General features: G+C 38.9%; 3 long non-coding RNA genes across 5 annotated transcripts; all 3 read left to right on the top strand.

Annotated features, from left to right (window-relative positions):
* The first annotated feature begins 25,359 nt into the window (after positions 1–25,359).
* Positions 25,360–28,483, top strand: LOC115336268. Its single transcript, XR_003921678.1, has 5 exons — positions 25,360–25,498; positions 26,948–27,097; positions 27,469–27,541; positions 27,982–28,081; positions 28,345–28,483. It is a non-coding gene; the product is annotated as an uncharacterized LOC115336268 (long non-coding RNA).
* An 8,792-nt stretch (positions 28,484–37,275) lies between these two features.
* Positions 37,276–49,588, top strand: LOC115336389. Of its 2 annotated transcripts, XR_005931500.1 has the most exons (5): positions 37,276–37,411; positions 41,436–41,780; positions 47,306–47,376; positions 47,763–48,152; positions 49,280–49,588. It is a non-coding gene; the product is annotated as an uncharacterized LOC115336389 (long non-coding RNA). The 2 variants fall into 2 exon arrangements; XR_003921749.1 differs by lacking the exon at positions 49,280–49,588 and having other exon boundaries at positions 37,276–37,404; positions 41,571–41,780; positions 47,763–49,085.
* A 4,883-nt stretch (positions 49,589–54,471) lies between these two features.
* LOC115336388 lies at positions 54,472–131,753 on the top strand. Of its 2 annotated transcripts, XR_003921747.1 has the most exons (9): positions 54,472–55,154; positions 56,152–56,208; positions 80,155–80,271; positions 108,210–108,413; positions 110,731–110,888; positions 127,617–127,714; positions 128,186–128,265; positions 131,055–131,214; positions 131,307–131,753. It is a non-coding gene; the product is annotated as an uncharacterized LOC115336388 (long non-coding RNA). The 2 variants fall into 2 exon arrangements; XR_003921748.1 differs by lacking the exon at positions 54,472–55,154 and having other exon boundaries at positions 56,083–56,208.
* The last annotated feature ends 12,426 nt before the right edge of the window (positions 131,754–144,179 follow it).

Below are 144,179 nucleotides of genomic sequence, written 5' to 3'. Positions count from 1 at the left end.
CTGATTACTGTGAAAGGCTGGATAAAAAGCTTCTATTAGTTGTCTTCCTTGCCATTTCCCCTCTTCTGTGGCCACAGCTAACAACATAATTGCTGGTCCTTTGGACATAGGCTGAGATTGCACAAAGTGACCGGAGCGATCAACGCCTTGCTGCTGCTGAGAGGGGCTTTCCTGCATCCTGGGTCTCTTACCAGGAATTGTGTTCTTGCCGGCACTGGGGCTCATCTGATCGTTGATGAATCACTTCAGTTCGCTGCACTGTTAGAAAAATAACCGATGGAAAGAAAGCGGGGGAAAAAAGTGAATTGCTTTCTCCTGATCTAACCGTCTGGACCAGCTTGCTTGAGAGGACTGGGCCAAGGAGAGATCCCGACTGCATTTCTGGGAGCTGAAGAGCACCAAGGAAGGATGGACCACCCCTGTCAGTGACTATGAGCTGTTTGATCAGCATTATAGTAAAACCTTGCTCTTCCTTAGCACATGCTTAAGATGGCTGATATGTCAAGCTGGGCTGGGGTGATGCTAACTATGTTTATCAGGTACTTTGGTTTGGCACAGCACTTACTATACTTCACTACCTGCCTGATTTTCTCTGATTGGAGATAACCAGACATACAGCTGTGATTTGAGCACATAAAATCAGTATCTCCTCACACAGTGGGTTGGAGCCGAGAACTCTGTGCTATGTCTGTATACTGAGAATATATCCTTTGCATATAAACATGCCATCTCTTTGAGAGTAGCCAATAAAAACTGGCAACGGTCTAAACTGCGTTAGGCAGAGTTTTAACCGTTTTCACCCCCCCGGTAAAAATCCAGAGTTCAGTAACGTGACAGTAAAATATAATTTGCCATTTTGCTAAATGAACAGTGGAATACTTATTCCTACTAGGGAAAAAAGAAGTCAACAGTTGAAAGCTTTAAGCCAAAAAAATTTATAATTGAAAGTGTTTTGCTTCTTAATATTGTGTACCAATGCTGTGATCTAGTCTAGAACTCTGTCTACTTTGTCATTTTGTTTCTTAGCAATACAGATCAGAAGCACTTCCTTCCTTTCTAATACTCCAGCGTTATAATCTAGGTTTAAGAATTGTATATGTTTTTATCTTAGCTGACATCAGCTTTCCTTCTATTTGCCTCCTCTAATAAAGAGACCAAAGACCAAGTTATTTTGTCAGCTCTGTGTAATCCTACCAGTAACTGCTTTAACAGTGTGACCTGCGGGCTGTCAACCAGATGATCATCACTTAAATCTTTACCTTGTTTTACCATAGGAGCTCAGTCTACCGTATTTTGACATACTGCTGGTATTAAACTGCTGGAATTGACCCTGTTCACTCTGTGGATTGAAGCAGAGGTTTTTACTTCCCCGTCTGCAGCTCTACAATTCTGGTGTCTGTTCAGCATATGCTAGCACCATATGTGAGAAAGGGAGGTGTTAGCTTTTCCCTTCTCTCTGTGCGTAACCTGGGAAGCTGTGGGTGATGCCTTGCATACGCGTGAGGAGTACCGACTGCAATCCGTGTGTGATCCGCGCAGGCTGAAGTTCTGTGCTGCAATCTCGCAGTCGTATAGATGGCTAGTTAAGAATCCTAGCCTCCTGACTCCTTCCTTGCTGAATGTTGTGTTTTAAAATCATTCCTACATTCAAGGGCGCTTTTGTTGGGTTTTTTTAAGTTCATTAAACTGTGTTTCGAACTACAGTCTTGTGTTAACTGCATAGTGCTCGCTTATTAATACAGAAGTGGCTGTGAAATCAATCTGTAATGATTCAAAACAGACATCCTTCAGAGTTCCTTTTTGTCTTATGAAACATCATATGTGGAGGTATGGCAATAAAGGACATTTTTCTTTAACTGAGGTGGCAGTGCAGAAGAGGGAATGAGTTTTGGGGGTGGGAGGGGGAGAAGGATGGTGGGGGGGATGAAGCTGCTTCAGCTGGTGTTGCTGAAAGAAATGTCTGTCCCCTGCTCTGAGAGTCACTGAAGTAGATCATCCATTTGCTTAGCAGGTTGCTGGCGCTTAATGAAGAAAGTTCACAAAAGTGTGAAAGGGCCATTACGGTGTCATCAGCAAGGAAAGGCTATCACTCACTCACTGGGGGAACGAGGGATTCGGCTTTTGAACTGTCTGTTGAAGTCTGGAAATTCTTGTCACCCCATCCCAGGCTGCTGCCACCGCTGGTGGAGCATGGGGCTTTTTAGTTTTGACTTTTTGGTTGACTCGTTGTCAAAATACTTCAGATCTCTCCCCGCCCCCCCCCCCCCGCCCCTTAAACAGAAGGCACATTTTCTGAGTAGGGGTTCCTTCCCCTGCTTAGAAGCAGGTGGAAAATGAAAAGTATGGCTTCTGACAGGAGAGACCGATGTCTAACGTGTCCTCATAGGGCAGAAGAGAACGCTTAGGGGATGGGGCTGTCATTTGTGTGCATGTGTGCTGATTTCTTCCCTTCGATTTTTGTGCAGGCTTTGAGGTATAGCCACGTGTTACTTGTAAGATGTTTTTTGCTTTAGAGCTCCCATAGCTTACCAAGGCTTTAAAGTTAATGATTGATTAACTTTATTTGCTATACAGCTTTTAATTCCAGGAGCTGCATAGATGCACTGTGGTTACTTTTTTTTTTTTTTTTAAAGTTAACTAAACTTGCATGATCTAATAAGCAGGCAAACTACCTCAAGTATTACTGTTTAAATGTCTTTGGTTTCCCTACACTACCAGGCTTAAGTGCAAATAATGCTTGGAAAAGTACATAGTAAAGCTGCTTTCAAATAGATCTTACAAATGATTTGACAAGAAAATCTCTCTCTCTGCACCATGGAAACTCTTGACTTCCATCAGTGAAAATTGTAAAATGATTATAATTATCTGGAACTTTTTGGCTGTGCCATAAGAGAATGATAGCGTCACCTCACTAGTAATTTTATTTTCAAGCTGATGATGGGCTTTCTAGACAAGAATATATCCTTACCATACAATGCGTGTAATGTAAATGTGCATGTGCATGTATCCAGCTATCTCTTATAACTCCTGAAATTTGAAATAATTGACAAATGTCTGTTTCATGTCTTGGCAAAAAATGCTTTTCTGTTCTCAAGGTAACTTAGATCCCAATGAAAAGATTTTGATATTCTTAACAATCCCCTACATTCATAAAAGTAAAAGAAAAACCTAATAGAAATATTTTTGTGGGAGGGAGCCATGATAAAAAGAAGATAGTTTTGATAAAAAAGATGATGGATGTCTTTCTATGAGAGTATAGGAATGAGAGAAACTATAAAAGTCTAGGAAGAATGGCACATCACAGCACAATGACTTTTTAAAATTTTTTTTTTTTTAAGTGTTTTATATTTTTTAGTTTTGGGCAGGGCCTAAACGTGAAAGGACATTTCCCAGAGTATTACAAATTCTAATAAATTCTTTGAATTATTGGTACTTCTGAAATTATTGAAAGTTATGTTTGCTGAGATTCTAATATGTCACACTCTTAAGTTGTATGTTCTCTGCCTCTCCCATTACATCGGAAGCTGGGGAGGGCGGAAAGGGGGGCAGGTAATGATATTAAACCAAAACTGTTGCTGATCTATGTCTGTTAGGAGCTATCTAAAAGTCTCTGAAGTTAATGGAAAGATTCCCACTGGCTGTATACTGTGGATCAGATGCTTTGTGAATTCTTCCTTTATTGCATCATTTTGTATCTTTTATGTAGTTAGTATTCTTCGGTAATTTATTGCCTGCTTACTTGCATCTATTACAGGGCCAAGAAAGTACTGTTGGCACTTAACATATAGTAAAATTATAGTCTTTTTTCATAATAGGCTGTTCTTCCATGTAGGTGTGTTGGAATTCATAAAGATTTTGAAAATATGGTTTAATATGAGCCTTTGAAGTATCAGGAGAGACTTTATGCACTTTCTCTATAATAGTATAAATTATTTATTAGTAAACTGTAATAAAACTGCAGTCTTTAGGCTATAAAAATAATGCTTGTCATCTGCTGGTTCTGAAAACTTTTAACTGTTAACTGTTTTTCGTTACTGTCCTTCCACTGCAAGAGAAGGTCATATGTGTTGTGAAGAAATGCAAACTACAACTAGAACTCAAAAGGAGGGAAAAAAATAGGGAAAACAAAGCTTGGGCAACTGTCTTGCTAGATCCAGGATGATACCTGTAAGAATGTCCCTATGATTTAATTTTAAAAATATTTTGGGCAGCTCTTTTTTTTTTTTTTTTTTTTTCTTCCTTCTTTTCTTTCCTCCTATCACATGTGGGAGGATGTGATGTTCATAGATGCTTCCTATGGTGCATGATCATGATTTGATTATCTCCCTTTCTCATTTCCATTTACTTTTTTCTCTACTTTGTGAGATTTGGGTTTTTTTAGTAATTGATAATTGTATCTTTTGGTGGAGTGTTCTTTTTCTCACTTTAGTTATTATTTCATTAATCTTCTGATAGAGAATCAAAAATTTGTCAGTTTGAAAGAGTAGAAAGAAAAAAAAAAAAAAGGTTCAATTTGGGGAGATACCCTGATGATCAAGGAGAGATGGGATCTGTGAACCGTGGAAGATAAGAACTCAGAAAACTATGAAATTCATAACCCTGCTCTATGTAGAATGAATAAGGTATCGTTGGACACATCTACTTTCCAATCATAAACTAAAAGTACATTTTAGCAAATCATTATTCGGTAAGTAAAGGACAATTTTAAAAGAAATAATCTATTCGGTGATAAAGAGTTTAAAATATTTCTAAAGACAATACATTTTATGCATTATAAGTGGGTTCAAGTGTCACGTTTATGATTCTGTAGAAGTGAACATCAACAGCATATCATTATTCATATAGGTTTAGATATTAAATTAATTTCTTGCAATTTAAAACGCAAGCCTCATGATTCAGACTACTTTGCAAGCAACATGAAAAGCATCCTTTTGTAGACGTCAGTCTTGAACAAAGTGTTGTTTACACCATGGATCAAATATGCAACATTAAAATGCATTATAGGCATATTACTGACTCATTATATGACAGAAGTGTGTCAGTGAAATTAACAGCAACAAAAAAGACAAAGATTTTCTTACCTCGTAGTTGGAAGGTAGCAGCTGTTTGAGTAATTCCACAGAGGGGTAACAATGACCAACTGACTTGCACGTTTTAAAGAAAAAATGATATCAAATCCTTTGAGGATGCCATATGTTCTGTGCTTTGAGGCAGGCTGCGTACGGTATCATAGCAATTAGACAAACTGGAGACTCTGCTAAAATTTTATCCAAAATGCCAGCAGAGAAGAATTTCTTGGGGCTTTTTAATTGCGAACAGAGACATACCTAGGCTGCCATTATTTATTAGAAAACTAGTTAGTTAAAGAGCAGACTTCCCCCCCCGCAAGTCCTTTTCCATAGGGAGCTATATATAATTAAGCTGGTTTGGTATGTTTTCAGTTTTTTTTGTTTGTTTGTTTCCTAAAATTATGGTTGAGTATTTTTTTTAATTATGGTTATTATCCTTTTGCTTACAGAGAGACTGTAAAATAATGTTGCTTAGAATAATGTTAACTCCTTTTGTCATTTGTGAATGAGGTATGAAGGATGCTCGGTATGCTAAACCAGCCTTGGTAATTGCCACTGGGAGCTGGACCGTTCGGGTGATTACTGGATCCAGCTATCTGTTCTGTAGTTTGGTATTGAACTTCGGTAGTTTGATGTAACTTCTTGCCAGACCTGTTCTGATCTAAGAAAGCCTGTATCGACTGCTTTCCCAAACTGGGCACATACAAATAATCTGTGCTGATGTTTTGGAGATAAGTCACTCGCCAAACTTCGGCTAGCTCAAAGCGAGAGGCTGGTATCACAAAAGATATATTTGGAGCCATTAGGAAGCAGAAAGGCCTATTAGCTGAAACTGCTACAAAGATGTTTTCAGTCTGTGCAACACAGTCTCCAGAGACCTGCCAGGACATACAACCCTCCGTTAACAAGCTGAGAGATGGTTTGTCTGCGGATACCCATATATACTCCAAGCTACTATATCCATTTTGAAGCAAGGCCTTTTCTGCTGCGCGGGTCGTATTATTTCTTTGCCTAATAACTGACAGCAAGATCCACAGTGGCACTTGACTGTTTTTCCAGTGTCTTGGTTCTGTCTGGCAGTTCACAAAGAGCCTGTCTGACCCTCTAGGCATTTTGGCGTTCAGCTTTTCTTTTATTTAAAGCACGTTCCTTGTACATGTGCAAAAAAGGTCCCCAGAGCTTTATAATTCCTGCTCATGGTGCTTTCTAATGCAGTATTGCCATATCGAGTGCTGTGGTTCCCAGGTCCCCTTGTAGCCCCTCTCCTTCCCCCCCCCCCCCCCCCCAGCCCTCATCCAGAAGTGCATTGAATCCCCAAATTGATCTCTGAAGTCAATAGAATTATTTAGGTTTACTGTTGTTCGATGAAGTTAAGGACTAGGAAGAAAGCCGTATAACCAAAGGCTTGCTTAAGAGGCAGGGCAAAACGACAGGCATGCAGTGTCGAAGGGTTTCAAGTCTGAGATTTTGTGATCTGTTAGATCTAATGTCAGGGAAAGCAGAGGAAGGAATGAAAGATCCTGTGCTTGCCTGTGATACAATGAAAGAAAATAAAACTTTGAATCAATATTGACCATCCAAGCCTAAAGGCAGTACAATTTGAAGGGTTATTTATGTATTTGAGAATAAAAAGAAAAATTCTTTCTGAATGTTTTAGGTTTTGTTTTTATTTTGGGCGGTCTTTTTTCCCCCTAGAGAGAGATGTTTAAAGCTGTGAAGCTTGCCATCACAGAATTAGTATTGATCAATATAAATCAGCATGTTAATCATAAGTAAAGAGGTCAGAGGTGTTTGGCGAATACAGTTTTAAACATACTTCTGCAGTTTATCATCCTTGTTCTGGTAAGTTGATGTACGTGTACATATTTACTGTTTACATATGCTTCAGAAGTTGAGTAAATAATGCTGTATTTAAAAGAAGATATATATGTGAATTCTGGTGTTTGTTTTGTTTTGTTTTGTTTTTTAAAGAAGCATCAAGAAATGTTTTTAATGTATGGTACAATAGTGTAATTTTCTACATGACCTCAGTATTATACGCCTAGGTATTTACCTGGTGTAAAGGGAGCAAAGGCAAGCTCCTTCCCTTTATTTCTATGTTAGGGGCTTCTACGTTTTCTTTCCTGCTTCTCAGATGTTGTGAGCATTGACATTTCTAGAAAAGCCACAGACTGTCAGTGACTGGGGACATGTGATGCTCTCTGGATCTGTCTCCATGGCTGTGGTATCAATTCTTCAGGGCTCCTAACAGCCGGTCAGGGTGAATCAAGAAATCTGCTATTAATGGCTGTTCCTTTGAAATGCCTTTGCTGCCGCTGCAGAACAAAAGACAGGGATGCAGGCAGTCCTGGAGTGCTGGCATTGCTATCGCCTGCTTTAACGAGCCATGGCAACCACGAGGAGAGGATCCTGGGGCATCTCAGCTCTGAGGGTGCCATCTGCCACGTCTCAGCCGAAAAAGCCCTCGCCTCCCTGCGTCTGATGGGAAGGTGGTGGCGGGAGGTGTTTGCTCTTGAGGAAAAATGCAGTCCCAGAGGGAAGGGGGGGAACTAAAGATCCTCACTGGGGTGGGGGCATCGTGAAGTGAGAGGATTGCTTAGCAAAGGGATTTCTTTCCTTTTGAGGAAAGAGTATTACTGTTTGTCTCGATAATGTGATGATGGAGTGTCTCCTTCACTTTTTACTTAAGGTGTTACATGCTGTTGCCAGTCATTTTGCATCCTCTGAACATTGCAGGCAGTCACTTCTTGGAGTAAGAAGTCATTTTGCATCCTCTGAACATTGCAGGCAGTCACTTCTTACTCCAAGTCATACACCCAAAGCAACGTAGGGCAATCTGGTAAAAAGGATTAAGCGTAGGTATTGTAATATCTTCTTTGTTACACTTGAGAGGTCTTTCCTGCTGAAATTAAATTTAATTGAACTTGCTGCCTGGATACCTCGCAAGCACTGTGCGTCAGGCTGGGAGAAACAGCCTGCAGCACTCCTGTTAAAGGTGGCATATGGGCAAGTTTTGACAGTAGGGTCGGTCCAGAGCCAGGACCTGGGAGTCATAATATTTTGGGAAAGAAATTTGTAAAGGGCTACTGGCTAACTCTGAATTCGGTGAGATCCTTGGCTTCAGCATTGTCTATGGTCACGCTTAACTTCTAATTTGGAAAGCAAAAAATAGCCCAGCATCCTTAAAAGGTGTCTGATCTTTAAGAAACTAAGCAAGTGAGCACATAAAACAGATCATTGTCTCCCATTTTACCAGGTGACCTACACAGAAGCAGGATTGTCTCACAAAGTAGCTGGAAGGGGCCTTCCGTAGCAAGTCTAATAAACCCAAGGGAGAAGGAGATGGTTGTCGGTACAGGGGTAGGGGACAGCACGGAGCTGGGCACACGCACAGCCAAGTGCCATCTTAGTGTAACAGCAGTCTCGCTTCCAATGCTTCTTTAAAGGTTTTGCCCCTTTGTCAATAAAGTAAAATGAACCTGATAACAAATGAATATAAACCTAATATCACTATGCAAAAAGAGTAGCAAATGAATATGAGCTATAATTGTCAATATAGACACTACTGTACCTATACAAATCTAGGTGGAGGTGAAGAGGAGTAGGCATAGTATATGTGTAACATTATTTAGGAAGTTGTGATTTTCTTTACAGAGTTAAGATGATCAGGTATCTACAAGAGAGAAGATTGGAGTTCAACATTAGCTGGCATTGTGGATCTTGTGCATCTGTAAGATTCTTTTTTTCTTAGGATTTTTAGTACCTTGCACTGTTTTACTGTTGTTACTCTGTACATCTGCTGCTTTAATTTCTACGGCAGTTTATACTGTATATAAAAGCACTAACTGCTTTTGCTGTTACAGTATGTTTGCTATTGACTTTATACACGCTTCTCTATGTAAAGCCAATTTAGATTTCATAATATATCAATAGGAAACTCAGTTCAAAAAGCAGACTGATTAATAAATGGCCCAGTGTTTCAGCGTTTATGGATACCATTTCATTTTATCTCACTGTGAATTGACAGGTTATGTCAGGCAATTGAGAACAGAATGTGGTTCAAGTTCTTTTGTGCTACTGAAATGTCTTTTAAGAGGTAAAATACTTTAATTAAAAAGACAGCTGAAATCTTAGCTCTAACTTTCCTTGCTATATCAGATTTTTAAGTTGCAGTCTTAACCATAACTATTCTTAACTTTATATTAGGTGTCTATTTTACAAACCTTTTTTTTCATAAAAAATATTATTTCTTTTTAATTTCCTTCTGGAGATTATGTTTAGTTTACCGATCTCAGGAAGCGAAATATGTCAATATTAATTCCCGAGTACCTGTTTCTTGTTTGAAATTTAAACTAGCTTAAATTAGGCTTTCTATAGTACAGTCTTAAAGCAAAAGCCTACCACCAGACAGTCTGATCACAGATTATTTTGGTATTGTAGCTGGACATAACTGTTGTAAGAATTGATAAATATTTTCTAAACTTTTCATATAAAGTAGGTTTATTAAGGAGCTCGAATTTTTTTTTTTTTAACTAGGTAAAACTGGTGAATTTATTATCAGATAACCTGTACTTGAATTATTCCATACATATTTGTGCTTGGATGTCGTATTTGAATTTCTGTCTCTCAGAGTAATTATTTTTGAACTGTTCTTTTGTTGCAGGGCAGGTAGTCAGGGCACTTACCCCTATAGATCATGCTGGTGGTGTAATCTACTGACGACCATGTCAGGTCTCTTTTCTCTCAGTGTCTAGATTGATCCTTTCCTCGGGTCAGCCATCATCTTTCTTTTTCTGTTTATGCCTGAGAAACAAAAGGAGGGGGGGAACCCCCCCAAACAAAAGAGGAGTAAAAAGGCCAAGACTGAAGTGAGGGAGCGGGTAGAAGGGCAGCGGGAAGGGCAGAGCGGGTTTCCGACAGACTCTGTCTTATGAGACTGTGAAAACAAGCTGGAATAATCAGTCAGGGCACACAAGTGCCAAAAAAGCGGTATCCAGATTCCAGGGAGTCTGGTCTTCCAAGTGTCTGTTCATCATATTGTCTCCTTCCAAGCAGCAGAGTTCTTATACTTGCAAGAGACCTGGACCGTGTCCTTAGCTGCCTCCCCTATCTGGACTTGCATCTGACAGCACATAAACAGTAATGACCATATGCAGACCATGACTATTATTTTTAGTGTACATCTTTCCTTTAACAAGGTTTGTTACTGGGTTTGTAGATGAAAGCCCAGCTATCCACGTTCTGTCTTTTCACCAGCTCTTTGTGCTTAGGGAGAGAACTGGTTCTGAAGGAGGCAGCTCAGACATCAGAAAAAATGACACTGGTGATGGAATTGCTTCAGCTGCATTGGAAAAGATCATTCTACTTTGTTTTGAAAGCTACAAGAACAAAGCGCTCTTTCCCTATAATAAGGCCTGTGGCTCCTGCATTCCTCTGCACATCATCACAGAAGGTCAGGCAAGACAACGCAGTGGTTACTTCTCTGGGTCTTTGATAGTTCTGTCACCTTGGTTTCTAGAAATTGATGAGTCTGGCAGCTCATTCATTTCTGGACACTTTAAAAGACACCGAACATTTGTTTCAGTGCCCTGTACTTCAAAATCCTAGGTGACTTTTGAAGGTGACTATAAGGAAGATGAGTAGAGATGCTTCATGCAGCAGAGTTTTTCAGCTGTTGCTTGCTTTAATAGCAAGAAGAAACTGACTTTGTACGTGAATTCTTGCCTTTTGCAGATGAGAAGACAGTGTAGCATTGCCAGCTTCCAGCTTCCTCTTAAACATTTGGATCTTCTTTTACTTGGAGTGATAAAAGTCTGTATGCCCAAGATATTCTCCCTGCTAGTAGTCTTGCAATTAAAAAAGAATTAGAAAATAAAAAGAGAGGTTAACATCTCAAAGCTTGCAGGGCCTTGCTTTTCATCCTGGAATACCAGTGTGGGAGCCTTGCTTTGGTTTCAAATTCCCAGGGAACTCTCCATTGAGAACGCTCTGCAACTTTTTGAAGTAGCATGACAACTGCCATTTTCTTGTAGCAACAGATTGAGAAACTTCAGAGCTATAGTAATTTCCCTTTTCCTTCTCCCTGATTTTTTTTTTTTTTTTTAATTTATTGGGTAGATTTGCTTTTCTCAATCATTTTGGTCAAAATTTGCTGTGAACTAGTACCTGTCTTGTTCCTGCCCTTCTGTGCCAGTAACTTTTGCAAATGCTGCCAATGAGACTTCTTTTGAAAGCTTTAACTCTTGCCTGGCTCCTTGGAAACATTTTAGATTAATGGCTACAGTAAAGTTGGCTCAAACTAGAGGTTATTCTTGCTAGATAGTTGTGTGTGCAAAGGGAGGTTGTGAAGATGTTGCTATTGGAGATCCTTTAATAAAGGCTGGATAGCCTTTGGCTGGGGAAAGGTAACCCTGCCTTGGGGCAAGGGAAGGACCGAGTGCGCTCCCGGGACTCCTCCTTGTGATCCTCGTGTTCTGTGGTTTTGCCCCTTGTTGCTTGGGATCAGGCAAGGGTTTCCTGGGCTGTTGGCTTTTCTGCCAGCATAGTTCAGTGTTACAGTAATGAGCATTAAGCCTACATCTCTAAGTTATCAACTAAATGCGCTGAAAGCTCTAGATCAGTTTGAAGAGGGTAGAACCATGGTGTGGACAGGAAGGGCTCGTTGCTCAGTTGTTGTTTTATTTGGGAAATTCATCCATGCTGGATATGGGTGCGGTTCCCGGCAAATTTTAAATCTCTCTAACAAAAGAGGGGTGTGTGAGAGAGAGGGCGTGGAGGACTAAGGGTGTATGTGCATTAGGAAAGTGATTTCACAAGTGTTTTGCCTCTGTGCATCCTGGTAGATGGCACCATATTGCTAACTCTCTGAACTGCTTGTCATGGGGAGGGAAGAGAGCAGACTATGAGAAACAACTAGTGGAAGGTAATTTTTCTGTGTGTCAGTAAAATTGAATAATAGAGCAGCATACAGAAGCATAGCAGAAGCTCCTTTTCTAAGTGGTCAGTTTCTAATGCATATTTGTCATTTTAATCGAGTAACGCTTTTTTTTTTTTTTTTTCCCCTGCATTAACAAAACCCAAAAGATTCTGATTATGTCCAGGAGAGGCATAAAGAGAGACAAACTGATTAATCTTAATCTTGTCCAGTGTGAAAGATTTTATATATAGTCACTATGATCTCTGCTCTGACTTTTTAATCCGGGGTTCTGGGAGCTGAATAGCAATTCTGACTGTGCCAGAATGCTTCTGCAAATCCATATTGAGACGTCTTTTGCAAAGGTTCCCTTTAAGCCCCCTCCTGCCAGACCTCTCTAAGTCTCTGACCTGCACAGTATCATCTCTGAGCTACCTGTGGCAGATGCCAGAGTTATCTGCATATATAATTCTGTAGTAAAAATGTAAGGAATGAGATTATGGACTCCCCTGATGGTGGAAAGCATGTGTCCTGTTTCCTTGAGCTTTGTACGCAAGGCTAGGTCAATGCGTCTTTGTTGGGTTTGGGGTTTGGTTTGGTGTTTGTTTGGGTTTAGGAGCGGGGTTTGGTTTGCTGTGGTTTTGAGTTTTTCTAATAATGAAGGATTGAATAGCAGTATGGAGGCTACTTAATCTCCAGTTGATGATTCTGTGGAGGACAGAGCCTATAGTTTCCGAAGTTTATAACTTAGCCAGGAGCATCCCAATTTCCTCTGGTTATATTGACCTAGGACCTACATGGGATCCTTGTAAATGCTGTGTCATTTCTATTGGTATACGCCAGGGATCTCTTTCTTGTACTTTCATTATCACCTGTTACATCAGTGTTTAAGAAACTTTACCAGACGGGATGGAAGGCGGAAGGAAAATATGTAATGTGTTTCTTGGCCTATCTTGCCTTCTATGGGGGAAGCAGGATCATGGATTTCTTTTCATTTCATCTGAATGCTAAAATCTGTGTCTTGGTTTGATAGAGATAGTTAAGATACGTTAGCTTAGCTCTCCAGCTGAGTGCAGGGGTACTTCTTCTCATACAATACAGGAAAACAATTTTGTTCTTTTTCTAGGACAGAAAAGGGAGATATAAACATTAGAAAGCCTGTGAAACAGATGGTGATTTAACTGGTAAAGTTATTACAGATAGGATGGCAGTCATTCAGACAGAAGATGTGCAAATCATAATAGCTTCTCAGGTGCATATGCATGATATGAGCTGTGTTACAGAGCAGGTCAAGCAATCAGTTTTACATTCATATCCTGAGCCTCAGTCATTTTTGTCAGATCACTCTCCTGTGAGCAGCTTATTCCATCAGGGCATGGAAATTTATTCTCAAATGAAGAACGTTTGTTTGGCAAAAGAGGCAGGAAATTCAGAACTGGTTTGACCTGTTTGTAGGTGACCAAGATAAAATTACTTTTAGTCTAGTTGGGATATGGTGGTGATTTATTCTTCAAAATACAAACGGAGTTTTTAACTTTAGGAAGGTAACAAATATATTGCAGGTATTTTTATGTGAAAAAGAATACCCCTAATATTTCCCTACTGTTCTTTCATGTTTATAAAGTGCTTTCATTAGAAATATCCTAGTTCACTTTTTAAGCTTTTATATATAGGTATGGACCTGCCTATTTTGTGATTCTTTGTAGAATCTATTCATTAGCACAAAGTCATGTAGATGAGTCTTAAAGTTCTTTGAATAAAGAAAGAAAAAGAACATTTCCAAATATTGAACCAGGTATAAATTGATGTACCATCATCTCCTTGAAAGTGCAGAAAGCCCGTGACAGCAACTTTGATCTTTTGGACCATTCTTATTATCTCTTTGGAGTGTCAACACTCAAACTGTGTGATAAAAATGTCAGTGGCAATGTTATCCATTTTTGTGTTGATCACTTTCACAGAGGTATTCAGCAACTGAGCCCATTTCTCAATCCCAGGTCATTTTTGAAGCACTAAATCCTTCATCCCTTTTTTCTGTGCAGCTGCCAAAATTTCCTCCTGCTACAATGACATTGATCATGTACTCTTAAAACAAAATGTATTTATTTAATACAAAATGTAAAGCAGGTGTGATTATGCATTTTAATATAAAGTTCTGCCTCATTTTAGAAAAGAAGATTAGCAGTGCTCTCTGTGATGGAAGAAAAGTAAATTGAATTTAATATCAGGGAATATTTTACTGACTGTCTTACCAGCTCACATATGGTTCAATAAAATTTGTCAGGAGCTGTGGAAGTACTTCCAATCTGTCTGGTAATGTCCCACAATAAGAGAAGACTTTGACAAAAAACTATAGATCTGGCTGCACGTTTTGGAGCAGGAACTATTTAGCCAAGTCTAGGGTCAGAACCGACAGGTGGGAGCGTTGTAGTTCCAGTCTGGTTTTAAGCAGATGATGATCTAGAAAACCTGAGGAAGACTCAGGTGCGGGGATACACGTGCACGCCTGTAACATGAAGATACGCCTTCTCAAATGCCAGTCTCCGGTAGCGTTTTGTTAACACTTCTAGGTTTGACGTACCGCAGACGGGTGGGAGTTACGTGACCAAGAACCCCTTCGTCGCCCGTGAAATGACTCTGTCGTGTCCCAGGAGGTTGAAAGAGCAGAGCGTTCAGGAGGGCCAGTGGCCTCCTTTGTGCCACGGTGCCACTCTGGGACCCGGGTGTAACCCCCTGCAGGGAGCAGAAGAGAACGATGCACGAGAGGAGGTCTGGGGGGGTTAGCAAGCTGCCTACGGCTTTAATCCCAAACAAAATAGGTAGCTGCGGAGGTAGCCATGATGAACAAAAGTGGCAAAGGAGATGTGACTAGACTAGGCTTCCACTTACGTAAGTGGAAGTCAGCAGAGCCAAAATGAAAGTGAACTTTTTTTTTCGCCAAAGATTGCGTAATCCTAGATTTTGGAAAAGAACTAGTACATGTTACTGTAGGACCAATAAAAAAGGTAGATGGGGGCATATAGCAAATCTATCACGTATGTTCTAAAAAGAGAAATCTAAACAAAGCCTCGGCAAGCCAATAGAGCACATTTTACGGGAAATATAATTATTTAAGGCTTGAAGATAATGCAAAGTAGGATGCTGCAGGGGTTTACTGAAGGTGCATTGTGCCAGGCGGAGAGGATATCGTTCTTTACTAAAATCAATGAATTTCTAGACCGAGGAGGTGTGGTTGACATCATCTGTCTGTACTGGATATCTGGAAATTAATATCTGGATATTAATAGTCAAAAGTGGAAAACTGGGGATCAGCATAAGTAAAATATGCGATTAGCTAAGTGAGAGACAGCACTGGTTTGTGCTGAATGAGAAAGTACAGGGTTGTGTAGGTGTCACTGTTGGAGTTCCTGAAGGATGAGTCTTGTGATCAGTCTTAAATTTTTCCTCAAGTGACATGGACAATGAAAGTGAGAGCAGGTTGATGAAATTTGCTGATGAGGAGGAAGAAAGAGTTGGGTCAATTAGTTGATCACTGAATGACTAAGTCACTATTATTATACATGAGTTGGAAACGGAAATGAAAAATCATAGGATGCATTTGAATTTGATTCTGTACAGAAAGAGGAAGTATTTGTCATTATTCAACACAATGGAGAGGTGTATTTTAGAAGTGCTAATTGACAATTTTGTTTACTTGTCAGGAAATAAACTTATAAGTTTGATTTAGCAAACTCGGAGACAGAATATTCTTTTTTTTCCCTTCCAGGGAAAAGAACAGTTCATTTACTCTAAAAGATGAGACTAACACATGAATGAGTGGTATAACCTGAATGTGATAAATTTGGAATAAACCTGGAAATTAGAAGCTTTCTAAAAACAGAGTAGGGAAGTTTTACCTTCTGATCAGTGCAAGAGAGTGAAATACTTTGAAGATGGTGTTGGAAGAAAACTTTATGAAAAAAATTACACAAAATGTTACGCACAGTAGCAGAGAACTGGGCTAGGTAAAAGCCCAAGAGATGCTGGTTCAGCAAGATTTATCAGCCTGTTTAGGAATGATGAAAACATGAACATAGTTGTGTAAGTTGAACTCTTGGTAGTTTCTGTGTCCCTCTTCAGCCGGGGTTATTTTGAAGGGAGGAGGAGAAGGAAGGGCAGGCTATTTTCATCCCTTTTTTGGTCAGGATAGCTATGGTAATTGATTTGGCGATTACCTGGAAGAGGTGGTTTGTTAAACGGTGAATAAGGCATGTGCATGTAACAACTGCCTCCCATGTTGACCCTGATTGTACTGAGAGCTGGAAATATAAATCTCTGCAGCTGGAGTTAGTGTCTTGGCCTCCGGAGCGGATGTAACTAGAGTACTTGGACTGATGTTGGAGGCCCACAGTTTGACCTTCTGCATGTTGCTGTGTAGTTGTTAGTGATGTAACTTCAGTTAGATAAAGCACAATTAGTTGTTATGAAGAAACCTGTGTAACTGGCAGAAATAGTAGAACTAAGCTTACACAAAAGTATTTGTCTGGCGACTCGCTACACCAATGACGAGCAGCAGCTCGGAGCAGTCACCACCCAGAAAAGGTCACCCAGCCTCGGAGATGCTCCCCATCTTGTAAAACTCATCCACCTCAGCCTGGCCACCTCGGGGACTTCTGACCATGCCAGGTCTCCAGGGATGTCTGGGACTAAGCTTGTGTGGCCAGAACCAACATCTGTAATACCCTGCTCCTCCTGACTCGTGTGGACCGCCGCTCCAAAGAGAGGGGAAGCAGAGATAACCAAGTTTCTATAGTTCGGTATTGTTCTATGCATTACTGCTTGCTCCTTCACAGGGTCAATAAGCATCCAAAATATTTCATATCTATCCAGCTATTTTGTAGTAATAATGCATGTATTTAGTTTGTCGTGACCTAAACTACAACAGTTAGGCTCAGTGCTGTAACAGATCCTTTTCTTTTGCCAATAAGAACCTGACAGTTATGCACAGGGATACCTTAACTACTTTGCTTTTCATGGAAATGAACCCAATAGTGCAGTAATATGAGGGAAAAAAGGAATTCTGCAAATTAAGCTGACTACCGTCAGATTTGACACAGTGCTGAATGGTTTGCAACGCGGGCTTGCACACCTCTGCAAACGAGAGCAGAACATTTTTCCTGTAGAATCAATTTGCAAGAACAGATCAGAGAGAATTGGAGAGAAATGGTACAAAGGGGAGACCGAGAGAAGGGTGGCGCAGATAAGGAGAGAGAAGGAACCAGAATATCAAAAAGATGGAAGGAAGAAAAGGATAAAGATAAGCAGGGATAAGGGATATGCAAAGGGGGGCTGAAAAAAAGAGGAGAGGGCATGAGGGAAGACAGGCAGACAGAGGAGGGTGTGCATGAATGCCTGTAGGAGTTGCCGAGAAAAGGCTCACGTGCACAGCAGAAGCAGAGGGAGATGCACGATGGATGCACGTACTGGGGGAGGGGGAGAGGCAGGGAATACGCGCAGCGGGAGGGGGAGACGGATAGATGGCAAACATGCATATAGGAGTGGTGGGGAGAAATAGTGGATGTACACAGCAGGGAGAGAGCAAGCGAGAGAGACACACAGCAGATGCACGCAGCAGGGGGGAGAAATGCATAGAATGGGGCGGGGGAGCAGCGCGGGGAAAGTATCGAGAAGCCTCAACAAAATTAAGCAATAAAATAATAAGAAATCATAAAATTTGTGATTTGAACATTTATCACTATTTAACACAGGAAATCAAAAGACTTTGAAGAGAATTTGCATTAGTTAAAAATTTTAAGCACTTCAAATGTTAATAGTGTTTGGTTTGGAATAAGACTATGCTTGACTTAATGAATTCCTCTTTGCGTTCGCAATGAAGCAGATGTCTGCTTTCTGTGTCTGACAGGGGACCCAATCCATTGCTTTTTGACATCAATAGGACAGTGGCTTTCTCAAGGGCGTGCATTTATCTTGTCAGTGTGGTCTAACCAACCAGCCTCGCTTCTCTGCTCTGGTCTCGCACAGGTGAGGAAAGTGGGTGCGAAGTGTCGTCACCTAAACTCTGTGAAATCTAACGGCTGTCGGATGCTTCTCGATATTCTTGTGCATGTTTGGGCACCGGTCCCTGTTAATCAGTGCAGCATGCAGTTGAGGGGAGGCTGCTGTGATGTGCCTCCGTGTGTGGCTTGTAGAGGTATCTGGCACCAGCCCAATGGCACGGACAGGCTTAGACCACCCTAATGATAAGTATAAAGCAGCATAAATAACAGAGCAGTCAAAGCGTAACATGGGTTAAGGGACAGCGTGTGGAGGATTTTTTTTTTTTCTTTTATTGGATTAAATGATGCGTATCTTTTCCCAGTTTCTGTGGAAAATATACAAGAAAGCTCCAACAATTTTTATGAGCATAACGTAAACCGCACTGGTATGCATATGGAGGGAACACTGCCACCGGAGTGATTTTGTTATTACAACTGTTCACAAAGTTGCTCCTCTTGACTGAGCTGACGATTTAAAAGACAATCTATAAGGGAACAAAATAGCATGGGAAAAGTGACTCAAAGGGAATCACTTTTGTGAAGAGACAATGTCGGTACAGCAAAGACATGAGAAACTGAAGGTTGAAGAAGCTGTTTCTCAACAAAGCAGGGTTTCCTCAATAGGAGAGGGGGCTTCCACATGGAAGAAACATATTGCTGGAAAACTTGGCCTCTCATGACTGTTTTTGTGGGTGGAATCACAGGAATGTACATAGGATGGTCAGCAGTGTGGGCTGTTAGGAAAGTCTGTCTCTCCTGCAAATGCTTTATACCCCCTAAAATAATTTATTCCCATTGGTTTGAGAAAGTCTCTACATTGCAGGCTTTTGAAGGGGAGAGTTACCAGTGTCCAAATTCATGGGACAAAGTGAGTACAGCCAATGTATCCATGCAGGCTTGCGCCTTTGATCATGGCGTGGCAATGTGAGGCTTTTGTAGCTTCAGTGAAAAGTAGAAGTATAGTGACTGGATTACCCTAGGGTGGAAACATGGTAGAAGACATGCTCAAAAAGCGGTAAGTGCTCTTATTCATATCACTGTTTTCCTCCCTTCTGAGAGACTTTCAGAGAGTAAAGATTTATTTTCTTCAAGTTTCATTTAACTTCTGCGAAGCGTTCTGTAGTTGCTGCTGTCTTCCTACAGTGTAAGGGGCTTCATGGAGTGCTGTGCTCTCCGGCCAAGCAGACTTAGCAAAAAGGAGAGAAGGTGGGTGAAATATGTGGGTTTCAAGAGAGGAGATGTATACGTCAGAGACTCATGTCAAAATGGCAATACAGTAGGCCATACTGAGAAATTAGGAAGTCCTACAAGAGTCTGCCTGTCTCTTGTTCAGATTTGGAAGGATCTCACTGCCTGTTTCCTTCTGCCATAGCGAAGTCTGTGTGTGACTTGACAAGCAATGTGGAAAAGCAGGGAGGGAGAGACTCCTGCCACGAGAACTTGGCTTTTTGTATAAGTGGTGGAGATAAATAATAAATCCATAATAAATATGGAGAAAAGTGGTGGGACTGATGTATTCAATTAGATTTTAATGTGTCTGAAAGGGTAGTTTGGAGACAAGCTGGCCCTTCTACTTCTGTGTCCATTGGTACCTGCTGCGAGGGTCCATCAGTGCTCTTAGTGTAAGTGCCGTATGCATTCATTGCCTGTAAACATACGTCCCGCAGTCTCCTCCTAGCTCTGTGTTGTGAGTTTCCTCTCCTTTTTCTGAACTGTATAGGTAGGAGGATTTTGCATAGGCACTGCTGGAGTGGGGAGAGGTTTGGTCTGAACTGCTGTCATGGCCATCTCCCTCCTCAGAGGCTCTGTTCTCTGGTAGCATCAGCCCAGGCTTTTCTCGTTCTGTGCCCTCACGCCGTTTTGAATACAGCGGGGCATTGCCGAGTCATTTGAGTGAACAAAACAAATTCTGATGAATGGGAGCTCTCTCTTGCACATATGCGTGACCGTGTTTTCGGAGTGCTGCTGTGGCAGAGGGAGGACCTCGCACCACTCCCGTGGGCTCTGTGCGAAGCTGCCTGAAGCTGATGGGAAGATGTGTCTTCAAGCTGGGTCCAGTATACATAAAGGACTAAATAATTGCTTTTGGAATGCTAAAAATAGCTAAGATATTCATATTGTCTCTTTCCATGTTGCCATAATAAGTTTTGTCTCTTTTCTTAGATGCTTTAAATTTCTCCATGACGTTGGAAAGGAAAAAATCTTGTTAGTCCAGATGTTTGAATAGGACTTGGAAAAAATCTCCCTTGGCATTCCGATAATTCTGTTTTGTAACCAGCGTTGGCCTGGGAAAGCAAGGATTATCTTGGGCAGTTCAAGTGTGACAAGATGAGCTGAATCTTATTATCAGAAAGAAAAAAAAGAGACTAAAATACAAGGGAATCAGTAAATGGTGGTGATTTGAAAATCCAGTAGATACGGCTTCAGTGGGCCCATTGTAAAAGCAGAAGCTTAGCTGAGATTTTCAGATGGGTGAGAAGCGATAACTCGGTGAAGCAAACATTGCTGCTAAACAGAACCTGTGTATGAGTGTTGTGGTGCCAGGAGCACCATTTGGTTTTGGGTACCACGATTGCTCTGTAATTCTCTGATGAAATCTTTGCTTTTCAATAAGTGTTATTTTATTTTATTTTTTTTAAGATATTCTCATATGTTAATAGCACAACCAGGTGTATTGTGAAATATATTCTACTGCATACGTAAGTAGCACCTCATAAAAAAAATGAATCTTGTTTATGAAGTGGCTGCTATGAAGATTTAATTCTGGAGGGGCAAGCTTTAGAAATATGTATAAAATACTAAAACCTTTCTGTTTTTCATCAGCTGCTCTACTGAAATTAATTTTACAGAATATCAAATTAGATGCTGTTTGTTTAACTACTTGAACTGTAGGGGTTACATGCCAGATAAAGAAAAGTGTTTTGAATATAAAATAGTTCAAAATTAAGTCATTTTAAAATGGGAATGAATACTGTGAGAAAAGCTCAGTCCCCTTCAGCTCTGATTAGTGACTGTGTGATACTTAAAGGGATAGACTTGAATATTAATACGGTTGATGTGTCCTATCTTAAATCTATTCTATAAAAATTAGAATTAGACGTACAGCATAAATCACATCTGATTCTGGCATTTCATAACACGTTCTGGGTTTTTTTGGTGTTTTTTTTTTTTTTTTTTGAGGGGTGTGTGTTGTTTGTTTTTAACTTCAACATTAACACTGTTGTGATTTAAATTATGCTTCATATTCAGGATCAAATTAGAGGACCTTATCTGGATGTTGATTGCAATTTTGCTGATTTTTTTTTTTTTTTTTTTTTGTTCAGGACCATGTAGTCTGCAGACACTGTAGCCTCTTTTTTCCTGTCAACAAGCAGGAGAAGAAACGTTGAATTCTCACATGTGATGAAAGACTGGAAGGAAGAGACAGAAAGGAAGAGAGCAGAAAGTAAAATGGCAGGTAGGGGAAGAGAGCGCTGAAATGCAGCTGAATTTCTGTGCATTTATGCAGCACAAACTGGGACTTACGCAGCAACGTGACAGAAATGTCAATTATGACCATACCACTGGTACGTAACTAAAAGGAAAGGCCTGCTCAGCTCCTGTGTTTCTTGATATATAGCAATATATTGTATGCACAATGTCTTGATTTCAGTTATGTTATCGAAGCTGAATTTAGGTAAGGTCATAATTGCAAATATATTACAAAGAAAGAAAAAATAAAAAGTTTATATATGCTTTCAGACCTATCTCACCATCCACATCTCACGTGACAGTTGAAAGCAGTTAGAACATACCAGGCAATTTTTAGAGTTTTTTAATACTACATTCCTAGTAGGTTTTTTTGGTGTGTATTCATATCAGTTAATGGTACAGTATGCACAAAATATATCTTAGTGACCTTATTTTAAAATACTGTTTTGGATCTGGTCCCCCCCCCCCCCCCCCCCCCGCCCCCCAATATTAATATTGATTACAGATTCTGAGAATTTTTCTCTCTTCTGTTTTAATTTCTTCTCCACCTAATCATTGTATTAAATCTTCAGACATCTCTGTGTCTAGGGGCTTGGCGTAAGAGGGCATGATGACAGAATTCAGAGCATCATCTTCTGTCTCTGTTGCTTTTCTTGTGACAAGTATTTAACAGAATCTAGAGAAAATCCATATATTTGAAAAAAGAAAAAAAAAAATTAGACTTCTCCCCCCCGCCATGATTTTTGTAGGAAATGGTTACAATGTTGACTTCCTGAAATACACTAAATAGGACAAAACATGTTTAAACTCTAAGAATTTCTTGGCATCTACATAATCTGCGTTGGACTGGAGTAGGATGGTAGCAATAGGTTGTAGTTAATATTCCTCAATTAATTACTTACACTATATTAATGTATCAGATTCAGTTCTGATAAATTCAACTTTCCTTGTTTTCTAAATGTACCTCCATTTCTGAAATGAGTTAAAAATAAGTATGACAGTTACAAATAAGATAAAATCTGACATTGGGCACATTCAGAAAAATATATTCTTGAAAAACCACATTATAGTCTTGCAAAAGCCTTATTTACATGAATATGTTGAACATCATGTTGACCACATTTGTGGCTTCTTAGAGAGAACTTTCAAGTTAGAAATTTAGGGAATATTTTGTATTAGGTTTTCTGAACAACTTTTTCTTTAACTTTTCCCTACACAGAAATCCTTTTAAAATTTAAACCTTCCTTCTACAAATTGAGTCATATCCAATTGTAGTTGATCAAAATATTGCTGCATTATTGGTAAATTTCTTTCCTCTGAGGAGACAAAATATGTTTTTTTTACAGGTGAAGTATATTCATATGCTAGAAGTTGCAAAAGGGGTCAGCCCAACTGAGAAGACGTAATGTAGCGTTTTGTATCTTAATTTTGCTTTTATTATTAAAAGTTAAAAAATGAAGGAACAGAAATTGATCTTGAGCATACGGTGGCCAGTTAAAACATATTTAAGAAAAACCCTCCATCCCCCCCAAACACTCATAGTAGAATCCAGTTAGTCAGTAAAGAAAATCATGAGCAGGCAAATTGCCTCGTTTCTCCTTGGAAAGTCAAGGGCCATCGCTGCATAAGTAACATATTTCATAATCCATCAAGACACTGCTTTGTGTTTAGTGTCCTGTTTTGGCTGTACTATGTTATTCATAGGAAAACACAAGAAATATTTTATTGGATGACAATAAAGTAATCTGTTGAGAGAAATTCTTCCTACCCAGTTAATGGATCCCTACTTGGTTTCCTTCTTGAAGGATACTCTTGATGATCTGGACAAAAAAGAAAAGGCCCACTGAAGTTCTTGGCTTCTATGATGTCTTGTGGCATTCAACTCTTTAAACTAAATTTGTATAATAAAAGCAAACGTTTCTTTTCAAGAGGCTAAAAATGCATTACTAGGTTAAAAAATTACTTTTTCTGTGTGTGGTGAGAAGGCTTAGCCACTCAGGTTTACTCTTCAGTGTCTGCATATTTATTTATTAACTTTTTTTTACATAAGGAAACCCTAACTTAAGAGGCGCCTGACCAGCTGCGAGGTCTCAAGTAGAGAGAAGGAAAGCTGTCATGTCCTGTATTTTGTGCTGTTTTGCTTTTTGCCATCAGTCAGGGCAGGTCAGTTTTCTAATTACAGGGTGAGGAGTCATGGATACAGCATAAGACATAAGGAATGGGAATAAAGAAGTCAAAACCTGTTAGTATGCCTTTCTAAATCAGTGATAGGAATTGCATTTGAAATGCTCAGTGTAATATTGTATCAGCTGGTTTCACACAAAAATGTTGGAGAGAATACAGAAAAATCTGAGCAGGAAAAACATTTTTAAAAGGAGAAATCAAAAAAGGCTGAAATTTCTTGTCTTCAAAAAGATGATTTTGATAGTTCTTGTTAGCCTTTTTTCGTAACAACAGAATATATCACCATTTATTTGGTGATAAATTCCAAATATTTGAAAGAGTTCTTCCAGAGGGCTGCTGTGGTATAGTACTGAAAATAAATCAAATGAATAAAATGTGATGTAGTGGACAATAGTTAACAGCTGTTCAACTTTTGAAAAGGGAAACATAGTTCTAATTTACTTTGAATTTCAGACTATTTTTTGTCAAGTTCTTTATCAAATAGTCTTAAGAATGATCAAATGGTCTTAAGAAAAAACCGGAGACAGTGTACCTAGATGACTTTCTATACAAGGGCAGGCTGAACAGACTGGAACTTTTAGGCATAGAAGAGGTACATATGTGGGAAGTGCTATGGTAGAGGTGAATACAAAGATGATTGCTGCAGAGGGGATAAGTAGGGAGTAGCTGTTCATCATCTTCCCTAAGAACCAGGGGAATCCAGTGTAATTATGAGCTGGTAGCCTTAGACAGGGAAAAAAAAAAAACCCAGCAGGTTGGTTTTTTTTTTTTCCACGGAACTACAGAATTTAAACTGTGGAATGCATCTCTACTGTTTTCAGAAGGTCGAAAGTACAAACTGATTTAAAAAGAGACTGGAAAATCAACAGAGAACTGGCTAATGAGTAGCTATTAAAGACAGTGGTGTGGACACAATCTGTGACTTGAGAGATATTATCCTCATTTATTAATGACAGGTATTTTGAATGTTCCTCAATGCTAGCAGCTATGGAGATGGGCTACATACTAGATGGACTGATGTTCTAATCTGCAGTTGCATTTTCTAGATTTTTAATCTGTATATGGCTATCTATGCAAAAATCCTCGCTTTAATCTTTTTTCCAGAGCCTAAGAAAGATCAAAAAATCACTTGCTGTAGTGTATCCCCATAAGATACTCTGCATAAAATACAGGTTGCTGTGTGGTTCGTTGATACCCGTTTTCTACTTGATAAAGGTGCGTTGCAACATCAAGACCAAAGGTGATAGTGTTTTACTGCTAAACTGGATGGGTACAATAATATTAACAATTCTTCTTGCTCTGAAAAATACTTTAGGATGTGATGAGGAGGAATGTTTGGGAAAGTCAGCTTTCTGTATCTTAGGAGGCAGTTACATTAAAGTTTCTAGTGGCGATTACATTCCCATTACATTTTGCCTAGCTACTGTTGATTGCATTACTGAGTGATGATTGAACCTCTGCAAGTGTTATAACGTATATACTGTTGGTGCATGACGTGTGGTAGAAAGCAATATCCTTCTATATCCCAGTTCAGGACTGAGGAAATAAATGCACTGTGCAGTTTTGAGTAATTACTTGCACTCTGTTCATGAATCTACGTCTCTGCAATTTATTTAAACATAAACAGCTCTCTGGTTGCCTCTAACACTTTGGCTTTTCTCTTCAAAATTCTTTGGCAGAAGAATGCTTTCTCCTCTCTTGCAAGTGTTTAGTGGCTCGTCAACCTATCCAACCTGTCATTTTCTGCGAGGCCAGTTGGCCAGCGGTCAGAACGGAAGCCTGTCGTTTGGGGACCTCCTGCACACTGGGCTACAAATGGAAGAAAGGTCCAGTTTGTATCCATTGTGTTATATTTTTAACTAATGATTTTTTTCCTTATTTGAATAAAATATTTATTAAATTATTTTTAAATGTATTTATTTCAATGTAAAATGTAAAAATGTTAATCGGGCAATTCATATAGAGATTCAAGTACAACACTCTTTGAAAAAGTAAGTATTATCTAGTGTAGAAACAGTAAATAAAAAATAATTCTTAGCATATGGGTCTGACCCTTCAGAAAAATATACCCAGTTGTAAAATGCTGGTGAATTTATACTTTTGAAGAATCTAAAAGCTTAAGGAGTCACCTGCTGGATATGCATAACAAATAATACAGCTGTCTGCTACACATGACTTCAGTTTAGCAGCAGAGCCAAAGATTATGGTTTTGTCCACTTGTACCAGCGGAACACTTAGGCTTATACTCAATTTTCAGCACATTCTTGTATTTCTTTGGCTTCAGAGCTGCAAGTGAAACATATGCCTATGTGGTTTGCTGAATAGTGGTGGATCACAGGACACTTGAATGCTTTTTGCACTTAGGCCTAATCAAGAAGTGTATCTGGAATGTAGGACGTTTCTAGCAAAGTCAAATGCATTACCAGTTTGATGGATCTCAAATTCAACTTGTTTTTAGCATAGCAGTGTGTTTTTGCTGGAGCAGTCTGCTTTGACTTGTTGAGTTCTACGCTTGTGTAAAGACTCTCTTGTATGCTTTTCCTTCTAAAAAGAAAAACAAAATAATAAGAAAAACAAACCCCCAAAAACCAAAAGAGAAAGAACAACTCTCGCATAACTCTTAATGGAAGAGCTGTGCTTTGTTCCAAGGTTAAAAAGGAAAATTGAAACAAAGGAACGACCAATTAATAGAATGTAGGAAGTTTAGGTAAAATGAAGTCAAGTTTCATCTATGCTGAAGAAGATACCTGCTGTCTAGCAAGCACAGTCTGAAGAAGACATAATAACTTATCTGTACCTGGGTTATTAGGGTAAATCTGCAGATAAAGATATGTGTATAATGGAAGCTTCAAAAGCTGCAAATCTGATGTGATAAATGATTCAAAGTACAACACATTAGCTTGGATTTTAATGTTTGTAAAATGAATGAAACAATACATCTATATTCCAAAGCCATATTATCATAAACGTGTTTGCCAAAGTATAAGACATAAATTGCACTTAAATTTAGTAATCTGTGATGGTATGCTTGAATGTATCTTTGTGATTAAATGTGAACAATTGCTCCTTTAAGGTAAAGGTCTGTGTATGTGTGATTAATCAGATTGAAATGACAGGGCGGACAGCTCATGCCATGCCTAGTTATCAGAATGATTGATTTTAGTCGATGCTGCTGGATGAAAAAATATCTGTTAATAACTACAGCTGCAAAACTCCTGATGTCACTGATAGCACAAATCACTTCTCACATTCTGTATTATCTGGCTCATTTGCAGATATGGAGCATACAAACCGATCCATTGGAATGCAAAATTATAACATACAGATTTATGCAAGAGGGATGACTGCAAAGTACGTTGCATGAGTAGTGTAAGAAGCTGAAAATTGCTGCTGTTGTAGCTGTCATAGACACGTTATTTTCTTTGGTATGTGTGGAGTTTTTGCTGTCAGGCTTTTATCCTGCAGATTGTTTGTGCTGTACTTCTCTTCCTGCTTAAAATAGAAAATCAGTCACTGAACCTGGATGCTGTTAAGTGTTCTTAGAATAGTTCTTAACTAACTTGGTTGATTTGCACTTTCTGATGAAAAAACATTTGGTTGTTTATTGCAGGCTCTGAACAAACATGTTGTTCCAAAATCAACAAATAAGATTACAAATTGCATTGCATCAACAGAACTGTTTACCATAGGTATATTCCTTGCCATATAATATTTATCTGTTTAGTTGGCGTGTTTTTATTTTGAAAGATCTGGCGTTTATCTTCATGAAACATTGTGTCTTATCTGCATTTTGCAGGGGTTAACAGGGAATGTGGACGTCTTATGGACCTCAGAGGAGGAGGCGGACAAGAGATAATCTTACGTGTTTGGTAGGATGTGCTGTTCTTGCATTCTCTCTATTTATTACTGTGTGTAAGAGTCTGCCCTGTCCATTTGTACTGCTTCCTTTTCTCCCCTTTCCTGTCTGTTCAAGGTGCTTAGCACCCAAAGGTGGAATAAGCTTCTTTTTTTTTTTTTTCTTCTTCTTTTTTTTTTTTTTTTTTCCCCCAGCAGAACTGCAGAATGAACATAGGTCTGAGAGAAGTGCAAATCCTTTTGTGTCAGTGTTAACTGCTTCTCCCCCTCCCCCAGTAATTGACCCCTTGTTGTTCTAAATCCAGACCTTACCCAGCCTTTCTCCACTAGCTTTTTATCTGCCATTCCCCACTGGCGCAAACCAACACATTTCATATACCTCCAAACACAAAAACCTTTGCAGGTTCTTATAGTCGCCTGTCCCCAAGGCATTCACAAATGCATCTGTTTTCAGGAAGTGCATACAGTGGTGGTCCAAAATGGTGGAGTTCTTGCTTTCGTGAATTGACAAAGTTGTCCTTTGCTCTTTCAAGCTTCTCCTTTCTGCTTTGTAGGTAAGTTCTTCAACTTCAGAAACGTTTATATAAAAAACCCCAGACTTGTTGAATGTGTATGCTATTTCATCATGCCGCTGTTTAATTATGGCTGGGATTCTGCCGAAGTCCAGAGCGTGGTCATAGTGATACCGGTTAGCCTCAACATTTTTTGGATGTAAATGACAGGGAAAAAATGTTAAGTTAGAAGAAAGCAGAGATGATTCCTGCTTAGTAGGATATTAAAGCACTACTGTCATTATTATTTGTTCTTATTTCTCCAGAGGACCTCGATCTTGATTATGATTCCGTTGCGGTAAGTGCCTCTATCAATCACAGGGAGATCAAGTCCTTGCCTGAAGGTGTGCATATAAAGATACCCCATACAGCAGCATGCCCTGAAGGAGCTTGATGATAATTTCATAGGTGCCAAATACATTAACGTGAGTTCAGGTAGATTGGCATGTTTCTGAAGTCTGAGGAATTTCAAGATGAAAACTTTTATTTATTTATTTATTTTAATTATTCCTGTGATTCTCCCAGGAATAACTGTGATGCAGAAATAAAAGACTTTCCTGCCTCTCAGATCTGCAACCTTCTGAACTTTGAATGGAAGGATAACATGGCATATGTGAATATGACTTTATATAATAATTTTCATCATTGAAGAATTTTTTAATAAACATTAACAACATAACCCTCAAAAACATCTCTTTGGATATTTCCATTTTATATGTTGAGAAGGGATATGTGGGAATTCTGTGTTAGATGCTTTCATCAAAGGAATGGAAAACTGAGGATGAATCCTTGCTACTAGTGCAGTTTACTTAGGAATTTACTGAGGAATCATCCCTTAATCTAAAAGTCATAACATTGTAAATAACAAACTTTTAATATTCAGAATGGACCCAGTTACCCTTTAAGCAGCTAATGATTTGGAAATGCTGTTGGCCACAGATGCCCCTAAATTACCTTCCATCACTTTCCTTTCATACAAATAATGAACATTGCACTAAGCTGCAAATATGCTTTCGTCTTTTGTTCAAGCAAAAGAGTAAGAATTGACCTTAAGCATCGTCGTGTGTGTGTGATGTTCCCGAGTTCGTTGGTTGATTTGTTTGCAGATATGGCAGCGAGAACCGAGAAGATATGTTTAAAATACTGCTGGTTGTTCTCATGTGCAAGAAGAATCCCAGCCATGAAGGAATCTGAACTAGGAGGAGGAGACAGGAGTTCTTGGCCTCACTCTTTTACTAACATCAGTAAGCCACTGCTTTGGCCATAAGATTGAGTGAAGGTGCCCCACCTAAGGAATTTTAGATGGAAGGTCACAGTTTGACACCGAGTACAGGGCATACATATGCATCCGTTCCATTTCACAGGGCATCTGCTCTGTCTCCAGGCAGAGCTGCAGGACTCTTCATGTATAAATAAATAACCTGGTGTAAGACAGATTATGTTCCTCGGATATCAATCACTGGTAAATATCGTGTTTCTACTCACGATGTAAGAATACTAAATGGAAACTCATGAAGATTTCAGATTGCCATTATATTTACAGTCCTGGGGCTTACTGCTGAGAATTATTGGATGTCTTTGCCTCTGAATATGGGCTGAAAGCTGCTGTGGGATACTCATTCCTAGCTTGTCTCTCAGACTTTCAAATCAACATCAATCTTGCTTCCTACAACCCTACCTCTGAATCCCTGTAAATAATGCAAAAAGCTACCAGATCTTTGCCAGTTGGGCTCAGTGGGAGACAAAACCCCAAACCCAACCTCTCCTGATGCCATATCTTCCAAATGGTTTGGACTCAAAGGGTTTTGGGTATTGTGTGATTACAGGGACTGAATGCAGCGGGGGAGAAGGGGAGAAAATATGACAAGAAAAATCTTGAAGTGTTGGAGTGCCTTCTAGTAGCTGCACGATGAAAGGGCAATTGTTTCATTCCCCTTCCTTCTACCTGGCCATCAGCTCTTTTTCTGTCAGCAGTCAGACATACCCCATTTCCAGCTGCAGATAATACATCCCTCCACGTGCTGGTGTCGAGAGACACGGTTGGTTCAACGCTGCGTTGTTGCTGTCTTTCTGTGGCTGTGACTCCAATTTCTTTGCAGTCTGTTCATACGCTTCCCTCACCAGTCCCTCTTCTCCACTGGCTGAAAAAAAAGGTGAGAGGTTGTCTACAAAATTCAAGAATTCTGTGTTGGAGACTGTCAGTGTTTTGAAAGAAGCCACAGTTGGGTGTTCTGAGTTTAGACTCTGATATTTTTCAATATGAATGCAGCTGCTGTTTCATTCCTTATGAATTTTGGCTTATTAAAAAATAATTCCAGACATTTCAAATTTTTTTTCTTATTCTATTCCATTCTATTTATTCTTACAGGAGAAAATATAGTCAGAATATATAGGGTTTTTTTTTCCTTATTTAGTATATCACCAGATTAGTTTGTGATTATTTTTAATGAACTATCAGGATAAGAAGGAACTCAAAGCTTGCTAAATACTCTTTGGATTTAATCGTTGGTAGTAGGGAATGCATAAAGCTAGATGGATTTTTGTTACCCTTTTCCTTCTTAACATAATTGCTCTTATTTTAGGGTTGGAATTTTTTAGTTCTGTAACATCCTCATTTAATAATGAAAGGACTATTGCAAACAAAAGAGTAGCCCAGCCATGGAACAGTGTCAGCAGAGCCAAAATCATCTCGTCCAAAATGGCAGCTAAGAGGAGTACGCAGCATTTCATTAACCTGCTTTTGTCCAGGTACCCTGGAAGCAGACGTACGGAGGTTACCTAGCCAAGTCAGCCAAGCTGGTAAGAGAATCATTCAACTTGGTGTAGCCAGCTTTATCCTTAATGAGCTTTAATGTGGAACAGTAGAATTCAGGCTGACCAAAATTCAGATGTGTGTTGAAGGATGATTGTTTTCAACTGGAGTATGAGGAGTATGATTTTTTTTTTTAAGTCCTCTTTTAATTCCATTTTGAGTTACAGCCACAAAAAATTTAATTGCAGTGTGCCTCTTCATGACAAGAATTTGTGTTTTCTGCTGTAATGTTCTACTTCCTACAACATCATGGTTAGCAACCTGTGGGCTTCATGACAGTGAGCCTCCTGAATTTTCTGAGAAGATCACTTCAGTGTGAGGGAAAGCTTACTGTTTTGCTATTAGTTTCTATTACAGAGTAAATAATTTCCAGATAAGAAGTGATTTGGCTTACCACAAAAATGTACCGTGTTTTCAAGGGTAGAAATTGGAAGCTTATTTGTACTACTTCTATGAAACAGTCACCTAGGAGAAAGCCATTTATGAATTGAGAAAGGGAGGTAGAGGCTTTTTAGAGGTATATTCAGCCATTTTTTATTCTCTTAAATTATCTTAGGTATTTTCAAGCTTTTTTTTTTCAGTGGATTCATATTTCAGACAGTATTTCTGACAATCTATTTTATGCTTCATTGACCACAAGGCTTGAAATTCTAGTCCATATTGGCACAGTAGTGCCAAATTTGTAGTAATAAATGGATAACTTTTTATTTTAAATAGGTCTCTGTTGTTTAATTTGAGATCAGTAATTTTTTTTTTTTTTGATTCATTACTTCTGCTATTTTTCTGTCTAGGAAAAAGTGATCAAAAGAGACAGAGGGATCAAGGTGGAATATTGCTTTAGACTTGTCCATAAAAAGAAAAAGAAGAAGAAATGGATTGTCCAAGGTAGGGTAAATGTCCTCATACCATGTGTTCACTTTGCTTTAACAGAATAAATTTTATGACTTTATTTTTTTTAGTGACAAATTAAAGATCATATTTTTCATGGTGATAGTTTTTTCTATACCAAAATTGCTACTCTTGGGAATCTATTTAAAATGTGTAACCCATGATTCATAATTGGGTAGTATGCTTGCTAATGCTATTTTCATAAGCAAAGATCTTTTATTTAGGTGTACCATGAATTAAATTTCTTGAATTTCAACAGAGTGGTAGTGTTGCTAAATTATAGCCTCCTATACTAAAAGGGATAATACCTCCTATCATTATTTAAGTGTGTTGTACTATGCAATTATGAGGAGGAAGCTGAAGAGGAGATAAGCACTGAGCAAATGCTTCTATTTTAGCATGTTCTCTATTATTCTTTATCCATTTTACAACAAACCACATCTCCTCATAAATGGGCCCTGAATCCAAAGAGTTAGTTGTGTTGTTTGCCTAATTCTACCGAAATTTACATTTTATATTACTCATGTAAGATTTTCCTGATCTCAGTCTTTAAAATTGTGTAGAATTTTTTTCATATTTTCCTCGCCCTAAACCTCTTCTCACATCCTCGTTTCAAAACTGAAATATTTGAATAAATTCTAACAAACAAACAAAAAAAATCTTATACTTGCCTACATAAAATCTTTCAGGCAGCCACTGAATAATCTCAATATATTGTATAAATGAGATGGTTTTGCTGATCAATAGATACTTCAGGTGTATACTAAATCTTAGAGAATGAAATCTGTGTAGTCCATGCGTACAAACTGGTGTCACTTCCTTGAACAGGAGTTTGAAGTCTTCAGAGGACAATGAGTTTTACATAAAAATAATAATAAAAAAAAAAAAATTGATGAGAAACTTGTCAGCCAATTGTCTTGTCATGTAGCTGCTTCAGCTACTGTAGCCTGGATTTTTAAAGTCTTTATATTATTGTATTTATTCATATTTTATATCTAAATAAAATATGGTTCATATTATTATCTGTTTTTTCTTCAAATTGGTGGAAAATATTCTTATATTTTCCTATGCTGTAATAGCTGGGAGAGTCCACCTTTTATGTAGACTACAATTAAATAGAGAGGACACAGAGTGAGATTACAGTATGTCAAGAGGGCAAAGAAGGGAGTTGCCTACCTGAGGCCAATGAATAGCTTGAGAGCACTGAACAGTATTATGTTGTATCTAAAGGCAGTGCAGAAAAGTAACCAATCCTTAAACTGGCAATAAAGTGCTTGCTTCTGAAACAGGTGAGTGACAATTTAAAAGCATACTGTGATGAGGAATAGGACTAATTTTGCTTTCCTGTATTTATTTGGGTCTGTGGCTTGTATGCACTTATGTGTGTTATATTTCCCTGTGTATGTTTTGTGTTGTGAACTGTTCAAGTTCCTGATTTTTTGTGTGTATCATCAAAACTATTTGTGTTTATTTTCACAAGGAAAATCCATTTGGCATGTGGTTTTGTTTTCAATTTTTCCAGGAACCCATGATAGTGAATCATAGAATATCCTGAGTTGGGAGGGACTCAAGGATCATTGAGTCCAACTCCTGACTCCACACAGGGCAACATAAAAGTTAAACCATATATCTAAGAGCGTTGTCCAAACACTTCTTGAACACTGACAGGCTTGGGGCCATGACGACTTCCCAGGGGAGCTTGTTCCAGTGCTTGAGCTCCCTCTCAGTGAAGAACTTTCTCCTAATCAATCATAGAGTCATAGAATCATAGAATACCACGTTGGAAGGGACCTCAAGGACCATCTGGTCCAACCTTTCTTGGCAAAAGCACGGTCTAGACAAGATGGCCCAGCACCCTGTCCAGCTGAATCTTAAAAGTGTCCGGTCCTGGGGAATCCACCACTTCCCTGGGGAGATTATTCCAGTGGCTGATTGTTCTCATTGTGAAAAATTTTCCTCCTGTATCCAATTGGAATCTCCCCAGGAGTAACTTGTGCCCATTAGCCCTTGTCTTTTCTGTATGACTCCTTGTAAAAAGTGCTCTATTTTTGATTACATTTAAGCTTCCTGTCATAGTGGTTTCAAAAATCTGATTGTTTCTAGAAATGCTAAACTGTTACGTTACATTACAAACAGAAGATCTTTTGGTTAAGAAAAGATGAAATGTTTCAACTGGCACATATTTATGTGCATATGTGTGTGTATATATATGTATATATACATATTCATATGTCTGCATGTATTCAATATATGTGTGCATTCAGTATATCACATGTATATATACATATTCATATATATAAAATACAGTCTTCTGTATATAATACTTATATCATGAATAAGTGATAAATATAATACATCATGAACTGTGGTAACAAAAATATGCTAAAACTTGAACTGAGATTCCAGAATGCCCAGGTGAATTTTTGTCTTTAAAATTCCAGTGGCAAAGCTACCATTTTACCATTTTCTTTATTGTTACAATTTCAGTAAAGCTCCTTTCCGTTAAAAGGAAGAATAAGAGGAAAATAAAAGTAACTCAACACAAAACCTTCTTTTTGAGATTTTTTGACAGGGCTTACTGTTGGATTTCAGCAGGCTTGTGCATTTCAGGAGATCTTGGTTTGTATTCCAACGTGTGGTCACTGTGCTTCCCGCAGTAAGCTATCGAAATAATAAAATGCTTCTAATACTGTTTAGCCTTGAGATCACTATCCCACTCTCAGATTTGGTGGAATTTGACCAACAAGTTAAAAAAATCACTGTACCTAGAAAAAAATATGATCTCATTAAGCCTATTTTCTTCAGAAATCAGGCCAAAGCACTGTTAAAAGAAGACAAAAAGATACAGTGCTCATAATAAGGAAATGTAGAAATATGTTTGTATTTAGATCAGTGTTTTTAAAGAGAACTAAGGATTTTTCTTGGGGTGGGAGTGGGGATTCATTACTGGCTGATCTCATCTATAATTTGTCAGTCTTCTTCATTTATTTTGATACTTGTGAATTTGTAACATAGGCAATGACACTTTAAAACAAAATGCTTCTCCTCCTCTTCTTTTTCTCACTGATTTTGTTTAACTTAAACTGTGTTGACAGAAAGGAGTTGGAAGGAAAGGAGTTTGGACAAATTTATCTCTGTCATAAGGAAAGCCACACTTGGGAGAGGAAAGGCAAGGAAGAGCTTCTAATGTTTTAGCATGCATTAGAATATTAATAGACAATTATCACAATTAGATAAAAAATTCTGGTTTCTAAGTAATGTGCCAGTTTTCAAAACCAAACTATTCCTTGTTGTCTCTTACTTGAGAGATATAAATCGTCTGCTAAAACTGGGAAATGCCAAAGCGCATCTTTTATTTATCACGCCATGTCCATCTATTTGTCTTTTCTCTTACTGAAAATGTAGGTTGGTTTGAGATTTAAAATAGTTAATTTTCTACTCTCTCTCTTTGCTTGAATGTCCTTTATTTTCGTGTGCAAAGAAGCATGAATATAAGCTTCCATGCTGTGTATATAAATAACTCCTCTAGCAACTAGCAAGAATTAAAACATGGCATTAGCTGCAATAGCTGCATTATCTGGAATGGTTTACCCAGGATAATATAACTAATAAACTTGTATCTCTTTAAGAAAGATCTTTAAGAAAATTAGGATACTTTTGTTACATAAACCAAACCACATCGTTTATTATAATAAAACCTAGATAAAATAATGAATAGAACATAATTTTTTATAATTTCATTCAAATGAGATGACTTAAAGGTAATTTCTGCATTTTAAGCATTTAGTTTCATGGCATTCCGTAGCAATTCACTGACTATAATGTCTCGGATGTTTGTCATTATTAAGAAACATTTAATGTAAAATTAGATAAGTCATAAATATTTTATAGGGAGAAAACATATTCTTTCAGGTGCTTTCCAATGTCTTTATGCCTGTAATTCTGTGCATCTGCATACAAATAAAGGGATGGTCTATTAGCATATTGCACTCCTACTGCATCCTTCTGTTTTGGGTGAGTCAGTCGCAAAACGCTCTGATCCTTTCAATTTTTGCTTCCAAACTCAGCTAGGTAAATTTGGAGAGGACTTGCCTTCTCTCTTCCTGCCACTGTCATCTCGGCAGCCTTTGAAGTCGAGTCGTGGCTGTTCCGAGGCGTCTGAAGGGCTGTCCTCCGCTCTTGGTGACACGGTTTGTGCCTGGCGCGGGGAGGGACGGGTCCTGCAGCCTCCTTGTTTTATCCGGCAGCAGCCTGGCGACTGCTGTGACATATGTGCGGTGTTGGTTTCTCTTGGAATGAAAAACCTGAAGTGTTAGGTGTCTAAATGATGGTGTGGGGTTTTGAGGGGCTGTGGGCTGGAAGTGCTTTTGCTCAGTACCTTGAATCGCCTTTTAAACTGTATCACTGTTGATGGATTTGGTTTTTCTTCCCAGGGAAGATGAGGTTTGCACCGTGTGTTGTGGTTTAACCTCAGCCAGCGACTCAGCCCCACGCAGCTGCGCGCTCGCTTCCCCCCCACCCAGTGGGATGAGGGGGAGAATCAGAAGGAAAAAGGTAAAACTTGTGGGTTGAGATAAGAACAGTTTAATAGAATGGAAAGGAAGAAACTAATAATGATAATAATAACAATAATAAAATTACAATAGTAATAAAAGGATTGGAATATACAAAATAAGTGATGCACAATACAATTGCTCACCACTTGCTGCCCGATGCCCAGTTAGTTCCGGAGCAGTGATCCCCCCTCCCTGGCCAACTCCCCCCAGTTTATATACTGGGCATGACGTCACATGGTATGGAATACCCCTTTGGCCAGTTGGGGTCAGCTGCCCTGGCTGTGTCCTGTGCCAACTTCTTGTGCCCCTCCAGCTTTCTCGCTGGCTGGGCAAGAGAAGCTGAAAAATCCTTGACTTAGTCTAAACACTACTTAGCAACAACTGAAAACATCAGTGTGTTATCAACATTCTTGTCATGCTAAATCCAAAACATAACCCTATACCAGCTACTAGAAAGAAAATTAACTCTATCCCAGCCAAAACCAGGACACTGTGGTAGTCCCATATGAGTAAGGTAGATCAGTCTGCCAAAATCAAGCCAGTGAAGGGGAAAGTGGGGAGAAGAAAACCGAATTTCATTTTTTACAGACTGTTTGGCAGGATTGCTACAAACATAAATATTGTAATTTTTAGACACACGGTTTAAGGGAAAAAAAAGTGAACCTTCTGAGGAAATGAGCCATGTTCTACAGGTTTTTTCCCCCCTTCATCTTCTTTGCCTTTTGTAGTCAAGGTACCGCATGCCACCTGCTGCTGGCACAGTAGGGCCCCATCCCTCCTGACAACTACTCTCGTTTTTATGACCCGAACAGCAGTTCCCAAAGTTTCCCTCTCAGGGGCTCCTGACGCGTGTCTGGGTTGCGATTCACCTGCAGCAATCCGAATATCCAGTGGGTTGGTGGCCCCGTTTGTGAGTACACCCTGTCTTACAGCACGTGGGCTCTAACTGAGGAACTGCTGATGCGAACCGTGCGCAGGAGTCGGACGTGAGCGGCAGCAGCAGCAGCCTGGTGGGGAGCTGCCGGGAGGACGGTCGCAGTTTTACAAAGAAATAGCACACCTCAGACATGGTGCGTGGTAAGATTACTCTGCTGTGTGCTTTAGGGCTGTTCTTCACCGTAGAAGTTTAATAAGCTCGAAGGAAGCGTAGTGTCTGCTCTGCAGCCTGCCTGCTCCATTTATTTTCTTGCTATCTGAGGACAAAAGAGTGCTGTGTTTATATTCGGTTGCGATCGTATGTTAAGCAGATTTCTTTCAATGATTTAAAATAGAAATAATACTAGTCGCTAAAGAGAGGAGAACAGTATTTCACAGAACCACTTAAAACTATTTAACCAAATGGAATTAACAATAATTTTTTTAAAAGGTTGTTTTCTACTTTAGGTCTATCCTCTGTTTTCTACAAAGTTTTGTGCGTCTATAAATTCTGTCAAGTCTGTTTTTGTTGACAGGCAATATTTTTCTTCATTTGGAAGTTTGATTTGCTTCCTGTGAGATTTCTTGATATATAGTAGAAGTGCAGTTATAACTTAAGCTTGAAAAATCCCACCCTCCAAGTGCATGTAAGTGAAGATGCTATAAATCATGGGGATATTCCTATATATAATTTTTTTTTTTTTTTTTTTTTGCTTTGGAGGGATTTTTTCCCATGTTGGTGGGGAAAAAAAAGTATGTGAGAAGCTTTGTATTAGAATGGATCACCAAAATCTTCCTTGGAATTTGCCATCTTTCAATGTCCACAAAACTTAGGTGCAGAGTTGGTAACTTCCCTGAATGTTTCATGGCCTCTGTGATAACCTTAAAAATCTGTGTGATCCACATGCTACCACATGGGTGCTGGGGCAACAGCATTCCTTTTAACAATTAACACAATTGTTAAGAAAGTTAAGGGACTAAAATAACAAAAACTAAAAATATTTCTCCTTTTATGTAGAACATGGGATTCTTATGCTTTTAAATTAGTTTTAGCTGTATATTTTGCGACAGCTTTCTTACTTTATTTTCATTTAGCTATGGTTTCCCCTTAGTCATCTATACTAATGCAAGCAGCAGTCCCCATTCGATGCATAGAAGGCTATGATTAAGTTGTATACATATGAATGGTGCCTTTGCTTTTTTCATTCTGCTTTTTTCGGCAAACAGGAATTGGAAAGAAAGAGAGAATAGGCTGGCAATATCCTTTCTTGCTGTTTAATGAAAAACCGTTACAAAGTCAACAGTATGACAGAATTTATTTCCTTTCGGCACATACAAAAGAAATACAAAGGTGTTTACAATACCACCATGTTACCATTTACTTCCCTTTTTTACCACATGATAAACACAGTATTTCTTATGTAAGAAGCCCATTTCTCTTCTTCATACACCCTGTAAAAATAATAACAGCAATTAGTTCCTTGAGCACTGGTACTAATGAAATCTCTTCTACTGGTTTGATCTTGTGGTTAATTTTACTTTGGACCCTTGGAAAGATACGAACACTGATTGGAACTTTTCACAGGTTTTGTGCCTGAGCTCTTTCCCGTGGTGGCATCTCATGCGCATACGTTCGTGCCACAGCCTGTCCCTCTTTAGGCATGTGTGTTGGAGGTCTCTCCCTTTCACCAGAAATCTCTTTTGACAATACCTATGGGAAGAGTGTGTTTAACCTCTCCACCCCCAAGTTAAATTTCAGCAAAACTAACAGTTCAGAGTGATTAATGAGAGTGGTAAGCAGGCTGACAGAGCAGATAGTATTGACTGCATAAACCTGTTTAGCTAGGAAACTGGGTTAAAAAACCCATAAAAATTAAATGTAACCTCTAATGCTTCCTTGTCATGTGGTATATGAAGCAGGAATCACTCACAGTAAGTTATAGTTCCAAGGAAAATGTATGCCATTATGGTAAGTGTGATATAAATAGGTAGGTAGGCTGGCTTTCACTGCTGCCTATTACCAAGTCATTGCACTGCCCCAGGTTAACTGTACTGTAGTAATTCATAGACGATTTCTTGGAATGAATGAGCAAAATTCTGGTGGAACTTTGAAAATTGATAGTATACCTTGTTTTTATATCACTTATTTATTTCTTTTAGTAATACAGTAGAAGCTGAAACTAAAGCAAGAACAGAAGTCTCCTCCCTTTCTCTGTCAAATTCTTTTGGAAAGAACGCAACATTTGACTATCTCATTTTACAGAGGTGTGACGAGGCAGGTGTTTTCTCTCTGGTTGCAATCATCTCATCTTAATTATTTAGAAAAACTGGGGAAATATCTGGGTTTATATGTTGTTTGAGCCAGAAGTTGGAGGTTAGCAGTCTCATCTGTGGTGATGCTTGTCTGCATCATGGAAGAGAAACAAATAAAACTGGGAGAGCTCATAACTTTTGGATTAGTTTTTCTAATAAAAGTAATTTTTTTTTACACTCTGAAGTCAGGAAATGAAAAAGTGAATGTTCTCATGGTGATACTAGCTCAGCTGCTTTACACAAATAGTTGTTTTTTTTTTTAATGTTTTTTTGTAGATTTCTGATGCTTATTATATTACCATTTGTTTTGCTCTGCATCGAAGAAATTCTCTTTCTTGCAAGGTATACATTGCCTTCTGTACACTGTCAATAGCTAAACAGTACTAATAGCAATGATTAAAGGATGGGATGTACACCTTGGCTAAGTTCAATTAATGGAAGTAGGTTTTCATTTCCCGAGTCTTGATTATCGATGATATCGATGTAACCTTAATTTTAACCGTTTATACGTTTTGAAATGTACCTATAAAACAGCGCATCCGAAAATGTCACCGAGTGTGAGTGAAATGTGCTAGACTGTGTATCCCTCCAACGCAAAACACAAAAAGCAAGGAAATGAGCAGTTCAGTCATTCGATATCCTGTGCGTCACTCAGGTCTGCATCTCAGCCTCCTCCCTTCCATCACACACAGCTCACCTATCTTTATGCCCCTATGCAACAGTTGTCTTTTATCACCCACGGTTATTATTTGCAACACACTTAATAGAAATTATAGAGCTGAAGTTCATAAATTAAAACTGTCACATCGTTCAACTGTACTCTGCGTATTTCTGCTCGTGAGCTGCGCTGGCTAGTGCAAGCTAGCCAGTGAGATCATGTAGCAGGGCTTTTTCAAGTGCTTCTCTGGATTTTTCTGCACTTGTGAGGACCGCAGAGGTGTCCTCAGCATTGAGTGTGCTGCCCTCTGCTGCTGGGTCTCCTTCTCCTCACGGTGAACATCCCTCACCCGGGCCACCAACCTCTTTGCAAGACCCGGGTTGGTGGAGATGAGGTCCAGCCGGGACCGGCGGGTGAGGATCAGCAAGGCGCAGGTGTACCTACAGCATAGCACAGCAAAGGGCCGGGGGCTGGAGCTTACATACAGCCCCTGAGCTGGGGGGCAGAGGCAGGTTTCTTGCAGCTCTTTTCCCAGCAGGCGATCCAAGGTGGCCCAGCGGCACCGTTATTGGAGCTAACCTTGAGCACGGGCAGCTAAAGCCCAGGACGGCGGCGGGGAAAGGCTGCGGGGTGCCTCCGTACCTCGCTTAAGGCTCTGATGTAACCTGTCTCTACAGAGAGCGTGTAGCTATGTAAACAGAGTTTGACGGCGGTCTCTGCCTTCCCTGCTGAGAAACGGTGTGAGGATGGGACCAGGGCACATGGAATTGGCACAAGTGGGGAATTGTCCCAAAGAGCGTTTGACTCGATCAGCCACCTTTTGAAACCCATACAGTGAGACTTCCTATCAGCAGCAGAGCAAGCGTGGATTTGAGCATTGCAGATCTGATGGCAATTCTGATCTTGGCGACTGATGCTGTCAGGGGAAAGGGAGGAGGTGATGCTTTGTGTGGGATACTGGAAACGAGAGGTGAAAGAAAAACTGAGCTGGAGAAAAAACAATTTCTGAGAATGCCTTAAGATTCTCAAGTCTTGTAATAGACATATCGTAACTCTAAAACTTCTGCTTGGATTTCAGAAGAAAACCTCCCATCCAGTATTTGACACTTCTGCTGCTCCTTGAAATAGTAAATTTTCCCTTCCTGTCTTAAGCTTCATGAACTGCAATAAACAGCCTAAATATTTCACCTTTCTTTTGTCATCTGTTTTCTGTAGGAGGTGGGAAGCTGTGTTGTTTAACATAAGAGTGAATAATCGAGAGACCTTACTTCCTTCCCTCATGGATGTGAAGGCAAACAGTAGCTAATTGATGAGGAGGACACCTGTGTTTTTTGATTTTTGTTAATGCAGGAAAGAAAGGAGAGAGAAGTGGTTTTCTCCATTGTTTCCATTGGCAAAAGAATAGCAAATAGACTGTGATGTAACATTATTAATATTGCTCATGGAAGAGGATATATTTCAACAAAGTAATTCCAGAGGATCAAAGAAGATTGGCTAATTGAAGGTCAAGCAGTTAAAAAATGTGCCCTCAGGACCCTTTTTGTCCCTCAAGTTCATCAGGTGAGATGGTTACTTTTGGTTCTTCTCAATATTATTAAGGTGAACCATTTTATTTCCTAAAACTGAGTTAAAAATGGTGAATTTCCCTTTTTAAAGAGGATACCTTTTTCAGCAGGAAAACAGACAGAATACTAGAAAAGGACAGGTCTGGAACTGTTATTTGGGTATCTTTCAGTCTGTGAGGAGGACCCCTGTGGTGTTATATTCAGAGACATTTATTCACTGTCTTTTTATTCTTTTCTCAAAGATCTAAATTTCAGTTGTCAAAACTTTCTTCTTTCAGGTGTAGCAATGGAAAAGTTTAAAGCCGAGGGAATAACCTTTGGCTTGAATTTAAATGCATGTCTCCAGGGATTATAAACTCAAATCAGACTACTTTCTATCCAACAGATTCTGCAGGTAATACAATATAATTTAGAAATTCTTTTCAGAGTCAGCCTTGCCCGATCTGCCACCGCACAGGTGTGGGGTAAGGGGAAATAAGAAGCCTCGGTACTCCAGACAGAAGGTTACAGCCCCTTGTGTTGACATGCCCTTGCATTAATCTTTCTTTTTCACCCTACATCAGCTTGCACGTCTTTGGCAACTGGTGCTCATTTCCATTTTTCTCATACACCGAGTTACTGGTAACCATCTTGGTTTTGTGGTAAACACTTTAGCTGCAACTTTTCATGGTAAACACTTTAGCTGCTACTTTCCTTCCTTTGCTTTGGCTGGCGTGCTTTAGAATTCTTGAAGTGTTTTTCCATTTGAGAAGAGGAGGTCTCAGTGAAAACATAGACAAGTCATCCCAAATTGATGCTACGTGACTGTTTCGTTGGCTGTGAGTACTCTGAGGAGCTGTAACGCTAGGGGTGTATGTGTGTATATCTTTGTATAATATAGATATATGTATATAGTCCTGGTTACGGCCTGTGTGTGCACACACACATGATCTTCTCTGTGGGGGCCTTCTTAATTCACGAGGTGCAACTTTTCTCCTACTCAACAGGTTTCTGGAACCACGGCCATTCATAAAGTTCATTAAACATTAAGGAATGCAGAGGCCAATGTCCTTGTAAGCATTTATTATCATTTTGGTTTCAGCAGTGTTGTGCATATGTTGTGTTCACCTCAGGCAAAGGACTTCTGTAGCATTGGCTGATGTTAGATACCAGACAGAAGGTGGCCTTCACAGGTGATGTGCTCCTCTTCCTCAGAAAGCTAATGTTCTGGAAGAAGCTTTGCTCAGCCTTCCAGCTGCAGTGCCACAGCAGTCATGCAATACTTCCAAGGACTGGAATACTGTGGGGAGCATGTGTTAAAATGCTTACGGGAATGACATAGAAATGTCACTTGCTGAAAGCAATTTATCAGTTCTTTTTACATATGCTGGAAAGGAGCAGGGTAAAACAGCAGTTCAGCCCATTATGGACAACGCAACCATGATGTGCTATTTTAACAAACCAGAGAACTCATCCTATCCAAGTCTTCCCCTGCATCACAGTGTGCAGTATTTTTTCAGCCAGCATGCACATTAAAAAGGAACAGAAGCAAAACAAAAAAAGCAAACCCTCAAGGTCAGTCAGTCCAAATAATGACAGGCAATACAAATGCATTTTTATACGTAAACAGAAAAGGAGTGGGCAAGCTCTTTCTCATTATGCCAAATAGCAGTCTGGCTATGATTTAATGCATTTGAAATTAAGTCTGTCTCTTCAGCTGTACATTTTTACTAGGTCTGCAGAACAGACTGGCAGACAGCGTGAGCAGATGCTTCTGGTTTGATCAGGCATAGGAGATGAAGGATAAGTTTCTTTGTGCTGGCTTTTTGGTCTGATATCATCCTTTGAATCTTTGTGCAGGACAACAGCAGCAGTGAGCTTTAGGTGCTTTCCAGATGAGGGGTTGGACCAAATGAGTCTACTGGTGTATCATCGTAGGGAGTCTGTAAAGGCAGCTTCTGTTTAAAGATCTCTGCTTAATGCATAGGTGAAGAACAATTATGACTCCATATGACTTTAATCTGTTTCTCCTTCTTTCCATCTCCTCATGGCCCCTTAAAAAAATGTTTAGAGAATTCTCGTCATTTTTTCACCCAGTCAGTACAACACCTGGTCTTTTTAAGGTTTACAGTATGTGAAATCAACACCTTATTTCATAAGTAACCCAAAGAAAAGGAGATTGTGGCTTCATTTTTTTTTTCTTTAGTAATAGAAGTAGTAGTAACCTACTTTTGCCTCCTGCTGCCTTATGTGCGTGGGTGTTCCTGGCCAGTTCTAGTGGTAAGACATTCATCAACAGTCAAACTCATAAAGTCCTAGATCCCTGTTCCTATCCCACAAGCAGGCCCTGACTCTAATCATCTTTTACTGAAGAGTATGGAAAACATGTCTTGCAACCAGCTGTTCTGAACCGGCATCTATCTTGCTTCAATATATACCAATAAAGAAGCACCTCCAGAATGACACGAGAGACAGTATAACCAAAACCATGTTTGGAATGATGGCTGAGTGCCGTTGACTGAAAATACTGGAGGTGTGATTTATTATTGTTGATGTGTTTAGCTCAATAGCTTAAATTTTTGCTTTAAAACAGGAAATAATCTACAATCTCTGAAAAGTGATTATGCTTACTAAAAAAATAAATTGCATTTAATGGAAAGGAGCAAGGAGTTAAAGAAAAAACAAAAGAAGAGTTTTAAAATGCCCTTCTTAGTAGTTATCTATATGCATGATTTTTCTTTGTTTCTCTTTTTTCTTCTTCTTTTTTTTTTTTTTTTTTTCTACTTAGAAGCTTTGTAATCTGGATCTTTAGTTCTTCCTGCTTCTTTCATATCTTAGCTGCTCTTTCAGCAAGAGTTTATGGCCTGAAAGCCAATTGCCTTTTTCTTCTTTAATTATGGAAGCTGAAGGCCACTTTGTCTGCCCTGAGTGCTTAATTGAAGGAGGACCATGCATGCTTTTTTTGTTCCTGCCTAGCCTGCCAAGAGTATGGTGCACTGCATAGAAGGGACAACAGCTTCTTTGGTGATTTCTTTTTAACTGCCGTCCTGGAGCAAGGGGGGAGCCAATAAGGAGATTATAGTACTCTGTCCCTTATTTAAGAAGGATTGTGATGGCCTAGTCTAGATTAAGTGTATGTGGAACGTTCTTCAGTTTTCCTTTTACTTTGGCAAAAGATATGGAAAGTACTTTTTTTTAAAGGAGGGCATTTAACATCTCCTGCATCTCTCTCTCTTTTCCTTACAGAAAGGGGAAAGGGTTTCTAGTCACAAAGAAATCCCCTACTTTCTACCCTTTCATCACTATGTGATATTTTTCTCATGAATTTCTTTTGAAAGAAATGTGTGTATGGTCACTGCAAGCTGCTTGCTTGGCCTTTTATATGCCAACCCTATGAATCAGCCAGAATGCGACTTTGAACAATAATTATCTCTATGTGAGTTCTGGTCTTCATTTGCCCTTGTTTAATGTATTTGCCCAATTTGATATCTGAGTCATTGTTTTATAAAAGGCATGTCTTTAAAATTATTAAATACAGTGATAAGATTTCTAAGCAGAGAAACATATTTGAATTGCTCTTACAGTATTTATGCTAAAATGACAATCAGACACTCCGGTTCTACCCTGAGATACTTGCTAAAATGGTAGTGGGATTGAGCCTGGCTCTGACTTTTCAGAACACGCAGATCTTATGAATGAGTCATGAAGGCTGAACTGTCATATATCAAAGCTTAATTATTGCATAAGTTTATCCTTCAACTGTTCTCCTCTGATCTTCTCATACCAAAAGTCAGATATTTCCTGTTGCGATGCGTTTTATTTTCACAGGAACAAATCCAATGGTGCCAAAGGAAGCTGTGGTTGCACTTTAGTGACAGAATACAAAAAGGAATGTGATAATTACGTTATGTTATGAATATTGGTTATAAATTATGTTGTCTCATGTAAGCACTTGGGGCTTCTGTTGTCTTTTTCTTTCTACTGCATCATTTTTTTCACAATATTGGAAGCTTGGCCGTGTGCAGAGATTTTCTTATCTAAGGATACCAGCTGTTTACTGGAGGTTGAAACTAGTTGTTCCTTTCTCAATCAATGTCTGTCACAAGGAGACAAAAATGTGTGTATGACTTACATGATTTGTTTTCATAATGACGAATGTAGTTTAGTTAGGAAATTGATTATAAAAATAGAAACCAGGCTTTGAAAAGCAATTTGAAGATACGGTGTAGATCTGTTATGATCATTTTAAGGCTAATGAGTATATTTCACTTACGCAGTTAATCTTTTCAGTGTCTAGCAACAATGTTAATGTGGGAAGCCAATGTTGAGAGTAGGATGCACGCTTTGCTGATATGCACCCAAATTATATGCTAACTCTTTAACGCATTATTTCCATGGAATGAGTATATAGAATGCAAATGTAATATAAAGCTGAGGCATTAATCTTCTTCAGAATATATAAGTATAGGATAGAAGTGCAGTAATCTCATTTAGGCTTTCTTCAAATGTTGAGAGAAGATTTTGAATTGTTACTGGTTTAGAGGCATGAGCAACAGTTTGAGAGTCAGGTTCTATCGGATTCAGGCTACCCATGAACCACGTTTCAAATCCCAGCCTTGAAATATCGCAGAGTGTAGGCCAAAAGAACTCTTCCTTGTATCAAGGGAATACTGTCTTAGTATGACCCAGACAGGGACTGGTCTCTGGGTCATGCTATTCCTTCACTTCTTCCAGTGGTCAGTGTTGCTCCCTGTTACTCTGCATTAACTCTGCCCAAAATAAGGGGGCATCCTCTGTGTAGCTAGGGAAGAACCCTCTACCTCTTGATATCAACAAACTACTCAGTGTTTATTTTGCAAACACTGTGAACGTTGCCTAGGCAGGCCAGTTACTTCAAATTCCCTCAAGGCTTTGATTATGTTTTCAGTACCCTACTGCCTTCTTTGATAGTCCTTCCACCAAATGAGGAAATGGAGCAGGTGTCATTTAAAAAAAAAAAAAAAGTATATAAGAAAAGTAAAATTATCTTGGTCTTAAATTATGTTAATTTGCCTTTTAGCATGCTAGAATTGTAAAATTTCAAGTTCTCTTGGTTCAGTATGGCCTTTATACAATCTCATCTGTGGTTATTTTGCTCTCCTGACAAATGTAAGAGGGAGGCAAGAGACACAGTGACAGCAGCCCTAAGGAGGTGGCAAGTAAATTTTAGCATGATGCTTGCTTTCTGTGATTTGGTTTAATAAAAATCAGTATGGAAATGCCTGTGTTCCCACTTTGAGCTTTATTAGCCCATGCAAAACTTCTCCACTTCATCTCTTTACTTCGCCTGACATATTTAATAAATGTGGCAGCAACTCAATGAAGAAGGCATAATAAATGAGTCTTTCCATATCTTTAGCAGAGGAAAGTGTAGATTATTAAAAGATCTAATTTTCTTTAGAAAAAAACCCAGACTACACCTTGATTCTAAATCCTAAGTATGTGTGAATAAATTGAAAGAAATACCGCTTTAGCTGAGAAGACCAACAGAATGTCTTATAGATTCTTTGCAGGTTAAGTCTCTCTCATGTTAAGAAGACCCCAAGACTTTGGCTGGTCTCTGCACTTCTCAGGTAATGTGACCTCAACATTCAAGACACTGTTTTGAGGTACTTGGAAACACACTGTGCAACTTAGACATGTAAGACCTGAGATACCTTGTGGTTTGGTTTTTTGTTTGTTTGTTTCCAATTCTAGTAGTCCTGTTTTGCCAGGCTGAGTATAAGACTGCTTTGGGTGATGGGAGATGGGGGTGGCTGAAGGTAGAGTCAGAGATGATTGTTCATGTTTTCTTAAACACCAGTTGTTGCCATTCTTCTCCACAACGATGCCTCCAAAACATGCTGGAGAATTTAGCTAATCTTACTATGTTTAGCTTTGCATGCAAGTGGAGATCTAGTTATGTATAAAAGAACTTGAACAGAGTTGTCATGCTAACATTTAAATCTTTTCTTTCCAGCACAGCACCACTGTGGGTGTGTTACATAAATTGCCACAATGGAGTGTATTGCAGATCCTTCAGCTCAGAGGCCATCTGTCATTGAGAGTGGCACGTTCACCTGCTCGTCACTTCTGCAGCAGTGTGTGCGCTAGACAGGGTACATCCAGATGAAGTTAACAACAGGAGCAGCTCTTGATACAGCTGAGTTTGGAAAGACTTAGTAATCAAGTCACTCTTTCAGATGGGAGCAAACACCACAAATAGATCGCTCTTTCTATCCAAGAGAACACCAAGTGCTTTCCGCTTTGCTTCAGAAAAGAGCAAACTAGTTCCCTAAGGGCTGTTTTTCTGCTTAGTAGAATCCAGCATCGCCTCTGTGGGCACTTCTCTACTGTGCCTGACCTGCAGGTAATCACAGAACTCTAATAAGAAAATTGTCCTCAAGTCCTTGGATAGATCCAGACAGGATTCAGCATTTTTATAAGTATCGACTTATCTATGTCTCACCATTTCCCTTCCACCTTTGTATTTCCTTGAACTCTGGGGAAGTGGAAGTAAGCCAGGGCATGCTGTTGACCACTTCTCCTATTGTTATTTATCTGGAGTGTTTTTTGGCTTGAGAATATGTTCACAATTCTGTATTGGTCTAACTTTCCCTTGTTCCGTGTTTAATGCAAACTATGTAAGTTGTTGAAGGAGGAACTTGGCGGTGTGGATGTGTGCTGACAATTTGCGCCAAGAATTCCAACTATGGGTCAGAGATTTTTTCTTTCTAATCAGTGACAATGTACATAACCTTTCTGTCTACTCTCAGTGTTCTTGTCTGTGATATGAGGTTTTACTTGCCTGCCTCACAGGCATGTGGAAGCTTAATTAGTGTAGGTAATAAATGCTAAGTATTATTTTAGAAGATCTATTGCATTCTAAAATGATCAAGTTTGGATCTTAATTCACAGCTTTATGGGCTAAGGTTCAGTATTGATTACCTTAGATTTTCACAAAGCCTCTCCTGAATTTAATAAGGGATTTAACAAAATAACTCTTGAAAATACTTATGATTCATCTTAATAAAAAGCTAACTTGTACTTGCATAAAACTAGTAGAGCTTTGCACATAATCAGAGTTTTCTTGAATGACAGTCTTTGAAATGCAAATGTTGTACAGGTCTTCCCCTTCTGAAGAATATATGCTTGTTATTGTATTAACATATGTAAAATGTTTTTCTTCAGATATTTTCTTAAATTATTTTCTTCAGGCTCCAGTATAAAGGAAGAGCATAATTTAAAATCACACTCACTTGGCATTCCTTCAACATTTCCTAAGTAAAAACAAATTACATGGTGAAAATGGATTCCATTTTTCTAGGGTGGGAGGACAAAGAGTAAAGTGTTGGCGTTTTGGGGTGCTTAGCTTTGTGCCTCATCATGTTTAATCAGATTGGTATCAATCATGAAAAACTGCAGATCTGAGATCCCTTTCTCAGCATTCCTCAGAAGATGAGTATTGCAGTTCATTGTTTTCTCTTCTTGTTTCAGAGCTGCTGCAGAGAGATCATATTTTTTTAAAATCAGAGGTATTACCGGAAAATTCCATCAATAAAATTAAAGGATGCAGCATAGAAACAAGGAACAATATGTGGTCTGCAAAGTTTAGAGGACTCCAGAAGGAGCTTTCTTGACACCAGAAACTACAGATACTTTATCTATGTCTATTGTAAACTTAGCCATGTCTCCATGTGTGTGCACTGAATGTGATTTTCCTTTTCCTCTAAATACTGTTCTTCTTGTACTTCTTGAGGCCACTTCTTGCTATTATGGTATGTAATTAAAATTAACCTTACTTTAGTCAGGTATTTTGAGCAAGTTCCTCCTATGGATTCTTCCAATCTAAAGGTTGCCTAAAGCTCCAAGAATAAAATGTGCCTGAAAGTGTCATTCTTTTGCAGCAATGTAAGCTTCTTTGGTAGTGTTAAAAATCATCTCTGTAGGACACAGAACATTCTTGGGGATCATGTCAAGACTCTGGGATTCTCCCAGGAGCTAAGAATCATCATAAATCTCATTTTAATCTCTGCTTTTGTTGGTGGGAACATTTTTGACCTTGCCTGTGTACATACACAGCAATATGTAGAAAACAACAAAAATAAAACTACCCCAGCTCCCTTCATCTTAATCCTTCAAACATTCTTCTCAGCCATGAAAAAGGGCAGAGGACCAAATAACATGATAGGTATGAATCATATTGCTGGGTGCCCTTTTAGAAAATGCTCAAGTGTTATTAAGGCAAGGGTTTAATGTGTATATACTTGCTGATGTGCCAAAATCGGTGGTTGTTGCATTCACAGCTGTGGTAGATGCATGTACAGAAGTAGTCATGCATAAGCACGCTCCCATGTAACGTGCAAAGAGATATGGCTTAAAAAGGATTTATCTCTCGGTGAGTAGTTGTTGATTTCCAATGATGAGTGGACGTCCTCGTGCCCTGGTGCAGTTGTTAGGTACTCCAGTAATGGAATTCAGGTTAGTTGTCTTATAGCAAAAATTTGCAATATCTGAAAACAGTCTTTTTACAACGAATGGATAAAACATGTTTGAGGATTTTCTGTGTAGCACAGTTATGTTTCTCCATCTATTTGCAGGGAAAAAAATCTGTGTGCAAATTTTCTACTGAACTGGCATAGGCAATTGATGTCCTTGATTCAGAGCTGGCACTATTCTAGATGCATCTGATGCTTTCATTCATTAAGGAAGATTTCCAGCAAACAGTTTCATATCTGCATATTTGAGCAAGTTGAGATGTCACTGAAAACAAAGCAGCGACGAACTTCTGTATTCTCTAACACTGGTCCAAATAAAGCATTTATCTGTCCTGTAGGAGCTCAGAACTAACTCCCAATGACTAATCTGACACTTGAGGCTGCACCTCCTGTACTTTGGTAATTTCTTCTCTTGTTAGGAAGCAAGTGACTTAGTAGATTCCACTTACTGTACAAGAGAAACATCTTTGTGATCTTAAAGATAGTCTAAAAGGCTGCCTTTTTTCCCAAATACATATTTCAAGATCTCAGTGGAGATCTTCAGTTGTTCTATCTCAGGAAATGACTGATGCCTTAGATAGGGAATTCCTAATGCTGTGTGAGTCTCTGGCTTTGATGCTGGCTGGTAGAAAAAAAGAGTACTGACTTCTAGAGCTGGTGAGTAAATAATTCAGGAGTTCATTTGGACATGAGAAAATGGAATGAAGATGCGTCGGGGAAAGTTCAGATTGGACATTAGGAAAAGGTTCTTCACTGAGAGGGTGGTTGATCACTGGAACAGGCTCCCCAGGGAAGTTGTCAGAGCACCAAGCCTGTCAGAGTTCAAGGAGGGTCTGGACGATGCTCTTAGTCATATGGTTTAGTTATAGGTAGTCCTGTAAGGAGCAGTGAGTTGGACTCGATCTTTATGGGTCCCTTCCAATTTGAGATGCTCTATGATTCTGTGATTTAAGACTGCAGAGTTTTTGGCTGATTGAACTAGGACTGTAAATTTTAAAACATTTTATAGTTCATGTCTCATGGTAGGTTGCAGATTTTCAGTCTTTGAATAAACACACTTGGTGGAGGATGATCTTGGAAAATCTGAGAAAGTAGCAATTTTTTTTCCCAGAAGGAAGAATTAAGAAAACACTAGGTGAGTGAAACAAAGGATGTTTCTTTTATCTTTTAAAGGAGAATATGGTCCCTCACTATGTGTCCAGGAATGACACTGGAAAAGTATTTTTCACTTCTTTTGTGGGGTAGTTTGCAGGGTCATATGGGGAAACCAATAATTATCTAGTCTGTTTCTTTGGCTGCCTGGTCTGTTCCCTCTGCCCCTTCGCCCCTAGTCTGAAGGATGAGGAGAAGGGTCTCATTGCTGAAGAACTCTTGAGGAAGGAGAATTCTCTTTAGATTTTTTTTTTTTTTTTTTTTTTTTTACTACGTATTTTAATGAATAAGTGTGGATCTAAAACTATTAGCCTCTTCTGCCTAAGCTAAAAGACAAACAGTGTCTGCGTGAGGTCTACCTGCGGAGTGCAGGGGGGGAAGGACTGTCACACTCAGCTTGACCTATTTTTCTTATTTGATGAAGAGAATGAGTGAATGTCCTGGACGCCCGTCAGCTGCATGACTGAAGAATCATTTATACTAAAAGAGATTTAACTAAAAGCCTATAACAACAAATATTTACTTCCTTTAGTTAGCACATTCCTGCTGTATTTAAGAGTTTTCTCCAAGGAGAATATGCAAAGCCGTGTGTAAAGGAGCATGAAATTCTTTTTCAACTTAGACTGTTAGTCAACTCTTCATTTCAAATGCCCTGTTTAGTCCCTAACGGCTAAAAAACCCCTTAGTTTGTGTTTTTCTTCTGTAAAAATAATTTCCTGAGGGTTCCCTGGCTTAGACAAAGACGGTGGATAAATTCAACAGTTTTATACAATCCCCAGAAAGTCAGTTGCCTTGCCTGCCAGAATCTTGCAGGAACCGTTTGAACATCTTACATATGTAAAGTTTGGAAAGAAAGTCCTATGAGAACATGATTTAATATTTCTAGGTAGAATGAAACTGGCTTCAATGATTTTTGTATTGTAAAAGACAGATTTCTCATCCTTACTCTTCTAGGACAAAACCTTTTCATATATTTTTTTTATTGATGAGTTATTTTTAAACAACAAAGTTTTCCCTTTGTTGCATGGAAATTCTCCTAGAGTGATACAGGTTTGTGTTGAGGTATGTGTGCATGCAGGTTTTTAAAATCACTGTAACATTTAAAAAAGGGAGTGTGAAAAGTCATAATCCTATCAGAAAGTCGGGATTCTTATCAGTAATGTTTAGTGTGGTTTATTTTTTCTTGCCAGCGCATGAAAAGTCTGCACAAAGACAATATTTATCATCATAAGTCAGATGACGCTGATTACTTGAATACAGCGCTTAACTGGCTCATTAAATGACCCTTGAGATGGCTATGGTGGAAAATAGGTACGAAGAGGAATAGGTCCAGATTCTGTTGGGTTTGCTACGAGTGACAGTTTGGTGGCTGCTTACCGAGGGGTAGCAGGACCTTCGGGAGCTCGGCTAGCCCACCCGCTTGTCCCAGGGCAGCATCAGCTGTACCTGCATCTTCCCCAAGACCGCTGCGTCTGTCCGTATCGATTTTGACCAGGACCACCTGTGGGGTATGTCCGTAATCAACGTAATCTTAATAACTGTCTGCTTTTTATTTTAAATCTCTGTTGGTAATTGATTTACGTTTAGTCCTTCACTTACACCATGCTGCAAACTCTTTCTTCCAATAAACTTTACTGGCAGTTAGGTATTAACGTACGTCGTGCTCACAGTTAGTGCCTGTTTAGTGGATGTGAATGCCTAATGGTGGATTTTAATATCCCAACAGGAAAAGTCAGTTGTATAATTCCCCTCATAAAGACTTGACCGTAAAACAGGGAGTTTGATAGTTTTCTGTAGATAATCTGTTTGGCAATAAATAATTCATTGTCATAAATGCATCCAAAAGAAAGTTGCCTGATTTCTCTCTTTTTTTCTAAGTTATCTGTTTAACTGTACTGTATTCTGTAGGCTTTTAAAATATTTGTCCCTGTGAATTTTGCATTAACTTTGCCAGTTTTGTATGAAAATAAGGAATCTCATTATTTTTATAGTCACCTGGAAAATTTCCATCTCTCAGAGTTTTTGTAAGATATTTAACACTACATGATATAATTCAGTATTTTTACTAAGTTAGACGGTTTCTGACTTACAAGAATAGAAACTCTCAGGAGACTGGAGCAACTGGCTGGGGTTAACCACGCACTCACTCTCTATTAAGCTGGTTGAAAGAGGGGTAGGGAAATACTATGCCCACATTCTGCAATCTAAAGACTACATTTTTAAAGGCATGATAACTGAATAAAAGTGTTTACTTAGCTGAGTTCTGTTTTGTTGAGGAGATGACAGTCTCATTTGTTTAGCAAGGGGTTAAATAGAAACTAATCCTTTAGGCTTACTTTGAAAGGTGGTTATCTTTCCAGCAAGAGAGAGCATTGTTTGCTTTGCCAGAAACAGTGTAATTGTTCCTTAAACCATCATGTTCTCTAAAAGAATAAACTTATTAGAAAGAGGAAAAATATCAGTGGCATAAGCATTGTCTTGAAAAGATTCAAAAAATTAATGAAAGTGCTTTTGTTTGTATCTAACGAGCATAGGCATTTTGCATGATGTAAGCCGTATTAAAGCTTTTTGTGAAGAGATTATTTTTTGTGTGATGAGTGCTCTAATAGAAGAATCATAGGTTATGGGAAACGGAACAGTAGTATGGTTGGCTCAAGTTAATTACATTTATTCAGAAGAAAAACTATTCTACTGTACACTTCAGGACAAGCAGAGAAAATACCGAAACCTTTTTTCACCAGCATTTATCTATTTCAATTATTTCTGACAGTGTGTGTTGCATGTGTGCTTTAGCTACAGTGCCTTTATATCGACAGTTGGTAGCACAAGCCTTTTAAAGCACAAAGGGTAGCAGTACTTCAGCCAATCTGTGATAAAAGGGAAAAAATGAAATCACTATGGAAACTGCAGGAAGAATCTAAAAGCTTTCTTTATAAAGTAAACGTCTGATGTTTGTGACTGCGGGGGCAAAAAATTCATAAATCTGTACGATGCTATCATTTCTGATTTGTTATCGCAGCAAATGCCAAGTCTAAGCAGTCTGACCTTAGCCTTATTAAGTGCTTTCTTTTCAGATACAGTTATTATTCGACAATAGAGAGACTGCAGTGCTGCAAGGGGGAAAACTAATATATTTAAAATGTGTCTCTGTGTGTGTGTGTGTCTGTGTGCGCCTGTGTGCGTGTATATATATAACTATCCATCTTTCTTTCCCCATGAAGCTTATGGAGTTGGGAACGCTGAATGTGGGAACTCAGGGACTACTATTCTGAGCACAACTGAGAAAACTATGTTTCGTCCCATTGCATGCGCCTGTCTTTGATCTCAAATTGAAAATCTCTGAGCCTCTTCCTCCAATCCAAAAGCAAATAAATACTGAGAGAAAGAAGCCTCTCTCCTCTCAGCACACAGGGCCTCCACGACTGAAAAATGAAGGTGACTGTAAGAGCTCTGATGAACCTCTTTGGACAACAGACAGCAAAAATACCTGTCTCGGTGGAGGAGTTTAAGAGCCCTGCAGAGATCCTCAGACAGTACAGAATATCTTGGCTCACACAGGCCACTCTCTTTATCTCTAAACAATACCAGCCAAGCTGCTCCGTACCTACAACTGAAGAGCTGCAGGAACAGGAGTACAGTAACTAATACAGCTTTTAAATTTGAATCTCCTTGTCTTATTTAAAAAAAAAAGAAAAAGGCACGAATTCTAAGCAAGATATCTGGTAAGTATTTTTATTGCATTTGGTTGCTTTAGCTTGAAGATTATTTTTAGTCATACGTATCTGCTGTAAACAAGATCAGGGCTTGAATGAGTGTGGGTTTTGTGTGAAGTTTTTTAATGATGGAAAAATTTCGTGCCTGTTTTTGCATTTCCAACTTTGCTAGCTTTTGGATTTCTTTGTTTTGCTGCTGTGCTGTAATTAGTGTATAAGCTTTGCAAGTTTGATGTTTCAAGACACTCTAAAGAGCACGTTGTTCCTAGGCTCTTTGAATATAAACATGCCCAGTGGTAATACATATTATTGCATATTATATATATACACACAATAACAGGCTTTAATATTTGTTTTAGTATGGCAGTTTTAAAATATACTGATTATGACCTGAGCCAGGCAAGTACTTTCCAACTAAGTGTTTCAAGCTCTCAAAGCAGTGTGAATGTTTTAACTCTTATTGAACAAGTTTATATACGTAGATTTAATCTGTGGCAGATGACAGCATGAAATTATTTGGCTATAAATGTGAGAGGCCAGAAGAATTCTTGATTATATTCAGATTTCATGGTACATTGGTGAATGCTACTATAGTGTGTGCTTATGTTATTAACAGTAAAGATTTCAGGTTACCAGTAGAAAAACAGAGACAATACAATTCTTGCAAGAGCAGGTCAGTCTTTCAGCAATAAATATAAATCCTAAAAAAGATATAGTTTGACATATTGGCTTCATTGCAGCTTTTTATACATATAATGAAAACCAATTATCTGTGGAGAAAATTTGACTTTGTGGAATGGAATTAAATTGCTTTTTAAAGGCTTCCTTAAACAGCACTAGCTGGAGGGAAGTCCAATAACATTTTTAGCTCTGAATTGTAATGACTTTGCTACATTAATAAATCATGTTGTGTTCTGACTTTTATCAAAAGATTCCGAGGAATAAAACTATGCACGGCAGGTTGAAGCTACAGGGGCAGTCCTGACTGTTTTTTTTCTCCATCCAGCTACTTTACTTATGGCCTTTCGAAACCAGCAGTTCCCGTGGATCAGCGCTTAAAGCGGTAGGTCCAAATCCATCTAAGCTGATGAAAACAATTGATCAATATAAATTCCTGCTAACAAGTGAATTGTCAGACTGGAATATCTGTAATGTAGTCTGCCTACATAAACCACTGTTCTTAAGGAAGCAAGGGGAAAAATTCTGTTCATATTCATCACTTTTTTGGGGGAGGGGGGCAGGAGGAGGGGTTGGGGTATTTTTTGTGGGCTTTTTGTTTGTTTGTTTAGGATTTTTTATAAGGAAATGTCTTGTTCTGATAATTCTGTTTATATCTTTTCTTGCTATGGAACTGGGTACAAGATTGGTTTGAAAAGTAAACTTTTTCAAAAGAGATGGTTTAATTTACTCAACAATGTGTGAATATGCCCTCTTGCTGTAATTCATGTACTACCAGTTAGCTAGGTAAGTGTTTGGGCTCAGTGTTGACTGGGGGGAGGTTTTGTAAAGTATGTATTTGGGATTCAGAATGTGAAACCTTACAAAAAGAAAAGTGTTTATTTGAACAGTGGTTTGGTCTGCTGATGATAGCTCTAAAGTAAATGGGGGAGGAAAAAAAAAAAAGATACCGTCAACTTCTACTCATTTTTCCCAACAGATCACGTATCGAAAGTGTAATCTGTAAGAGGAACATGAACTGGTGAAATGTACCTCTGATGCTGGTTTCCTATGTTATTATGTAGAATGTTTGTAATTATCTTGCTGAGTCGTAATCCCTGACATTTGCTTTCACAAAGCATCTAGTGGAGAATGCAATACCCTAATTATGTTTCTGTGAAAGAGTTGAGGGGAAAAAAAAGTTGTGCTCTTTAGCACAGCATTTTAAAGAAAAGCTATTTCATTAATAATATACATATCAAATTTTGGGAAGGCTAAGGATACTTTATCAACTGTAATTCCTGGTTGTTTTATATTACAGTGTACAAACATAGTTGAGTATATGTTAATCACAAGTTCTTTTCTAAACTACGGGCTGTACTTGCCTACATCCGAAGCAAAACAGGCACTGGCTCCAGTCTAAATATTTTTATATCTTTATGTTTGCTATCTTATGTTTTTCAGTAATTTCTGAGATAAGTAAAGTCTAGCTACCACGATTTAAATAAATACATTTTGTTTTTTAAAAAAAAATAAATCAGTGCTTTCTCATATGATGTTTTACAATAGCTTTTATATTAAGGAAATGAAGATCAAGAATAAGAGTGAGTTAAATTTGAATTGCAGCTCATAGAGATCTCCTCATGTTATGTTCTTTTATATAGGGAACTAGCCACAAATGATGTGAAGTTGTAAAACTGATTTTTGATCACAGGGAGAGCTCACTTTTTATAGATAGTCTTGTCCACAAACTGAGGCAAAAGGTTAATTGAGGTTGCATACTTGAATACATTATGTGCTTTTCACCTCTGTCACACAGTTAGTTACTGAAACACTGTGCTTTTTTTTATATCTGGTATGAATAATTTCTAAATACAAAGGTATTTACTGAAGAATCATTAAAATGGAATCTCCAAAGGAAAATGGATACGTGATACCGGTATGTGGCTTTGTTCACCGGAGTGGGGTTGTGTGGGTTAGCTGAAAGAAATGACTCCAGCAGTCTGTTCTCAAGCAAATTTCTCAGACGCAGGATTTTTATACAGGACATACCTGGCTTGCTTTATGCTCTCCTTTTGGGAAATCAATTCAAACTGTTCAAATATACTACGGTACATGAGACTAGTTATCCAATGTTGGATAACATTGTGCCCATAATGCCTGCTTTTATTAGATGAGCTGTACAATTAAAAAAAAAAAAAAAAAAAGGAAAAAAAGCCTTGCTTTTCCTTCCCCTTAAGCAGCCCCCTTTTCCTCCCCGCTCTGTGCTTGTGTGGGTTTTGTTGTTAAAAAAAAAAAAAAAAAAAAAAAGCACCAATCAGTATAAACAAACATCACCCTTTACATAAATCCCATCATTTGTACTTATAGCAAGGCGTCTGCTACCGGTGACTTGGGGCAGACTTGGCTGGGAAGAGTGGCCATTTTCCTGCTCAAAGGCGACCTCCAGAGAGTGCAGAAAGTCTTTGGGCAGAATACTTCCCGCCGCTCTTGTCTCAAAACCTGAAGAAAGTTGTTTCCCTCACGGATGCAGCCTGGGGATCGCTCCAGTAAAAGCAGGGAGGGTTTCTGAGGAGGAGGAGGTCACGCCTTCGTAGCAAGCGCCGACTTCTCCGTCTTCCCGCGAGGTGCCCAGCTCTGACATGAGCTCGCTGCAGAAAGTTTTCCTTTTCATCCTCCCGTAAAGCCGTATTTTTTAATGCTGTGTTGTTTTTTTGAACGGCGCGCGTGTTCGTGTAGGTACCAAGCCAGCAGCCGATGAGGATGCCCCGGGATAACTCGGCGCTGGAAGACATGCGGGAGGCTCGGCTCAGGGTGAAATATCGCAGGGTGTTACATTGAGCGAGGCCCAACCAGAGGTTGAAATCAGAGAGGACCGTGCTCGGGAGCTTGTCGCGTGGTCCTCGGCAGGGCTTCAGACCGCTCTTTCCACGGCGCAGCAGCCGTGGTCTCCATTTTGCAGTGGTATACGCATGCGGGGTAGGGCAGACGTTTCCAGGCAGTAACGCGTACTCCATAGCCCTTTGGTGTTGCGGCTTCATGGCCACGTTCTCACCTGCGAGGGGCTGGCACAGCTCCTCCACGCTCTACACTAGCAGCTGAGGATCTGCCTGGCGTATATTTCCCCGGCAATTTTTAATTCTGTTTAGTGGCAACAGTTCGTTACCTGTTTGCTCAAAACAGAAGAGAAACCGGTGCAGAATGCTTCAGAATTTGTAATAAATTCATCTTTTTATCTAAGAATACTATTAATTTGTAAATATATTTATGACTGAAAGCTTTTCTTCCTACATAACACCAGGCATTTACATAAGCTGATGATAAAAAAATACAGTCCAATGGATGTCTCTGTCCTTAAGGACTGACACTTCAATTGACAGGAACGAGGTACTCTGGAATGAAACAGCCACAGGGTTTGTGAATGCAGAGTCCTGGTTCTTTAAAACGCATCGGGTAGTCTAGAGGTATTCTACCACACAGAGTGCGTTACACTGAATAACACTGGTTTGCTTTCCTGTTTGTCTGCTTGTTTCCTCGCTGCGCTGGAAGAATTTTGAAAGGCACTGGACGCCTGGCATTTTTGTAGGAGTGTAATTAAATTCTCAAACATGCAGAAAAGATTGCTTTGAAACACTATAAAGTGACCATTGGCAACTTTCAGAATAAATTGCGTGCAGTTTTTTTAACGTGTCATTTTGAAGTTGCTGGTAAAATGATTATTTATGTAATGGGTAGGGAGGCTTCTCTGAGTTGATGGGTTCTGCCAGGTTAAAATACTGGGTTTGATGTCATGTCTCTAATTTGCACTCATGTTAGGAGTATGAATATTTTTTAAACAACCTCCATTTTATAAACCTGATTTTACTGCCATGTGAAAAGTTTTCTTGACATCTTCAACCTTTACACCTTAAAATAGCCCTAAACCAATCCAACCCACCCACCCAAAGGCAAGTATACCCATGCACATACGCATCCTACTGCAACCTGCATGAAATGAAGTTAAGACTGGCTTAAACAGAAGGGGGAAAAGCATTTTAAAGCTGAAGGCTACACCTGGGCTGTACTTATACAATATTTATGCAGAATGCAGAATCATTAGCTTTTCATATAATAATGCGTTACTTCCTAAAAGTCAAACGCAGAGCGTAAATGTCAGGATATTTTCTGTAACAGCTTCATTGACTGTGTCTTTGTGAATAAATTCTTAAGCTTCATGTCATATAAAATTTAAAAAAACCCCTTTTTGTGCAAGTAAAATCTCCTTATCAAAATATAAAACTGCTGCAAGACTGAAAGGAGTATCTGCTGCTTCTTATGCCAACTAATTGGCTAACTATCTACTTGCTTAGCACAGTTTTCTCTCGGAGACACTAACTTCATTTCTAGTCAATGCTGAAAACTGATTTCTGGTGGAAAAACTGCTGAAGCATTTGCCCTAAATTGCTGTGTTTCTTAACACCTAGAATATTTGAGCAAAGATGCATGTTATCTATTCAAACTGTTTTATTTCCCCATGAATTATGAGAATTCAGAGGAAGGCAGAGCAGGAGTTATTTACCTTACAGAATTGGAATCCTGTTTCACTGCTGAAGTGTGCTATTGCTGTGTTGTCCAACACCAGAAGAGATGAGGTTTCAAAATTAAAAGCAATACTCCTAAATTTGCATAGGATTACTGCCTATGTACGTGAAACCTGAAACATTTTTCTTAACAAAACCAGAACAACTTACTGATTATTTTTTTTTTTTCCCCCCTGCCCCTCCCTCTCCAGGGCAAAAGGAGATCTTTGTAAAAAGTGAAGCACTAGTAAATAAAGAGTTAAACTGAAGGCAGGCTCGCTGGTTTGTTGAGATCTGTCAGAGTCTGAGTGGCTGGCTACATATCTGTCTCAGGAACAATAGCTACCTGTATTCCGCACGGACTGCTGGGCAGGCACTAGCAGTCTGGAGAAGGTCTGCCTCCGTTAGAGGCTTTTTAGTGGGAATCCCTACTGACAGCCCTACTGCTCATTGGGGGGAGGCGGGCTGGGGGGGGGAAATCTTGTCTACTCTGTTGATGAGGGACAGAGCTTTGATCATTTTCATTCAGCCTTGACTTGGCCTGAGGTTTAGGTTCCCGGTCCTGAAGTCGGCAGGCTCGCTTCTCGCGCACACGCGCGCGCGCCCCTGTGCTGGTCTGTGCGGGCAGATTAGTGTCACGGCTGTAACTGAGGCACAGAGCAATAAACATAGCAGAACCAATCTCCATGGTGGCAAGAGGGGGCACTGGAGGTGACAACAATGGAGAAGGATCTTTCTTCTGACAAGTTTTAGGTAAGAGAGAATATTTATACTCTCAGCCAAGTGTTTTATAGCCTTCTAAATAAGTTAGAAATTGTTAGGCTGCAAACGTGCCTTGTTATAGAAATATTTCGGTGTACGGCCGTATCTAGGCTGTTACTAGCTTTTAAACCTGTAATTGCTGTGCTTTGTGTTACGAGAATGTTTGCAGAAAGCAGGCAGGGTTTTTTCCGTGGAAGTGGTGGCTACTATAGTTACGTTCTTAAAAAGATACCATTTCTAACATCTGCATTTTTAAAATTAACCATGCAGCTTCATTTTGGCTACGTTAAAATTATGCTTAGCTGTAATAAATATCCATATTCGATAAAATGTTGTGTAGCTGATAGCACACATGCAATATTAAAGCAGTGCTCCCTCAACCCTAATTTGTAATTATTTTTACACCCTTAACTGCACCGGGGTCAGGGAGTTTTAAAAATTAATGAGGTTCCCTGCTGAGTTCAAATAGTATAATCTACATGAGTTGTTGCTGCAGAGGACTGAAATTATTTCTGCATATTTTTAATTAGGTGTAGACTTTTTGTTTCAATCTATTGCTTTCGAACACTTTCCTTTAAATGTCAGTTTATGCAACCTGCAGTAAGAAGGGAATGATGATCCATTTGTAAGAATGACAAATCAAGTCCGGGAAATACAGGGCATGCAGTGACAATACAACGTGAACATTTGCTGGATGTGTTTTCTGATTTCGTGTGTTAGATCTGCGTTAGCTTCCTGCAGCTGTGATCAGCTTCACCTATTTACAAATAACTACTGCTCTAGGGAGAGGGAAAACAGCAATACCTAATGCTTTGTGTGAGGTTGGAGTAATAGGTGACCGATGTGTTCGGAACATTAAAAAGAATTGTCGGAGTACTTGAAAATATATATATAAAAGAGAATAGCAACAGTGTGGAAAGAGGCAGTAAAAATGAAATAGTGTACTATCCCTTTTCCTGGAAACGCTAGACAGATAGTATCATCAGCGCTCCTGGAAAGTAGAATTTGCTGAATATCCTCAAATGGAAGGACTGGAAAGGAAAGGGGGAGGGAGCTGTTTACTATGAAATTTCCATATTGAAATAATGACAAAGTTTCATACCGCAAGATTTAAAGCATTGTTTATTATTTATTTTAATCTTCAGTGGATCACGTTTAAATGGTAAGCGTTTTAAAGCTGAATATAGTGTAATCAGCGCTAAAGACGCGTCTTCCATTTGCAAGACCCACTCTGAGCTTCCTGTGATATATTGTTATGTAAATACGGTGCAGCAAGGGAAAGCAGCACTATGGAGATTCAATTTACTTTGAAAGTTGTTCATTATGGAAGGGATGAATGTTATTTATTGGATGTGAATCAAAGGCTAGAAATGACTTTTTCACTGTGAAGTCTATTGTGATGGGTGCAGCGTGATCTAATCTTTTTAATTTTGGCTTTCACACCAGTGGAGATGAAAAGAGATCTGAGCTCATTTATTGGTTGCTAAGTCTTACTGGAGGCCTAAGTACCATTCTTGGTTGCTATGGCCAATCTGACCTCAATCTATGCAGTTTTAGGGACTTAAGCAATCCCTTTTTTATTTAGGAGCATGTACCTTGATTTATGTCCAAAATTGTGCCTGAATGTCTTTGTCTACAAGTGATAAATGGTGGTGTACAATTCATCAGTTCTTACAAGTAAACACTGCTGTCCCACTAAAAATATGTTTTGTTCTGAGTTAATGGTATGGAACAAGCCAGTCTCCACAAACAGCTATCTTTTATTGTAGAGAGCCACTGAAACTTGGAGCAAAGTGAGGGAAATTGGCATTCATCTTCTCTGCCATTAGCATTTCATTTGTGCTCTCTGGTGATGAGACTGTATGTCAATTGACAATGAAAGGCTAGCATTGTGTTTCCCCGCTTGAATATATAATTGATCAATTATGAATTTATTTATTCTGTACAGATATTAAAAAGTCAGCACTATGGTTTCTTATGCTGTTTGCTTGCCGCTTCATTATTACTAACTGTAAAAGTATTTGCAGTCAAATAAGCTGTGGCTTGGCTGTAGGAAATTCCCAGTTTCTTAGGCAAGTTCCTTGTATTCAAGTAATATCAGATATTTGTTACTACCAGACATGTACTACTTGTGTCGTTCTTAATGGTGCTTAGTCTTTCACGTATATTAGAATTTCTTTCAGTAGGAGCTGTTCTAAGAGGTAATTGAGAACATAGAGTGGATTTTATAATATAGCAGTAATAATTTTGTTGCATTGAAATTGCTGGTAGTCATTCAGCTTGTACATGCACCGAGCAAATATACAATAGCAGAAGCAAAATCTTTTGCTGGTTTCCTTGGTGGGGGTTTTTTGGTTTTGTTTTTTTAGAGTAATAATAAATAAATACAACTATATGGAGCTGGATGTTGATATGGCTTCTACTAAATTGGCTACCATAGATTTACTAGTCCACCAAGAGAAAAGTCTGATCAATTGTTGATACTTGACAGTATTATAAATGTATTGCTTAAAAAACCCAAACTCTTGCTTTTTAGAAATGTAAGGAATAGCTTGCTGTGAAAGAGTTCAGTATAGCTAAGCATATATGGAGCAAAAATATTTCTTCAACTGTATGCATTTTTCAGCTAGTGTACTAGAAGTAACAGTAGTATTTCCTGAAGCCTGGATTTTTTTTCATAGCTCATTTTCAGTAACAGGCTACAGTGAGGCTTAGTATTTTAATTGCACCCATTGAGCCAATTTTTAGTCTTCCTGAGGTGAATTTTTAAAATTTGAATCTACACTGGTGACAGATTTTCCCAGTATACTCTGTGGATGATAATTGCTGCTGGAATAAATTCTCAAAGAGGTGGAATTTACAAAGGTTTCTGGAACTATTGAGCTGCTTTTCAGCGTCAGATTGATAGCAGAATTTGCAGAGGCAGTTCCTTGGGGTTAGTTCACAATAGTGCTACTGCTTCAGGGCTTTTAAGAGTAACAGTTATTAGCAACTATTGCTAAAAATGGTCTGAGTTGCTAGTTACAGAACTAACCTGGATGATGTTCTTGTAAAGGTGCATTATAATAGTCCAATGTTTGTATAGTGGCTGCTTTATACAATAAGAAACTGTTAAACCAGTCCTGCATACTTGGAAGTAGACTTTTTGAGATATTTATTTATTTATTTATTTTTATTTTAAGCACTACCAAGGAAAAAGACCTTGTTTTTTAAAATGTTTTGAAAGAGAAATGTCTTAGAAAAACATTGAGGAATACTAATCATAAGTGATTTATTGTGACTATGATGGTATTTCATTGTTCACTATTTGTTTCTACAAATGTAAGGAAAAAATAACTAGTTCTTTAATCTTATGAAAAATTTTAATTTGATAGCACAATGATTAAAGAAGTTTTGTTGAAAGGTGTATGTCTTTGGTCTTTTTCACACCTGTATTTAAGTTAACTGGTTTCTGCATACACAGGCAGCAGTTGCATTTGGAGTAAGGGTTTGGAGGATCAGGACACACAGTATGTCCTTATTCTCTTTGTGGATACATTTTGGTCTTCTAAAATGCAAGCATAATAATTGAAATACTCACTTCAGGGCTCCAGAATTCTGCTTAAAAGAAGAGAATACAGACATTATATCTTTGTATTTCAGTAGTGCATAATACAACAGTGTTGATTAACTGGCAAAAATGTCACCACCACCTCGGTGGAGTACAAAAGTGAGAGAGAAAAAAAATCACTGCATTTTTTTGGGGGTCCTTCAGCTTATGAAACAAGTTTCCTTTACTGGTATTACAGCTTTAATTTTTGTAGCAGACTTTCCATTTATGAAACTTAATATAAGTAAGATCCATCAAATTGCTAATTGTTGCAGGAAAACAGGAAATATTTATAAGCTTATTTTAATCAGTGGTCACCTACGAATAAAGTTAATCATTATTCTTTCTTGTCAACCGCTGCCTCATTGGCTAATTTATAGTCCAGGTTTTGAAATAAAGGTGTAACAGTGGAGAAACCTGTATTTTTGCTCTTTAAAATGCATGATTTTGCATGTAATCTTGCCGATAACATGTATGTGTTATGGATATATATTCACTGTGGATTCCTCTAACAATATTAACTAATAGTCTCTTTTGGAAGAGAAGGAGAAGAATAGATCATAATATAATGTATAAATCAGTGCATAATCATAAATCTTGGGGTTTTTTTTTCCTCTCCCTAGCATTTTTCATGAGATGTATGCGTGTTCTCTCACATGTACCCAGAGTGAGCAAGCTGTGACATGTAAAACCAATTCCCATGACTTTTGAATTTTGGATGAAGCCAAAACTGTGTATGAATAAATTTCTGGAAGGTACACTTAGTTTTGACTAAGGTTTTTTTTACACCATACCAGGTTACAGTAGGTTACACACGGGTAAAACAGTGCGGAGGAATTATAAACCAAAGATCTTTTTTTTTATTTTTATTTTTTTATTTTTTTCCTTTGAATTTTCTGGCAGCTTTGGCACAGGTCACGTGTTGGGGACACCAAACGAGGTAGCTCCCAGATGAGGTCTGGCTTACCCAGCCTGCTCTTGCCCCTGGCCCCAAGTGGCGAGCAAGGTGTCAGTGCTTCGCTGGGGAAAAAGCCCTGGGCTCCTGTTCCCTTCACCTGGGACGAGCGCAGGCTGGGGCAATCCTCTCTCCCTCTCGCAAACAAACACCATGTATTTATCTCTGTCTCTGTCACTGTTTGTCATCAGACATGCATTTGTATTTACCTAATTGGTCTAAGGCTACTTACGTGTTCTTGTTCTTAATTTCCTGGTGTGATTTGCCATACCTTAGTGTCTGACTGTCCACGGGACTTTATGTTCTTGGTTCTCTCTTGAGATATCTTATTGGCTAAAGTCTCACGGAGGGTGGAAGCAGGGTCTGGGTGACTCAGGTGGTTTTTATTTCACCTGCAGAGGAGGACTTTTAAGTTTGATGCTGAATGGTAATAGCACAAACCATTTTAACATCTGATGGTTGACCCGGGTATCATCAGTATGCCATCCCTCTTCTCCACTGGACATCTTTCCTATCTTTGCTATTGTCTGTATATCACTCTGCAGGCTGAAGATGCTTGAGAACAGAATAATTTGCATTAAGCAATCCGTTACTCAGTAACAGTCTTCCTGTACACTTGATGAGATAGGGGTCCTATCAAGAAGAGAAAAAAGGTGGTTGTATAATTAAACACGGCATCATGAGGTCCAATTCTGAATTCACCGTCAGCCTTAATTTTAGTACCTCTCCTTTTGTTTGTTTGATAATTTTTGCACCCTCTATCATAATCTTTAAGATGAATTTCTGTGTGTTTATATATATGTAGAATGTGTGTGTGTGTGGTCAGTTTGCAGTTTGTGAGAATTACAGCTTTGAACAGCATCCATTTTGTTGAAATAAAGTGGCAACCAGAATAAACCCTCAAGGTTGTCTGAATATTGTTTCCCGTACTGTTTTGTTTGCTGTAAATCAATAGATTCTGCCAGAGCCCGGCTGAGCGAGAGCAGTTCGCTTTGTCTCTCTCTATCAATTTCATCATCTTCAATCACCCCGATGCTACTATTGACCAATTCTATCAAATATTTTCGGGCCCCAAATACGGGGTGACGTATTGTTCTCTGCAGAGTGCAAGGAAGAAGTAGTTACCGTCCCTTCGGCTGGAGACCTTTTGGGGCAGCCGCTCGGTAATTTGACTCTGCTTGAATCGCGGGCTAAGCCGCCCTCCGCTAACCGAAATACCTCTGGAAAGGGTGCGTACGCAGATGGTTACGGTGACTCACCTGACGCAGGGTCACCCGCTTAGCGGCGTGGCAGTTGCGGGCGTGAAGGAGCGAGCAAGAGCCGTTGCAGCAGCTTAACCGACCTGGGCCAGCCACGCCGGCGAAAGCGCCGGTCCTGCCTCCTCTTTGTTGTGGGAATGACTTCTAAGGCTTTGCTGATCAACTGAAAACTAATCTTTCTTTTCTTTCCCTGGTAGGGTTAGTTTTCAGACAGATCAATCACCTGATCCGGCTGACCGCACGGCTGCTCGCGCCCCGGCGAGGCACCGTAAGGCGGCACGAGGCCGGCGAGGGCAGGTCGGCCCTTTCGGCGGGGGCAGGTCCTGGGGCTCCTGCAGGAGCTCGAACGGTGCGCGTGGAAAAGCAGCAGCAGCTCTGGCACTCCTGCGCTTTCCGGAGCGAAAGCCGCCTGCCTGGGTGATTGCGCGTGTCGGATAGCGTTGCGATTAGGACGCTTTCCTTCTCTGCGCTTGCATCTGGACAGGGATCTGATACGGTGTTTCTTGCTCCAGGTTGGTAACGCCGTTTCTTGCAGAAAACCTTTTGGATCGGTCTGTAGGTCAGTCTTGTAGACAAAGATTTTATTCCCTTAAACCTGAATGAGAATGGAGGCTCCCCTGAGTTCCAGATTCAGTTTTCAATGCTCGCGGTGTGCCATCCTGTGATTAAATTGCAAGCGCACTACTAAAATGGGTAGGTTACATTTTCCAGAGGTGTCTCTTACCTCTGCAGGTTTTCCTCTAGCCCATCAAGGTATTTCCTTTAGCTTCTTTTGCTTTTATTCAGTCTCCTGTTATTGATTACATGGGTTCCAGCCCTCTCTTTTAAAGAGGTAGGAGAAGTTTGCTCTTTCATTTCTTGCTAGTAATTCCCCAAGCACTTCTACAAAATCATCTTTATCTTCAATAGCAGCTGTCATCTTCCTCTGGGCCTGCGGCATCAGAAAATGGTGGCAGTGTATTCATTGCTGATGGCATTGACTTGAATCTGAAGAAATCAATTTTTGCAGTGTTATTCTCAGCTTTTGGCATTAAATTTTTAAATTTTGCTACATCAACTGTACTATATAGGCAGCAACGTGATCTCTACAAATAACTTGTGTAGCAATCTTATTTTCATTACTGTTTCATATCTTCTTACCTTCTTAAAAATCTTAATTCCTGTTATTGTGACAGGGCCTTTGCATCTGGGAATGGAGAACTGAGGCCTCTGAGACTTTTACTTGGCCATCAGCTGGAAACTGTAGATTTGAAAAATGAACTCATTGTCAGAAACTAAACCAGCCTTCATTTGCCATTTAACCATAGCACTAACCTTGGTTTCCATCACTAATGAAATATGGCAAATTGAAAGAGAGTGGGTGTGACTGGGGCACTCTAAGTTTCTCTGTCAAATGAAACGATCAGCTCGGCGTGTCTTGGTAGGCTTGTTGCGTTGACCCAGATGGGAACTGTACTGCGCCAGACCAGGAATGCTGATTCAAGCAGAGTCTGCTCTTCTTTCTATGATGAGAACCCAAATTCACACTTAACATTCAGCGAAATGCAGCAGACATTAAAAAAAAAAAAAAAAATCCATAATACTGAGTATTATTGCCCCATAAATTATACCTTTGAAAAGTTTTATTGGAAAACAAATTATTTACTAGTAGGTTGAAGTGCATGATTTTAGAAAATTGCTTTCTGGAAGAAGGAACTATTAAGTGGTTTGGATACAAAATTTTGCCAACGTAAATAAATGTGTACCGATACTGTAGAAAATAACAGTCTTCCTGAGAAGTAACTTGTGATCGCTGCTATCTGCATTCAGCATATTGGCTCAAAACTGTTATTGCACAAAACTGACATTTTTCCTTTCACCTTCCACGTTCATGAAATTCACTTAAAAACTAATACTTGCCCTTATATGTTCTTTAGATTTAGAAATCCTTCACAACTCTAGATATAATAAAAGCCAATTATGCAAATGCATTCTTGCATCATGGTACACATTTGGATTGTCAGTTTGCTTTAGCATGTCATTAAAAATGATAGATAAGGAGTATCTATAACTTACACATTGTGGGTGTATATTCATATATATTCACATGTTAATCATGTTTATTGTGTAACCTCTAGACCTACCCACACCCACCAAAACTCCAGATCTGTTCTGTAATGCATGGTTTGATTTTTCAGTAAGTATATGTTTCATATACAGGTGGAGGCTTTAATACATCGGGGGAAAAAAAAAATCAATTCTATTGCTTCTGGATTGTCAGGAGATCTGGCACACTGCGGGAACATCTCTTGAACAGAAACTGTCTGCAGGGCCTGATAGATACAAAGAGGAGGAATCGTGTTCAGGTATCATTGCAGTAGTTCCCAGGCACGTAAGGATAGTCCTTCCTTTCTCTGGATTTCCACTGGATAGATTTTGCCACCTTTTACTCAGCGTTGAGTGTTTCCGTAGGCTCCCTTGTTGTTAGCAAGTTGGTAGCGGTCTTTTTTGTGTTCTTGTTTCCATAACCCACTCCTCCCTATCAGGGTGTGCCTGAGAGAAGGTGAGATTTATTTTAAGAAAAATTTACTCAAACTGAAATGATATTAACTGGGGTTGGCAGGGGAAGCCATACTGAGGGACTGTCTCGCTGAAAATGCCTGCTCCTTTTGATCAGAAAAATTCACCGTCTTGGGGTTTTTAGTAGTCTCCTTGGGCAAACCGTAGTCAGTAGTGCCTTCTCTGGCATTCGACTAGTCAGTTTTGGTCACCTGGTGACTCGTAGTTATCATCTCAAAATGTCACTTTTTGGTATATTCCAATTGGGATAAAGGCGATGGAGAAGTTGCAGCAGGTAAAAAAAAAAAAAAAAAAAAAAGTAGCTGATTATTCATTTGCAGACCATTTAAATAAATAAATATGAATTAATTGCCAGTACCTTCTCTCTGTAAAACAAGTGATTGGCACTAGAAGGAGCGTTCTTCTTCCTAGATGAACTAATTAAAGTAGACAAATACCGTGGACAAAAGGCCTTCCAAGCGTGTTTTTCCACAGTACAGGTGTTGTTACAATGCGCCTCTGAATTTTCAGACTGAGCATTTTTTTTCTAAATCCAGTTCCTGACACTGTCCACTACACTTTTCTAGAAGCAGGGAAAAGGGAGCAAGAACTGGAGAAGTCCCCTGCTTAGCAGCCAGCTGTCTTTTGCTGTGCTGACTACGTAGATCAATATTCCTCCGTTTCGCTGATTTTTTTTTCCAACCTTTGTGGGTTTTAGTTTATGAGGACTGAGGTGCGTCCTTCATCCCCGTCCACGTAAGCATCCCTCCGGGGTTGCTGGAGAGAAGGGAAGCAGCTGGGATTTGGATCAGCTTTCCACCCCGGTCTGTGCAATAGGGTAGAGGCGACTTCTCCGTTTTATATACGTGGTCTCCACGCGATGGGAGGCCAGCACCGTGGACCTCAGCACCGCAGCGGTGCTGCCGTTATCCTCCGCCGGCTTGCCCGGCCAGGTTTGGCATCGACTGAATCTGAAGACTTCAGGACGGTGAGGCAGGCGATGCTGCTGCGAGGTTTCTATGGAAACAGAAGTGGGAGATGAGAGGCAACTAATAAGAGCTCAACTCAGCCAGCTCCTGGATGGTGATTTAAAAATCCGGACTTTTAAAAATAACCCTTTACCTTATTTCCCCCCACCTAATCTTTGTTTCTGAAGAAAGGGATCAGAAAGGCAGTGAGTTGCTAGCAGCGATGAATGAGAGCTCTCACTCACCGCTTTCATCTGTTGGCTGTCATGCCAGAGCTGTAAGTAGCAGTTTACTAAAACTGGCTGCAGGCTTATAAAGTGTGTAGTAATTGTAATTTTGGACTAGAAGAAAACGTGCAACGCATTTTAAAGGTGTTCTTCCACTCCTGTTTTCATCCTTTTGAATGCAATGACTTCAAGGGTGGCACAAAGGCACTTTCTAAACCATGAACTTACACTAGATATTAACTCTGGCAGAATGTAAGTGTATTTTACTGCATGCAAAATACTGTTGGGTACGTTGTACCTGTATTGCAGCATCCTGCAGACCCAGGATCTAGGTCTGTTATTGCTTTTAATCTGTTTAGTTTCTCTTCATCCTTCCCAGCATCATTGTCCCTACACTGGTGAGTTCTAATTTTGTAGACCCACAATGCTACAAGAAAAATTTTGTGAAGTTTTTTCCAAGAAGGATCTTAGAAGAAGGTTATTATGTATCAGTGAAAAAGGGAATTCTTTGTCAATCCTCTGTTTCATTTAAATTGCTTAGATTATTTTTTCTTCCCTCAGAGTTTAGGAGGTGGGAAATTATGATTGTATCAATTTCTTATATAAAATTGAAAACTGATACAACGGGTCATAGTTGGCGTTAAGGCTGAATGTAGTGCATTCAATCTCATGCCGGATTGATTTTTGCTGTTGTTAAGTTAATGTGACTCTTGGATGCTTGTATTAACCTTTAGAACACAGGAACTAGATCAGATAGTGACTCAGCTTCTTAATACATTTTTAAAAATCTGTTGGGAATTAAAAAAAAAAAAAAAAAAAATAGAGACACTCAAGAGAGGTGGGAGCTCCACAACTTAGTGATACGTGGCAGTTCCCATCCATGCAGATGCTAAACCAGAATGAGGAAACCAGCTAGCTGATGTCCGTGTGCCCCTGCGTGCCTCTCCTCAGCCTCGGCCATCCCGTCCTGTCCCGTCCTGTCCCGTCCCGTCCTGTCCCGTCCTGTCCCGTCCCGTCCTGTCCCGTCCTGTCCCGTCCCGTCCCGTCCTGTCCCGTCCCGTCTCTCTGGCTGACGCCGTAGGGATCCGGGGAAGCCCGGGGTGGAGGTAGTGGGACGCTGCCTTCTCTGTCCTGTCGCACGTGCGCAGGAATATTACCGCTCTCCGTGTTGTACTCGGAGTCCGATTTTGCTCCCCAAGGCCACTTGTGTATCCGACGGGCATGTCTGGAACCACGTGGTTGTGTGATGCTGCTGAGAAAACTCTCCAGAGAAACAAAGGGGTGGCAAAGATCAGAAATCAACAGTTTGTGGAAACTGGGAGCTCTGTTGGGTGGTCTAGATAAAGTTCGGTTCTGTGGCAAGGAATAAATCCCTGCACTTCATGCCTCAGTTAAGAGGCACTTCCAAAATTTTAAGGAAAAAAATCTGCTTGTGTGGATAAGTGGGGGCAGAGAACAAAGTGGCTGGTTACATAAAGGGAGAAAAGTTACCTTGCTGGAAAAGGCCATATGCACAACGGGGCATTTAGTCTATTTTCTCTGTGCATTTAGTAAATGTTTTTTCTAAAATTTCATATGGAAAATTCGGTCACCTTTAGAAGAAAGTTACTCAAGCTGAAGCTCCACCATAGTATAAACCAAAAGAATTTTAATTCATCTCTAAATGCAAATTGTTGGAGATTGTATAAGTCTCCATTGCACAGGTGTTTCAGTTTTTCTCAGTCTTTTTTGGGGAGCAGGGAAGGGAAGGGGAGTAGGGAGCAGGGGAAGGAGTAGCTAAGGCTTATTTTAATTAATAGTGATTTAAGTATGAGTAATTTTCAGCATCTTAGTATTTTTTCTGGAAAAGAAGAGAGTGGTAACAATCTACTATGATTTTAATTTTCCCCTTTAATGTACTCTGCATTCCTCCTGTTGATTATAATATACTTAACAGTTGTGCTTGCAGACTTGCAGATGTAACACATGCTGATTTGTCCTCCCAGAGGCATGGTAGATTTGACATGCAATTTTTTAAGTACTGTATTTGTCACTGTTGAAAAGCTTCTAAGACTATAAACATCATTAGTTCATAAAAAAAAAAAAACCCAAACCACATCAATTGCTGTAGCTTGCTGTGTTTATACATATAGACAGGTATAAGTGTAGAATGCTCATAAAAATATTGAGTGTTGCAGTGGTCTAGATACCATAATACGTAAAAGCACTTTTCAGTAGGTTTTTGCTGCTGTAAAATAATCATTCAGTTCATAAGAGCTGTCTTCCTCAGCACCGTGCTGAGAAGGACTTGTTATTTTGAGTATCTCTTAGAGATGCCAGTATAAAAGTAGGGTTATACTGCTGGCAGTATGGAAAGCAGGTCGCTTTCCAGGGACAGTCAATGAAATTTAGTCTCGTAGGTGTGGAAGTTCCCTTTGGAATGAGATCAAGGCACTTAAGCACTTCCTAATTTTTATAGCAAATCACAGTCTTTCCTGGATTGCCTTTTAAATCTTCTACCAAGTGACAGCAGTGGAAGTGCTGCCAGAAGGATTGGTAGACATACCTATCCATTTGTGGAAAATAACTGAGACTGAATGTAAGTCTTGGTGTTCTTAGGGTAGCACCCGTCATCACAGCCTCTGAACATGATTTATTAAAATACATTTTTTTCTTTTCTGCCTGTTAACTAGCCCTGCTGGCATGATTTAAGCTTAAAAATAATATATTTAATGATGTTTAATAATATTTAGACTAGTCCAGCTGGCATGAGTCACACTAAGGAAAAAAAAAGATAACAGTTTTGATATAATTTGCTTAGATACTAGTGCGATAGGTCCTAACACATGTCTGTAGAAATGGAACAGTGTTAACTTATGATAGTACTCTTGCAGGGCACTTTCAGGGTGTGGGGAGCAAATATTAGCGTTTTCTCTGAATGTTTCTTTTGGAAGGAAGAGTTAGGAAACAATTTTACAGCCTTGGTTCTGCTTCTGTGTAGGGTTGGTTTTGTGTTTTGTTTTGGTGTTTGTTTTTTTTTTTAATCCATCCTTATGAGGTTTCCCTCTATTGCTTTACCAGTTTCATTGTTCTTCTGGAATGTTGCCTGCATGTGAGATAGTGCCCGTGGAGGGAGAGAAACAGAGAGAGAAGGGGGCTTTTAAGTAACTTGAGCAAATCCCATTCATCCTTCAAATTATCCCTATTCCGCAGGGGCCGTCTACCACCCCGTGAGTATATGATAGCCATCCGTCACCATTTCCAACTCTGTAGAGGTTGTTTCAGGCTGAGGTCAGACCTGTACAGCTTTTATTAAAGAATCACTGATACTACAGGTGGAAAACAACCTGTTAGAAGGTCTGTTCTGTTTTTAGTTTTTATTTTTCCTCCCTATGTGTAATTATCTCTTTAAATGTTTTTCTATCTTTTAGCTTTAAATCTTCTTGGAAATGTAACTTGCAGTGACAGAGAGGACTGTTTCTTAGCTTAACAAATCTCACTAACTTTTATACTGTGTGTTTTCTACTATTCAATTTTATTTTTTTCCCTTCTTAATGCCATCTCATTAAAACTATCACATCTTCCGCATCACACGAAGTGATTTACTGAATCTGGTGAAGTACAAACGTGTTCCCTTGGTGATTGGATCAGGCAAAGCAGCTCAGCATCAGCTCTCTCTAATTGAAAGAAATCGCATCTTATTTTTAAACTTTATCATCCTCCATCAATTTCCTTTTCCTCCATTTTATTCATTTTGGTGGGGCTCAGGGTAAATGCACTTCACCTCTGGGGAGTTTTTTACCACTTCTGAGCAAGTCCTTGAGCCTCCAGCTTTGTTGGGACTGTATAAAGTGGCAGTTTTGGGGCAGGTTAAACACTTGTTAAAATAAAGGAATCAGCTAGCAGCTCAGAGGGCTTTCCTGAATGGTTCTTTTAATGCTCACAAATATTACGGCTAATTTAGAAACAGCCATAACTAGATATAGCTGCCAGCTCAGGAAGAGAGGTACAGAAGGACTCACGGACCAAAATGACGTACCGGAGTCGACTGCTGGAGCAGGCATGAGTCTCCTGGCAGGAGTGTGCTGGGAGGGGAGAGGGAGTTTCTTTGAAGAGGAAATTTACTGCTGTGTTTGCAACAGGCTGAACAGTTTGAAATAAGAATTTGGGGTGGGGGAAAAAAAAAAAAAAAGAGAGAGGGAAGTCTCTCTCATGGTACAATTAGTTCCGAGATGGCTCTCCTTCCACCAGGATGCGTGAGGAGAAGGCTACCAGAGAATAGCTAGTTAATATTTCTTCTGGCTGCCCAGGAAAAGCAAGTTTTAAACCCCTTCCTGGCAGTGTGAAACTGGGTTGTGGGACTCAGTGCCAAAGCAAATTAAAGAGGACAGAGGTATAAATGAGTTAAAAATGGAATTAGGGAAGTTCATGGAGGGTAGTTTCCATGGTGGCTATAAAACATAACTGTCCAGATGTAGTCTGCTCCTTCAAGTTCACCTTAAATCTCTGATTTAACAGAAAGTAGGAGGAATATGTCCTAGTTTTATACTCTTCCTTAACTGCCTGCTCTGAGCCGTGGCCAAGGACAGCATTCAGGGTACTGGCACAACTATTCTTGCAGGTTAGGGGCCTGCCTTGGATTTTTTTTTTTCTCCAGAAATAGGAGATACTCATTTCAGTGTACATTTCTGGTTTTTTTTTTTTTTAAGGTTGCACTGAAAATAGATTCTCAAATTATATTATTCAGGCTCCGCTCTGACTTGGGTAAGGAGGTAACGCATAGATGTTCGTTAGGAACCTGTAGTGATCAGGGAGGTTGGATCTTTTACTAGAGACTTCTACTCTTTGAGCAGCTCTGCAAGTCTCAGGTAGAAATTAAATTACGTGTGTATCCTTGCACACTCAGGTTACAGAATGGATCCAACTGATGTTTCAGTCTCATATTTCTAGATACTACCTGCCACAGTGTTCCACTACTTTCGTGATGGTTTGTGTCCTTTAAAATTATATCATAAACAGCTTCATTGTGTGTCAGACAAGATAGGTTTTTACGTCACACGTAATTGTGTGTCAGACGAGATAGATTTAACAGATTCTGACTCTCTCTCCCTGGTAAGGATGATGGTTATTATTTATTTTTCTTTTTTTATTTCATACTGGTACAGATAGAGGACTTTGGCTGAATACAATCTATTTAGATTTTGATTTCAGATAATTAGGGAAGAAAGAAATACCAGAAATTCCTTCTTACACAAATTCTTTTTTTCTGTAGCTTCTTGATAGATGGCAGTCTCAGGCATGTTTGAAATCAGTCCATTAAAGCATACTCGAGGTTTGCATTCCAGCCTTATGGTAGTATGCTGATTATTTCTGAAAAAAATGTGGCAGGCACATAGTGAATTACACTGTTGAGTTCTTCAGGATTGAAACAAATATTTACCAGTGCATCTCAGTCCATTCTCCACTGTTCTTTGATTTTTCTATTCTCTGTTCCTGGAAGGAGAAGTAAGATAAGACTGGGGAGCTGGTGGGGATGAGCTGGAGTGAGTGGGAGGGAGATTAACAGTACTGAAGGCAGATAACTATTTGACTTTAGATGTTTAAAATTCCTACTTGGGTTTTGAAATCTGGTATATTTAGTAAAGAAGAAAAATGCTAATGTCATTAGCATTTTTATTTATGGATAATTCTGTTTTAAGTTGTCCTTTCCCAAGAGTAGTTTTAATATTGGTGCTGTCTATTCCAGGAGAAGAGAAAGCAAAGATTGCTTTTAGATTGGGGGCTGGGAATTTACTTAAACATGAATCCCTGAAGAGCAGAACCACTTGAGTTCTGTTTAGCTCTACCTTAATTGTGTTGAAATGTTTCAGGAGATGTTTATATGAAATATCATCCATCGCTTAGAAATTTATGTGAAATTATTTTAGAGGATGAATTGTAAGAGTTACTCGAGTTACTAGTTCACAATTTTGAATTGTGAAAAAAAAAATCCGTAAATTTTGGGATGAACCTTAGTTCTTTTGATAACTAGCTGAATTATATTGAAATATATATATAATTAGTACTATATATATATATACAGTATAACAACATTTTGGTGGAATTACTGTGGGCATATACCTCTTTAGCAGGATATATGCCTTGATCCTGAACTCCTGGAAAATGTTTTCTGGTTGTATTAAAGAGTATAGAGAAATAGATTGTTAAAGCCCAGGGAAGCCTGTGATTTATCTTTATCGCAAATCTTGTTGGCATGCGAGTGCATATGATGGTGTGTACATCCTTTGTCTTCTAGAATTCCAGAAACCAATGGACACTGTTATGAAATTTTGCTATTATGTTCTGCATTGTATATCTGTTTGCACAACAAAATTTAAATGACTGAAGTCTACAGATTCATAAAGTGTAAGCTTATATTTCAGATTTTGTTCCTGAGAATATGTCCTTTTCCTGAAAGAAGATCTGAGAGGATGTGCATTGGTCAGAAATAGGCACAAGTTCCCAAGCACCAAAGATTTTAGTATTTCATAGCTCTTCCCAGCTGGATTTCAACCTAATTTGGCACATATCTTGTAGCTGACCTCAGACAGAATAATTCAGATGTTTGAACCTCTTAGATGTGTAGCCAAAAGTGAATTGTCTCGTTGCATGTATTTTTAAACATCTGCAAGCTGAGCTGGGAAGCAGAATGCAAATTCTAGGACTTGAAGATACCTGTAAGGTTATGAAAATTCCTTTGGGACTGCAGGGAATCCTGGAGCTTACGAACATAAGTTTTTTCCAGGCACACTGTATTTGGAAGTTTAGTATTTGCTTTAATTTCTAGTAGCTCAAGTACAAATGACAATAGAAATAGCTCATCAATAATTTAATAATAAACGTACAATCTGAGATAGTATATTTTGTTGAACCTTTTAATGCGTATTCCATGAGGACTGGAGAAATTGTTTCCTGCAGTTTGTATTTCTGCTATATTCGGATATAGGAATAATTTGTTGTTCATGTATGCCAAAAATGTTTAATGTTGTAGCCAGTTAACAGTAGCAGAATTGTTTCTTTCAATAGCTCTGTTTTACTGAGGTAGGTACCAATATATAGACAAATGAGATTTCCAATAGACTGCAGAGGAATTCCCATGCCCCTTAGTTAGGAATAGGAAGGGGCTAACTTCTCAGCTCATGGTCATGTGGGGTTAGGTGGGGAGTTCTGAGTTAGCACTTTGACGCTATTGGCTAATATAAAGATGTGATGATTGTTTCAGCTTGTCTAAATATTGCATATATAAAAAAATGCCCTATTTTCACTATACAGTAATTTTTATTTGAGATATTCCATTCTCTGACCATGTCTCTTTAAAAGCAGTGTGCATTTCAGCAAGGATGTTCTACATTCACCAGTTGACCTTTCAGGCAGAATTGTATCTAAGCGTGGGTTTTTGAAATACTTATATTATCTGCAACCATGGGTTTGATTCCCAGAAGGGATCGTTTGGTCCTTCACCATTATAAACCCTACAGCATGTGCTCTGTTGAGGTTTTTTCTGTGGAGGTTTTTCTCATAAGCACCTATAATCCAGGATTCTCTCGGCTACAAAAACAGAGCATTGCTCTTTTGTAATGGTAAGCTCTTACTTTTGGCCAAACTCCTGTTTAGTCATGGGTCCATAACTTGCACCCACCCTCTTCTACCAGCCATCCTGAACCAAGTTGCATTTCAGTGGTTGGTGAAATGACTTGTCTGTGCAGTGATTTATAAGATGCTCTCAAATCTTTGAAAAGTTGCAAGCTGTTTTCAGAAACTTTGCAAGCATTGATTAAAATGGAAAAGATCTCTTGCGGTAAGGAAATGGGCATGTGCCATCATGTTTTAGATGACTTTGCATCATGTGCTATGACCCAACACCACAAATTCAGTAGGTTCAAAACTTAGTTTAGGCTTGCTTAGTTCCAGTCTGTAAGGTCCTTTGTTGTAAAAGCTGTTGTTTTAGGAAAGTGATGGCAACAAACTACACAGGCCCCCCCAAGTCTGTGAGTTCATTTGGCATCCCCATACAGGATCTGCTGCCAGTATGTATCCACAGATGTGACTAAACGTGCTGCCATCTCTCCTTAGCGATCCCTTCTTCTGAAAAATCTTGTTTTTAAAAAACAGACAAATACATTAGTCTGGGATAATAAGTTTTCTTGGCTTTGAAGTTTTAGCAGGAGAGTGGAGTGGATTTCTTGAGGAAGCAGTAGAAATTCCACATATATTTCATGTAATATTGGGGTCACGTTTGTCTCCTCATCCTCAGTAATGAGGCAGGCAGCAGCTGCTTCTCTGAATAGTCCCCTCACTGATTTATTTGACTAGACAATATCTAATATCCTGGCGGTGACAACTGAGCGTGGTATCCTTTGCAGTCCGTGCAGGTGAGGAGCTGCGGTTATGATCTTTTTCCCATCTGTGCCATGGAAATTAGCTGTTGTGTTCTCCCGTGTGCCTCGGTGAAATGTTGGTCTTGAGCTTTGGGAGCCTGAGGTGGAGAAAAAGGAGAGAAATAACTGAGCTCCACTCCGTAAAGCAAAATATCCAGGAACAAGAACCAGATGGGAATTCAAGTGTATTTCTGAGCGCTACAATCACCATATTTAGGGGCGATGATTTGGTACCTCAGCACCCAGGAGTAGGAAATGGCCTTAGCTGGTGTTGGTCATAGCTTGAGGATCATACACTGTAGTAATTCTCTGACTATATACATTATAACGGGTTGGTATACAAATACCTGATCCAGAAGAAATGGTGTTAGAACTGCACCCTTATATAGTCAAATACCTTTTAAGGTATATATCGTCAAATACCTTTTAAGGTATATGTAGTCAAATACCTTTTCAGGTACATAGGTCTTTTCAAAGCTTGGTTTGAAAGGTGCCAATGACTTACAGGGATGCACATTGGGAAAACGAAGCTCCTCTGAGACTGGCAGTTTTACGATATTGAGCTGAGAAAGAGCTGCCCGAGCGGAGTTTCAGGAGAATGGAGACAAGGAGGGAGATCTGCTACGGCTTGGTTGTGGAGAAGAATAGTGCGTTGTGGTTTTCTGGGGTTTTCTTCCCTCATAATTGTGACACTTGTGATTAACTGTGGAGTTTTTGGCAGTGTCTCATCACGAGGTAAACTGAAGTATAGAGCCTGTTAAACACCTAGTTCAGCTCTGGAGTGAAGAGAAGCTTCATTTATAACGAGCTTGAAAGGAAACCATGTTCTTGGAGAAAAGAAATTAATCGGGGGCTAGGAAGTCAAACTTTTATTTGAGTCTGAGTGTATTTGGCAGGATGGCTGTTCTTGTGGGTTTATTTCTGTCACGTCTTAACACCAGGCTTGTCACAAAGCAACTCCAACTGTGCCATTTCAAACCAGGATGTCACCTATATTGCGGAAAACAACCTTTATACTTTCAGTTCCTCAGCACTTGCTGACAGAGCAGCAAAGGTACCAGGAATGGTCTTTGTCTCACCTTGCGCTTTCTCTCCACAGGTGCCGGGGTCTCGCCGAGCCATCGCCGACCCTCGGCAGCGAGGCCGTGCGGAGCAGGAGGGCTGCGGCCAGCCTCTTCCCGCGCCCCGGGGGAAAATCCTCCGGCGGGGAGCACAGGTGCGTGAAAAATGTTGGGAATGTGGCTCCTTATTGATTTTACATTAATGTTTGACACGGAGAGTGGGGATAATATTCCAGTGGTGATTACCCTCAGGACATGCACCATTATACAAAATAAATGTCAGCGCTTGCCCTCCCTAGCGCACGCAGCCTTCTAATGCACACAGTTAATTTGAAGATTTTGGAATTTTAGGTTGTCCATCCTCTCTTCTGGCAGACCACAATTAATTGGTACGTCCTAAAGTAATTATTAAAAAAATAATGTCAGGGATTTTTTCTGCTCCTTGTTGCTGTTCTTGGGAGTCTTAGAGCAAGAATAAATGTTCTGGCTCGCCAACAGGATAAATGTTTAGGTCTGATCCATCCTGCTTTCTCCTGCTCTCTGCTGCACCTTTCCGAATCTCCCTCAGCCTTTCTGATGACTTCTTAGTAAAGGTAGAGTTTCAGATAGTCAGTTCTGGTGAGCACAGAGGGAGAATGCTGATGTCGAGCATAGATTATTTTCTGATAAATCATGAGTCAGTGACTGGTAAAAGTCAAGTTCTGATAAAAAATGAGTCAAGTTCTCATAAAACATAAGTCAGGCCTCATATTTGGAAATATACAGATTTTTATATTCTTTTTAACAATTCTGATATTTTTCTTGAATTTTGGTTTCTAAGCTATTATGAATGCGCCCAGGTGCAAGCTGAAGCTTTTGCAATTTTATTGTCAGTGAAAGGTGCATGCTTCATAGCTAGAGACTGAAATCCACTACTCTCTTAGTCAAACAAAGGTGTGCAAAAAAGGGAAAAATGACTTCCGCACTCTGTCAGAGTATAAAAGTTGATGGTGTGGGGACACTGAGATTTGCAGAGAAAGGTTGGATTCATTTTGGTTTAGTCCTCTGCTGAGAGTGACAACTGTAACCATCACTGTGGAGAACACTATCCACTGACACGTGGAGAGAAACATCTAATTAACATTTCATTGCCTGAGAAATAATTTGAATCGTGTGAAATAATTTGATTGTCGCTATTCTGAACCTGAAGACAGGACTGGAAAAGTCCAGGGTGTGAGCTTTCCGTGGTGACTGAAATCACCCGGACTGGCTGGAGCTGTGCAACTCATGCACGTACCTGGTACCTTCTGGGATGAGAACTTGATTTTCACTGTAAATTTTCTGGAGCTGTCTGTTCCTTTCAGTGGTCTTTAATTTCTTATAGACCAAAAAAATTAAAATGTGTAAATTATCATGTTGGTAGGTTTAAGGAAAGGAAACATAATATTTTCATAAAAGCAAACATGTTTTTAGAAGAAATTCCTTTCCTTTGGTTGGAGAAAGGATTGTGTATTTCTCACTTTCAGTTTCCTCTGTGACTTAAGAGAACAAAAAAAAGCATGTTGGTCTATGATAGTGTACTGCCTGTTTTGACATTAAAGGAGTTAACTTAGTCCAGTCACTCTAAAGTAGTAAGAAACAGTAGAGATACCAAATAGGCTGCTTAAAATGAATGAACTATTTTTAGAAAACGCAGAAACACCGACTTGTTCGCTTAAACTTAAACAGGAGTTACCTTGTGGTCTCTTTCCCAAGTTTTAAGCAGGTAATATGTTCAGGGCTTAAAGAACAAAGCAGCATGAGCTTCAAACATCTCTTCTCCTTATATTCTTTTGAATTACTGTACAATAATTTATGTAAGTATCTTCTGTTGCTCCCTTAATGACTACCTACTTTTCTTGCTGTGTTTTCTTGCATAGGATCACAGGATGACTACACAGCTACTTCAGTGATATCAGTAATGGACTAGATAATGTTAGATTTTTATACTGAAATTTCTCCACAGTATGCAAAAAAAGGAAGAAAAAAGATTATGCTTTTCACACTTGAAGAAATATAACATTCATTAGAAACCAGGTTGTTAAGATTAAGGCAGTGGAAAGGTATTGCTTGAAACTGTGCTAGCTTTTCATATCTTAGTTTTAAAATGGTACCACAATACATTTCACAAAAAAAAAACTGAATAAAAAAATGACTTTTGACGTGTGTACCATTTTCAGTGTTCAATTCACAAATATTTTCGTTTCTTCCCTAGTAATCTGCCAAGTCTAGAAAAATAAATTTTACTATTCAGAGTAAGTTACTGTGCATGTTTTTAACTGGATATTATGCTAAAAGTATTACTTCTTTTCTTACTGGCAATATGCTTTCCAAGCATAAGTGTAAATGGTATACCAAGTTAATTGAACAATATTTTTATATTACTTACCCTGTTGAGCACATAAGCTTTTTTCAACAAGATAGGAAATGTATTTCAACTTTCAGTTAGACAGAAAGACTCTTATCCAATTTTTATTTAATGACACTCTTTTATTCCAATGTTTTCTAAGAAAAGAAAATGAGGAATATTTAATGTTTTTTCACCAAGGAAAACAATACTGAGAACAGCGGAAACTGTTTATCTGGAGTATAAAAAAATGTTTCTCTGCTCTTAGGAGATGCAAATACCATTTGTTTCATTGTATCAACAAAGTTCTCATGTTGTGGATTATAGTTTGCTTATAGCTTCCGGTATGGAAAATTATTTTGAGATGCAGTTTAAGCACTAAGCCTGTAATAGTTTATTATGTTGTGAATTTCTGTTGCTCGTTCCTATTGTGCAGGTAATGACTTTGGGGGCGGAGAGTGAAATGAAATTTCCCATCGAGTAGATAAACACTCATTTATTACGACCAAATTATAGACTAGTTGATAGTGAGAACCTCTATCAGTTTTTAGCCTTTGACTCCAGATGAGTGAGGTAATCACATGACTCATATCATCTGCAAAGAAAAAGCTCCTCTTCAGAAAGAGTGGCTGAAAGACTGTTGCTGCATTATTAATAAAAAACAGAGGCAACACAGAATCCCTGATGTCTCAGGATGGTGAGGTGAGACTTTGAATTGTCCCATAGGAAATGGTTTTATTTTATTTATTTTCTTCCAACAAGTTTTGCGTTTCCTTTGTTGCCACAGGCAGCTGTAATGCTTTCAAGTATAGAGTACAAAATGCAAATAGCAGCACTAAGTTGATAAGTGGTTGGAAATGTTTAGTGCCACAGAATGAATGGCAAACCTACTTGGAATGTGTTATCTCGTACATACATTTCTATTTTGTAGTACATCTGCTCAGGTAGCTTTGAGTAGTGAGGAACAATGTGCAGGGATGCTCACGCTCTGCCAATGTCACAGCGCTGGCGATACGGTATGGTAAAATACATAGGGCAGGCGTCAAAAGACAATAGTATTCCTTCAGTGAAAAAAAGTCACTGTTGCTAATCACTAGTGATAGACTTTGAATTGGTGAAGGGTATGTAGTGAGAGGCTCATTGTTTCATTAACCATGGATGACATCATTCAGTGATGTCATTTAAAATTAACACTTAATAAGGAATCACCTACGCTTAACATTTAATATCATCACTTTTATTTTGATAATTTCAATTCAGTGCTCCAGCAGCCCTGCCTTGGGGACACTGGCTACCCAGTTTGACGTTTGACAAGAGCCAGGGGAGCGATGACACCCAACCCGCGTGAGATATGAGGAGCAAGGGAATCCCTCCGATCTAGTACATCCCTATTGCTTACAGCTCGCTGGCACTGGCACCTCCTTCAAAAGGAACCAGTTACCTTCCTAATATATCTTGCTTAATGGAAGTAAATTTTTTCAGGTGTATGAACACATGTTGTTTATTTTTGTGCCCCTTGTTTTTGAACAGCAACTCAGAATGGGTGTATTTGGAATGTCTGTCAACCCACTAAGTACTTAGCTAATGAAACAACACACTTTAGAAACAATATGCACTGGGTAGGTGATGTAATGGTACAAGGGTAAGTCACACCATGAAACAGAGTGCAAAATTTAAATTAATGAGGTTTGGGGTTTTTTTTTGTTCCAGTGACTTTAAGTTAGGCGGATATTTGTTTTTATTGCCCATTCAACAGTTTTATTAGTAAAAACTGCTGAGGGACAGTTTGGGTTTAAAACCAGCAGCACTCTGCAAGCGTTAAGTGCAGCAGGCAAGTGCCGTTTGTGTGTGTTGGCAATGAAGAGGATAAGGCTGTGGAAGTTAACAGTGTGTTTACAGTCGCATATCATGCTTTAGCTGGTCCATGACTTTCAAGCAAGTCCAAAGAACATCAACCAGGAGGATCAACATTCTAGAAAACTTTCACAAAAAAACACATTTTGAAAGAATTACAAAAGATTTAAGATTTAGATTCAAATACATGAAAGGTTGCTGCTAAGAGGAAAGTAATAAACTGTCCTCTTTGTCTACGGGAAACAGGACAAGAATAATAATGCACTTAAATTGTAGTGAGGGAGATTTGAATTAGACATTAGGGAAACTTTATAAATGTAAGGTTAGTGAAGGACACCAGATGATTGATTAGAGATGTTGCAGCATCTCTATTGGAGATTTTGGGAATGAGTTAGGCAAACATCTGCCAGAGGCAGGTTAGTAATCCTTGTCGGGAGCAGAGGGGTGGTGAGATGGCTCCTGATATCCCTTCCCACCCTGCCTAGCCCAACTCTGTTTTTTTGTTGTGCTCGGGACCCAGTGAGGTTAGAAACTCTGAACTGAAGCAGCTTCTTTCCCCTCAACTGGTTTGTGATTGTATGGCTTATTTTACTCTTGTTGAGGTATAAGATAAGGCTTGAATATACTTTTCACCAGCAAGTTTCCCTAGCTTTCTTTTCCCAAGAAGGGTGTGAAGAGAATAGTCAAATCCAAACAAGGTTTGGATTTGCTGTGAAAATGCAGCATGTCTATTTAATACTATTTAAACCCTGGTTTTGTATTATTTGGCAGGATTCTTTGTTCATATGTTGTGAATGAAGTCTTTTTCTAATAATCTGAAACAAAATTTGCATATTGTCAGTGGGTGAAATCAAACCTTAGGAATTTATGGCTTAAGTTCCATTTTTATTTAAGGAAGATTTGTTGAAATTAATTAAAATGGGGGTTGCAAAATGCCCTTCTGGTTTTTCTTGATATAGGAGCATAAACAAATAAAGTCCCTTTTATTCTGAGTCTACATGGCATTATATCATTTCCCACATCAATTTAAACTTTTGTTCTCTAGAGAAGGTGTTATTTACTGTAAAATCCTACGGTATTCAAAGTAATATAATGTGTCTGGTTGCAGCTGATGAAGACATTGTTTTCTAGAACGGATGGTAAAGTTCATCGGAGCATTAAAGAGGGTATTCTTGGCATCTCGTATGTAGATACAGTCTAGACACTCGAATAATCAGCAGAGTCATTAGAATGTCAGCCTGTAAGAATACCAGTGTTGGTGGTGAGGAAAGAAATATTTCTTGCTCATCATTGTCTTTCTTCCCTATTTTTCTTAGCGTCTGACCTTTCATGCTTAGATACTAATTTGCCCTACTTGTAGTTTGTCTTTCCATTTCTTCTTTTTGTTTTGGTTCAACAGCTGGAACGGGAAAATAGTATTGGAGCCCCATTGATGTATTTTTACTGAATGATAACAGAATTTAACTGGCTGATATTATGCAGTCCAAACTAGTTTTATTTACAGCATTGAGGATTAGAAAAACACTTTCTAACAGAAACCAGACCACTGTTTTTCACAAATGCTTGTTCCAATGTGCTCTTAGATTTGGAAAAAGATCAATGCAAAGCTCCATCAGTATTTTTTAATTAGGAAGTATTTTAATCATGATCGCGGACTTCAGATAGATCCGTGGTCTTTCTGAGTACTAAAATAGTGGTATATGAGGGTCCTGCTTTTCTTAAGTGTCTTCTTTGAAAAGCACAATTAAAAGTGTATTTTTGCTGCGACTGTCACCATACGGTAGTTCTACAGCAATTTTAAAGGGGGAATTTGCTTTGAGTCCAACAGGATGGGGCTGAAGTGCTACACATGAGAGAGAATATATTCTAGTGGGCTTTTAATAGATTGAGAAAAAACACTGTTTGTCTTACAGAAACAAGTAAAGGGCCTCCTGTGACACATAAGATTTTGTAAGCACGCTGAACTGGCAATCAGCTAATCTCTCGTGTCAGAATGATATCAGTAATTGGATCCCCTATGAAACAGCAGGAGTCAGTGGTGGGTGGATTGTTTCTTTGCAGTGCAGTGCAGGCAGCTGAGTTCTCCGTGCTCAGCTGCGAGGTTGTGGGAGCATGATTGCCACAGTACCAGGAGAATTGAGGCAGGTTTTTAATTACTGCTTTATTGAATTATTTGGTATTATTTCTTGCAAGTGCGCAATGAAGCACCATGTGAGAATACTAATTTCTACTCGGTTAATCATGGGTGCTAGCACTGCCGCTGCATGCTTGTAGCCTGCTTGTGTCTTTTAGTTTTGTATTAATCGTGAGAAGTACCACTTTTACATTTCTATAGTTGACTTAGGTAAATTTTTGAGTCAGAAATAATATTATTAATGTGCTTGTGATATTACGATTGAAAGTCACAGGAGAGATTTCAGCTTTACAGGGTACCACCATGGGAACGCCTTGTTGTTTGAGAACAAAACCAACCCAAAATGTAGAAGGCAGAAGTAAGAAAGGGTTTTATTTTCTGTTGTTTGTAGTACGTAGGCCTGTTTTGACTCAACTAATTATCAGAAGTCCCTGTTCTGCTGTGAGTATTTTCACCAAGAGCAATAACTCCTACAAGACAGATGTCCTGATATTTTGAAAGAGTGGTTTAAATATGTATGTGTATGGGTTTTTGCATCTATTTGATGTATAAATTAATTTTAGAGACAGCTATGGATGTAAGATGCTCTTTCTCTTTTAACTGCCTCAGTCCATACTTCTGTGAAATAGTATAGCATATTTTTCAAGCTGTTTAGGGCCTTAAAAGGCTAACTTTTTAATCACTGAAGTGCCAAATAAAGCCAAGCGTTTGAAACCGTATAAAAAATGGTTGCTATCACATAATGTATTTAGCATGACTTGAACAACAGCTTCAAGCTTTTGAAGTTGATTTTTTTTTTCCAGCTTTGACATAATTTTCCCTCCCCCATCACCTGCAACTGTTATTGATGCTTGAATGAGTCAATATACTTGGAATCTGTTTTCCTATCTTATGCTAAATCTGGAAGACCTCAAAGTCAGTCCCTATTCAAATTAATCCCATTGAGCAGAATTGGAAATGGAGAATGTCACTGTGGGGAATATATATCGGTGGGGAATAGTGAATATATAGGCAGGGAAATACATAGAGGGAGCATTTTAAGATGGGTTTTATTTATAATTGATGTTTGTGTGTTCTACATTTATACTCTATTTTAATAACTTCTTAAGAAATGAGCTTAGTTTCGGTGTTTATCCTCCATCCCCAGTGTTACTTTATTTGTTACTTGGCAGATCAGAACCAGGCAAATAGAGGGAGAACAGTGTTGTGCCTTCTCAGTCACCTGCCATTGCTATATGCACTGTAACGAGAGTGAACTGTTGTTTCATGCAGTTAAAGCAGGATTAAAATTGGCTTCGTAAAGAGATCAAGGAAGGGTGGTTTAAATCCAGTAAGTTTTAATAACTTTTCAGAGAAAGACAACTTTTGATCTGACTGGGCATAGAAAAGCAGGGAGTTTCTTCAAGACATCATTGCAAAGAGGAATCGCCAGTTGTTCTAGTAGTTACTCAGTCCCCTTAGTTGTCCTTTAGTTTTGTAAAGTATATTTTTTCTATTTGAAATTAATTACTTGTTTTCCAAGAACCACATCATAGAAGTTAGTTCTTTAAATGAAAGTATTTACTACTGGTGAGCTCAAATCAGTCTTATCTTTTCTGCCCTCAGTGGTTAAATAAAAAAAAAAAAAACTAGGTGTATTGGCCTCATTTTATTATTTGCCTAATGAATGCTGCACACAGATGTAAAGTCTCCTCTTGAAGAGTTCTTAAATATCTGAGTATGTCTTTACCCTAGCTTTATTGGGGTGCTAGCCCTGGAGCATTGCTTCAGAGGTGGGTTTGGGGTTTTTCCTCTTCCTCTTTAAATCTGCTTCTCTGGTAGACACACACACACATTCTTAGTGGGTTTTTTTGTTTTTGTTTTTGTTTTTTTAACATTGTTTCCCAGCCACCACCTCCTACCGTAATTTCCCCAGTCTTCAAATGTTTTTCTCCCCTACTTTAAGGAAGTTTTCTGTGAGAAGGCATTATGTGCAGGATTTTGCTGCAGCCACTTTTCACATTTGAGAGTACTGCTTTTCCAGCTTATTTTGGCAGATAGAGCAAAGTGATAAGATCGCTATGTAGGAAAGCTGGACAAATACATCAGTGCTATACTTGGCACTGATATTTTTCCAAATACCCCATTTTCTCAGTTGTCTTTTTCATATTCCACATAATCCCAGTATCAGGGTCTTAATCAGATCCCAACTTGGTGGTTAGCGCTTCTCTTTTGATAGGTTTTTTTCAACAACATTATACAAAAGGTAGTTTCCTTCCCTTTATTTTCTTTATGTGAGAAATGCCATTTAGGTTTTACTTTGCCCAAATATACATTTTTTTCAGGTGCTGTTTCTGTGGCTTGGTGTGCGGTGAGACAGCTTCTTGGTTCCCAGTGCTGGGTTGCTCTGACAGGCCGCGTTGACTAATTGGTCTCTGCTATTTTCTTGATCTTTATCTCCTTTCTCTTGCTTTCCCAGTTAGAGCAGAGCCTCACTGAGAACAGCCCACAGGAAAGCGCTCTCCTTGAGCTTCTGACAACCACCTCGTCTCTTGCCTGGTGCCATTATTAACGAAACAAAACCAAAAGTCCTCACGTGGGCTTCTTGCAAGTAGTGAGGAGTCAGACTGTGAATTAAACGTCTTTTGCCTACACTGCAGCTGAGAAAGAAACAGCTGAGTGATGTTTGAGGCACCGATTGACAGGCTTTTTAAGAACACTTAAGAGACTAACTGTTAAGTTTTTGATACTATGTTTAGGTTTCTTTAAAAAAAAAAAAAAGGGAATAGTATAATGTCACATTTAGTAGGGTATTAGTATTAAGAACTGACTCACAAGGTAGGTACAGTGTAAGTACAGTACTCCATTCTCACACTCTATATATAACTTTTAGCATCCTTCTGCTCTTCACATTGAATAATTCCATACAGAAATGGAGAGCGCTACCAGTGTTCAGAAGAATGAAGGAAATTAATGCTGTGATTTAATCTTGTATTTACCTGCTTCACTAGAATTTTAATTCGGTTTGGAAATTACAGGGAAGCTTTCTATTCATGGTGTTTCATGACATTATTTTTAAAAACATTTTCTGGTGAATTGATGCCATTGTAGAGCAGAACAGTCAACTTTTTAACGTGGAATTCAAGTTGGGAATTTTCAACAGATGCAGAGGCACAGAACATTAGATGCATTCAGATTTAAAGTTCCACTTTAAAAAGGTGTCCTGAGCAGAATACAAGAATTTACAATTACAGCATCTAAACGGTCTCGATTCTGCCCAAACAAAATGCCCTGTAAGTATAATACGATTGTGTTTAAAAAATGTCAGCATTCACGGTGTTTAGAAATGAATAGCAAATTGACTCTGTTTTTCCACATATTTTCTTTTTACTTAAGATGGACAAATGGGCCAAAGTTAAAGCTTTTGGGGCATCTTAAGTATTTCCCTGTTTAACCTGCTCACAGCTCTTTGTTTGCATTGCTTTTTTTTCTGAACTTCTTAGGTCAATGGTTCTGGACTAACTACTAGTCTATTTAAAACCTATGTATATATTTTTATTTCTGGTATAAATTCTTAGCCTTAATTCCATGGCAAGGTATTTCGATCATTTATAGGCTCTGACGTATTCCTGATGATCTGAAGACATGCACTATCGTTAAATCCTATATGAACTATAACATTCCATCAACTCAAACTTTAATTTACACCAGGGTAACACCGATAACATCCAAAACACCTCTGAGTTAAGTTGGATGGAATGCTGCTGTTAGAGCAGTGCAGTTGTCCAAGTGCAGTACAAACTAGCCTTGAGCTGCTACAAGGTATTCTGCAGTTGACTTGTTGGAGGATTTGCTTACTGAAATCAGTGCCAGTGTCTCTGGATATTAAGGGTTTCTCTTGTACATCAGCTGCTTTGATGTCTACGGTAGGTAGGCAAATCAACGCAGCTGCACAATGTGTCAAACACCACCAGCTACTATGGCAGATGGCCACCAACGTTGTTGGCCTTCAGGCTAAATACTCAGTTAGCTTTAATTTTTGACTCCTGTGTCCATTCTCCCTTATCCTACAGACTCATGAAAATCAGTATAATTGTTTCAATGGAAATCGTCAATAGAGAAGTTTCGTTTACTTCTTTTTGACTTGACTTCACGTAGCTTGTATGTATACGTATACATATACATAAAAAGAATTCCCAGGGTATGTAGAATAAATTTCATTGATAACTTGGTTTAATTGCAGCTTTTTTTTTTAATTTAAATTTGCAGAAAATTTAAGTTAAAAAATATGGAAAGTTTGAACAATTGAATTCTAATTGTGATCACTCAGGATTAAAAATACAGGTGCTATATTCCTTAACCATTTTAAAACATTTTAATTACTAATTATACCTGTACAAAACTCTTTTTTTAATGACTGCAAACCTGCAATTCAAGGATATGGTGTATTTTTCACACATTTCAGTAGACGAAATGGCTTATAACAGCTTGTATTGCTGTATAGCACCAAAAATGACTTCAACGTTTCCTCAGTAATATGCAAAGCAAAAGTTTTGTCGGAGCAGTTGACTAAGTTGCAGTTTGATCTGGCATCCCAGTGTTGAAGTCAAGATCTGAAATCACTTTCTTGGGAAAGTGGAAGAGGTGGCGGAGTGCAGGATACTATCTCTTACGGCCAGCGGCCATCTCCTTCACCCAGCCGTGCTCTGGGAGGAGCTGAGGTCCCATTGACGGGTCCCGCTGGGCGGGCGGGAGGAGGCAGGAGATGAACCCCCAGAAGTTTGTCCCTTCTGCTCAGTGGTGGTGGTTGTCTCCTGCTGCTGGTGTCTGTGCAGGGCGGCCCTTTCCTCGCCCGACCGTTGAGCTAGCGGGGAGCGGAGCAGGAGAGAGCATGGGGGAAAGGCAGGCCTGGGCTTGGCAGCAAACATCTTCTGAAGGTCGTTAAGTGAAGACGAGAAGAGAAGCTTAGGGAGGAGGTGGGAGTGTTGCCTAGCCCCTTTTGGCTGCTGTCAAATCCTCTCTGCGTTTCTAACTGGTCAGTGCAGGCATTTTCCTTAAAAATCTAAACAGGTAGAATTCTGGTGTACGGCATCGTATGTGCAGCAGACAGACAACTTTCGGGACTCTTTGACTTCAGATCTCTTAACTGAATGGATAACAGCAAATGAGAAGTGTTAGCACACTTTGTAGAGGGAAGCAAAACAGGACTAGGACAACTTATTCTTTGCTAGAGCTTGTCACTGCTGCCTTTAATTGCTGATAGCTGTGGGTACATGTGACCACCTTTTCTTTGCTGTTATTCTGTAAGCAGCTTTAAGGTAATGCCCCTCACAAAAACCAGAATAGAAATGGATCCTAAATGAGGAAAGCCATTCAAAGACTTTTCTCAAAACGAAATCATCTAGTTTTTAAAGGGCATGTTACACAAAGTACCTATCATAGTTGTTCTTGGAAGTGAAGGTAAGATTTTGAGAAGGAATTAGGAGATTGTTTATATTGCTCGTGGGCTTTTATTTAATGCTGTATGAACCCTTGTCTGCTGCTCAGTTAGGTTCATTTGCAAATATGAAGGCAGGGGAATGAGATGATTCAGAAGAAAAGCTGTATTGTATAAAGCCTTCTATTACATAATAGAAATCAAAATTCAAACACAACTAGTAGGGATTCAGTAGTCAGCAGTTAACAGTTATTATTTGGTCAATAGCAAAATGAGAAATCAAGATGATACTTACTTGGTATTTTTGAAAAACTCTTCCATCTGAAGCAAAATGTATTTGCTGATGCTAATGGACATTGTAGTTGCACGGGGAATGAAGCTGGAGGCATTTTGTAAGTTGTCCTTTATTTAATGGTCATGACTGGCACTTGTGGTAAATGAGGCCAGATGTTAGATGGAGAGTCCTCGGTTTGGCTGCATTTTAATTTTTTTTTTAGCCTTTCTTCCTGTGCTGTTTATGCCGGTGTACACTTTTTATTAACTTCTGTGGATGTAGGATCATGCCCTTACATCATAATTTTATTGAGTCTTACTAGAAAAAACGTTCACATAGACCCTGAAAATGTTTCATATTTCAGAGAAAACAGACTACATTAAGATTGCATTTAGAGAATGAGGAAGAAAACTTTAAAGTAGATTGTAATTCCTGCAGATGGTATTTGCGTTAATAACAAGTGCTAGAAATGTTTTTGTGGTTTAGTTCTCACTCGATGACTGGGGAGAATAGTAAAGAAGGAAAGTGTTTCTTTGCCAGTGCTGTTACTTGTTAGTTTGTTCTATGAGTACAGAAGAATTTCTGGCTAGTCATATGGAAATGCGTGAAAAATATCTGTGAAATTAAGAAAAACCATCTGAAAATTTACCATATTTAGTAAAAGTTCATCTAATTTTAATACATGCTGTGGGTTCAAATTTATGTCCCTTTGTCAGTAAGCTAATCTGAAAGAGTTTAATTGGGAAATACCTTTTACCCTTTTCCTCAGTGGGCTTGTGCTTTCAGACCTATTCAAATTCATCATCAGTCTTGTACAAATTATCTTAGAAAGCCCAAGGAAAAATCAATAGGAATATTTCCCTCAGGGTCCACCATACTGATTACAAAAATATCCATGCTAATACTGAGTTTACGCTTTTATCTTCACAACCGATCATGAAACAGATTCAGTGTATACATTCATATGGAGCCAATGATGCTGCAAGCTCTTCCAGTGCTGGTAAATTTGTAATGACTTGCATTTACACCAAACTGTGCTTTGCGCTTCTGACAAAAATACATATGTAACTTCCAAGGCATAACACGTGTGTTCATTTTCTCACCACATGTACAAATCTGATGCACCAGACTTGACAGTGTATATCGGAACATCTCCCATTTTGAACTAGCTTTACTAACACTCTGTCATCTTCTGTAATAACCCTTTAACTTTCCTAGGGTGAATTACAAATGTTTGCACTCATGCAAAGCATAAATATAAATGTTGACAGTGTCATGCAACAGTGACTTCTTGTCATTCCCACCAGCTGCATGATCCTATAATGTGCAATAGCAGCTGGAACTCAGTTGTGAAATAAAAACCATATAGTTGGCTTTTGGGGACATCTATGTTAGTGTTGCCAAATTCCTATGGAGTACGACATCCTTTTTTTCTTTTTCTTTTTTTTTTTTTTAAGAATGCAAAACTTTTGCGAATAGTGTTGCTCTTTGCCTTCTACTGGGCTTGCAAAATTGTCAGCGATAATGTTTCAGTAGAAGTTTATTTTCTTTTTATTGTTTAGCTTAAATTTTGCTGTGGTAGAAACTCAGCCTGAGTTTTGTCAGGCTGAAGGTCAAATTCTGTTACAAACAAGGACAAAATAAGATTAAGTTCCCTATTTTTGGAGAACCTCAGTAATGTTAACAATCCTCCACTTCCTACAGCGAATTTCTGATGGCTACAAAGTGGTTCAATGTTAGCACTGCTGCCGTCAGAAAGGAGTGCAGTAGTGGCAGGGGAGACTTCTAATTTACACGAGTGTTTTTAAATCTATGACAGAACGGTGAAGGCAGTAGGAGGTACAGATTTTCCACAATGTCCACCTTATTATAGACTTCTGTTGCCTGGTCTTATTTCAGTTTTACAGGCAAGGAGGCGTTGGATTTTGTCCCTTCTGTTCTCCGATGTTTGAACAGGGGTGTGTGACTGTTCAGAAGCTATGTAAAATTACTGGGATCTTTAGCATCCCTTCCTTTTGCCCAAGAATGCTATATTGCACATGATGAAAAAACCCCAGTTCCTCTTCCCCAAGGAGCACTCACACGCCAGGCTCGTTTGCTCAGTCTCTGGAATTAGAACATGATAGTTTCACCACGAGCGGTCGGCTGGTTGCCTTCTTAGGCGTTTAGAGCCACGTTTGCTGCTCTGTGACCTGGTGGGTACCTTAGGTGTTAAAATTCACGCTGTTAGAGCTTGCTGGGAGCTGCAGGCAGGTCCCTGAAGAGGGTGTCCCACTTATATCCAACCCCGAATCAAGGGGATTTCTCAGGAAGAATGGAGTTCAAACAGTGGTAGCCTTGCAACAGAAGTCCCAAAGCGGGTGCCCTGCGCTCCTCGCCGCGGTGGCCAGCGTAACGTCCCCGGGGTCAGCGGTGCCCACGCTCTCCCGGAGGGATGGATAACCGCAACTTGCTCGTTGCGGATGCCGCGTTCGTCGAGCCCTGCAACTTAAAAGCATTGTTTATTAAACCAGCCAAACAAGGGAATTAAACAGATTATAGGCTTATCGCAGAGCAAGTGAAAGACAGAAAGCATGTAATTGGAAGGAGGAGTGTTTTGACAGCTTCCGCAGATGGCAGTAGACAGAAGGGAGGATTGCATTCCTAAAGTGTAACTTTTTATTAATAAGGTTCAGATAATTCCTGCAGCTCTTTTGAGGGTATTGTATTTGTCACAACTGGATTTCTTGCTAGATATTGGTTATGACAGTTTTACTTGGGGTTTTTTTTTCATGATTCAGAACACTTTCTGAGCAATGCCATTGTGCAGATTGTGTACTAATTTGTGAAGCAACGCTCTGATTTGTTTTTGTAATGCCATGTTCTCCAGAAGGATGAGGAGTTTGGTATTGCCTCAGAGACTTTGCACTATTTTATCACTCAGCAGTGTTTTCATAATCAGTGTCATGTCTGAAGCAAAATTTTTAAATGGAAGATTGTTTCAGAATACTTATTTTTCAGAAACATATCTATACATTAAAATAATACAGTGAAGAATTTATTTTTTTACATGCTTTTGGCTTTTGCCTTTTAAAAACCAAATGGATTTCCTTAGGGATTTGCTTGTCTAAATCTATTTTCTCTCCAGCATATGAAATGACAGGCTATACAAAATGCCCAAATATTAATTTTTGTGGCATGTCTGTATATTCATCTGTCAACCTTCAGTGAATTTTCTGGTTTTCTATTAGCTTGTCCCAAAATGCTGGCAAGCTAAATTTCTCTAACAGGCATCAATTCACTGCATTAAATGCCTGTTCTGCCCTGCAAGACGTATTGATTTTTTTTTTTTCTCAGCAAAGTGACAAATACCATTTTCATGACAATAATAGAGATTGATTACGATTTTATGGAACAGAGAAGGAGCCGATATTGCTGAGAGAACCTTGGGGCTTATAAAAAATTGAAAAAAAATCGTTTGAATTAATAAAGAAATTAATGAATTCATCTGTTGCTGGTGAAGTTGAAGCATTTTTGATATAATGAAAACTACAGTAAATGCATGATCACTGCTGAAGTGAGGCAAGTTTAAATGTATTTATAACATCTGGTGTCTGAAATTACTTGGAGAAACGCTAGTAATCCATTTTGAAGAGCTCAGACTCTGAACTCTTTAAGACTTTGAGGTAAATTTTTCTATGGATTTAGGTATGTGTGATCATGTATGAGTGAATATTGCAGTGCTATCTGGATCAGTGGAAGTTGAACCTGAAAGATGGAGGAAATACTGTCAGGTTTGGGAGGGGCCATTTATTTTAAACCTAAAAGGAAATAAATTTTTTTAGTTTTTTTTTCTTGTTCATTTTCATTTGCATCTCATGTTGTTATCTCCTTTGCTGGAGGTACAAACTGTAGGTCAAACTCCTTTACCCTTGTTCTCACACCTTATCCACTCTTTAAATGAAGCTAGACAGATAGACAGTGAGGTTTCAAGGTGAGACTGAATATTTGAATTTGACACGAACTAAGATTATTCATGATGTATCAAAGCAAATTACAACAACAGAATTCATTCTGGGTATAAAAGCATTTACAATTTGTGTGTGTTTTTATATATTGTCTTATCTTTAAACAAAACAAAACCTGTTTATGGACACTTTCATATAGGCAGGGTTTTGTGTGTGTGTGATATGACTGTAAAACTCATCTCTCTCATTCAGTAACCTTGTATCAATGTGAATACTTTTTTTACTTTAGAAAATATATTTTCCTGATTGATGTATAGTTGAGAAACTAAGGTTAGAGTACGATGGATGTAAGACTTTCAAACAAACTGGAAGGTAGGACAGCGAAGAAAAAAGATTACACTGATACCTACAGTCCCTGAAATGGCACTGTATTTTGCATTTAGTTTATTCTCTGATCTTCTCCATCAAGAAATATGAAGATCAATATTTTTAGTCTAGGAAATGAAATCCAGCAAACTAAGTTTACAGAGGCAAGCCAGAGTAGCATGCAAAACTAATTAGTTGTGTGTCTCTTGCACATGTGACGCGTAAGTATGACTTGGAAAATTTTAGTCCTGCCTCCCTAAAAAAAGTTGTAAATAATCACGGTTCTTAGTTAGCGTCGAGCCAAAACCAAGTCTGGTTTGAGGCCAAACACAAAGAAGAAATGTTTCAGGATGAGGTGTGAGGGCATTTGTTTTGCTTTTGTTTAGCATACTTACAAGTATGTTCAGATGATTTTTTTCTTAAAATCACAAGTGAACTATAAAGCTTAAAAGGAAATTTTGTTGTGTTTTTTTACTTGCAAGAACAAAATAATGTATTGTTTCCCTTCTGCTGAATCTATATACATAAATGGAAAAAAATGTAGAACAACAGATAGTGAGAGCTGAGGATGTAGTATTCAAAGAAAAAGCGAAACAAATAAACAAGTACACACATCCCACTGTGGAACTTGCATAGAGCTTAATGGTTAAAATAACAGTAGAGCCAATTTCTGCATGTGACTCGTCATGAGCTTCTGAACTCTTCACACACCACTCTAAAATTTTCTACTGTATACTTTCAGTGCAAAAGTTATTTCAAGAGTGTATCTAAAACTGTCCAGCAGTATTTAAAGGAAGAGAAAGTAAAATAATGCCTTCGTTATAAAAAAGAATGGCTGTGACCTTTTAAATGACAGCTGTACTACCCAAACAGCTGGGGGAACAGGTTGAAATTTTTCAAGGTGGCAGCTCGCTCTCAAGAGAAATGTCTTTGGAACGTCTCTATGAAAATGGTTGTGATTTGGTCTGAAGGTATTGTGATTTTCCCATGGGCAGTAAAATTTTAGTAATAGTATATCCACCGGGTAACTCAGAAAAGCAGTTGGCTCAGTCTCTGCTTGCATATCTTATGTGCTTTTTGCAGGATATGCACCTGGGATTTGCAGGAGTCCTGGTGTCATTCACCGTTGGCTGTAAATTGTAAATTGTTGGGCTTCCTCTTGACTGATTTACAGTGCGCTAACAAGCATGTTTATGCCCCAAGAGGTCAGGCAGTTGGCATCGTTAAAGATTTAGGAGCAATCTTAGTTTTCCATAAGTTTTCTTCTTCTTGAAAAGAGAACCCTGTCCAAGCGGGATTGAGAGGCTGCGGTTAGACTCGCCTGGAGCTGAAGAGGATCCTGTGGGTCCTTAGAGCGGCCGTCGTGCTGGAGGAGCGTGTGTGTTTGTCACTAGCGTCTCCTTCGGTCCACGAGCGGGTGGAGCGGCGCTTGGCGGGCCGCCGCCGCCTCCGTTCAGCCCTTTCGGACCCCAAATTCGTTTTCTGTAGAAGCGAAGTGTGGGTGCCGCGCTCCCCGAAGGAGCGGCGGAGGAAGACCAGGGACACCTCGCGTCCTGCCTCGACCTTGCTCCTTAAACCACGGTGAGCGTGGGCTCTGCGGGGAGGGGGGCGCGGCCAACTGCCGCCGTACCACGACGCTGCTGTCTGGAATTGTATAACGTCTTCGATGATAGATTTCGTTACCGTTTTCCGGTACGGAACGCTAAGTTCAGAGGAGTTCCGTCAGCAGTCAGTGTGTTCGTAACAGTACCGTGCTTCCGCACCATTTTGTGAAGCAGTAAAGTTCAGTGGCCATAAAATGGCGTCGGAAAATAAAAGTTAAAATGCGCTCTGTGACTTTTTGCTGAAACAGAAAATTAGCCTGATTTGTTTACAGCAAAGTAATTCCATTTGACTGCTCAAGGCTAGGCAAGTGTTTCAGAAAGTTATTTTAAATATTATCCACAGCTTGAACATATGCAATTGGGAAGTAACGTATTACCAATGAAACAACACATAAAATTCCTCATAGGAATACTTGCTGAATTTTGTTTTATTGTTCTCATTTTGGCTTGGTGTGCTGAAAGAAACACTGTAGAAATTCTGCTTAAAACCGTGCTATATAAATTCATACTTGCAACTAATTTTGGAAATGTAATGAGAGATTTGAAAACGCTTGTTTCTTATTTTAATTTCCACTTTGAAATATAAATTCATTTTAAATCATTAAAACTTAATATAATGCTTGCATATGATTGACGATTTAAATTATCATTGCATTTGCTATTTTTTTAATATCCTGGTTTTGTAGTGAAATCTTTAAGTATTTAGCCAGATTAGGGGCTGTGGGATGAAGCCCTACTTTCATGCAGTAGGTGAAGGACTCTTAAATCAGTCTCTGGAGTTATTTAACGGTTACCAATTACTCCTGCATTGTAAACAATCAAAGTGCTTGTATCTGCAGGCAGTAGATAACCTGAAAATCAAATATATCAGCTCTGCCCAGATCCTTGAAGAGATTGTCCTGTCAACTAAAACAAGAATAAAAGATGTGATTGTAAATAACATTCGCGGGACAAGCAGGTTAGTAACATTCATTTAAAAAATAAATAAAGAGCCACCTGTAGCAGGCAGTTGACATTAACTGAACATCTAGCAGAAAGCAAAGCCTTAAGAAACTTGCAAGCACGTCTACGTTCAATTGGCTTTGTTCCCTGATAGTTTTAAGTTATGGGTCACCATCTTCTGACGTGAGGGTTTTCTTTATCCGTTCCTCGCAAGGTGTAGCGTATAACACTGATCCTCTCGGAGGTTTTAGAAACCTCTGCAGTTCAGATCCTTCGGGTAGCTAGCGCTACATTTTTTTCCTTATGTAAGGGTTGTGTTTATGGCTAAATGCACACCATAGGGATTTTACTTCAATATGAGAATTAATTGAATTAATTAATTCAATTGAATAGTGTTTCTTACCTGTTATTAACAGCTTTTTTCTAGATTTGTTTCTCATTACCAATGATGATAAGAGAAAAGAAACTAATCATTACCTGTAATTTTCGATTGTTGAAACACCTCCATCTCTAATGAGTAGAGAAGAAAAGTGAAGATTTATATATAACGTTATTTAAAATGCCATCAGTATTAGGAATAATATCAATTTTAGTGACTGTCCGACTTACTTGATCCTGCAGCACTGAAGTTACAAGAGCTTCAGCCGTTCGGCGTAAGTGCTGGAGTACAAAAAGCGATTCCAGACCAGTTATATTGTGACAGATATTTTCATTGGGAAACCTAGGCTGACCTTGCTACATATGGACGGTTGTGTTCATAGTTTAAGTACATGCCAAGCTTTTTTCTTTTATTTCAAGGGAATGAGAGGATGGTGGTAACAATTTCTTTATAGTCATTTTTGATGGAAATATTTGGTAAATAGACTAAATGGAGGGGAAAGAGCAAATCTGTTAGCTGCCGTTTATCTTGTATCGACTCTTTTTCTTTTTTCTCTTAAAGATAGCCATTTAGTCCATTAGTGGATTTCTTTCCCCTTCCAGGCTGGCTTCCTGTAGGTTTCACTGTGGAGTAGCAGGTGTACAATTCCAAAGTGTCTTTACAAGTGGCTCAGCAGGGCTTCCTGTGCCGTACATTCACTGGAGACAGCTCATCTGTTTAATCCTTATGTTTTAGTCAACCTTTCTTATTATGCGGACAGGGCTCCCATGCTCAGCTGGATTTTGACTCTCCGAATGAATTGATGGAGCTCTTTGATCTTTGCTGTGTATTGCATCTGTTTCATCTTTCATCTTAAGGCATGATCTTCCTCACTCCTAGCTAGCACTTTATTTTATTTATTTTATTTTTTTCGCTTGAATCCATCAATTTTACTTTGTTCTTTTTGGCATGCCTTTTTATATGCTATGAACTTGATTGCACAACTTTAACGTGATGATAATGAAGTTGGTATGGGCATTTAAAAACACAGGCAAAGACCCAGAGCGCCACATTTGTTTAGGGTTGGCACTTTGCGTTTTAGAGCCTTGATCAGAATCCTTAAATGGGGTTCATGGGATTCTTTACAAACTTGCAGATTGCTGCACCAGGTATTTGTGATAAATAGGGGAAAGAATCACAGAATGTGACAGTATCTGTGTTTGGAGTGGCCTGCTACCGGGTATCGACACCAGGACTACAGCAGCATTGCGCAGTGTTCTGCGGAACGGGTGTACTGCAGTGCTTCCTCGAGGTATAGCACCTCGACGGCCTAACACGTGAGCGTATATTTAAGTTCATCCCTTCTAAATTCCTGTTCAAAATTAAGCAGCTCCTTAGGTACTACTAAGCAGTGATACTTTTTCTTAACTGTGGGTTTATTCTGCTCCAGGAGGTTTTGATTTAAAGACATTCAAAGTTCCATGTTCTAGCTCAGTTAAATGGTGAGTTACAGTTAGGTTTTGTGTTTTCTTTTTTTTTGTTTTTTTTCTCCCTAAATTTAAGTATGACAACCAGCAAGGGATTACTCTTTTTCAAATGAGACCAGTGAAGGGACAATTTTGATTATACTTTTTAGTTGAAACTAGCACTATCAACAGAGCATTTTATAATGGTATATTTGATTCCTGCACTTGCACAATAGAGTTTAAGTTCCCTTCTCAAAGATTTAAATCAGCGTTCAGTTTTACGTGAGAGCAGCAATTTAATTTTTCTAGTGATTATTAATGCTAGAATGGCAAGAGCATTTTCAAGTCAGCAAGAGCTTTTTGTCTGCAACAGCTAAAATCTTAAGGAGTCTTTGCTCAGAAGAGGTTTGATATATTTCACTGCAGTTCAGCATCTCACATACATGGCATAATCAGAGCTATTTCCTATTTTGCTCCATATACTGGTCATATTTTTGTCTTAGAAAACCTTTGGGAATAGGCAACATCTGGGCATTGAAGTTTGTGTGGGGTTTTTTTCTTCTTTCTCAGGAGAGGGCTCCTTCTGCAGAGCTTCCAGCTCCCTGTTTGGCGTGGTGAAGCCTGGGGCAGTTGAATGTTATGTGATGGGGAACCCTCCATTTATAGCTGGAGATGGATCCTTCAGTGGTGCTTCTTTGGCCAACTATATATGACCCATTTAGTCACATTACATCGGAATCTTTTAATATCTTCATGTAAATACCATCTTTATAAAGTGAAAAAAAGCAGGAACCACTCATTTTGAGGGAACAGCAACATTTTTCTTTTTGAACTTGTTAGGCGTTATTTAAAAGGAACACAGCACCATGCAGAATGGGCTTGAACATCTGGAGGCTTTGAGCATCTGTGTCCTTTTGGCAGCTTTGAAAACTTCAGTGACATATAAGACAGTCACTTATTGCTTATTGCAAGACTTCGCAACGTGCATTTTTGAAATTGGCCTCACAAAATGACTTATGTTAGGCTTGATTTCACTGTGACATAGGTAGATACCACTGTTCCTAACAATAATTTCTCTAATGAAAGCATAAAATGACCTTGATTTGATATGATACAATTACGTCTGCTGCAAAAAAAAAAAGATAAAGTGGTAATTTTTGCATGGCATAATAAGTATCTCCCACCCTCATCCTCCAACCAAATAAAAACTCCCCCAAAACCAAAACTATGCTGCTGTTACTGATAGTCCGTCTTCTTTTAGGTACTGCTTGACATAAGACTCTAAAAGAGCTTGCTGTCCGCCAGTACTGAAAATGATAGGTAACAGCCATTGATGTAAAGTCCAGTTTTAGAGTATATAAGAAAGAAATCTAGAATTTGAAAAAAAAAAAAAAAAAAAAGAAAAAGATTAGTGACTTCGCCTTCTTGTTCTCTTTTAATTTGCCTTTGGAGCTATTGCCTTTTAACTGCTCTGAAATTAATCAGGTGTAAAGTATTATCTGTCAGAAAATTAACTAATTGTATTGAAAGAAGCTCATTAAGTCAATCTAGAAAATTATTAAAATCCTGAATGCCCATGTTGGGCAGTTTCACAATTTGAGACCTACCTTTGGAGAATCCAGACCCAAAATGTAACTACATTAACTCTTTTACTTTGTATTTAAAAATGAATTGTAAACAGACAATGTTAGTGTTTTGGGTTGCTGGATTTTTTTTTTTTTTTAATTTCCTGTCAGTTGGGTGTTTTAGCTTATGTCACTTCGATTGGATCTTTGCAGATACAACCTTTCTAATGGGTCATGTACCACAGTTTGTTTCTGCCACGTTATTACTAGTTTACATGCTTCAATTTTATTCAGACAAAATGGATTCTTTTAGGAGGCTATTCAGCTGTAAGTGCATTTTTTATTTTGGGGAAAAAATATAAAGGACACATTAAAAATAAGTACCATATAATCTAAAGAGTTTATGTTGCTGTAACATGGCAGTATGTTTTCTCCAACATACTTTGTGGTCATTGTCTCCAGAATAAGCATTTGTTTAATTCAGTTGTTATTTCATTCTGTGTGTCTGCCTGTCTGTCCGGCTGCCATCCCAGTTCAGGTTTACTGCATGTGAGAACTTTTGCAAAGGAGAAGCCTTCAGGCTTTAGAAAAGGCTTTTTAACCACAAAATTTGGAATAAAATTCTGCACATGAGTTTCTTGTAAAATGGTGCAAACCCTGCCTTCAGGGAAGAGCTATTGCCAGCTCCTGCAGCCGTGGTGCTCAGATGTCTCACCTGACCTAGTGAGGGGCGCTCTGAGAAGGTGCTTTATACATGAAAAATATCTTTCCATTAAGACAATGCAAGTTTTTTATTGTCTCACCTTTACAGAATGATACAAACAAAACTCTCTAATCTAGAATTGTTAGTAGTCTGAATGTGAATGAATGACCCGCTTTTTTTTGGTTTTATCTTTTTTAAATTAAGATATAATTATTTTTGCAGATTTCAGCTCAATCTTAGTTTTTCATTCATGTGAGCATTCCTGTTTTACAGATATGTTGTCACGTTATTTAACTGTGCATTCTTGGTACTGATTTTTGTCATTCTGCGACACAGGAGAACTGTATTGAAATCTTGTCTAATGTGTTGCATTAAGCCATTCTGACATTTCATATACTAAGTAAACTTCCATGCCATGGGTGGGCAGAAGTTGGGAGCGTATACCAGGAAAAAATTGCTCCATGCTTGCCCTTATGTTTTTTCCTGGACACCTGCTGCTGGACATTGTGAAAGGGAGGATGCTGCTATCTGAGCCCATGTATATATTCTTACTGATCAGTTTAAAAAGAGGTACGTCTGACTACTAGTGTGGGTAACAGAACATTGGTGCGAGAAAAAGGGAAAGGCGAGGAAAAAAAAATTCAGTGTTCAGGCTTGCCTGCAGCTGGTCACAACAGAACAACAGTCCCTTAGTTGGCGCGTCCTGACAATATTATAGCAGGGTAAAACTGGATCTGTTTGTCATGATGCACATGGAAATGGTCTGTTTCCCCTTTTTCTTTCTTGGTCAGTTGCTAGAATGTAAGCAAGATTGTTTTTCTTGCAATGCATTAATATTTCACCTCTGTTCATTCTGCGCTAAGGATTGATGCAACATGTGGCCTCTTCGCATCTGCCTCGTGGCGCTTCCCCCTCCAGAAGCAACGTGTGACCTTTGCAGACGTTGTTCTGCACTGTGAAACTTTATGGTTTCATTCTTTTCAGTGGAATAGATGTGCAGTTTATGATGCAGGCTAGCTCTTGATTTGCACTGCTAAAAATAAAATTAAAAAAAATTTTAAAAAGTTACTATTTTTGACACATATGATGTGCCAAAACGAGAAGCTATACCATAAGCTCTCTGTCTGTAGCTATATATGCTCTTTCTTGGAGCGAGAGGGTCAGTGTGCCACCGAGCCTTCGAGCTCCTGATTTCAGGACGAGGTTCACCGCGGAGGGATGTTCTTCTCGGACCCGGGCTCTGCCACGTGCGTTCGTTCCCCTAAACCTGCCGACCGGCATCTGTGTGCCGTCCTGCATTGGCTTCGTGCCCTCGTGTTGCTCCTTTCCTTCTCCTAGTTTGTGTGTTGTAGCACAGTCAAACGTGTAGGCTCCTTATTAATTGGCAGCCGCTGAACGTTAAAAGTTAATTTAAAAGCCCACTGGATTACAATGTGAAGAGTATTCCTTTCATTACATTGCCCATTATTTTAAATGTATAATTTACATATATTATCACTTAATTTCACTTAATTTTTTGTAATGAGGTAATGAATGGAAGATTTACAGGATTTACGAGAGTACAAATGAAGGTTTATGACAGGCATTTTTAAGGTTAAGCTTATGAATAGGTATACATAACTAAAACTAAATGGGTTTATGGCAGTCTGGGGTTGTGAAATACTATTGTGACTATTGATCAAAATGTTTTAGAATATTCTTTCCTTTTTTTCGCTTTAGGTCATGGATCCTACTCTTTTCCGTACTTCCTTCTAGGTTGGGTTTTTTTTTTTTGGTGGCAATTTTATGTGTTCTGAGAATGCAGCAAATATTGTGGAAATCCTGGAGTAATCTTGTCTTTACCAGAATAAACCTCTCCTTTGAGCCTGGACCACTATTATTATTGTTATGGCTTGTGTTTTTTTAAACTGGACATGCTTTAGGTTAACCGTGGCCTGTCCTTTGCTGTACCTCCCTCCCTGCTACGGAAATTTTTCTTTTACCTGATCCTGAGTTTACTTTTCCTTTACCACTCACTTTCCTTTTCTCCTCCTGTACCAGTTATGTTGTCTAGATGCTTCCACAGAGGTCTTTGTGGACTTTCTTTGTGTATTCCCTTTGATATGTTTCCTTTTCTCTGAAACTCTTGTTGTATAGATGATTTGGTAATTCTCATCTTTTTGTCTCAATGGAGGGAAAAATAAAAAGGCAAAAAATGGCTGCTTTTTCAAAAGGTTTTAGGAAGGTGAGGGCCAAACTACGCAGAGGAGCTGCCCTGCCCTCCTGAAAGAATTACACATGTAATTCATGTAATTTGGATCATCTCATAACTTTAGCTATTTATGTTGCTTGTGCCTTAGCCAGTTCATAGATTAATAGAATAATTCAGGTTGGAAGAGACCTCAGGAGGTCAACTACTCCAGCCTCCTTCTCCAAGCAGAGTTAAAACTGAATTCAGACCAGTTTTGTAGTCTCTATGACAGCTAGTGGAGAGAGCAGGACATCCAATGGACGAGTCGTTCCACCAATATCTAAATATGGAAATGGGTATAATAATAATTCATGCTCAGCAGATCCCTGTCATGCTCTCCTTCATTCTAGTGGTGATAGAGGAAAGCATAGATGACCAGCCTAGTTGCCTTGTTTATAATAGCTGAGAGTAGGTGAGATTAATTCCGTATTTCTCCACAGTGAACTCTGAAGTAATGAAAAAGTATGAGTGAGCAAAAAACCTGATGTATTTATTGAAATTGGACAAATGTAAGTGCTGCTGGGGTACAAAGTTTGATCCTTCTTTCATGCTACTCTTAAATAACTTTCAATCTGGACCTGTCAGAGACCATCCTGGTAGTTTTCTAGTTCTGCTGGCTCAGATCCATTCCAACAGCTTAGAAACCTGGTCAGGGCTATGCTGGTGGCTGACTGCAGATACTGCTATGGATAGCTTTATGTATCTGATGCATTTGGCTCACCTTCCAGAAAAATGAATCAGTTGCTACGGCAGCCTCCAAATTTTGTGTCCTTCCCAAGTCCCTCATTCATTTGCTACGTGCAGTTATTTCCTCTTGCCTTACAGCTCTGTGCTAGGATCACGACTACTTCGTGTTTAAAGGCTGTTTAAAGAAAGCAAGATCTGATTCTAGTACAGCAATAGAAATGAGAAGGAATAGTGCACGAAGAGCTTCCTTCAGAGTAAAATCCTCTCGGCGGTAGATATTTTAATAAAGCGAATTAGTCATTTTAGTCGGGCTGGGACTGACCTTTCTAACAGCGTGTCTGCCATTGCATTGGTGACAATGTGGTGTGGAGGTACTTGAGCTAGATCTCAACTTGTTAACAATTTGGGTATAGGTCGCCGCGCAGAACTGGCGCAGTCTTCAATATCTGCCTGAGAAGCTGGGTGAACACTTCATCAGTCATCCAAAATGACTGGCGTGATGACATTACATTTGAGGATGTAATTTATTTTCCTGCTCTCATCCTTTCCAACAAATATCAGAAAGCAATTAGTTGTGTTTTGACTGATAATGAACACCATAACGATTCCTGTATTTGGCCTCGTAGACTTTCCAAATGAGATAGTTACATAAAAGAAAAAATTGACTTCTGAAAGGCAAAGCAGGTTCTGGCAACGCTGTAATTTCAAGGAAGTGAGGTCAGGGTATAACTGTCACTCCCACGAGCTGCTGTTTTCTAACTGTCACTATTTTCTTTTTGGATTTCAAGAAAGTGTGAAAGTTTTGTCTGAATTGTTTGTAAAAACTTTGAAGAAAAATTTATTGTTTTCAATGGATTTACTAAAACCAGGGGTAATTTTATGCTGCAAAGTCCAGAGCATCTTCTTGTTTGAGGTTGAGATAGTATTGCTGGATATCACCTTTAATATTAAACTAGCCTTAAATTAAGGTGAAATAAACATAAGATTGTGTTGTCTGAAAAGATATGGTTTTGGAAAAACAGTCTTTGGTCCAAGTGCCAGGGCAGCCAGTGTACCATGAATCCAAAAGTGGTCATAAAAATTTTTGCATATCCTTATAAATTTGTATTAATTGACTAATGTACTCCGCTCTAATTAGTTAAATGGAATTGTCGGCAGGCATTTTGAAATGTACCAAGTTGGGGGTTTTTTTGTACCAGAATGTGTTATTGTGATGGCTTTTATTCTATTGTAACCTTTGTTTCTACTTTATATGAGCTACCTTCCAGTACTTTGCAGCGTATTTGGTTTGTAAAAAAAGGTCTTACAGCAAGAGCGCACGATTGTCCAATGCTGCCGTAAACGAAAAACCCAAACATATTATTATTTCCCAGAGCGATGCCGAAAGTACTATCAGCTCAAATTTTGTTAGGATGCTTTTATATTTTGGGCTTATAATGTATTTGCATGTTTAACCTTCTCAAAGCGTAGGCTTCACTAGTGGGGATTTATAGACGATCAGACTAGTTGAGAGGAAGATGTATACAGAGAAGCCTTTAATGGTAGCTAACTGCTTCTGTGGGCCCAATTAAGACTATCCAACTGTGAAACACAGTCCCCTGAGTAACGGTGCAGTCGGCTTGCCTGGTTTTTTGAGGTGGGGGGAAGGAGGCGTAGAATAAGGGAATATCCAGTGCAGCTGTGAAGAAAAAAAATACTTTAAGAGTTAGCTGAAAGAAAAAGACAAAACCAAAAACCAAACCAAAAAACCCCAAACAAAACAAAAAAAGAAGCAACCCTCAAACTTTTGGTATGCAGTATTCATAAAGGTTGAGGTCAGCTTTACGTATGCACCACATTCTAGACCTGACGCCGTAGTAGCTGTGCCTGAGATCTGGACGTGTTGTTGGTCCAAAATCAATCTTCTCGCTCCTGAGAAGGCAATGAGAGATAATAAGTACTATTCACCTGATTGCCTTCCTGTTCTGAGACAGCTGGTGACGCTTGTCTTCCTGATAACCAGGAGTTTCAGATCTAAGGCAGGGATAAAGAAAAGCTGGGAGCTTGCTGAATCTAAATTTGACAGTCGATGGCTGTGTAGAGGGTCAGGAGGGATAGAATCTGTGACACGTATAAGAAAGGAACAAAATTTATCTGCTCTGGTTGCAATGATTAGATGTCTCTTTGTCTGGCTTTCTTACAGTGGATGATTGATTGTACCCGCCAGCTGGCTAATATCATAATTAACAAAGTTGCTACCATGTCTGAGAAGTTTAATCGAAAAAATTGCCGGCAGTGTGATGCCATTGTCACAGAGATCACAAGCGCTGCAGTGTCGACTTTTGTACTGGTGGAGCCGCAGGACTATGTAGATGTGCTGGGAAGTCGGTCGCTGGGATAACTAAAGGTATGTTTCTTTCCCCATACATTTCTCCCCTGTTTGTTCTTTTGAAAAATGAAGTAGATGGTCCTTTGATGGTACCTTTCATTTCAGGGTGCCGCGTGAAGCTATTCTGTTGTATTTTAAAGCAGTTGCAATAGCAATCTAGAATATGTTTTATCAATGCATCAAAAGGTGAATAATCAAAACCGTAGTTCAGTGCTACTCACCCTTTCTAAGTGGTCTTCACTGTCTTGCCAGATGCTTTTTGCACAAAATACGGATGCGGTTGTTTCCATAGCTAATTTTCTCAGCTGGAGGAACTACAAATGCTGTTGACAGTCTGTATTCTAGGAACTCGTAGTTCAGTTCGGGTATATGTTTTGTAATGTTTCTTTTCATTCATTAGTTCAAGTTAGAATGTGATTTAAAAAGAAAAAAAAAAAAAAAAAAACCAAACCAAAACAACCCAGGGAAACCCCTGTGTTCTTGCGTTTGTAATTCAGCGTTAAAATATCTTGCTAAAATATTCGCTTTTGTATATGCATATTTGTGTGTGTGTGTTTGTGTGTGGGAAAGGAGAGCAGCGACGGTGCCGTTAGCTGGAGAGCCACTTCACAGCACCTTGGTAAAATATTGCCTAAGAATCTCACTTACTCCTTTTGTGCGTTTACCTAGTTTTCCAAGTTAAAAATGATTCTGCCGAGCTCTTCTCTGCAATCGTGTTTTTACATGTGTGTGTGCGCGCGCTGCGTGGTAGTTCAGTTATGCTCTGGAGTGTGTGTTGAAAATGCCAGCCTGACATATTGCTAATGAGTGTGCATATTGACAGTGACGGGGGCGTGTGTCTGTCTGTGTGCCATATATTAAAACAAAAAGAGGAGAGAGACGGAGACAGAGAGAGACAGAGAGACAGAGAAGGAAATATTGGGATGGGAAAGAACAGTTTATTTACATTACGGTATGTCAAAATGTTATTATGGCTAAAAAATCCATTTTAAATAGACATGAGAGAGCATATGACGGCTCTTTCTCTTTCTCACAGGAGCTAATACGGCCATGGTAGGAGAATAAGGGAGAGCCATTTATTTTGGTGGTTTTAGTATGTTTCTGCCCAAGTAATTCTGACTTTTTGGTACCAGTTTCTAAAATTTGGGAAATGAATTGTTTGCATTGTGTTTCAGTTCCGTAATGAGCTCTCCCTGAGTTTTCTGTTGCTCTTCTTCTCTGTATCTTTACAGGTAAACTAGTTCTGAGCATTCAGATGAAATTGTTACAGTAGACTTTTGAAGGAATGTATTGCTGTATAGCTAACGTAGCTGATGTTTATTTAAAACCAACATATTTTGGGGATGCGCTCTTTTCTATTTTACAATTTTCTGTTTAGAGTTAAATAATTTTCTAGTTTTGAGCTGATGATATTGCAATGGTAATTTAAAACTAATCCTGACTTGAATTTTTCAGAGAGATTTTGCAATTCTCGGTCAATTTAGTAGCAGATAAATTATTTTTAATTAGTAGAACAAATTGGAAGTGCCAACTAAAATATTTTTTTTTCTTTATTTCTTTATGTGTTAATGGGCTATGCCTCAAAAGAGTCTTCTGTTTTGCGTGGAAATACTTTTTTCCAGGCCAGAAAAATATTCCTATCATCGTGATTATTCCTATCGTCAGTAACGGATTCTAGGTTTTAACTTATCCCGGTAAATCTACTGCTTTTCAAGAGCTGCTAAGCAAAATTAAAAATCTATATTTTTGTTTTGAATAGAAAATGCTGTGAACAGTGGCAAAATAGATTAGTATTGTGATTGCAGACAATAGGGAAGATTAAGTTACTAAACCACTATATTGTTGTTCTAAACTAAACCCTGTAATATTTTGTGTAATTGAGACTTTGTGCATTGTTAGAACTCGGTTGGAGTATCAAACGGTTGTGAGGATTAGAGCAGACAACTAAAGCAATGTCACAGTAGACGTGGCTGGTTTTTAACAGGATTATCTTCTGAGATGTGTAGAAATGAGCTCTTGTAATAGTTTCGGAGGAATTAATAATTTTAGTAAAATGTTAATGGCAAATGTGCTAATGTAAAGAGTTAGAAGATTAGCGATGCATTCTTTCGCATGGAAATAAGAATATAATAAATGTCCTGCAGGTGACTGAAGCTACTGCAATTTTATTGGAGATTAAAGTTTGATTGACCTTTGCTGAGGTGATTAACCCTTCTGAAATTAAAAGCCAGTGGTAAATTATTCTGTCCAATTTAAATGCAAACACAGAACAGTATGCTGTGTCATTCAAGTGTAAGAGAAAAAAAAAATGTTTTAATTTTCCCTTTGCACTCAGTGAGATGTGATTGCAGACGGCGCGCGACCGGGCTCCGGTAGAACCGGCCAGCGGCAACCTGCCTTTGCTCTGCTCGTCACCGCCGGAGCAGCGGGCGCCTGCACCGAACCCCCGCGTGCAGGAACGCCGGCAGGAACGCGGGGAAGCGCGTCAGCGAGGTGAGCGGTGAAAAAAATCACCGGGGACGCGCTTTACCCGCTCGCGTAGACCAGACCTCGAGCCGTCCGACGCGTGCGCGAGCGGGCGGCGTAACGCAGGGGAGGGCTCCTGCCCAGCCCGGCAAGGCAGCTCGCCGGAGCCGGGTCGCTCACCTGCGCGAACCGTTGCAGATTCAGAAGCGGGGCGGCACGCGTGGTGTTCTTTGTGTTGGTTTCCTCCTTCTCCCTGACCCTTCAAAGTCAGGTTAACAAGCTTGCAGAGCCGCGCTTCTTGACTGACAGAGCGCTTCCTCGAGAGCGGGCTAAGCGCGGGCGTGCGAGTCGCTGCGCTGCTTAAACGCTGTGATTCCAGTCCTTCCTACTCCATGTGCACAAGTGGCTGCTTAGGTTGGAGCCGGTACGTCACGCTGGATGGGTAGGACCAGGACACGATCTTAGCCGTTGACTAAAGCCCATGGGGTTACTTGCGTGTGTAAAGACATGCAGATGGTCATCGGAGTCGCTGTGGCTACGCTGCTGAACAGCCTTCGAAAACCTAGAAAGTTAATTTCCGATAGATTTTTATAATTCTCTTTCACATTACAGTTGGTATCTGTGTGTGCAAACTTTATTAATTAATATTAGATTGGAAAGACCTCAGCGATACGCTTGCTGAATTTTTTATGAATCTTTCATTAAAAGTTGAACACTCAGAAATTCCTCCCAGAGTATCTGCCTTGCTCTTTATTTTTTTTAACAGACAAATGAATGTCAGGGCAGTGGTTTGTTTTGTAATGAATTACACTTAATTTTCCCAGAGGAAGAGATCTGTGTGTTGTTATAAAACAGTGTACTGTCTAAAAGCAGTTCTAGAAGACTATGGTGACTCTCTGAGGGCTTAACTTTACACTGACTACACCCAATATGGTTGGATCCATTTTAAATTCGCATCTTTTTGTTGCTTTTGGTAAGAAACGATGTTGTTTGTTAAAAGCCTTGCACCAACGTAGAGGTAAACTAGGAGCAGTTTAGTTACTTGAGGTTGGTTCAGTTTGCGTAAACAAGCCCTTGGAGCATCACTGGCTCCTTCCTTCGCCCACCAGTCCAGGGGGGAGAGGCAAGTGGGTCGGGTCTGCATCCAGGTCCCTGACACACAGTGTACTGGATCAAACTGCCACCTTTTTTTTCTTTTTTCTATTTTTTTTTCTTTTTTTTCTTTTTATTTTCCTCTCCCCCCACCTCCTCTCCCTGAGTCCACCTCTCTCTGACCACCTGAGAAGAGATAAAGTGGCTCTTTGAAGGCTTTTTCTTGCATGCCAGCAGCAGTAGTGCTGGGAATTGGGCTGAAGGGCAGACGGGCTACTGCAAATGTTTGGCCTTGAGTGGACTTTTTGCCTAGGAAAATGTCCTATTCTTTCGTGCAGCTGCAAAGCATTAAAATGATAATGAACGTGCTGTCTGCATTCCATATTCAGTTTTCCTCCTCACTTTTCATCAAGGAAGACTTCATATTGCATCTGTCAAGGTAGGGAAGTCCAAGGAATTGCAGTTCAGAAATTAAGGACCCTGAGGTAGCGGCTCACTTCTGTCTCGTCTTTTCATTTACACTTTAAACAGCCTTCAGAGAGATGGGCTGCTGCTTCTGGGACCCAGTGAAGAAAGTGAGGAATAGATAAAAGCTAAACTTGTGGTGGAGTGACCTAAATGGAACAGCTGGCAAAAGTATAGAGGGGATCCTCCAGGGTACTGAATTATACCTTCAGGCTCGGATTAGTAGGATGTTTAACAAAGAGATCCATTTGCCAAAAGGATCTCTGCCTGATTTTTAATTATGGAACTAGCACTTCCTTCAACATTTGTAAATTATTGAGGTTTTTTTCCTCCTGTAAGGTGTAGAGTACTAATTGTTGGCTTTGGGCTCTTGCTTCTGCTTTCCTCAAACTAAAATTATTGCATGGTCTTGATTTAACCCTATGAATACTGGGGACACGAAACATTTCAAGTTGTTATGAATAACGACATGTATGCTCTATAGACAAAAAAAAATATGAACTTTAAATATTTATTGTTTTGCTTATAATCCTCGTGGAATGCTTTTGAGTGCTTGGAGTAGGATGAAACTTTTTTTTAAATTGAGGAAAACAGTATTTATAGGATCTTTTTAGTCATACGTATCCATCATGGTTTAGTTAACAATAGTAGGTATGTAGCACCCAACTTTTTTTTTTTTTTTTAAATTTTAGTAGCTAGATATCTCCATTCCTTTGCATGTTTCAGAGCAATGCAGGAGAGGATAAAGAGTGGGGCTGCATATGTGAGAAATTTCTATTGTACCAGCCAAACTTCATCTAACATTTTCTTTTTTGAGATATCCATTATGCACTTGTCTGTTATCAGCTAATACTGCCATACATTTATTAAACCTCAACACCAAAAAAAATTTCCAAATTGCAAGAAATAATGATACTCTAGCACGATAGAAAGTTTTCAATGGGTGGCGCATCAGGACAATTCATGATGAAGTAATAATGTACGCTCTCTATGTGTTCAGTGAAGAGATGCCCCTAAATGTGTCTGTTTATATTTACCGATGTAGTCAGGCAGAAGAGGCAGGGTGGTGTAGTAAAATATTTCTGGAAAGTCTGTTGGAATACTTACTATATCTGTCGACTTTAGACAAAAAGTACTAACAGGGTGGGTGGTGGCGGGGGGAGGCTAGGATGTTGTCACTGTACTCACTTCCTACAGAGTATAACATCCAAAATTAACACTGTTAGTCATTACACCTTCTGTTTTGCTCTTTCAAAAAAAGCATTTACCAAGCAGGGCAAGTTCTTTCAGAGACATGTTCTGTACAATTGTTTTGATGATATTCACTGTATGTCAATGTTAATAAGCCACGTGAGAGATCGGAGAGCTGCTTAGCGTGTGGTATGACACATAGGTGGGTGTTTCTCTCTCGCAACAGAAAAATGGAAAAAAGGTGAAGTTATAACGCTGTTTCCCATTGCCCCCAGTGAAGACGGCAGAGGGAACTGCATATACTTTAAAGTTGGTCTGATAATTGTTTAGAAATGATCTTGTTCAGCATTCTAACATTTCACTACATTAGCAGTAGTCATTGTAATTATTCGAATAGAAAAAATACTTCAAAATTTTATTCCTTCCACAAGCTTTATTTTTATTCTGAACTCTCTGTCAATATTCTCTCAATATTCTACTCTGCCAATAGCTAAAGGAAAACTGGAGGTTTAATACCCTTTTAAGTGCAGTATATGTTAAGCATTTTAAATATATTTTTTCATAATAGAATAAATCACACTTTTCTATATAAGGAAAACTTTCTGAATAGTGATACATGCACTGTACTGTATATGATTGCAAAACACACTGTGATTTCAGTAGCTATACAGGGTTACACCTTAAAGTTGTAAAGAATTTTTTTTCTTTACACTGAAGTTTTTAGCAAAAGCTACATATTCCATGTTGCAGATCTACACATGATGAAAATGTATTGTATATCCCTCCCCAAAAGTTACCCAGAAATCAGGACAGAAGATACGTGCTGACTAGTCTGAGTAAATGTATTATACTACTTTAGAAGTAAAATTATTTTAATTATTTTGTCTTATTTGTTTTGGGAAGCTGGAAGTAGGCAAAAATGGTAGATTAATTTTAGGCTTCAGTTAAAAACCAGTAATTGCCTAGGCTTTTTTTTTTTTTTTTTTTTTTTTGTCAGTCTTACAATTTATGGAAGATTAGCTGCAAGTTGATAATTGCATTTTTTTTGTCCATCATCAGACTTGTGTAGTTTTCTGAAAGAGTGCATAACAGAGAACTGAATTTGAATAACTTGAATAGCTGCATATGAAAAATCTTGGAGTATAATGTTACAATGAACATTTCTTCTTTCTGTTTCAATAGAAATGAAAATTCTGTTATGAATATACAGTTTCTTACACTCATTTAATGGATTTTTTTGTAGTTTTGGAGGGTTTCAAATTCTGGTTTGGGGGTGAGGGGAAGGGAAGGAAAGGATGTGAAACCTGTAGCTCTTCAGGTAAAACTTTGTAAGTCAAGGCAGAATGTTTTTGAAGTATTTACTACTTTACATTCTTGAATTGGGTGGTGGGAGAAATTTCTAGAAGCTTTTCTTTAAAGTAAACTAAAATATGCCTTCTTTGAAGAAATTAAATTGAAAATGAAGTGAGGGCATTTCCATCAAAAATTGCCTGACTGGAAATGAGAACAAGTTGGTCCACTATGTTCAACAGTTCAAAAACTGCTTGAGGAAACATTAACTTTTAAAGTCCTGTTTGAATAATCACTAAACCTTTAGTCAGAAATGAATCCACTTTTCTATGTAGAAACACTGAGGAAAACATTTATATGAAAAAATATAGTCCAATTTCTGAAAATACAGACCAATTAGTGAGATTTAATTTAGATATTTGTCACTGAGTATGCATCATGTATACGTTAGAGCTGATTTACCATTATTTCCTTGTCTTATTTGCAAAAAGAGACTCCTACTTATTGAAATATTACTGAAGAATCTAGCTTTCCCCACAAATTACACACTTTTTGCATAAATGTGCCTAATTACCTGAATTCAGTTTTGATTAGCAGTGTTAATTGATGCAGCTGTGGATGGGCTCTGTTTACCTAAATTACCATGTGCAAACAGCAATACGTCTGAAAGTGAATATGCTAAACTGAAAATACTAATTAGCTAAGACAGATTGTTATTCAAGTCACATCTCAGAGCTTTTTAATGAAAGCCTGAATGTGTCAGGGCTTTATGATATTCAGACAGAAATGTCTATATTACATATGATTTCTAAATTTAATTCATGGGAACAGATGGGATGTCGGCCGGGGTTCTTCTCCATCGCTTCCAGTATTAATGTGAATATTTGACTCTACTGGAGACATTTTTGAGTGTGTGTATGTGAAAGAAGTGTGTGAGAGAGGGAGAGAGGGAGGGAGGGAGGAACTCATTGTGTGCGTTGACAATGTGCCAGCCAAGAACATCTAACTGGTCTATTTTTGACCGACATATTTGCAAATTATAGCCACCTACTTTCCCAGAATGAAGATAAACAAACTATTTTGCAAATTTAATAAAGCTAGATAGTAAGTGTAATAAAACCAAATAACAGAAAGGTTAAACAGGTCTCAGTAACAGAGAAATCTTTTGCAACAACAGAGATTTTTCCTTTGCAACAATAACAAAAATATGTCAGTTTTTTACATAAGAGGAGGATTGGGCTTCGTGTTCCAAATTGTTGTGGGAAGGCTTTTAATTACATTAAGCTGTGTTGTGAAATACAAATACAAATTATTTTCTCAATTTCATGTGGAACAGTATAGATTTAGGTATTTAGATAATGCGCTTAATCCCTCTTAATAGTTCTGGTGGATGCAAAACTGTAAATAAGTTTGAAAGTGGTATAAAAGAATATCTAGAGCGTATACATTGACTTAAGTGTTCTTAATATAGATCAGCAGCTGTAGCACATATGCCCAGCCTTCAATCCATTTATTCTTACTTTTGCTTCAGAGCTTAAATATTCAGAGGTCAGCTCCCATGTGAAACTCAGTAATTCCATCAGAAGATTTTCCCACAATGTCTTGTCAAAATGCAAAGCAAGGATTATAAGTACCATGCCTAACTATTTGTACCAAAATAATAGATACAGTTGTAATGTTCTAATTTTCATATTTGGATAGTTCTTGCATAAATGTTCTCAAGATATCTGGTATGGTCCTAATTCAATGTAGGTAGCTATGGTTATATTTATAAAAAGTGTCAGATCTTTTGACCTAAATTGGTCAGAATCTATTTTCTTGTGCGTGTTGCAATGGGAGAACTCTTTTGACTCTGTTATTCCACAGTTATGGTGAATATGGTGAATAGAATTTGGCCTGGTTACTTAGTTAGGGGAACACAATACTCCTTTTCAAAAGGTTCAATAGTTCTGTTTTTGTGCAAGTTGACATGTAGAGCTGATCATATTTTCTGCAAGTAATTATCTAAGCTCCTAAGCATTATACCTGAATCCTTTAGTCATGCCCTCTTGTACTTCATTGGTGTGGGCTTTACAGATGGAACATATTTCTAAATAAATCAGCCACAGATACCGGCATTGTTCAGCTGGCAATTAACTCAGGCTAAAGAGGAGAACAGTAGTGGTGTGAGTCAGGTTTGGACGACTATGATAAAAGAATCGCTTCATTCCTATTACAGTTGCAAAATACGAGTGATCCTCTATAATGAACTGTCTCTTCAGTCCAGACATCTGACCTAGTAAAGAGCTTTTATCCCAAATAAATCATATTTTTCAGGAGTTCTGAGTCATAAAATGTTATACCAGACCATTTAATGACAAGTACTCCACCACCCTCAATAGAGCTTGACTTCCTTATGCAAGGTGTAGCTGAAAGAGTAAATGAGAAAGAGAAGCATCCCTTTATGGAGCACAGGAAGGGAAAGAGGCAGACATACAAATCCAAACCAGTTTTAGGATGGAGCTTGAAAAATTGCATCCAATGATTGCTTTCACTAGTAAAATACTGGAATAAATGATCTGGAGACAAGGTCTTCCGGGCAGGTGATGATCTTCAAGTAGACTGGTAGATGAAAGGAAGAACAGATTAACCCATTGTTTAAAAGAAGCTACCAAGGCCTTTTTTCAAAGAAAATAAGGTAGCAACTTCCACATAAAGGTCTTAAGAAATCCAGCACTTGATGCAGAAAATCTCTCTGAACTTTGACCTTTACTCAACCATCATTCGAGAGCAAAATCAGTGAGAAAGGAGTCTGCGGTATTTGCCTTTAGCCTTCAGAATAGGAGTTCAGGACAGAATCTTGGTGGCAGCAATAGCGGATGAACAATTTGTGAGAACATACAGAAGCGAACTGATACTTCTACCTCTCCATAACCTTTAATTCAGTTGGTTGATCAGCTGCTACTCAGGCCATCTACATGATACAGCTGCAAAAGTTGGCTTAGCATTACAATGGGTTCTTGTTTCCATCCAACGCACTGGAGGTGTGTTTGGTACCTTCTGACACCCAAAAGCTGTCGCCTGCTGTGTCCAAACTATGCATTCTAGGATTTATGCACAAGATTGCTTAGTAAAGAGATCCAGTAACATGAGTAAGATTGTATTATCTCTTTCTTTAGGCTTTGCACTCTTAATTCCAAAATTAGCCAGTGTCTTATGAGGTGTGCAGTCAACCCTCAAATAAGAAGGACACAAAAAATCAAGCAGGAAAAAATAGAAGTGTCATGTCTAATTCCCTGTTTTGTTATTATTTCTCAAAAAGAACTTCAGCAATAAAAGTGGGTGGTCATCAAATACCTATGGAAAACAGATCACTTTTGGTCTGTTGGAACTGAAGTGCTTTAAAGCAGAAGACATGTGAAAGCTATGGATGTAAGCACCATAATAAAAACACCCTAGGTATACAGGAGGTTTGGTTCTGATGAAATGTACCTAGCACAAACTGCAGATGTGAACCAAGGAGGAAGAAGAGGAGATTCTAGCTTCTTCTCACTCAGCACCACCTTTGCAGGGCTTACAGCCCCACATCATGTAGTGACTTTACAGCTCTGGTTAGGGGGAAGCCCATCTAAGAATAGAAATGGTTTCTAGCACTGCTTGTGTGTATCCTTGTTTTCAACTCATCTGTCTTGCTCCTTACTCAACCATTCATGTTGAATTTCACTTTATTCTTCTACAGCAGAAGGACCAACCTGTTGCTAATGCACAAAGTCTCTCTTCATCTCCTCCTTAAATGCTTATAGTCTTTTCTTTCGCCGCATGCAGCCTGCGTTATTGTAATTCTTGTCATGCAGTGTTGACTTGGAAGGAAAGATGAGGCACTGTGTTGTGTTCGTTACTGCTCTGTGAATGAGTTGAGTGACTATACGTATTCATCCCCTCTGTTCTGATATTTCCACTGGATTCAAGGTTCCTGCTGCTGCGAACTCAGTGCGATGTTTCTGGTCTTCAAAGCAATTAATGTGTCAGTATTGGCTCCGTGGGCTACCTCTTTGACTTGCCAAGGTACTTCTCAAAGCAAGGAACATGTTATTGCTGTATTGGGAAATCTCTTCATAGACTGCAAGTTGAAAAGCACCTTCTGCTTTTATAAATAATATTTGACATTTTTCATATCTATCCTAATTTAATATGATGGATTTTCGAGGTCTGGTCTGCTTGTGTTCTGAAATAGTCTCTTTGTTATAAGTTTACAGGAACACTTTGCAGTTCACTTACAGGAAAGCACTTACGGTTCAGTTACTCACTTGAAATTTTTTTAAAGTCAGTTTTAGTCTACATCTATTGCACAATTTCTTGTTGCTAAACTAAGTGAATATGTTTATTCTCCAATGAATCTATACGATTTAAATCAGCTAAATGTTTTCTATTTTTGAAGTTAATTATGCAATTAACACTCATAAAAAAAAAAAAAAGAGGAGCATATATAACATGTTCTTTCTCTTCATATTCACGTTCTAGCTCCAATTATCCGCTGGTGTGGAGGGTCCCTATTTAAAAAGTCATCCTCCAGGACCCTGTCAGAAGTGAAGTCCTCTAGTCTCTTCCAGGCTCTGTGTGTCCCCCTTCTCCAGGCTCCTTTTCTCTTATAGTCCAGTTGCTATTTTTACTTTCACTCTGACTTCTGTTGCTGTACCGTGACTATATCTTACCTCATCATTTACCCTGATCCTCTTTCCTCTCTGTTCCATTCTCCTTATGCTTGGTACACAATTTAGGTAATTTTGATTTCTCCTGTTGATCATATTTCCCTTCTACTTTAAGATCTTTAGCCTGGCCATGAGTTTTTGGCTGGTCTTTATTACGGTTGCTGTTTCTTTCTAATAGCATATGAGTGATGCTATGCACCTGAAAAAGAGATCTTTTACCTTTGATAGGCAAAACCAAAGTGTGTTAACCTAGTAGGCTACTGTAGACATCTAAAAGTACTATCGCCAATGGTGAATAATTTTTTCTAAGTGTCTTGTGTCAGCATGGATTTCAAAAAGACTTGCAAACTCCTACTTAATCAACTATTTCCCTGTAATGTTTTTAATCACACTTGCTTTGTATGTGAACTTCTCCACATGCTTTTCTTTGCTAGACCCTGTCATCTCTCTTCTGCTCAGCTTCAGCTTCAGCCTACTGTTTTTCATCCATTAATTTACTTCATGTCCATATTACAAGCCACCAGTATGTAAGGGAAGTGCAATAACTGTGTGTTATCTGCAAACTTCCATCAAATCAAGACCGATAACCAAAAATTTCTTCTTTCTTTCATCAGTGGTCTTCACTGCATCTACTTTTTAATTAAATTTCCTAAAATTTTCTCTGTTCTTTAATACGGACTGCATCGTTCCTGTTATATTTCTCTACGTGAATTACAATACATTCTGCTTTAATTCTAAAATTACTTTCAACTATATAAAACTACATAAGATGGTAAGAGAAGTAAAAATAGACTGAGTCAGTACCATGTTCTCTGTCAGATTAGAGATACTCTGCTTTTCGTGTGGTTGTCCATGTCTATACAGGAGGAATGCTCAGAAAGGAAGACTCAAGCTATGTAAATAAATTCCTTTCTTAGTCAACTATATTAGCATCTTTGTCAATCACATTAAATCGAAAGTTCTTGCCTTCTTTGAGTCCTTCCGTATCTCTGCTCTTACTACATGTCTTCCAATAGTCCCTCATTTATTACTGTGTTTCCTCCATCTACACTGGCCATTGATGATTAAATCAATGCTGCTGCAACCCTCTCTTCTAGCAAATAGTGTGTATGTGTTTGTGTGAGTGTGCACGTGTGTGAACCTATGATACACATACTTTGGGCCAGTTCCTACTTCAGACAGAACTGTCATGAAATGAATAAAGCCTCAACATAAGACAGTAAGTTTTCTTATGTTAGAGTGTCTGTTAATGAACTATTTCAGGTGTCAATTGTCAGCTGTGCAAACCGAGAAGTAGAATAGGCAGTATGCATATTTGCATTTAGTTTGATTCTTTCCAAAGTGTGATATATGCGCTGACTGGTGCCTGTGTGGTACTTATGGAACAATTTGTGTGTGGCATTTTTATGTTGCCATAAACGTAGGGCATTTAATTTGGGTGAATATCTACTCTAAGATACGTGATTTTTGAATAAAGGCTTTTCCAAGCCTAAAAACTCTCAGAAGGAAAATTGCATGACCAGGTAAAAATATGCCTAAGTGCATTTAGGCTAGTGAAAAGACCTGTCTGAAAAGTTGTGTTTTGCATAGTATAGGGAGTGTGTTTCTACCTGTATTTGGTATACTCATACGTGTATACATGTACAAATGCATAGCCCATCAAAATGGCTGCAAAGATCATGCAGGAAATTTATAAAAACTCTCACCACCTCTCTTCTTCTTCTTGTGAATTCCACTTTGGGTGACCATCGTTCCAGAATTTGGAGCATTTTCCAACAATTACCAGTGTTTTTTTGCAAATATCCTGCAAAAAAAAGTTCTTTTTCTCTTAGATGCAATTTTTCTGTATGCTTATTAGTCTCCAGAGTAGTATCAGACCATGTTTAAAACGGAGGCTATTTTAATGTTAATTTTCTCTCCGGGTATGAGAATGGACATTGTACTTTTGGAAAGAAGGAAGAAGGCTCAGCCAGATTCCCAGTGGAACAAAATATTTCCTTCCAAGCACATGAGCCCTTAGATGTGCAAAATAAAATCTTGATATTATTATTACCTAGCCTTTTTTTTTTAGTTAGACTGTATAATTTTAAAATGTTTTTGCTATGATTGTCCTTTTCCTTTTGGACCTACACAACTTGAGGCTGCCTTCAACAATGTCAGTGTGTTGTAAAATGTTACGCACAATCTTAATTCTTTCCCCGTTTCCTCATTGTAGCACAAACTTTGATTCCTTACTTGTACAATATATTTCTCTGTAAGCTCTCTTTCACCTCTTTAAAAAACAAGTGTGGCCATGCATGTGTGGAGGAAGGGATAAAAGGCAGTTTTTAGGCAAGTCACTTTGTTTCTCTTTCTTAACTTCTGTTTCGTCTGGATCAGCTGTAAGGCCTCTGAGAGAGCAAAGTGGGTTCTAGTCTGTGGTGCTCTCAGCTGGGGGCTCCAGGCACTACCGTGATACAAATAATGAAAAAAATAATAATACATTCATACAAATAGCATGTCATGGAGGAGAGGCATAAATATCAACAGTACCATTTTAACTGTTGTGCTTGTTCGTCAATGACAAATGTACTGTAAGTGAACAAATAATGAAATGGCACAAGACTATCGTGGACAGCTAAAAAATAATCAAACCACCATAGTTTTTAACTTAATGGAAGGCTCCTCAGGGCAACAGGCGTATCCAGTCTTGCTTGTACAGAGCACAGTAACTCCTTGGACCTGACCATTCACTCTGGGCCTTATTTGTAATATAAACATTACATATTTATAGAAGTATACGTATTTATATACACATATTACACAATTGAAGGTTGGTTTTGCTGTACAAAAAATGGAATCCAACAAAAAGAAAGTGCACGTTACTGCTGTCTGGCTTTGATGTGGCTGGAGAGGGGTCAGTGCTCTGTCAGCTCAGAAAGCCAAAAGCATTTCACTGAATCTTGTGTTAAAGAAATGTTAAAGAAATCAAACTCCTAAGTTAACAGTAGACATTAAAGAAAGCCTGGCCTTAAAAAGAGGGTTTCTTGCCATGGCTACTAGGTTTAAATGTATTTAAAGTTAAATTTTTGGAGTAGAACACACAGAGAGTGAACTTCACTCAGAGTGAAGTCTGAGGCCTAAAAAAGATACGCACCTTTTAGCTATACACAGTTTGAAAAAGGAACCTGTGGTGTCTGTGTTGCATTATATAAACTTTACATTGCTTGATGGGATGACGAACAGCAGGAGGAGAACCTTGGCTGCATCTCCATTATACTTCTGCAGGGCAGCCAAACAGTTTACTCACCCATATGTTCTGGGTTCCAAAATCAGTTCTAATAACAAAAAACAAATGTACAAAAATCGAGATTCCATTTTGTTAAGTAATTATTTATAGTGTGTACAACTTGGAGAGGATTCAACAATACACTGAAGAAAGATTCTTTCTGGCTGTTGATATAAATATTACTCTTGAAGAATAGATGAAAGGCTTAAAGTTTGAAGTGTAATGCCCAAATCATTAAGGACTGCATTGCAGAGAATGCTTTTAAAATGACTGCTGATTGGAAAGCTATATTCACTTTTTATTCACTTTTCATCTCAGAGAGACAGAAGAATTCATGTGTTAGCAGCTGTTGATGATGCAAATATTCAGGTTTGCATTCTCCATGTGATCAACCAACATTGAATTGCTAGTTAAAATGCTGAGAGAAAAAATCAGTCATAAATTCTTCCTGTACCTATATATATTTTTAGCGATCCTTTCATTAGTGAATTTAATAACAAAAAAAGATTTTATATTTCTTTTCTCCCACTAAACATGCATAAAATTTTATCTGTTTCTGCTGCAGTGCATACAGTATTTTAATTGCATTTCATTGTTCCCAAACCTAATTTGTTGGAAGTTAATTTTAACGATATTAGAGCTGGGAGCTGATACAGCGTTCATGTGATGGAATTTGGCAAGATGGACTTTTATGCATAGTAAATCCACAAGTTGGGGGTTTTTTTCCTTATGTCTTTAAGGTCTAATTTATTTTACGAATGAGTTGGTATTTAAGACATAAACATTACATCGAGTAAGTGTACTACAGCCTTTTTTGAGAGTGCTTTAATTCTTCTGTATAGCAAAAAATGATGGGGTCAAATTGTGTACATCACAGAGTGGCTTTTAAGACAGAGCACATGGTTAGTTTATGTTTAACTGACACAGAATCATAGAATCATTTAGGTTGGAAAAGACCTTTAAGATCACTGATATTCAGACATATTCTGAAGAACGCAAAACAGGCTTAGCAGCCCCAATATGATGTAAGAAGCTGGAATGTTTTCTGTGCTTTCTTTGAGAGCCCTTCTATATTGAGCTTAAAAAAAAGGAAGAGAAGTCATCAACCTTTTCTAGCAGCTAGTCCATTCAGAAAGGAGAAGATCTGTTGGAGTACTTGAAAGTAAGAAAACTGGTAGCTACCAACTAACTCTGCTTATTGGAGTTAATCTTAGTAATGATACGCATCCATCTTTCAAGCCTTTCCTCCTTATCTGTAAAATAGTTACCTAATTCTTTTGTGTGCACTATATAGGTGAGCAACATGGCCTGCTGCGGGTTGAAATGACACTGGTGCTCATTTAAAACTAGGATTGTGTCTGGGACATGCTCTGTAACCAGCTTTTTGCTGTGGTTTTGTTTGTTGTTCTTTCAAGAAGAGGGGTACGGCTTGGGCATCTCTGCTGATCAGAACAAAATGGAAGAGTGCAAGGGCAACCTCTAGACTTGATAGAAAGGAGAATCCAGCCCTCCCTCGAGTCCCGTGAGGAGTCTGGCTGTTGCTCAGGGCAGACAAACGGGATTTCACTTCGATATCAGATGTGTGGGGAGGAGGGGCTTTGCATGTGAAATGAAGGAGGTGATGCGTTCAAGTCAGCTAATGAAAGGCAGACAGGGAATACCTGTCTTGTGGCTCTCAGGGGTGTGTGCTTCCAATAGAAAATGCAATTTATTGTGTGGATTCCCCTTTTTTGATTGGCTACAGTTAAAATCATGTGCTGAACAGGTTTCAGTAATCCAATGTTCACAAGACAAAGGCAGCTACAATTTCTGTCATTGGACACAGAACTGTGAGGTCTTTATTTTTCAAATTTAATATGTATAAAAGTCGTAGTCTGCTGGTCAGACACAGAAAGACAAAAAGAAAGAAACCCTACCAGATCACTGCTGTGGTACAATCCTGTTACACCAACTGGCATTCCACTTGGGTCACAACCCTATAGATTTAAAGGCTGGAAAGGAGAGAAGTGTGATTTCTGCACCTAACCAAACAACTTGTGGTTGAACTGCAAGAATATTTTTTAAAAATAGACCCTGATTAGAAGTAACTGAAAATTTCTCACCTTTCTGAGCAATCTGTTTCAGTGGTTAACTAACCTTATTGTTACCGTGAGAGTTAGCAATAATTTCAGTTTTGTGTAATTTTACCATCAGCATGGCAAATAAAAGCCACAGATGGGAGGCAAACAGTTTTATAAAAAGGGGGAGAGTGTTACCGCCAATGTGTGAGGGTTAGATAGGATCAGCTCGGCTCTCTCTGGATAGAGTATCATGAGCTGGTTGTCTTATCAAAGTCCCAGTTTCTCCCACATGTTTGTTGGCTCAGATAGAGTGAGAAGGATGTCATACTGAAAATCTTAAAGACACTCTCTCCATTCTTTAAATGGTCTTTGAATCCTGGCTGATTGGAGAGAGGGGACAATATGCAAGATCACACATCATCACTTCCAAGAAACGAGATAAAATATCCCATGCCACTGTTAAGAAATGACCAGCAAGGGGAGAACAAAACCACCAAAAGGCAGAATCCCTTTTCCCACAGGAGCTAGAGCAGTTGAATCTAGAGCCAAGCCAACGTGTCCTTACCGGTGTTACTCGGGCCCTCCAGACAGTGGATTCTACTAATAGTGCGACAGAAGTGCTGTCACTCTTACTATCCTTCCCTTCTACATCTGGTATGATGAATCAGGATTTAAGTTACTTGTCTGTTAACACATGCTGCTCTTGAAGAGACAGGGAAAAAAAAAAAAGGAAACAAAAGAAGTGAGGGTCTTGCGAAGATGGAATGAGGTGACATCACATTACTGTGTTGTAAACGGCATCAAAATATGTTGGAGGAGTAGTCTTTGGAAAATTGAGTCTCTGACATTAAAAGTTTGTGTCTTGAACATTCCCTATTTTCATGATGAATAAGGGTTTTTTTGGCAAAAAGATTCATAGGATTCACGAGTTTATCTTTGAGCTTAGATCAGGGGGACGACAGAGCTTAATTTCTCTATCACTCCTTCTGTTGGAAAAAAGTTAGAGGAATAAAAATCACAATGTTGTCATGTTGCCACAGAAACTGGAGGGTTCCTCTGTAGTTACACATCTGTGACCTTAAAAAAACCTAGATTTGTATTCTGTTTCAGCATCATCCTGAAGCTGACAGTGGGAGTCTGATTAAAAAAAAAAGAGTAGTAGAGTCTAAATCAATTGTTATAAATCTAGTATGTGATTGCCTCTCCCCAGCCCCCTTTCTATATATGCAGGTGCGCATGTCTTCTTTTGAAAGCTTCCTAAATTGTTGAAGAAAGTGTTGAGTTTAAATGGTCCATGTATCTCTTCTACTGGGGAACAGTCCCATTTCAATTGAAAGAAACAGCTTCCATTAGCGGAACAATTCCCCGTGCTTTTTGTTCCTTGCTACAGCTAAGCCTTTGTGATTTCCTTTCAGAGCTATAAAGTTCTGGAGGAGTGAATATATATGCAACTCTTCTGCTGCAATTTCTTGTTACTCTGAATGTACGGGGCTTGAGGGGAGGGAACATGACCATATGGAAATGGCTTTCTTATCCAAGTGGAAACAGTTTTAGTCAGCTTTCAGGCGGGCTCCATAAACATAATACAGTAGAGGAACTCACAGAGCTGTACTTTAATGGCCATTAAAATTGCCTCTGCAGTGCATTCAGAGCCAGGATACAGTGAATACCGATGTTTGTATTATGAATGGAAGACAAATGTCTTCTGAACAAAAGAAAATCTAATGTTAATTAAACTTTTCCAGGGGTTGGGGTGGCTAATTCTGCTTTTGTGTTGTTAAATCTCCTTTGATTTTAATTGCATGACAAAATAATGGACTGTAAGTGTAATGTTAGCAAATGTTCATATTTGATTACAAGCATCTGTGTATGCTAAGTCAAAGAATTAAATGCTTTTAACCAGGGTGGGTTTGGTTTTTTTGGGTTTTTTGTTTGTTTGTTTTGTTTTGTTTTATTTTGTTTTTTTTTCCCAGCACAACCACATTGATAACAAAGCTTGTACTGTCAGTATGTTGAAGGTCATTCTTATAATCTGTTCAGTGAGAACTGCTCCCTTTTAGGTGAAAAGAAAAATCAACTGAGCATACCTAAAATTGTCTAGAAAATCCTATTACACTTACTGAATTTCAGTTATATGTTTCAGATTCATATGGAATTCAATGAACGCTCAGATCAAATATGAAAAATTGTAGCAAGTTTCCAATGATATGCACAGGGGGTTTTTTTCCCCCTTTTGTGGCTGACTTAGAGAAACAAGGCACATTCTTCTCAGAGATGGCAAAGGATAAACTGAAATTATTAACATTAAAACATACCTAATACTGTGATATTTTTTAGAACTGGAAACAAAGGTAGGATACGTCTTATCCATCTGTCTTGCCTTCCTGTGCATCTGTCTGTCTCTCTGGAGCAAGTCAATAAAAATGATTAGAGCTGGCATCTCACAAACGTACACCCTTAAACCATGAAGCAATAATACTGTGAAGGAAATTTTTTTCTGACCTTTTCAAATTACATCCAACTGTCTAGGGAATTTCTCAGTGACTAGAGGTAATAAGGTTCAATCCGTTTTGCTGGTTGGCTTCAAATTTAGCTCCTCAGAAGCCCTAACTTATCTATTCTTTTTATCTTGGCCTTGGCATCTATTCAGTACAGTAATCCATGCATCTAATCTTTTTTTTTTTTTTTTCTCCCCTCTCAGGTTTAGCTGGTGGATCACATTGTGAAATCTGCAGCCATGAAAGGCCCTCCATTTACTGCACCCTTCAAAACGAAATATTAGCATGGGAGGCTAAGCTGGTATGTTGCCTTTGAGAGGCTCTTGTTGAATTTAATTAGCTTTTAGATTTCATCTCCATCTCACATCTCAGCTTTCACCATTGTATGTGATTTAGGCTTCAGTGACTTTCATTATTTAAAACTTTTCCAACTTAGCCATGCCACTTTAGAATACCGAGGGGGGAAAATGAAGTTTAAAGTTCATTGTCTTAAATTGATTTCTGTTTAGTTTTTATGATGTGAGCTCGGAAACAACAGATACACAGCCTCCCAGTAAGTATAGTGAATCATTCAAGTGAGAAAGGCAAACAAGCATTTGTGCATGGCTTGTTTCTCATTGTACTCCATGAAGTAAAACTGGAAACAGGTAAAGAACATTTTTAGCAAAATATTTATTAGAGGATTTTGATGTCAAATATTTTTATACCTGGGAGAAAATGCTTTCTTTTCAACTCATTTGGTTATCTGGTTTCATTTTTGTGACTTACACAGGGTATTATGGAGCAGTGATTTCAAATTCTGGGTCACAAGTAACTCCAGGACAGCACGAGGAGAGCTGTCGATGAGAAATGGTAAGCTCTTGGCTGTTAACTTACTCCCCATATGGTTAGGACCTAGAGATTTGTTTCATTTCAGGCAAGGGAAAGTCGTAAAAATTGGCCTTTGATGCTGTCGCTTCCCCAGAGTATTAAGTCTGTGTTTAGTTATGGCTGATGTGCTATTGAATGACCTGCAGAATATTGAAAGTGCATGCATATCACAAAGCACCTGTAAAACACTTGCTCTTAATCGTGCAAGAAATATACTGCAAGACGTAGGTAGCTAACTTGTATATAGTTACAAGGCAAAGCAGTAGCTACAGAGAGGTTTGGTAAAGATATGTGGCGGGGTTTTTTTTCTTTTTCCTGAATTCATGTTCATTTTGATTCTCCCTTCTGAAGTGTAGGGAAACATAGTGAGATGGATAAGGTACAGAACTGGGAGTTTATAGATCTTGTCCCTGTATGTAAATGGGCCTCCACTAGGGCTGTAATGTTTGTCGAGTCACTTAATCATTTTGCACCATAACCTTGGCTTCTGTGAAAAGCTGTCAGTCAGTACTCGGCAGAGGATGAGCACAGGGTGCAATCTGACTATTTCATTGTCTTTAATTGATGCAGCTGAAATAAAATAGGTTCATTTTTAATCAAATTGTATTGTGCATCATTGATATTAGCAATGTTGGAAGTGGGATACTCGATAATCTGAAGGCCAGTCATATGCCTGGAAGTTGGCCACAAAATTTTTGAGAATAGCTTTAATTCTGAAATGAATTTAGGGAAAACAGTACCCCACATTGGCAAACCTTCTCTCATTCACGGTTATTTCTTTAGCATCCTTACTGTCACATCATGAAAAGAAGTGTTGCTAAATGGACAGATCCAGATACATTTTTAAGCAAGCAGGAATAAGCATTTCAAAATTTCTTTATTACTTTAGTACAAAAGATAACATACCTAAATTGGCAGTATGCTAGATAGTGTCCTTGTTTCAGAGATAATATGAAAGGACATATTTTGAGTGTACACAAACACACAGCTTGGTACTAAAATAAAGTGTAGGTAATGAATGTCTGTGTGGATGTGTTCATTTACTCTCACATTTTGGAAGCTCCACTTGATACATGTAGAGTTATTTCTTAGTAGAACAGTTTTGCTGTTCTTAATTCTACATGAATTAGGCTTCTCCTGGCACTCCAGCATCCAGGTTGGCCTCCAGATATGGAGACCAGCAACCCAAAAGGGTCCATAGTTTGCCAAGTGTATCAGAGGACTGAGAAATGCCTCATGGAAGGAGCAAGTTTTAGCATCTCAAAGCAATGACACTGTTGTTGGCTGTACGTATGTATCTTCTTACAGTAGGCGCTTGAAAAATGTATAATAACTATCCCTCTCATAATATTTCAGGCAGAAATGCATAGGGATGGGATTATTTTGAATGCAAGTAGGATATTAAGATGGTGGCAGTGTGAGTTTTCTTTCACTGAGCAAGTTCTTGTTTCCAGGATTCTAATTTGTAATCCTGAATGCTGGACAGAAGCAGTTCTGTCGACAGGTCTTTCTACTATAGTGATGGTTTTCAACTCATAAGTATTGAAAGTGAATTTGAATTAATAAGGAGAAATGATTTATTTATTTAATTAAATTCAGTTCATCACAGTATATGTTGCATAAAAGGAACTATGTGGTGATATCTAAATGTTTACATTTCATTATCGGAGTCTTTGTGTACCAGTAGTTACGAGCTATGGACAACAGTTGAGCTAAACGTGGTGTTGTCCGCTTAGAATGTAGTTGAGTGTCTTTTCCTCTGTCAAAGCCGAGCAGTTTGGATCACTGAAGGTCCGGAAACCTCAGAACTATATTCTGGTTTTTGGTATTACTGGGCAATATCAAACTCTTCTTTGCAAATTAAGCCATGCTTGAAAGTAGCTGAGTAAAAAAAATAAACACAACTGTTTTTTCAACTCAGACATACTACATTATGTCTTCTAGTGGGAAAAGTAACAACAAAAGTCCTGATGTTTGTCTGGTTTAGTGTCTTTATAGCTTTGCCTTCTCTTCTGTCATTCCTGATTTTTATAAATTGGAAGTCCAACAATAGGAAAACAAAATGGGTGCCAGGGATAGGTATATGAAAAATGGTGTTTCGGCTTTGCTCTTTTTCCTCGGTTCTTAGAAAATATCCAGTTTAACAAATCTTTATGAGAAGAAAATTCTGTAGACGGAGTCAAAGTAACTCCCATCCATGCATCAGTGGTGTTAAAATGGGAAATTACATTGTGCACATCAAAGGGATTGTGCGAATGTTATTGATACACCATTCTTTATTGTTCTGTGTTATTTATATTTTCATCATTAGTCTATAAAGTCTTAATAATTAGCTCTCTAATTTCCCAGAAAAAGCATGTTAATTTATTGAACCCACTGAAGCCAAAAAAAAAAAAAAAAAGAAAAAAAAAAGCTGATCAGTCTAGCATTGTAAGTTAATAGTATAGAACAAAGTGTAGTCATAATTAGTTGAGAAAAGGACTTCCCTTGTTCATTCCAGTTTATAATAAAAAGTCCCTCGCCAAAGTGACTTAGAAAATAATGCATTCAGACTGAGCAGAATTACCGCCTAGCAGATTCTATTTATCTGTAGCTTAAAAAGCAGCTGCGTTTTTGTAAAAAGCAATGAATGTGGCAGTCCTACTTAAAGGTAGAAGAAAAAGAACACCCCTTGTTTTGTAATAAGGGGATTTTCAATTTAAAAGAGAGAGAGAGAGCCTGTTGTGTGAAGTATGGTTATTACATTCACTGTATTCTATCTCACCCACCAGGAGGCTAATAACGAAGGAGTCAGTGAAGGAGACCAATGCCACGAGGGTTATCTCGCAGCCCCAGATGCTGGATAAGTTGAAGGAGGCAGAATCGCTTTTGGATGACATTCAGGAAGGCCTTGAATGATTATTTGGCGAAGAAAAGACTATTCTTTCCAAGGTAAACAGTCCATTTCATCTGTCTGCTGTTGGTGTTGGTGTAAAATATGTTTGTATAAATACCTCTAAAGTTCATTTTTTATCGTTTTTCAGGTTTTTTCTCTCGATGCAGCAATGATCTCTCAGGAATCCTTTCTGAGACAAAGGATCCACTCCACGTCCAACCACACCTAAGGAAATGCTTTGAAGGAATTGCCAAGCTCACTTTTAATCACGAGAAAGAAATTACCCACATGGAGTCAGCAGAAAATGAAAAAGTAGAGCTCGTGCTGCGAATAATTCCAGCAAGTGCCAAGGGGCTAGTTGAGAAATGGCTTCATGAGGTGAATATCTTTAGCTCTTACTTAGGGTTTAGTTACTGTATAATCATTTTCTCTTTTAGGAGCAATGAATATCATAAGCATATTTCCTAACTAAATGGCTCTCTGAATATTTGTCAAGATGTTGACAGATTTCAGCCTTATTGTTGTTATTTATTGCAACTAATTTAGCATCTGCAAACATGCAGAAATTAATTCTAATAAAAAGCTCTCAGAGTCAGGCTGTCAGCAGAAGTGGGTCTGTGTCTGAAACCATATATGTGAATATATGTTTGAGTCTACATGTATGTGTTCTCGTGCTTTCATGGTGTAATGTCTGTAGTTCAGGAGGATAACATTTAAAAAAAAAATCAGAGAAATGTAAGATTTTGAATGCTTCCCACCCTGCAGAAAGTGTGTCCCACTGTGTTGGAGGGGTTTAATTTCCAATTATTTTAACAAAAGGGAAGAGAAATTATGTCACTGATAACACCCTAACCTTTCCCCTTTGGGCCTCTCATCCAAATTCATTAGTTTCGGTACAAAATTAGTTTGGTGACCTTTTTTTGTTTGCTTTATTTAACCTTCCTCTGCCAGCGGACGGGAACGGGCCCTTCCCTTCTTTTTTTTGTTTCTGGACCAAAACTCGCATTTTCCTTCCCATGTACTTCCCTTTCTCCTGAGGCAGGATCAGCCCCGGGAACGCCGATTGCCCTCTCTCTGCTGTCGCGGGTGCTGGGCTTCTTCTCGGTGGTTTATCCCCGGGACCCCCCCCGCGCAAGGGTGAGGGGCAGGGACGGGCACCCAGCTCCAGCGGGAGAGGGAAGGGGGAGCCGGGGGACCCCTATTTTTATACCCAGCTAATTCGGCAGAGGCTGGGGGGAATCCCCGGGCAGCGAAACCCGGAGCCGGTTGGTGGGTCGAAGGGGTTTGCCCCCATTATGTACCGTGTTTCTGCTGACTGGGTGAGCAAAGGCGAGCGCTCAAGTCCGCTCATCAATCCCTGTTTTCCACCTAACGGATCGGCGTGGCAGCACCGTGCCGGTTTCGGACCGAGCCCCTTTTCGATGCGACTGGGCACAATTTAAAGGGGTCCATGCGCAGCATCATTCAGGGTAGGGATGGGAGGAAAACAGGGCAGGATTTAGGCAAGCCCAAACATTCCCCGCCCTGTTCTCCTTGTCAAGTCACTAGCTGGGGTTTTGGACAACAGTTTCCAGCACAAAGTTATCTTCCTAGCCAAAAAAAAAAAAAAAAAAAAAAAAAAAAAAAAATAGAGCTGCAGTGGGTAAGTGGCAGTCCTGATAAGCACAGGAAAAGCCCGAATTCTGAGTACACCAAGCCTACAATATACTTTATACTTTTTAGTTTTCACCTTCTCCCACAAATGAAACTGGGTTGGGGAAGGTGAGCAGCTGTGTTTATTTTAATACATCTCATTTAACCCTCACCTGAAAACAAATTGGAAGGTTTGGGAGTGCATTAATCTGGACCCGATTAGTGTCTCTTTCTCCCTCAAAAGTGCAACCTGAGATTAATGAATATAAACTAGAGTTTCATATGCAGTCTTTAAATCATTTGCATGTTTTATGCATGATAATTGAATTTATTTATGCACTTCCTTTCATTTAATGATTTCTTGCTCTTTTCTATGCTATCAACATTATATTATGCAAGAAATAGGATTTGGTAGGCGAGAAAGGATAGCAGTATATAAATCAAACCTGAGTTAATTTTTAGTTCCAGTGTCAACAGTAGATCAGAATTAATATTGGTACCATGCCAGTGGGGTTACATGGCTGGGAAAATGTGAAATATTTTTGGTAAAGCAGAGACTTTTAGCTCAACAAGACAGTTCTGATGCAGCTTAGTTTGCTTGCAAGGGTGCAAGCAAAATTATTTTCAAATGGCAGTTAAATTATTGTATTGACTTTTCAATGACCCTGGAGACTTGTGTTTCAACTTGGCCAATTAGTAGTAATAAGAAGATGAAAAGTAATTACATTAATAAATAACTGTTTTCAGACCAGGACCTCAGTATCATAGTCTGGCTTAGAAAATAAGGGTATACTATAATTTGTCTCATTTGGTCTTTCATTGGGAGAAATATGGACTTTGGAGCTACAGTAAATTTATCGTAGCCAAGAAGGTAGAAGTCCTAGGGACGAGTGAGTCATATTAGTAGCGAGCAGCTCTGTGGTAGTAGCTGTTTCAGTGCCATAAGCAGGGAATTTTGCTTTGTTTCTCCAATTAAGCTCAGATGTCGTAAAGATGTCTTAGTGATGGAGTCTGAAATTTTTTTTAATGCATGCCAGGAAGCTGCTGTGGAAAATAGTTTTTAAAAGATGCTGGTAGTGGTGCTTTCATAGCTTTAATCTATACCAGTTTCTTTTGTGTCTCTTGTCTTTCCTTATGTGTTGAAAGATGTATGTGGAAGTGATATTTTTCTGTGGTGTCCTGTCTTTTTATCAGTGAATTAAATGGTTGTGTCTTGTGATTGTTTCTTGATTCTCGTAGGTAGGAATGTGTTTAAAGGCTAAAGCTCTGTTAATTTGTGATGTAACCATTTCAGTGTCTTCCTTGTCATTGAAATGTAGTTTAAAATGTTCAGTAATGTAGCATGAAATCATTGGTTAGTTTTGGAATGGTGGTGAAATCATGTGAAGAAAATAAGTATTGCATCTGATCAAGATAAATTCACTCTAGTGTTTTATGGCTTTTTATTCCTATGTGATAGTAATAAAGTCTCATGTAGGGATGGAAGCCATGAAATACATTGTGAAAAATCATCAACTCAGATGGGGCCATCAGGATAGCATGCTGTAGTTGTAGTGTTATTGAGAATGATTGGAAGATGATTTAGTATGTCACCACGTTGACTACCACGTTTTTGCATTTTGTTTCTTCATCCTTCACCCACGTAGTTTGATGAGAGGAAATCAGTTTGTAACGAGCCGATCCATCTTTACATCAGTGTTCAGTGTTTAAATTGTTCATACATCTTTCATTTTCTGCCAAAGATAACACTGTATATGAAACGCTAAGCTAAGAATTTAATATAGCTAATAAACACATGCCAAAATGAATACAAAGAAAAGCCAATGAATTTCTAAATGCTTGAAAATTAAGAAGGAATCAAAGCAAGGTCTACCCTGTTAGCGAGTGGTCCAGGTTCTTTATTTCCACGTGCGAGAGCAAATCTGAGAGATGATCTGGGGATTAAAAAAGAATTCTTTTCCCTGCTTATGTGTCTTTCTGAAAGTGCGTGATCTTTTCTCTCTCTGGAACTGAGATAAAGGCTGACAGTGTTGGGGGCAGAAAACAATTTCTGACAATTTCCTTACAGTGCTGCCATTCCACATACTGCCTTACTGCTCCGTCTGCTTCGCTCTTGGGTACCAATTTCCTTTGGGAACATTTTGGGGGATGTTATTTATTCTGATGCAACTATTTATGATTTTCCTTCTGTATTCTTTCTCTGAAGCATATGTTAATAAAACATTATTGATTTTTGGTACTTTGACTCCTTTATCATTTCTCTCAGGTGTGAATTTTTTGTCTGCTAAAAAGTACTTCCTCATTATTGTAACTAAGGACATCTTCTCGTGAAAAGCCCCAGCAATAATTAAGCAGGAGGTATACTTCCCATTTTATTATAAATTCAAATGTCTGGTTTAAATCAAATAGCACACAGAGATTTTAACCTTGATTAAATTCACATATGCTGTGTGGCAATTATTTCAGTCTTACTTGGGCTTACAAAGATGGTAGATAGCAGTTTGTTCCAATGCTGCCCTGTGAAGAAAAATTTATAAAAACCTGTAAAACAAGTTACCTTCAGACTTCTATTAAAAGGCAAAGTATTTTCTTCCTTATGTTTTAACAAAATTGCTTCCAAGAGTATCCAGGGTAGTACTGCCAAGAGAATAAACTGGGCTTATTTTTCAACTTTGTATTTGGCTAAGATAAAAATTGTCTTCGTGTTTTCAGTATATACTTTGGTGATTACTTTTCAGACATCTGGGACAAAGTACTTAAAATAGTTTCACATAGGCTCCTGTACTCTTTTTCTCCATTTCTCCCAGTTTAATGATGAATTGCAGTTAAACTATATTGTTGTCAGTCTTAAATAATATGCAATTCATCTTTACTGCAGACTATACTTTGAAAAGTAGTCTACAGTCCCACCTGAAGAGTGTGTTTTCAGTACTGTATTTTGTCTCCAAATTACTTCAGAGTCAAGTGTTCTCCAAGTTGAAGTACTTCTTTTAGGTGCCAACCCAAATGGTTGAACATGGGATCTTAAAGGAAAGCGGCGCTCTTTTCTTGTACATCAGCACCAGTTTGGAAGGATTTTACTGACCAAAAATTAACTACTCAGTTTAAGCAGTACCAACCCATTCATCTTGCTAGATTACTTCCTTTGCAATGCCCTTGTTTTCAACAAATTTACACAGGTGTGACTGGAACTTGTGAAATAACTTTTTCATTGTTAACAGTTGAGGAGAATCCAGCTCATTCTCCTGTAGTAGTTCTGGTTCTGCAGTGGTCAAAGGAAGCTAATGAATACTGTGCGTTTTAGCAAAAACTACTCTGAAAATGCAATGTAAGTATTTTCTGAATACATTGATGCTGTTTTTAAACCCTCAGGTAAGCCGGTATAAATAGGTTAAGGCACTTTGCTTTATTAGCACAGCATGAAGTTCACTGTGCAAGTGATTGCCTCCACCTTGGCTAATAGTAAGGATTAAAGGAGGGAACTCAGAATTGAGTTTCAAAAGGCAGGTTTTGTCACTGGGGCCACTGTCATACCTGCATTTTTTGTGGGGGACATCTAATAGTACAAACCAGTGTGATATGTTCACTCAGGGAATAATATACATGCTTTCTATGATTTGAAGGAGATTTGGCCAGTAAAGAAAAATTTATTCACCCCACTTCTAGATTATACAGAGTGCCTGCCTGACCTTTTGGACACTGACATGGGCTTACTCTGCCTGTGTTTCTAGGGTGAGGTGCTGAAAATAGAAGACTTGGCTCTGTGTCAGGCTAATGCAGCTACACTGCTTTGTGTCTGCTGAGGGCAAAGCTTTTTCCTTGGAGCCTGAGCAGGACCGGTTCATGTCTGCCAGAACAAGGCCTGTCAGCATACCTGTAGGAGCTTTCCTCTTGCCAACTTTATTTGTCCCATTTGCCTAATGAAATAGGGGATAAGAGTAAAAACTTAAGCGTGGCTTTTGGAAACTGCCTAGATCTGGTTTTCCAAATAGAAGTTGCAAAGGGGTGCACTCAAATCCATGGAGAGAAATGCCAGGAACGTTACAATCCTCTGAAATAACACCAGAGGTAAATACATCCCCGTAAACGAGGCACTGGAATGGCCTAACAGTGCTGTCGTGCTTTGATCCCTTTCTTCGTGGCATGTCTGCTGATGTAACCCCACTGACTTCGCTTCATCAGCAACTCCAAGTGCCATGAGTGTTTGACCCAGGAGTCGGTGAGCGATGACCTGTCCTGGAGTGGTCACACCTTAAACACATTTTGGGCTTTCTTACGTGTTTTTCTTTTGTTATTGGAGGTGACAGTGTCATTTTGGGATTATTTCTTTCTTTGTAGTAGTAGTTCATCCATAGATATTGTAGATACCTTCTTTAGTCTATTCTTTCCTGAAAAATTTTATTATTTCTACCCTATTTATTTTGCTTTCCCTCTGCCTCCAGGGTGGAGCTGATCCGTTTATTTCCTTTTTTTCTGAGCAAGGAATATGCTTTCTCATGAATCCTGCAACATGACATCAGAAGTACCTCTTTGAATTATGCGTTATAAGAACTCGACAATCAGGTTTTAAGTGACACCTTGCTGTGATGGCGAAGAGAGTATTTTTCTTGTCAGTGTCAATTTGAGTAAAAAGTGTGTGTATGTTTAAAATGAAGTCACTTGTCAGAAAAAAAGCAAGATCTCATCACAGAGATGAAATGTTAAAGTTACCGCTTTAACATTTTGCAAATGTCCATACTGTATGCGGTTTTTATTTATTAACAGCCTGAGTCAAGAGCAAGACAATGTGCTACTTAGGCCTTTAAAATATTGTCTTAGGTAGTGTACCTACCAGTTTTCAGGAGAAGCAACCTCTCGGCAATCTCAGATCCAAGCAGGATTTCGTAAGTCTTTCTAGGACAATGCAAACAGCTTGAGTGTCACCCATGAAAGGGTGCAAATCTCTGAAAACAAGCGTAATGTGTTTTCCGAGGCCGGGAATGTAAAATCAAGGGCAGTTGTTTTCTGCCGGAGCTAGTGCTTTAAAGCAGTCTTCAAGGGTAGCATCATGGAGAATAAATCACAGCAATTCAATCTGGATGTAAGAAAGGTTTTGTAAACTGTTGGGAGGGCCATGGCACTGGAGGAAGAAGAGAGGTTTTGCAATAGCTGTATAAATATAAAATTGGAAGGGCTCTTTCTGGAGACTGGCGCTTACCTATTCTCCTAGCACTATCATTGTCTTGCTGATGTGAGCGTCAGTTGATTGTTCATCCACAACCCCGTGCTGGGTTTTGGAAAAAGAGGTAGGACGTTGTGAGACAAGAAGTTGAGGTGCTATTTCAGTTTGTGGGGTTAGGGGTGGAAGGATCTATACAGAGAGAGAGAGAGACATAAGTTGTTCTGATCAAATTTTTCAGTCTTATTTGAATTCCTAGGATTAGTTTGAAAGGTGCCTTGTCAACCTGGTGCTTTACTACCCTTTACAATATTTTATATGTATTCTAATTGTCTCTGTTTTTCTTGATTTCTTAGAAGATATTATACTCAGTGTATTACTTTCCATTCCTCTCCCATACACTCTTTTTAATTACAAACTATCATCCAGAACTTGACCATCTGGCAAATGTTACATGAGTTTTGATATTTCTCTCTTTACCTTGTCAACACAGGGGGCATTTGTTTCTGCCTTTCTACTCTTCAACAGTCATTGCTAAAATAAAACTAGCATTTTCTTTCCATGGAATAAGGCACATATGACCAGAATTGTGCCCATTTTTCCAGCTCAGTCTGATGATTTACTTAAAGATATTGCATATCCTTACAAACTTGCCTCTCATTATGTCATGACTCATATTTCTGGGTAGAACTTGGGGTCCTTGTTCCTAATTATTTGCTTGGGCGGCTGAACTTTTTGATGGATTTTTTTTTTTTTTTTTCAACTTTGAAATCAAATGCTTTGGCTGGACCTAAGTTTTCAATAGAATAGGTCAACCTGAAATGGCATGTTGAATGAGTTTACTTGGTTACTTTTGGAACCTTAGCAAGTAGGGAAAATCCAAGAATCATTACAGGAAAAAAATAGTTATCGTCTCATAAACCTATTTGGGACAAATAGGATTTTTATTGTTATTTCTCTTATGCTCCCTGCTGTCTAGGTTAGTTTTTCCTACCCTCACAAGAAAATACAATGAGGCGGGTGTCTCCTTGGTTCTTCAGCCCTGGAAGCACTTGTGCATCTGAATGACATTGGAAGGGGAGGTGTGAGGAGATGCCCTGGTCTGATAAAATCCGGAGACTAGCAGTACTCGGAGTCGATACAAATTTGGTGCTTACTCTTTGGCCAAAGTTCTTGAATTTTCTGCAGAATTTTCTGTGAGTGCAAGTCCTAGTCACGCCGAGGAGCTCTCCACCTATGGCCCATTTCAATACATTTCTGTAGGATACTTTTACTGTCTTCATTGTAGTCTTTGTCCATAGGAAATGAGACTTAGCCCAGGAAACGAGACGCGGGGGGACGGGGAGAGGTAGGTAGGCAGTGGGGATGGGGAGCCCAAAGAAAGGATCAGTGGGTTAGTGAAAGCTGCATGACTCTGGATTCATTCCAGCCCTCCTCTGCACAGAAGCTTTTGTGAAACTCACTGTGGCTTCTGAAAGGAAGGTCCCTATTCATCCGGCCGCTGAAGGAGATCATGCTAATAGGCTCCAGGATCACAAAGACACGCACCACCTGCTGTCAGGAGCGCAGGTCAGGCTTTGTTTGCTGTGCTGAATGCTTTTTTACTTTAAAAACTGAAGTGTAGGTATATATTTGATAGAGTTTATGATTCTTTCATGTCAGCATTTCTATTTTTAAAAGATAAGGCAGAAAACCAGATATTGTCCGTGTTGTTACAGGTAGACATAGGATGCATCTCTTGCCACTGACACAAGGTAGTGTTCAGAAGAAATTCCTGGAAATCCGTATGCAAATGTGTAGATAATAAAACCAAATCTAAAATAGTTTGATTTAAAATTAAGGCTTATTAAATTTAAGCTGAACTTCATCATTTTTATTGAACAGTAGTGAATAATTTTGGCAGACAAAATTAGTATTCTCAAGTTTTCTGAACTAACATATTGCATCTAAATACTCATTGGACTTTTTACTTTAATAAAACATTTCTATTTAATTTCACATTAACAAAATGGATCTGTAATTTTATTAGGCTTGTTAGCAGCAAAAATCTATCTTTGTAACCAGTCTGTCAAATTTGTCCTTTGAGAGGGATAGAAAATAAATAGTCTAAAATGCAACAAAGTTCAGTGTAGCCTGTTTTACATTTCCAGAATCTAAGTCATGATAATGCAGGATTCTCAAGAGTGTTAAACTCTGTCCTGAAATAAATCACCAAATTTGAAATGTAAACATCATAAAGAATCTGTATTTGAAATGATAGGAGTTTTCCTATTGGTGTCAGATGCATGTAATGAGTCTTGTATGTGTATCCACAGATAGTGTCTTCCCTTTCTCACATGATCTCATGAACACCCATTTTAAGAAATGAATTTCTTAGTGTGTTGAGATAATAGGAACTTTTTGAAGGATATAGTGTGATAAAAATTAAATTAAAGCAGTACTTGAAGCAACAAATGTAAACATCTCCTGAGGTATTGCATGCTGTATCCCAATAAGAGCACAGCTGCAAATAATTTGAAAACTAAATTGTATTTTTACATCAACACGGTTAGACAAAAATGACTTATTAAGTAATTGTTATTGTGACATAAGCTTTATGCAGTAGCTGAATTACTTGGCACAGCTAAAACCTCAAACTACCTTGGGAATTTACCACATTCTTTAATTTTCTGATTGATTAAATGGATTATTTGACATTTTGGCAGAGCTTTGAAATCACGGCATAACAAAGACTCCTTTCATTGCTCATTATTTGCTCTCTTCAGGCTTAGCACAGATTCTTTGAAATGAAAGGTTTAAGGTGCTTCTTTCCTGGGTAATTTTTGTTCCAGTTCACGTTTTTACTAGCAGTGTCACATTTCCAACTTAAATTCCCCCACTGTGTAAATGCAGTTCCTTATAATGACAGTATAACCTATGGAGATATGTAATCTTGAAAAACACTTATATACCTCACAACAGTGTGACTGAAGAATTCAGCATGACTAGTTTGCTATCGGAGAGGCTCTTAACCCTTACACCACTGGTATTTTCTGGAGTGTGGGAAGCTGAGCAAAATGGTGGGTGTCTTTGTTCAGTTTGTGACAATGTTCAGTTTTCTGCTGCCCTGGGTGGAAGTAAGCAGCGTCATGCAGCAGTCTGGGGGGATGGTTCAGAGATAGCCAGGTAGGTTGGAGGACATTTGCCATCATCAGCTTGACACCAGTGAGCAAATGCATTGCCTAACTGGACTTAATATCGTTAACGAGCAGTAGCCAGACAAAACAATCCTACTTTCAACATAACAGCATAGTCCCTTCTATTGAAAAACAGCTCATGAGAGTACCTAGAGTGTTCTAGGCGGTTCTGTGCCACGCTGTTGTTCAACACAAGTTTGGTGGAGCTAAGTAGCAAGTACATAGATGAAGTGAGACCTTCAGTGTCTTCTACTCATGCATTTTAATGGCAGAACTCCGTGGCAGTGCTGGATAGGGGATGCCTGATTTCAAGCCTGTGTCTTTTCTAATACTAGAAATACAAATTGCTTTGGCAGTTGCCCTCAGAGGGGCCTGCGTGTCCTCCCTCACAGTTGTGGGCAGCAGTCTGGGGCTACACAAGCGTGAGGACATGGCTGCACCAATTCCATCGCCATGGCAAGATTTCTATCCCCCAAAATCCCTTCCATGTGCCTGCATCAGTAACGGAGCACAGCTCTCCAGGCTGCCTGTGATATACAGCAAAATAATTACGTGGGCTCCTGTGAGCTCCGGACATGCCTTCTGAGCCATGGTGGGTTCATGGATGGTTGGGACTGTACAAACTGCTTGCTATTCTTAAAATAAAACTTCCTTTGCAAACCACCACTTTCTATGCTCCATCTCTTGTGCTCTTCAAGACAGGGAAAGACCTTTGATTTGGTAAAACTGGGGATCCAAACCTTACAAAGGTGAAGATGTAATTCTTTCATTTTCCCATCCAAGGGAAGAAGAAATGCTAGGGTCCTGCTTGGCCTCCAGGCACTTACAGATGTGTCTCCAAGGTATGAAGTTCTGCTCATGTGTCTAAGAATCTAAGTTTGTTTCCAGTCATTATGACTGGTTCCAAGGTGATGCTCTTACCTGTCGTGCTTCCCTTCCTGACAGTGGGAGCAGGATCACAGTAAGTAGCAAGCTTTTTCTGAGGCTATAGCTTGAATTGGAAGTTATATGGTAGCCAAGTCTGTTCTGACTTGGACAATTTGTCCAGCTAAGGTAAAGCCAGTGTTTATGATAGTCCTCTAATATAAGGTAGTTTGAACTCTAAGGATGAAAAACACTGTGTAAGTCTGTATATGATTATAATTTTATTCATCTGAAGTAGTGATTCTTGAAGTCAAAGTTCTGCAGTGCTTTATGTTACAATATGTTGTTTTCAATTGCCAATACCTTGTTCAAGCTGAAATTTTCTATGCCTGGAGTCTTCTTTAGGCAGATTACAAAAAAAAAAGCATGAACCAAAACCCCAGAACCACAATCCACTTACTTAGAAAAAAAGTTTTCAACATTGCCGTACTAGTTTGAGGTGAGCATCTATGCACTGAATAAAACCTTTCCGACACTATTAATGAACTAGGTTTGGTTCATATGATGGAATTTGTGGTTTAAAAACTTAGGAAATAACATACACAAAATCAAAGAAGAAAGCAAAGGTGCCCAATTCTGTGTTTAGGAACATAAGAACCTACAAATCTCAAAAGAAGGGAGATGCAATCTTCTACATGCATTTTGACAAAGTCTTCAGTTATGCATTAATCGTATGTCCCAGCCTGCCTAACAAACCCAGCGGAAACCGACACTCAGATCCTGGCCCTCTCCACGGCTAAAAAGACAGGTAGTGTTTCACCTGAAGTGGAACAACTTCAGTTGGAAAGACTGAGGAATTCCCACTCCAGGTATCCCACCTCAGATATCTGATGTGAGTTCAGGAGCCCTTAGGCAAAGTCTTGAGCATCCGAATAACTCATCAGCTGGATAACAGAATAGGAACACCACCAGTATCGCCTCTGGGATGTGGTGTTTTGAGAAGTCGGAGGGGTTTAGGATGTCTAGAGTACATTTACCAGTTGCGCAGCTGAGGTTGGAACATCTCAGAAGGAAAGAGTTACTGCATGAAGTTTAGGAATTGGTAGGCTCTCAGGGCCAGAAACACAAAGGTATTTCTGTGCCTAATTCCTGGCAAGCCATGTAAACAGAAGTGAGATCCGCGGGGGAAAAAATGTGCTTGCGCAACTTACACAATGTTTTATTGCGATTTATATCTCTTTGCATGCTCTAATGGTTGAGGTTTTAGACATGTGCTTGAATTATGGCTGAGGTAGCTGCAGAGGGAATGTTGGTAGCATTCTAGCTGTCTGTGTGCATGCTTTTAGTCTGCTGCAAATGGGAGGAAATACGATTTTGCACTTAAAACCCATCCCACCTTAGTAATTTCAGTTTGCGTCTGCCGAGGGCTGGCAGCAGTCGCTGCAGCTCAGCTGATGTGTGGCAGCTGGATAATGGGGCTGAACCTGGGGCCACAGCGGAGTATCAAGTGCATGCATGAATCCTGCATATGCAGCAGGTTCTAGCTGTGACAAAGTCATTACTGACTTGATTTAAAATGAGAGAAACCAAAACCCGCAAAGGTTTTACATCTTACCTATAATGAGATCATACAGCAGTTGTATTTAGTGTAAGACTATTTAAGCCATGGCTCTAGCACTGAAGTCATCCCTTTTGGGTCACATATCTGCATCTGATGTGCCTCAGCTCTAGAAAGAGCCAGACCCTCAGGTTTCATTGCCCTCCGAGCAGTGGCATGTGTATGGTCAACCACCTGTGCTGTTTAGAAATCCCTCGCTTAAGCACTGGTCCCAGCCCTTTGGGTAATGCCACCTCGTTGTCAGTTTTAGTTCCCACTTTAGTCTCTCATCTCTCTGTTAGCATAACACTGTGTACCACCATGCAAACACAGTAGGCTGTAAAGCTGCTGAAGAAAGGCTCTGATTGTAAACCAATATAGCCACGCTGGTATGAAATCTTGCTTGAATGTGCTACGGATCAATTTTCTTCAATTGCAACCCTGTACCTTAGGCCTAAGATTCACCTTGGCTGGTTACACTTTGGGAAAAATCTCAGTTCCTTTCTTATGCTTTATGTTGCAGTGTCTAGTTAGCTCAGTGTAGAAATTCACCCTATGTAACAAAAATACAGCCTCAGAATGAACTGAGCTCAG

This window comes from Aquila chrysaetos, chromosome 26, assembly GCF_900496995.4.
Source record: "Aquila chrysaetos chrysaetos chromosome 26, bAquChr1.4, whole genome shotgun sequence".
Lineage (NCBI taxonomy): Eukaryota > Metazoa > Chordata > Aves > Accipitriformes > Accipitridae > Aquila > Aquila chrysaetos.
Note: the sequence above shows the minus strand (reverse complement) of the source record. Positions and strands in the feature narration are given on the sequence as shown.